The sequence below is a fragment of the Podarcis filfolensis genome (assembly GCF_964270895.1).
Source record: "Podarcis filfolensis genome assembly, chromosome: 11".
Lineage (NCBI taxonomy): Eukaryota > Metazoa > Chordata > Lepidosauria > Squamata > Lacertidae > Podarcis > Podarcis filfolensis.
The window spans coordinates 10,026,883-10,146,679 of record NC_139613.1 but is presented as its reverse complement, the minus strand read 5'-3'; the positions used below and the strand labels follow the sequence as shown (position 1 = coordinate 10,146,679).

Sequence of the window (119,797 nt, the reverse complement as noted above, 5' to 3'; positions counted from 1 at the left end):
AAAATCTCCATGGAGTGAGTGGGTTACTCCATCAGTATCCTAAAAGTGTGTTGCAAGGAGAAGCTTTGGTGCACTTTCCTGCTGCCGCGCCCCCCCCCCATTCCGGAGGGGGCTTAAATAGCTCACAGGAAGCTCCTAAAAGCAGCCTTGCCAACAGTCACGGGGACCCATGAGCATCTTCAAAGCCCTGATGAGTTTCCATATCCTTTGGGCAACTTTGGTTGAAGTTTCCGATTTTAATAGTGCTGTGTTTTGCCCTCTCTTCCCCCGCCCCACCTACCATCCATTCCCCCTGCCTGCAGTGGGCTGTAAGCAAAGCAAATTAGATTAACCCATTTGGAGACATTCGTCCTTCTTAACACAGAGAGGCTATAAAAGGAAATAACTACCACACAGGCTACCTGCTAATGTCGAAATAACAGAGCAAAAGATGAATGTTCTGTGCGTGCACACACACACACACATGCATCCAAAAGAAGGAACTTAATAAAATAAAATATAATAAAATATAATAAAATAAAAAAATAAAATAAAATAAAATAAAATAAAATAAAATAAAATAAAATAAAATAAAATAAAATAATAAAATTGTTGTTTGTCTGTTTGGGGCTCCACTGTGAGATTCTCCCTAAATCCTGGACCCAGCATCGCACGATGGTCTGATCTAGAATCTAACGAAGTAAATGGGGCATGTTCTGAGTTGTCTAAACACACCCTAAACTGGGTCAGTCTCTGCCTTGACACTGACAGATGATGTCATTGATTATTTCCCCTTCTTTTTCCAAACAGCCATTTAAAAGCTCTTCAATAAAGTAAAGGACAGGCGACTCCACCGTTTAACACTGAATCAATTGTCCGGGAACATTTATAGTCACCCTGGCTTATAATGGCATGTCTTTTGCAGGGCTAGACCTGGTATAAAAAAACAGTAACCGGTGATTAAAGGTGCCAGTTTGGCAAGCCTGTCCAATGCCAGCCATATGAAGAAGTTCCCCACAGGGAATTTCCAGCTCACAAGTACTATTATTAGCTATCGGTTTCAAGTGCTTTCAAGCGCTGGGCAGCTGCTCAGGTAACAGCGAGGAACACAAGGCAGGTGAGGTGTAGGAATCCGCCTTTATAGGCTCTGCTCCGAAAGCTCGCGCCAACCCATGTCTCGGTCTCACTTGTTACCGTTTCCAGCTCAGAAAAGGCATTTATGAAACAATTAACAAGTCAGCGTCTCCACAAAGGCCTCCGCTGCCAAGGGCACAGGTGAGAGGGAACAACAGGCACAATGCACCATGGTACTTAGTGCTCAAAGACAATCTGCACTGCAAAACACTCAAAACACTTCAGACACACTGGCTGCTTTTGAGCAATGAGTCCCCTGCTTAAAGTTGGGGTGTCGATGAGCTCAATATGCCAGTGACCCCACTTTGCTCTTCCCTTCACACGAGGGGTGAGGGAATAAGCCACAAAGCTGCATTTAACCGTTGTTGCTGTTTAGTCGTTTAGTCATGTCCGACTCTTCGTGACCCCATGGATGTCAGGCACTCCTGTCTTCCACTGCCTCCTGCAGTTTGGTCAAATTCAAGCTGGTAGCTTCGAGAACACTGTCCAACCATCTCGTCCTCCATCGTCCCCTTCTCCTTGCGCCCTCAATCTTTCCCAACATCAGGGTCTTTTCCAGGGAGTCTTCTCTTCTCATGAGGTGGCCAAAGTACTGGAGCCTCAGCTTCAGCATCTGTCCTTCCAGTGAGCACTCAGGGCTGATTTCCTTCAGAATGGATAGGTTTGATCTTCTTGCAGTCCATGGGACTTTCAAGAGTCTCCTCCAGCACATAGCTTTCCATAATGTGCATCCTGAGAAAGTCTGGTGGAAAAATATATATGGGGGGGGGGGGGGGGAACCCTGAGGGAAAGAGAGCATCTTATCAGGAAGTCCATTCTGCACAGTGTAGGAATCGGGACTTTAGTGTTGTGGCTCCTGCCCTTTGGAATGACCTCCCCTTGAATAGCAGACAGGCACTGTCTTGGCTGAATTTGGGGGGATATTTAAGATCTACCTTTCCCAACAAACCTTTTAAGGTGAGATCTTTCCTAGTCTGCATCTCAATTGGAATATAATAATAATAATAATAATAATAATAATAATAATAATAATAACAGTTTTATCACTTGTTTGCCTCCCTGGGATCCTTAGGGAAGAAGGGTGGGCCATATATTTAGTAAATAAATAAGCTCCCCTCCCCACACAGAGGAGTGAGGGCTGAGCATGCTGACTTATCAGGAGAGAAACTGGAATATCAGGTGGAGGTGGAATGGAATGCGGGGCAGAGCTGGCTGGCTGAAACCTGAACAAGGGGCATTCCATGCTGCAACTTTTTATTGCAGGTCCTACCTAACAGCAATAAAGAACAGCAGCTCAAGGGGGAGGGATGGGACAGGAAGCAGGACTAACAAGGAAATGCAGTTTCACATACTTAGGTTTTCTCTTGTTTGGGGGTGAAGACTAAATGAGGTTGCACTGTACCTCTAGAGCACTGTTTCCCAAACTTGGCTTTCCAGCGGTTTTTGGACTACAATTCCCATCATCCCTGATCACTGGTCTTTGTACCTAGGAATGGTGAGAGTTGTAGTCCAAAAACTGCTGGAGACCCAAGTTTGGGAAACACCGCTCTAGAGACTTCACAAAAATAACGGGTTTTGAGTATGATTAGCCGGGGAAAGAGGAGACGGGGAGGAAATATTTCTGCCAACCCCAAATATCTAAAGGGCCGTTTGACAATGGAACTGCCTCCCTTGGGAGGTTGTGGACTCTCCTTCAATGGAGGCTTTTAAGCAGAGGTTGGATGGCCATCTGTCATGGATGCTGTAGCAGAGATTCCTATATTGCAGGGGGTTTGGCTAGATGATCCTTTCCAACTCTACAATCCTATAATTCTACGGTTCTTGCTCCTGCCACTGCTCTCCGCATTGGAGAAGGCAGGAAGCTAGCAGCAATGGCAAGGAGAAGGTGTTCCTGCACATCTGGGGACGCGACAGAGCATCTGCTTTGTATGCACAAGCTCCAAGCTTTGATCCCCAGAAGCATCTCCAACTAGGATTGGAAAAGGCTCCTTTTCTGAGCACAATCCAAAGTGTTGGTGCTGACCTTTAAGGCCCTAAATGGCCTCGGTCCAGGATACCTGAAGGAACGTCTCCACCCCCATCATTCAGCCCAGACACTGAGGTCCAGCTCTGAAGGCCTTCTGGCGGTTCCCTCCCTGCGAGAAGCCAAGTTACAGGGAACCAGGCAGAGGGCCTTTTCAGTAGTGGCACCCGCCCTGTGGAACGCCCTCCCACCAGATGTCAAAGAGAACAACAACCACCAGACTTTTAGAAGACATCTGAAGGCAGCCCTGTTTAGGGAAGCTTTTAATGTTTGATGGACTACTGTATTTTAATATTTTGTTGGAAGCTGCCCAGAGTGGCTGGGGAAACCCAGCCGGATGGGCGGGGTATAAATAATAAATTATTATTATTACGCCTGCCTGAGACCCTAGAGAGTCACTGCCTGCCAGTGTGGACATTGCTGAGCTAGATGGACCGATGGTCTGACTCACTACGAGGCAGCTTCCGATGTTCCTCTACATGGCCAGGGGTCTCTGGGGTTGGAAGTGGACCCACTGGGGTGATGCGAGCCTTGAGAGGCACCCAGGGAGGCCAACCCCTAACACCAGCCCTGGCGCAGGCAGGAGTGAAAGCAAACAATAGAGGCTAGAGGAAGGACACAAAGCACTTTAAAGGTAAGGACAAGAAGTCTGTGCTTTGCTGTATGTTTGTTGGCAGAAAGATGAGACACAATAAATAACTATCTTGCGCGCACAGCAAAAGGAACAGAGAACATGGGGAGTTATCAAGGGAATATGTTCAGGGTTAGATCTGGGTGTGTGGCTCTGTGTGTGTGTGTGTGCGCGCACACAATCCCTATATCCTGGGAAATTGTGTACAATTCTCCCTGCCCCCCCCCCCTTCATGTTGGTCATTTGTCCCACACTTGCTGTTTGTAGAGGCTGGAGAAGATTGGCATCTGTAAGCCACAGGACCAGGAGACAGGAAGTCTGCATTTTCTTCCTGGTTGTGCTATGGGAATGATTCCCAGCCTTTATTACTGGCTCCCTTGTCGCTGGCTCTCGCTCTCGGTCAGCTCAGATAAGTCACGTACTTTCTCCCTGGCCCCCATAAGTCTAGGGCTCGAGCATAACGGGAACTGCCTCGAAGGGCAGTCAGGCCAGAGACGGAATCAAAACCCGAGTTCAGAAAGGGAAGCAAGCTGTTCATTCAGTTAGGAAAACGGAGTAGGGAGGAAAGGGACAGAGGCTTGCGCAGATAACATTTTAAATCAAGGACCGCCTTCCCCAACCTGACGCCCTCCTATCAGCCCCAACCAGGCGTGCCTCTTTATCGACCTTTTTGTGTGACTTGAATGCTAGGATGCTCCAGTCTGAAATCCTGCCTGTTTTGTCAGTGCAGTACCTCAACAAAATAAGGTGCAATATAAAATAAATTGTACACAACTCTTTTTTAAAAAGGCTTTCTGAGACCCTTGGGAAAGGATGGACAAGTCCATCAGAGTAAACTCTCAGATCTTGGGGTTCTTTAGGAAGTGTCTCTTAGCCTAGTCCCCAAATGAATGTCATTACAGGCCCTAAGCACTGAAAAGATTATGGTGCTCCTCCCCAGGAATTTCAAAAGAAAACCAATATTAAACCATAAAACAGCATGTATAAACAAAAAAACAGATAGATTTACTGTGACACATGACAGGATCTTATTTCCTTGCATTATTTTGATCGAAGTTAGCAGGGCATCCAGAGGCATACCTAGGCTCCCTTGCACCCTTGGCAAAGAGCTGTATCATCAAGGAGAGGTGTGAGTTTTGCAGGGGGCCCACCCAGGCCTGTGCCCTTGGCCCACCCCTAGGTACGCCCCTGAGGATATCCCCTAGTTTAGGTGAAGATAAGCAATAAAAAGATAACAGAAAAACAGGGGAAGAGTATGCAGTGGAGGGTTCGGAAGTCTAATGAAGTTATGGTGTTTCCCATGATTACTACTGTCAAATGTCAATTTCTTTAAAAAAGAAAGGTCTCTCTCTCTCTCTCTCTCTCTCCCCCCCCCCCCCGTGTGTGTGTCCACCCCTGCTTTGCTGGTGCCTTAAGTGCATGCTTAATCTGTATATTGGTTAATTCAGCACTGTTGACACCCAAGAGATCAGTAGTAAAATGGATCAGATGTTGCAGGCTGCCCTGTGATCTTTGGATGAAGGCAGTACAGAAATTCAATAAATAAGAAATAATAATAACAATCAGATGGGAATCTAGTTCCACCAGCTTTATCATTGGAGGAAACCAAGGATCTGTTGGCCTTAGTGGGTTGAAATGCAGTGAGGCCATTCCCCACCCCCTCCAATTGCATCTCGAGCCGTATTTGTACAAAGTTGTTTACATCAGAGGTGGGTTGGGGATGTCTTCACCTGATGCGTATGGCCTTTTTGGTTTCCATGCCCCTACAACATCCCTCTGCCGCCAGAACTCCTATTCATTAAGCTTCCATCTGCACTTCTGCATTTATCTGTGCCTGAACGATGGCTGTTAGGGTATGTTCAGATTACCACTGACCCCACTTCCAGTTTTATAAAAAGACTGAAACTGGCTTGGGGGAGGGATGCATGCAGCAGCAGTATTTGCCAAGGAACTGCAGGATCAATATGGATTGCAGTTAGGGTCATGCAGAATGCGGCTTCAGAAATTAGCAGTGGGAGTGCAATGTGAGCATCCCCCAAGGCATCCTATATCCACTTACTTTGGAGTGAGGACCATTGAACGCAATGGGATAGACATGAGCGGCAGGGCCAGAGCCCAAACATGGCCCTCCAGCTCTCTCTCTAGGCTGAAGGTAAAGGTAAAGGGACCCCTGACCATTAGGTCCAGTCGCAGACGACTCTGGGCTTGTGGCGCTCATCTTGCTTTATTGGCCGAGGCAGCTGGCGTACAGCTTCCGGGTCATGTGGCCAGCATGACTAAGCCGCTTCTGGTGAACCAGAGCAGTGCACGGAAATGCCATTTACCTTCCCACCGGAGTGATACCTATTTATCTACTTGCACTTTGACGTGCTTTCGAACTGCTAGGTTGGCAGGAGCAGGGACCGAGCAACTCTAGGCTACGCCTCTCCCTAGGCTACGCCTCTCTAGGCTACACCGAGCAACTCTAGGCTACGCCTCTCTAGGCCACCGCCACTCCCCAGCGCATGATCCTAACCAACTCTCTTGGGAATCTCTCTCTTGACTAGGTGGAGAATGGAGAGATCCATGAGGGTAGAAACCTCTGGCTTTGTTGTGGCTGGAATGTAGCTTAAGGATCCTATCAGTTGCTCCCCACCCTCATCCCATTTATGCCTCTGGCCCTGCCCACCACTGGCATGCAGTAGGAACGCAGCCCTCCAGCTGGAAAAAGCTTTCTCACCCCTGATGTATAGGATTGTGCTTTAAATCTTTCCCGAAATTCCCCACTTGTCTTGAGCAGCAAGGACTCTTGAGGACTGGGATGGGGGAAAGAAGTTGCCACTTTGATTTAGAGATCTGCCCGGCTCACTCTGCCTGAAGGGCTTTTCTACTGAGCCACTGAATTCTGCCCAATGTTTATTGTACTCCTGGTATCTTGGCCAAAGGGAGAACGGATCAGCTTGGGATGTGATAAGCCTTGCGGTTTCTGCCGCTGCTCACCCACCCACAGCATGCAGAGTTAAGGCTCAGCCCTTAACTGTTAAGGCTGATTATTTAGCACACAGATGCAGCAGTCAAAGGAACAGAAAGCAAAACGTTCTTTCTTTCTCACTTAACGCTTTCCTAGGGGAACATCACAGGCAGATTGCCAGGAGCACTGCTGGTGTCACGTATCGGAGATCCGGCTAAACGGTGAATCAGGGAAATCCCCATTTTTTACTCTCACTTCAGCCACGTACTCAGGCAGGCCCTCCATCTCTTTGCCTCAGACCCACACCAACAACATGGGGAACACCGAACCACCTCATGGGATTGTTGTAAGGAAGAAACACGAAATAAATGGGTGTGAAGTGCTTTCAGCGTTACAAAACCATTGTGGAAAGGCTGAATATTAAAATCGTAGAGTTGGAAGGGACACCGAGGGTCATCTAGTCCAACCCCCTGCAATGCAGGAATCTCAACTAAAGCATCCATGACAGATGGCCATCCAACCTCTGCTTAGAAACCTCCAAGGAAGGAGAATCTGCCATCTCTTGAGGGAGATTGTCCCACAGTCGAACAGCTCTTGCTGTCAGAAATTTCCTTGTAACATGAAGCCATTGGTTTGAGTCCTACCCTCAAGAGCAGGAGAAACAAGCTTGCTCCATCTTCCATGGGACAGCCCTTGAGATATCTGAAGATGCCCATCATGGCTATCAAGATTATTAGTGCTTACTGGAGAGAAGCAGTTTCCAAGTCAGAAATAAAAGTGTGTTTCTGCCTCTTTGGCAGGTATATCCAGCAGAAAATTCAGGGAGCAGATCTTTCACATTTCTCAGACTGAAGGCAATTTACAAACTGACCCACTGAATTCTTGTAAAGCTGAATGAAATCCCCAGTTTCACCTAACGCTGCCCCCAATACCTGCTCTTTCATTCTTCCCACCAGAGTCCTGTTTTTCCTAATCATTTCCTCCTTTATCCCCTGGCTTTTAAAAGTGGCTTTTTCCTTTCGTTGTTGCAGTTTCAGGGCAGCTAGAAGAGGCGAGCATCTTATTCGATAAAAACAAATTGATCTTGGAGAAAGTAAGACACCACCAAGCTATCTGACAACAAACTGGTAAGCTTCTACTATGTTTGTGATATATTTCATACTCACTAGCAGCCTCATACCCAAGAATCCAAAAAAAATATCAAAAAATCAATGCAGTTTTCAATGGTTCAGTCTACCATCTTGATTCAAAATGACACCTAATGGTATCCAGGCACAGACAGAAACCCGCTCCTTGATCTCAGGAACTATAATGCAAAGCTTAGCTGCTGTTGTGCTTTAGATTAAACTGAATCTGGCAACCCCAAATCCACTCCCAGGGACAATCCAAAAAGCAACATCTGGTCACAGTCTGAAGTCACAACAAAAGAGGCAAGGTCCAGAAACGGTCCAACATCAAAACACTGGGAATTTCCATCGTCAGCTAGATCACAAGGTACAGCAGGGAGCCGCTGCAAGGACAGCCAGCATTCTTTGCCAGGACCTGGACTGAGCCTTCAGAGTCCCACCCAGGCAATCTGGATTGCCCACCTTCTCAATTTAGAGTAACCCCTCCACCTATAGCCTGGAAGAAGGGATGCTAAGGCTATCAGCAGCTACCAACCACACTGGCTATGCTCTACCTCCACAGTCTGTGGCATAATGCCTCTGAACGCATAATCACAAACGAGGAGGATGCTTTTGTGCTCAGGTTCTGATCGTTGGTTTCCCATAGGCATCTAGCTGGCCTTTGTGAAAACAGGATGTTGGACTAGATGGGCCATTGGCCTCTTCCAACAGAATCTTCTTATGTTCTCATTCTGCTGTAAACACTCAAACCCAGGTTCCCTTGGGGGGGAAAGTAGTAAGTCTTATAACCAAAACATAATGAGTGGACTTCCAAGAATTGGAATTGGATAGTTGGTTAAAGCGTGGAGCTCATAAAACCAAGGTTGCAGGTAGAATCCCTGTAAGGGACAGTTATATATATTCCTGGGACTCAATGATCCTCCGGGTCCCTTCAAAGTCTACAATTTTACGATTCTGTGATTCTACAAACTGGCTTGCTACTCATATCATACTTATCTGGAGGTTGCCTAGTCTATATAGCCTGTATAGGAAAGCAAAGGGCTGTCTGCAAATTCAACTGAGAAAATTGAAAAACACGCAGTGAAAGCCATTCAACGTCCGAGGCGCGTTGGAAAACAGAAGCATTTACTTCCGTGTTTTCCGTGTTCGGGTTCTGAAATGTTCGTCAATGGAGAACCTCGAGAACCGAGGTACCACTGTATACTGGAAGCTGCCCAGAGTGGCTGGGGCAACCCAGTCAGATGGGTGGGATACTAATAATTAATAATAATAATAATATAGGCACAAGCAGAACACAGATTATTAGAGCTAGACAAGTAAACACAGCAGGGGTGACAGCTTGAATAAAATATTGGCGGGGGGGCTGGTAAGCCCCACCCTGAATAATCAATCACAAGATGACACACACACACACACACACACACACACACACACTTGAATGGAAATGCCCATCAACTTTGGGCCCCCCTGGCCTCATCAATTATTTTAGGGGGGGAGCAAAGAGACCTCAGCCCTTAGGAGTTGGCTCCTATGAAACACAGCATATTCCTGTGCGGCAGGCAGGTTTATTATCTGCCCAGTCTTGCCCATGTATATCAGTGGGGACCACACGATGCCCTTCGTGCACAGCCGATCACATCCCCCCTCTCTGCTGCTAACATACTTTGCGCACAAAACATGTGGACACCCTGTACAGTAAACAAGGATTGGAAGATGTGTTTGCCATGCTGCCGATAACTAAATGAAAGGTCCCCACAGAAACGTGAAAGCCAAGAAGGTAGGGGGGGTGGGATTAATTTGTTTTGCTTGGATGCGATTTAAATATGTCAATATTAGAGCAGTATAATTACCATCCGAGTCATTCCGGCAAACAAGCCGGTAACAGAGACAGCTTTAAAGGAGACACGTTTCCTCCTGGCACCGTTCTGAGACAGGAACCAATTGAATAAAATTAGCTCTCCTGATGTATGTTGCTTTGTCTTCAAGACCAACTCCGAGGATGCCTCGAAACCTTGGTGGAAGAGGCCAAAGCCTGGTGGAGGTAAGCTGACAGTTGCCTTGTTTAGCAGCTATATTGAGACAAATCTCCTGGCAGAATCCATTCATTCAAATCATTGACATTTATAGGTCCGGAAGAGGCCAAAATAATGAAGTCCTGCCTGCTTCCTGAAAGTAGGCTCTTCCATGCATCAACGCCACCTTTGAGATACATCAAAATTAACCTTCATGATCCAGAAAGCGGTTAGTCCCAAGCAAATCAGCAGGAATTAATGAATGGTCTTGAAATACAGGTGACTCCAGACAGCTCAAGCAGGTGTGCCAAGCCACAAACTACAGCTTCCCATAGCTGCTAGTCAAAACAGACTCCTAAAACAGTTAACAACCTGATCCCTATTTATTCAGAAGACAATCTTACAGATTTAAATTGTGCTTATGCTTATGTTTGAACTGTTATTCAGTCGGGTTTGGGCTGTTCTTCATTCAAGTTAGGAACTATCAATCACAGCAGGCCTAAGTGATATTACATTTTTGATGTTGGCACCCGCCTGTCTCAAGAGACAGTGGAGTGCAATTCTGGAGGTGAAAGTCAAACTGTTGCGTTTGCAGCAACCAATTACAGTGGTACCTCTGGATGCGGACGGGATCCGTTCCGGAGCCCCGTTCGCATCCTGAAGCGAACATAGCACGCGACTGCGCAGGTCGCCGCTTCCGCACATGCGCGTGACGTCATTTTGAGTGTCTGCGCATGTGTGAGCAGCGAAACCCAGAAGTAACGCGTTCTGTTACTTCTGGGTTGCTGCGGAGCACAACCCAAAAATGCTTAACCTGAAGCGTATTCATCCTGAGGTATGACTGTAATCTCCCCGGGGTGCAAGCCTGGACAGCATGTATGGAGGTCTGGGGCTTCCCAGATGACAAGACACTCACACACACACCCCAGCCTGGCTGATGTGGTCCAAAGGAAAAGAGCGATACATTTGGCACCAGCTTTGCTGTAGGAATTGCTGGAAAAAGGTGTGCAAGGCGCCATTCAACCCTCTTAGGGACTCCACTTTGGATCTGTGTAGGGTTTACTCAGTGATTTTTTTTCCTGGGGGGGGACGCAGGGGTATGCATGCCCATAAACATTTTGTGAATCTAATGGGAGAAATTTTTAAAATTAAAATTAGGTTTTTTTAGTTTATTCTCTAGCACAGTGAATCGTCAGTTCCATTGCTACCCCCGATGGCAGCCTCATTTCTTGTCACAGTGTTTCCTGATTCTCAGACAGAGTGAGATTACCCCTAAACACTTTTTTTAGGGGGGAAAAAGCACTGGGTTTACTCATTAGTCTTTTCTTGAAGAAATCCCACAAGGCAGACCAGAGTTTCTTTCCCCTGGATGAGCTACCTTCCCAGACTGACGAGCCCCACCTGCCCCTCACTTCCCTCTACAAAAACGAATAAAAAGACTCTGCCTTACCTTAGTCAGGCAATTGCGTCCGTCGAGCTCAGTATCTCCTATGATCTGGCTCCAGCCACACAGGCGCCTCCTAGGCCAAGAGGTCTACTTGTGAGTAAGCAAGGCTTGATTCTCCTTCACTGCCTGCAGCTGCGGTTTCAGAAGCCAGCACATAGAAGGCCTCCCTCTTGAGCAATGCGATTCCCAGGCCTCAGGGCCCTTGGGCCTAGTTGCGGAGTACAAGCCTCCGGCCTGCCTTGTGTGTTGCGCCCTTCGCCTGTGCCACGGACCTTGGACTGCTGCCTTACTCCGCTCCTGGGTCGTGTTTGGGCCTAGACGGAGTCTCTGGCTGGTTTGGGCACCCGCAGCCCCACTATCATTGCTGAGCAGTTTAGGGAAGGCTTTCGTCTTCGCCTCACTGGGGCCCCTGACATGACAGCACCCTCGAGAGCCCAGGAAAAGAAGCTGCATGATCCAAGTCCCAAGTTCTCAACAGGATTGCAAGCAGAAGGCCAGGGGTTCAATACCCAGCATCTCCAGGTACGGTCTTGCCTCAAATCTTGGAGAGCTGCTGCCGGTCAGTGTAGACCATGGGTAGGCAAACTAAGGCCCGGGGGCCGGATCCGGCCCAATTGCCTTCTAAATCCGGCCCGTGGATGGTCCGGGAATTATTATTTTTTATATATGAGTAGAATGTGTCCTTTTATTTAAAATGCATCTCTGGGTTATTTGTGGGGCATAGGAATTGGTTCATTCCCCCCCCCAAAAAAATATAGTCCGGCCCCCCACAAGGTCTGAGGGACAGTGGACCGGCCCCCTGCTGAAAAAGTTTGCTGACCCCTGGTGTAGACAATATGGGGCTAGATGAGCCCAATGGTCCGATGGCAGCGCAGGTTCCTGCAGGGCCTTTTAAAAGTGTGCCATTGCTAGGAAATAAAAGCAAAGTAAATGCCAGTTGGCTTTTTTCAGTAGCCTAGGGTTGCCGTATTCTGAGCAGCAAAAATCCGGACAGAAAAGTTGATGAGCTTTTTTGGCAAAATCACACACACACACAAAATTGATGTTTTTGAGCTGTCTTTAAGGAAAATCAGCAAAAACAACGCTGCCGACCTGGGTTGCCATGCGCCCAGATTTTCCTGGACATTTTGCTGATTTCCGCCAGGACACTGCAGTATTCCAGATGTGTCCGGGAAATTCCAGGTGTATGGCCACCCTACAGTAGCCTGATCAGGAATTCTGTATTCTGCTGAATTTGCTGGGTCCCAGTGCTGGATTCTTTGACAGAATGTGGTTTTACTTGTCAGAGCACTAAAAAAGAAGCAGCAGCTGGCTGGCAGCCCACCCTGATCTAGAACTCCTTACAACAATCATTTTTGTCTTTTTTCCCCCTTGTTGCCTCTTGACATGGAGACTTCCCACTTCCTTAACTCATGCTGATAGATAGTAGTGCCAATAAAACCAGGTCTGGTATTTTAATAGCTGCATTCAATCAAAGCACATTTCTACATGGACATTAAAAAAAAAAGGCATAACCATTCACAGAGCCACATTTTAAGGCTGAAAGGTAGGCACTGGTTTATTTTTATTTTCCTTTGCTTTGCTTGTGATTTCTTAACTGAATTGACTTGTAAGTCAACTTCTGCAAAGTTTGTCTTCAGGGAGAGCTCCATGTTTGAGGGGCATCTGGGCAAAGTGGCTTCTGGTGATCTCGCACGAGACTTTCCTCGTGTTGGTGGTGGCAGCAGCACACCAAGGGCAACTACCGGTTTTAGTTTTTCATAATGCCCCATTGCGCCTGATGTAGTGTCGCTCCAGGGCATCGTGGGAAAATAAAATTGAAGTTCACAGTCCCAGCTGCCCAATGTGGACTACCAAGAGTCAGTGTCAGCATATTGGTGAGTCCTGCAGGAACCCTGGCACCTGCCCTCAGATGCCAAGTAGTTATGCTGAATCTCATACCCCACAAGTGTCCCAGAAAAAAAGGGACATCCCATTTTTCTCTGCAAGAGCATGGCAACCGGTTTGGCTGCTGTGATATCGCGTGATTTTGCACTGAGATCTTGCCCTGAAAAGAATGCGCGTGGGGGGGGCATCATCTCGTGGGGCATCCCCAAACAATCATTTTTGGGAGCTGTTAGAGCACGGCCCCAATAACAGCACATTTTCGGACTTCTTGATATTGCATGGGTCATGTGATTTGGGAGCACAGCTGGAAAGATGCACATTCCCAGTTTTGGTACTCAATATGTTGGAGGGTATGGGATCTGCTTGTGTTGTTTGGCTCAAGTAAGAGCCAAAGGTTATGTTTATCCTAGCTGATAACCCCGTTCAGACATTAACTTACCTTGAGTTCAATATACACGAGACCTAGGCCTGCTCAAACCACACCTTCTCTCTTATTTTCATGGCATACCACAATCAAAGACTTCCTGGGTGAATTAACTATAGTTTTCCATACCACCTTTTTGATGTCTGTAGGGGCATTCTTGCTCTATAGCACAACTAAAGCGGGACATTTGTGGCCAAGAAAAGTTTGTAGATTATCATAAGCAAGTTATGGGACGCACACTGATTGGGAATGAAGTGGTACGTCTGCCCAGAAACCTTTGCAGGCATAAACAAGTACTGAAAGCAGGATCACATATAACTGCCCTGAAACCATCATAAATACACAATAAAAAGGACATCATGGGGGTCCTTCACATGTCTGTTCATCCCCTTGCATATGCATATGCATATGCTGGACTTCAGCCACCGTCTTGCAAATGCTTTAAATGCCTCCCTTGATTATTCATTGGGACAGGATTTACAATGTTCCAGCTGTGGGGAGGACTTCTTATATTACTGTATTCATATGGTTAAAATACCAGCATCCCAAGAATACCTTTAAGGACAGAAGTGGACTTTTAGCTTATCTAAAGTCTTTCCTGCTGACACATGTAAAAATAATAACATTAATAATTCTTAACACTTGCCTTCTCCCTCTTTAGCTGGTTTTACTAAAGAGTTTTTTTGGAGCAGCTTTGAGTTTAGCCATAAATATAATTTCCAAATCCTGGCTTCGGGTAAGATGATCCGAGACACCATTCCAGTGTCACAAAGATTTTGTTGCCCATCTACAAAGAAACAAACATTTCTTGGAAGGCGACAAGCGGGAGCTCTGTTTGTGTCCGTTCCCCGAGGGCAACCCAGTAATCAGTAAGGCGTTATTTTTAGGAAAATGAGATCCAATGCAGATATCAGTTCCCCTTAAAGCTACTTTTGGGCCTGCACTATTTATCTATTTTGGTGCCACTTCTGATGGCAGCACTTGCAGAGCTCCTCTCAGCTTCCATCAGAAGGACTGGCCCAAATGCCTGCAGAAGAATGATGAGCAACAGTTCGTTTCCAGGCCCAATTCAAGGTGCTCATGTTAGTGTTTAAAGCATGTAATGACTTGGGCTCCAAATATCTGAAAGACCAGCTTCTTCTCTATAGAAGGAACTTTCTTTTTACCAATCTCCTCATTTGGGGAAAGTTTGCTCTTTTGAAGTCAAATGTGGCCATGTTGGGTTTTCTTGGCGATTGGTCATTTGTTTACATGTATGGTTTTCCCAGTAGTGATGTATGGAAGTGAAAGCTGGACCATAAAGAAGGCTGATTGCCGAAGAATTGATGCTTTTGAATTCTGGTGCTGGAGGAGACTCTTGAGAGTCCCATGGACTGCAAGAAGATCAAACCTATCCATTCTTAAGGAAATCAGCCCTGAGTGCTCACTGGAAGGACAGATCCTGAAGCTGGCCACCTCATGAGAAGAGAAGACTCCCTGGAAAAGACCCTGATGTTGGGAAAGATGGAGGGCACAAGGAGAAGGGGACTACAGAGGACGAGATGGTTGGATAGTGTTCTCGAAGCTACCAGCATGAGTTGGACCAAACTGCGGGAGGCAGTGGAAGACAGGAGTGCCTGGCATGCTCTGGTCCATGGGGTCACAAAGAGTCGGACACGACTAAACAACAACAACAACAAAATGTTTAGTTTAATACCACCATGGTCATTGCTCTCATAGTTGGCTTGACAACACCTACATCTTGCAGCAGGTACTGAGCACCACTCAAGATTAGGTCCAGGGTTTCTGCCATGGCTAATTGCTCTTGGGCAGAGTCAAATGGAATATCTAGAAATTGTACCTCTTTGTCATGACTAGAACACATATGTAGCCAGTCTATGTGCAGGAAGCCTTGTCCCCAGAGTTGCTCAGGAATTCCAAGAAACCAACAAATCAGTGCAGTTTTGAAATCAGTGGCTAAGGTCAGTTTTGATTAGGTTCATTCCACCACCTTCTTGATTCAAAATGGTGTCCTGCTATATCCGAACACAGACACAAAATGGCTCCTTGATCTCAGGAACCATCACCAAAAAATTGGTTTTGATATCTTAATAGGTGTCCAAATGAACGAATAAACACACAACTTTCCAATATATATAATGCAAGTGGATGTCACTTGGCTGGCAAAAGCTGAAAAATTTTCTTCCATCTGGTAACATGGAAGCTTACCTTTCAGCAGAATCCGCCTGAAACACCTATCTTGGAAAGCGTTGCAGCTTCAATTAAAGGCTCCATTTCTTTACATGACCCAGATGCCTATGTTCTGAAATTCCACTTGGCAGTATTTTCATTGTGAAGAAACATCTTTCCTTTCTGACGCACCAACTTCCTTGTGAACTGGCTGTTCTCAGTTTGGATGTGTTCGCAGATACAATGGACGTTCCATCATCAGGCCATCCTGAAGTGACTTACAAGAGGCAGAGGGTTCTTTTCAGTGCCAGGAAATGTAACATTATTGTTGTCTCTGAATTGGTGCTCTCGCAAGCTGTTAAATCCTTGGCCCCAAATTAAAAAGAGAGACAGAGAAGTATAGAATTATTTCTTTTCTTCCCGGGCCAGGGGGGAAGGCGGGGGGGGGGGGAGAAAATATATCAAAGGAAACGAACACAGTTACACAACCCTTTCTCACCTACTATCAAGCCTCATCTCTGTTAGCAAAAATATCATGTTACCTATTTTGTGTCTTTCATTGTGTGAGACCAACAAAAGTACAAACACTGAAATCTGCTATGGTGGATATCAAATGTTCCAAGCCGGATAGGGTAATTTTGTGATCACTGAAAGAAGAAAGTTACAGCAGAGTGTTCTCTAACTGCTACACAACTGTGTGAGACAATACATTATACTGGGGTGACTCGACACCACAGGACCCTTGCAGACTTCCTTTTTTTGTTGTGCGTTTATGATGATTTGTGCTCATGATGGTATTGGGGCAGTTATATGAGATCTTGCTTTCATTACTGTTCGAGACTGCAGAAGTTTTGATTTGAACATATTTCCAATCAGTGTATTACCCTGAAGTAAAGCTGAAATCCTGTAACTTCTTAGGTCTCTATGTGCATCAGTTCCAGTTAATTTTTTTCCTGCTTCTGCTGCACTGTATTTTGAGAGTGCCCCTGCAGACAGCAATAATATGGTGACACAGTGGAAACATCACACAACTAATAATGCAGGGACGGGTGGTCTGGTGTAAGTTCATCACTTTTTGCATCAGCTACATGTTGCAGAATGCACCTGCAAAAAAAGAGCAGTTTGGAGAGAGCCAGAAGCTCATCAACCACTACGTAAGCAATTTGCAAGCTTTCTACATTCAGGAAAAAACTTTCCCATTAACCAGCCCTCTGACAAACCACTGTATATTTGTTGAATTGCCTTTTTCCCATATAGCCATCCCAGATGGGGGATCTCTTCTTGTTCCATCAGCTCTGTTCATCATTATACCATCTGTATGGCATTGCGAAGCTGGTTTTTCTGCTCTTGTGGCTATTAAAGCAAAGTGGTGCGACAGACTGGCTGTTGAAAGTGACCTGAGATGTGGCAAGCATGGCTCATCCATGCTCACATTAATAATAATTGAAGGCAAGGAAACTAGCACTAATATGCCCAGGAACCTCACCAAAATGCTGGAGAGGATGCACCTCTACAGGCACATACCTCCACATGTGGTGGGAATGCCCTAGAATCCAACTAATCTGGACAACAATCATACAAGAAATATGCAAAATAACTAAGCAAGTATTAGAAATCACCCCAGAACTGGCCCTACTAAACATATTCCAAGATAATAATGCCCACTCACATCATAAAGAGCTCATAACCCACCTACTCTCCACAGCCAGAAATGTCATAGCCAAACACTGGAGAGACCTGTCAGCAGTAAGCATGTAGCAATGGTATCAAATAGTAAGGGAAACAGCCTTATTAGAAAAACTAACCAATAAAGTGAAACTGACACGGGGTCAAATAGAAGATGTCTTCACCCTGGTATGGCTTCCCTTTATCACATACACAGCCCAACAAGACGACAATAATCCCCTGACAGCATACGAATCAATATGGCAAACCTGATACAAAAACACCCACCCACCCCACTCACACATGAAAACAAAGTTCACCACACCAATCACAAATGAACAACCACACCCTAGGCCAACCCCAACCTCTCTCACCACCAAAGGAACACAAGCGAATAGTAAAGAGAACCTTCAGAAGCGATGCTGACACAAAACCCCACACGTACATTAAGTAAAATAGAAACACCGCCATCTGATCCCACCCCCACTCACCGTGGCCCCTCCACCTCTTTCCGCATTTTCTTCCTAATGTAGCACTAATGTCTCAACAAATGAAACTGATCTATAGAAAATGTGACTTGAACATTGCACGTACATTGCACATGTAACCAAGAAACCATTGCACATTGCACATGTAAACCAAGAAATATTTAATAAAAATATGTAACAAAATAAATAAATAACTGAAGGCGCCTTTTTGAAATTTCATGTGGGTGGTGTTTTTTTTTTTGAAAATTTGCATATATATATTGGAATATAAATACTTAGATTTACTTTTATTATTAAGCCCAAAATTATTATTTGACGTTAAAAGTATGGGAAGAGTACAGTGGTGCCTCGCAAGACGAAATTAATTCGTTCCGCGAGTTGTGTCGTCTAGCAATTTTTTCGTCTTGCGGAGCGCGGATTCGCTGGGTATTAACGGCTTTAAGAAAAAGGAAGCAAACTCGCAAGACGTTTTTGTCTTGTGAAGCAAGCCCATAGGGAAAATTGTCTTGCGAAGCAATGCAACGCAAAAAACGAAAAACCCTTTCGTCTTGCGCGTTTTTCGTCTTGCGAGGCATTCGTCTTGCGAGGTACCACTGTATGGGATTTTTCTGTTAGCTGAAAGGGGGCATGGGTTAGAAAAGGCTAAGAAACAACGCCCCAGCAGAAGGAGTGCACTGGATACTGCCTGATATCTTTTCCCCATGTACTGTACACATAAAAGCTTTTGGCGTGTGTACGTAAAAAGTTAACAGTGAACGGTTCCAAAATGGAAACGGAAACCTGACATAAAGGCTGTAGGTCTGTGCAGCTTGTGACTCCTGTTACTCAAGCTGGTGGTAAATCCATACAGTTTATGGATTCTCTAGTGAATAATAATAATAATAATAATAATAATAATAATTTATTTATACCCCGCCCATTTTGCTGGGTTTCCCCAGCCACTCTGGGCGGCTTCCAACAGAAAATACAATAACCTATTAGACATTAAAAGCTTCCCTAAACAGGGCTGCCTTCAGATGTCTTCTAAAAGTCTGGTAGTTGTTTTTCTCCTTGACATCTGGTAGGAGGGTGTTCCAAAGGGCGGGCACCACTACCGAGAAGGCCCTCTGCCTGGTTCCCTGTAACGTGGCTTCTCGCAGTGAGGGAACCGCCAGAACTTTTATGCCTGACCCCAATGGATTCCATTTGCCTTCGTGGCTCATAAATGGCACAGGCTTTCTCTAAAATTCTATTTTGACTGACGTCCTACATCCCCAACCCCATTTGGTTTTCAAAGGGCTTAAAGAACCAAGTACGTTTTATCAGGGTACAGTGGCCTTCTGTTAGGGCTAAGCGTGGGACCTCTGTACCATGGACCCAAAAGGGGCTTTGAACGCTCTGCCCATTAGCTGGTTGACCACCTGATCGCATGGGCAGTTTGTGCATCCGTAAGCTGCGTTGGTCAGATGCTCGGGTGCAGCATAGGTGCAAACCAGTTCAGGCTGCAATCCTACATGCACTTACATGGGAGCGGTCCGTGTTGACCTGAATGAAGCTTACTTCTGAGTAGACGCCGCTGGGATGTCACTGTTAATTGTCCCCTTTGGAAGTGATCAAGCCTTACTGAATCTGAGTTGGAAAGTGATACGGTGCCGAGCGCAGGGGCTCGAGGCAAATGATGACATATTCAAAGCTGTTTGGGGACGGAACTTCCGTTATCCCCGCTCTGTTCCAAGAACATGCCGCTGTTCCAGCAGCAGACTGGAAGGAGAGGCGCATGTCGCAAATGCCGGGTCTTAGCAGCAGCCCAAAGCGGCTGAGGGTGATGACGGGAATGGGATATAGAGGTTGGCGCAGGCAGATGGGGCCTTGATACATCTCTGTAGCAAAAAGGACCACTCCTCCTCAGCCCTGTGCCTTTTAAATTTAAAACGAGCCCTGCCAAAATGCAATCCGATTTATTTACAGCCAGGACAGAATCTGTGGCCTCTTGACTTCCTAAGAACACGGCTAGCGACCAGGGCATATCGGGAAAGGCCTGGGATTCTGTTCCCTCTTCAGAAGCGAAAAGAAAAGCCCCAGAGGTTCCCCTCCTTCCTCTTTGCAAGTCCTTTGCACTCCCTCCACCGATGACTGATATATAAATGCAACGATATCAAATGGGCTGGTCCCATTTCACAAGCACGCCCTGGCTGCCTTACATCTTGGCCCGAGATCGAATCTCACAAGATACTCTGCAGTGATTTACGGGTGACTCTCAATTTGTCACCGGCTGTTGCAGGAATTAAGGCTGTGTTTTGCATGCTAAAGCCTTGCTTATTTTTCTGTTCTTTCTTAATCTATTTGAATAACACTACCAGGGTGCTGTTTCATCTGGAGCATTTCCCATTCAAATAGTTATTGCTTCACTTTCTTCGCTCTTTCATGTTGCCACAGATGTGGCGGATCTGTGTTGTGCGCATGTTCCCTGCCTCGTGTTGCAGACCAAGCCATGACACAAGATTTAGGTAACGCAGATTTATGGCTACAGTTTTGTAGACTCCTTTGGGGAAGGGACGCAGTCGTAATTGCTGCAAACGCTTGTTCTTTCTTTCTGCTGGCGCCATTGTTGTCTTTTTCTCCTTGCAACATTATTTTTAATTTCGTTTCTATAACACTTTATATTTTTTAAGAACAAAAATTTCAAAGAAGTTTACAACCTACATTAAATCATCAAATAAAACACCCCAAAATAAAACTCTCCCCCCACAACCTCACAATGCCTGTGATAGCAACGTCCCATACCAGATATAACCTACGGATAGGACTCTGAACTGAAAACAGAGATGTTTTACGTACCTTTGTTATCCATGAAAATCATTCAATAAAAATAATTTTAAAAATACAAAATATACATTCAAAGCAACAGAAGAAGAAACTAAAATATAATCTTTTGCACAGAACGCATCTGCTGCAGTTGCTGCCGCTGCCAGTGATTCTAAGTCAACAGCCATGCTCAGGAGCACACAGCCATCATCTTCCAGAAAATCAGGTGAGTTGAGTGTGATGCTACTTCTTGCTATTTTAATTTTGCCCCAGGAGTGCTTTGGGCCTTCTTAATGTAAGTAGTAGTTGTGGGGCGGTTGGGAGAGCAGGCTTCTTTTGGGCCCTGGTATTCAAAGAGGATGTGGCAGATGCCAGGAGGGCAGTTCTCAGAAGTGAGCCCACTCTTAACACCTGGTCTTTCAATAGCAAATATGACATCGTTGACTGTGATGGTCTTCCAGGACTTCAAGAGTCTGCTGACAACAGCTTCACAGTTGTCAAAGGGACATTCCCACATGCCAAAGAAGAACATAGGCTGCCAACTCAGATTTTATTCTATAAGCAATGGAGACTAGAATGTTTGGGTTCCCCCCCCCCACGTAGTCCACTCACAGTTTAGATCTGTTACAAAAATTTTCGCCCCTGAAAAGCTGCTTCTTGAGAAACCCGTATCATTCAGAAAATAAAAGCTCATTGCAGGTTAATTCTGTGCTATCCCGCAGTTTGAGAACAGATGTATGTGGTGCCAGCCATCAGGAGGGTGATTATCCAGACCTGTCCAACTGACACTCTACCAGGATCTGCAATAGACACTTCCTTCTTAATTTCTCAAGTCGGGAGGAAAATGCATGAGAAGGGGAGGGTTTTCAAATATGTTGTGAAGTTACCACATCTACCCTTATGGCTGGCATGATCTAGCATGTTGAGGATGAGAATGCATCATTCCAGATTGAGAGAGATGGCATTTTTTATATTACAAATGGGTTTAGTGCGTACACAGCCTTGGATTAGCCTCTTTTGCTCTTCTGCAAGAAAACAGGTGGCCTGTCGCGAAGCTAAGCCAAGAGAGGTCAGTGGCTAGAAGTAGTGAAATCTATACTGCGATAAATGCATGGAGGGTGATGTTCTGCTGGTGATTGTAATAATGAAGGTCACATCCACACTATGCCTTTAAAGCACTATTATATACCACTTCACAAATTGCGACTTCCCCCAAGAATCCCGAGAACCGTATTTTCATCAGAGAGGTGGGAATTGTTAGGAGACCTTGAACCAACTATAGCTTGCAGAATTATTTGGGGGGAAGCCATGGCTCTTAAAAAGTCTTACAACAGTGCTTTAAATATAGTGCGGATGTTTGCCGGATTTTTTGATGGGTTTCAGTTATACACAATTTCGCCAACACGCATAGTGACTCGGAACGTAACCCGGGGAGTGGGGAGCTGCCTGTACTTTTGTGAAACATTTTTCCACAAGACACGTGTGCACAAGGACCCCTAGGCGATTTGTTAAGCGAACCCCCGGCCGTTACGGAAGATGATGAGGCATCTCCCAGGATACTCAGTAAATTGACTTGGGAACAAGACAAGCCTTTTGGGTCTGGCCATAACTCTGTGATGGCTCATGCGTTCTGCCTGCAGATGACTGCGTGTTAACTCCCTACCATCTCTTGGGTAGTAGCTAGATAATACTGATCTAAATGGTCCAGTGCTCAGCCAATTAAGCTGCTATGTCATAGTTCCAAACTATATTTCGTGTTATGGGGAGAGATTCTCCAAACAACTCCAGTCTGGCTGTGGTACAAGTTAACACATTCCAGTAAGTCTTAACCTTAGGAGGTTTTTATTTTGTTTTATTAATCATACACTTGAACCACCCTCTCCAGTGGATTGAACCCAGGGGTGGGGAACATGTGGCCGTTGAGATGTTGTTGGGACTCCCAACTCCCATCAGCCTCAGCCCGCATGGCCAGTGGTCAGGGATGATGGGCGTTGTAGTCAAACAATAGTTTAGCCAACCCTGATGGAGCCAAACTTCACAACAGAAGGTTTAAACCTGTCTGGCACACAGTGTTAGATTATCCAAACGATAGGGTTGCATCCCACACAGGCAACCCTGGATTTGCAATTAGATTTTTTTGTTTAAGAATAAATATAAATATGAATCTCCTAGAAAGACATTCAGGTAATGCAAAGTTTGTGTATTTGCCCTGTCCAAATCCCATCAAATTCATTTCTTTTTTTTTTTAATTAAAAAAAATCGCCCAACAAAATGAAAGTCAGGCTAGTTATAGCTTCTGCTAATAGCTGTCATGGTGACTGGTCCTGTATGCATACTTTGAACAGGTGTAAACAATACTTGTGGTGGTAACCCACTGTGTCAGAAATGGGGCCTGGGCGTTCAACTAAGGGTGTATATTTAAGATCACTTAATTGAACTTCTGCATATTGTCTCTCTGCAGTCTGGTATGACCCCCAAAGTGTTAGGATATTTAAAATACCACTGTGTCCTTCTGAGAATTTGCCTCTTAAGCCAGTCCCATTAGAATTTATTGGATTTTTGTATTTTTATCTGGAAACGATAGGAGGAGACATTGATATATGTCTTTCTGCCATCCGTTTCCCACAAGGACTAAAAAGAAAAAAGAAAAGAAAAAGGCAGTGTACCTTATTTTATGATCAAGGGGTCATTCATCTAGAGCTGCTTTAAAGCCACAGTAGACTTTTTGCCAATCGCTAATAGAAACTAAATAAACACAGCCAAAACAGTGTCATCTATCTGTGGGTGAGTAATTATGAAGGATTCCTCTTTAAATAGATGTTTAAGTAAATATAGAAATATCGTTTTACAAATGCTGGCTCAAGACGAGAGGCTTGCTGGACTGCACAGCAAGGGCACTCTGGTGTGTGTGTGTGTGTGTGTGTCTGTCTGTCTGTGTGTGTGTGTGTGTGTGTGTGTGTCTGAGTGTGAATAAGAGGCCCAATTTACATGTTATCGACATGGTGCAACAAACAAACAAACTCCCATCTCCCTGTGGTCAGGCTCCGTGCCACATTTGTTATGGGCCTCCAGGCAAGATGCCTTCAGTTGGCTGTCTCTCTTTCTGACCCAGTAGGGCCTCCTGCAAAGTCAGAGCACATCCAGTGCCCTTTGTGATGGCACAGCTGAGGGTCAGCAATCTTTTTGGGCCAGTGGGCGCATTTGGGAATTTGGAGAAAGCCGGTGGGTGCCGGTCACTAAACGGTTGCCGTGTCTGTCTCGCCAGCATGGTGCATGCTCTAGTTATCTCCCGCTTGGACTACTGCAATGCGCTCTACGTGGGGCTACCTTTGAAGGTGACCCGGAAACTACAACTAATCCAGAATGCGGCAGCTAGACTGGTGACTGGGAGTGGCCGCCGGGACCACATAACACCGGTCTTGAAGACCTATATTGGCTCCCAGTGCGTTTCCGAGCACAATTCAAAGTGTTGGTGTTGACCTTTAAAGCCCTAAACAGACTTGGCCCAGTATACCTGAAGGAGCATCTTCACTCCCATCGTTCTGCCCGGACACTGAGGTCCAGCTCCGAGGGCTTTCTGGTGCTTCCCTCACTGCGACAAGCCAAGTTACAGGGAACCAGGCAGAGGGCCTTCTCGGTAGTGGCACCTGCCCTGTGGAATGCCCTCCCATCAGATGTCAAGGAGATAAACAACTACCTGACGTTTAGAAGACATCTGAAGGCAGCCCTGTTTAGGGAAGTTTTTAATGACTGATGCTTTAATGTATTTTTAATCTCTGTTGGAAGCTGCCCAGAGTGGCTGGGGAACCCCAGCCAGATGGGCGTGGTACAAATAATAAGTTGTTGTTGTTGTTGTTGTTGTTATGCCATAATACAAAATGGCTGGAGTGGGGTCACGGCATATTGCAAGATGGCTGCCACACCGGAAAGAGCAGAAAATGAGGCAGAACCACAAAATAGCGCAGGCGTGCCCTCCTATGAACCGTCTCCACCGATGTGGGGGGGAAAGGCACCTATATCAGCCACTATTCCACGCACTCACAGAGAGTAGTTCTTCAGAACAGAAGAGGCGCATGTGAGCATCTTGAAAGGGGCTCGTTCAATATCGAAAGAACTGATCAGGAAGAGCAAGCCGTCTTTTATGCATTGTAGAATAACCTCCCCAGAAACAAGTCTTCTGGGCCGTGGTCTCCCTTTGCACTTGGCTTGGCTAGATGGGAGGCTATGCACGCTGTGTATGACCTTCCCAGAGCCCATCTCCACTCAAACTGAGAGCCTCTCGCTGTTGCATAACATGAGACGCAGCCAGGTCAGAAAATCAGATTCAGCCGATCTTGGTAATCTTACTTGGTAGGCCTTAGCAAATGGTCAGCCTTGTGGGCTGCTAGGAGCAGCAATGACTGGTTGTTGTGGGTCACATATTTCTTTTTCCTTTTTTATTATTTTGTTTATGCATTTTTACAACTTACATATACATCATACAGCATTCATCATTATCTCTTATCCTCGGACTTCCCAGCCCATCTCTCCATGGCATTCTAGGTAGTCTTTTGTCGGCTTTATAATCTATTATTCCACCCATTTTTGTCTCAAATCTTCTTTCATTTAATGTTATCTGTTGCTCATATGTTCATTCCTACTTGTAGGTTAAATTGACTATTATACCTTCTAAGATACTCTTAAAAGCACTTCTACTCGTCTCTTACCCATGACTCATTCTTATTTCTTAGTTTCACGGTCATAGTTACTAATTCTGTGTATTCTATCAATTTATTCTGCCAAATTTCTTTCATGGGTACATCTTTTTCTTTCCTTTGTTTGTTTGTTTTTGTGTATACTACTCTAGCTGCAGCAGTCGCGTTTAAAAAAAGAGATTGAGTGCATCTTTCGGAATACCATCACTTGTTATTCTTAACAGAAATTCCTCAGGTCTTTTGGTAAATGTGATCTTAAGGATCTTTTCTAATTCTGTATGAATCATCATCTCCCAGTATTCTCTAGTATATTTACATGACCACCACATACGGATTAGAGTTTCCTCTACCTTGTAGAACTTCCAGCATAGATTTGACCCTTTTCTGTACATTTTCACCAGTTTGCTGGGTGTCAAGTACCACCAATACATCGTCTTTTGTAATTTTTCCTTAATAAGGTAGCCCATTTAATCATTGCCGCCTTTACCATTTCGTCTTTAGTCTCCCACTCCCAATAGCAGTTTAATTTTTTCCCCCATTCCAACCTCACACCTCCATAGGACCACGGCCTGGCAGATAATGTTGCCAAATACCCTGCACCAGACACACACACATGTGCACGCGCACAGACACATTGATTGGTGCTTTTATGAGATTGCTGCACTTAAGAGGCTAGTTGCACAGAAGCTGGTTTTCAGGAGCCGGTGCTCTGCCTAGATACCCTGCAAATTGAGTCTTAATCAGCTTGATTAATTAGCACATAGCAGATGTGCTTTTTATCTCCCCACCAACTCCTCACTTCTGTTTTATAAATGCACCATCGGTGACTGATACACTGCATGTCTTTTATTGTCATGATTTCAGCACCTCCATTCATTAACAAGAAATTCATTAGGGGTTTTCACATTGTCTGAGAATCTTAATTTCTCAGGTGGGGGTGGAAGGGGAGGTGAAAATCTTTGTGACACGACAAGCTTGTGCAATGTGAAGAAATGCCGTAATGTGCTTCCTTGCGCTTACATCCCGTCTGCTTATGGCTGTTAATGATCCAATAACTCCTTTTTGCAAGCGTAAGGGTGTTAACCAAGTAGCCTTTTCTGGCTTGAGGCCAGCACAGGTAAATTTGTTCTCCTTGTAAGTTTGTAAATTCACCGAAACCCAGAAATGTGAATTTACATATTTATTTCAAGTACTTAAATCCTGCCTTTTCCAGTGACAAACAAAAAATCTTTTTTTTAAAAAAAAAAGCAAGTAAAACAAAAAGCACAAATGGACAATGTTGGAAATTAAACTTGTTAGAAATTAAACAATATTAGAAATTAAATATTCTGCAACCACATTTAAAGTAGCAGGTGTCATCATTAAAACGCAGCACCCCCAAAATGACAGCGAAAATGTCTTAGTTCTCTGCTGGAATGTGTGCATGGATAGGCCAGAGGCGAGTCCCTTAGGAGAACGTTTGACATTCTTAACACCCGAACAAAAAAGGCCCTGTTGTGTTGCTCGTACCCCAAGTAGGTATCAACAGTAGATCTCAACAGAAAGAGATCCTTGATACACTCTGAGCCCAGGCTGCTTATGGCTGTGAAGGTCAAAACCAGGACTTTGAATTCAGCTTGAAAACAGGTTAGTAGATGGCGTAAATGGTGCACAATTGTTATGAGTTGTGGCTTCTGGATTGTGCTGATTTGATGCAGGCCGCAGTGGTTGTGTGCTAATTCACAATGCACCTTGCTTGCATCCTAAGTGCATTTGCTCTCACCATCTGCCAGACTAATGCTACGTACGCATTAGCAGCTAAAAATGCAACGAGCTTATTTCTCCCTGCTGTGTTTCAAGTCCTATGTTACTGGGCACGTCAGCAAGGGGGTGAGGATTTCTTCAATCGATGCACATTACCTGACTTGGTTCCTTGTGCTTGCATTCATTCCCCAACTCTGCTTCCAGGATCTGTCATCTGAGCATGTGCAACTGATCTTCAACACGTACACACCTCAACTTAACGGCAGCTTACATTTTCAAACCGGATGGGAGCTGATTTGAGGGGAAACGCATCAGACAGCACTATTTCTCAAGGAAATACAGGATACATATGAATTGGGATTAACATCATGTGTACTTGATTTCAAACACCAGCAGCACAAGATCACTGGAGCCACAATAAATGGTAATGTGTACACAACCTGAGCGGAATCTTAGGCAATGTGGACTCAGTTCTTAGCCAGGCACCTGGTGGAGCAAACGCATGTTTTCAAAACTGCACAGATCACTCACTTCGACCAAACGCTCAAGTCTGGTTGTGTGGATTGGCCTTTAGATATTGTTGTGGCTTTTATTCATTCATTCTTATGGACAGAGGTTTTATTCTGAAATGGATGCATAACATGCAGAGCTGGACAGGGGATGACTTTTCCAGGACTGAACAGAAGTGAAAGGGGGCAGGTGCACCTGCTGAATTGTTGCCACTCCGTGGCAAAGGTACCAATTCATTCTCAAAGAGCAGCTGCTGCAAAAACAATCAAACAAGGAAGAGGCTTTTGGCATCCCACAGACAGGTTTACTGTGACATAACTTTTCACATCAGCAGTTGCATCTGATTTAAGTCGGCTCCCAACCGTGAAATGTTGGCATCTGTCTGTCTCAAGAGACAGTGGAATGCGCCTCCAGTGGTGAAGTCAAACCACCGCGTTAGCAGCACCGAAGTGGCCTCCCAGGGGCTCAAGCCTGGGCAGCGTGTCTGCAGGTCCTGGGCTGCCCAGATAACAAGACCCCCCTCTCAGCCTCGCTGATGTGGTCCACTGGGAAGCAGAGCAATATGTTTGGACCAGCTTGGGTGGAGGAGTCGCCAGAAGGAGGCATACAAGGCGCCATCCAACTATCTTAGGGACTCCACTCTGGACTTGTGTAGGGTTTACTCCTTTGCCTTTCCTTCTCCCGAAGCTATCCCACAAGGCAGCAGAGGCTTAGGATCAGTGTTTTCCTTTTCCTAGATGGGCTCCTGTCCTAAGGTTGATGATCCCCATCTGTACCTCACTTCCCTTTTTCGCCTTCTTGACTGTTACACCCACTATGGGGTTTGAGCCCCATCAACTTTCAATGGCTCATTCTGTAACAGAAGCCCCATTGAGAGTACCAGGTCCCTGATCCAAGACCATCCCCTATACAAAATTCTAGCAGTCAGCGGTTTTGAGATCAACAAGGCAACACTATACGATGTGTGCTTAGAAACATGTTCCATTGAGTTCAGTGTTTGAAATATACTCGGAGTCGAGTGTGAATTTCATGCTCTTTATTCAGCTCGTAGTAGCAATGAGTGAAACTTTCCCCAAAATGTCTAGCTATATATACATTATTTACACGATGGGCCCCGCATGATTGGATAATTCCAGGCTGCTCCTGCAGGCCAATCAGGTCGCTGATTCACTTCCACCTGGAGCTGGATTGGGTGGCTCCTGCGGACCAATCAGACTGCTGCATTCTGGATCCTATTGTTCTAGGATTCAGCTCAGTACATAACAGTGTTGCTTTTACTCCTAAGCAAGTTCTGCAGCCCAAGAGACTAAGCGGATTCCGCAGTTGTTAATTTAGATCCTCGTCTTTGCTGCATGCACTACAGAGTAGGGTGCACCTATTTACTATTTTTGCTGCTGCCCATCCGCAAAAAAATCCATAGGAGGCTTACACTGCAAAAAGCATAACAAGATACCATGTCAAAAATGTTGTTGTTTAGTTGTTTAGTTATGTCCGACTCTTCGTGACCCCATGGACCAGAGCACGCCAGGCACTCCTGTCTTCATGTTAAAAATACACTTTGCAATAATTCAAAACAGAGAGCAATGATAATTCAGCATAAAATTTCGTAGAGTGATCTCCTTCAGCGTCTGCTTTAATAAAAATTTCTAGCCCTCATTTCCACAGGGAACAATATTTGAGTGGTGCATTTACTCAAGCTCAGAAAACGAAAGGGTCCTTTGGCCCCTCTCCGTTTTCTTGGGAGTCCTAATTCCAGTAGTCCCAGTTCTATGGGCACCTGGTCAGAAAAAAGCCTCCTTAACAATGCAACCCTATCTACTCAGAAGTTGTTAGTTTCACTGAACTCAATGGGGCTTCCAGGGAAGGGGGGTTAGGATTGTGGTCACCGTTCTTCTGAAAATGTCCCAAATTCTACATCAATCGGTTAAAGGAGTGCATGCAAAGCCTTTTATGATTTGTTCCAATATCTGGATCAGACGGTTACATATCTTTCCTTTAGGCAAAGAGGTTTTCCTTTGCCCTGCCCTGCCTAATCCCCGCGCATCATACAAATTCTTAATATTTACATGGAACCATTAAGTATGCAAAGCACCTCTCAGATACGACAAGACACCCCTTGCGACATCCGTGTAAACGTAGGTAGGTCAATATGATGATCAATTTTTTCAGGGTTGCTGCTGATCTCATTTTACTAATCAGGAACTGAAACCGAGATGCCGATACGAGACATGTCTGGCGCAAGGAAGCTGAGCCACAGCTGCTGCCCCTGCCTCAGAGGTTGCACACTGAGTCGCAAGTCTGCATTTTAACAGAACCCGGGACATTTCTTCATTCGTGGAGTCATCTGCAATGCAATCGTTCATTCCCTCTTCTGGTTGCCACGTCTGGATTATTTATTAATTTATGCATCCTGCACCATCAGCATATATCAAAATACGAACAATGCAATCAAATGCAAAGCTAGATAAAGCAGTCACAAAACAAATCAGCAGCAAGTGGGGGGGGGGACAAAAAATACCAAAGCTAGATAAAAGACTTGAGAACTTGCTCTTTTCAGTTATTATTACATTGATATTCCATCTTTTGTCCAAGGAGCTCAAAGTGGCATACATGGTTCTCCCCCTCCACATTTTACCATGACAACAACCCTGTGAGGTAAAATCTCAATCAATTTTTTGTTTCCCCCTGTACAGAGGAGGCAATCACACGTGATGGTCACATAGGCCTGTTTCTCTGAATCTACACATGACAGTGTTTTCACACTTCTTCCTACACCAAAGTACTGTCAGTTTCAGAAATCCATAATGTTTGAAGCCGTGTGGAGAGGTAACTTGGGAGAGTCCCAAAATAAAAGCTCAACAATACAGTGGTACCTCAGGTTAAGTATTTAATTCGTTCCGGAGGTCTGTTCTTAACCTGAAACTGTTCTTAACCTGAAGCACCACTTCAGCTAATGGAGCCTCCTGCTGCTGCCGCGCTGCCGGAGCCAGATTTCTGTTCTTATCCTGAAGCAAAGTTCTTAACCTGAAGCACTATTTCTGGGTTAGCGGAGTGTGTAACCTGAAGCGTATGTAACCTGAAGCGTATGTAACCTGAGGTACCACTGTATCCACTATTTGGCCCTGGGGGGTTGTATTTTTTTTTACGGGTGTATTCTGCAACTCTTCATAGCGCATCCCTGGAGGATCTATACTGAAGTATCCACACACCATTCTGCTTTGTTAGTTGTTCTGTGATACTTCCCCAATGCCAGAGGCGTACCTAAGGGATTGGTGAAACCAGCCTCCGCTGGGAGCGCAGTTGCCCCAGAAATGTGTCTCCAGCTATCCGTGTAAAGTTGTGAGATTAGACAAGCTGGGAGCTGAGCAGTGTGAGAACTGGCAAGGCAGTATGAAGGTAGACTGCTCGAGACTATGGGGTGTATGATGCATATGCCACCACTATATCACAGCAAGATCAAATGTGAGATAAGTTGCTTTTTGGCAGGGAGGAAGGAACACACTGATACAGCTCCTTGCCAAGGGTGCAAGGGACCCTAGAGGAAGAAGTGGGGTTTCTTGGGTGGGTGGGAGCCGATACAGCTCCTTTCCAAAGGCAGAAGGGACCCCAGGTACGCCCTGCCCAGCGCTCTTGGCACTGCTACTGTCTGCAAGGGCACTCCAACACTACAGAGCGATCAAAGTGGGGAAACCCTCCCTCCCAATATTTGTGGTGTAAAAAGTTAAATAATTTCAGCAGGAAGTTACAGAACATGGACTGATTGGAAATGAAGCAGTATGCCCACTCCAAAACTGTTGTGGGCCAAACAATATTGTCCATGTATAAATCACCCCGAAACCGTCATGACCACAAATAATAATGAATGCCTTTGCAGTAGAGCAGGCATGTCCAAAATCCGTTTTGGGGGCCTAATCCGGCCTGCCGGTCTGTTTAATCCGGCCCCTGTGGCAGTTGATTTCCTGGGGGTAAAATCCAAGAAAAAGCTCAACAACTTCAATCCTTTAAAAAGGTCAACAACTTTGGTGGGCTCTTTGGTCAGCCCTAAGCATGTTCACTTCATCAAATCTGGCCCTCTTTGAAAAAAGTTTGCACACCCTTACAGTAGAGGAACCATGGGATAAGTACTGTAGTTCTTTATTTTAGAAAGGACAAATCTGTGGTTTCTTGAATGATGGGAGTGGAGACCCTCCTTCAGATATATAGGCCTGGATGATCCTCAAGTTCTCTTCCAACTACAGTTCTGTGATTTTGTGACGGGAAGGTCAGCCTCCAGGAGTGAATCTGTGAAATTAGGTAGGTTGTTTGGGGGGAGGTGACCCCAGGCGGTTCACTTCACACGTGTCCCCGCTGAATTGCATTCCTACCTTACCACCCAATCACTCGATTTGGAGATCCTCTCGGAGCACTTCCAAATACCTCTTTTCGCCCTGACCACCCTGAAGAGTTTAGCAGCATCAGCAAACCTGCCCACCTCCGCCACTCACCCTCAAATCTAGATAATTTATAAACAAAACAAAAAGTGCAGATCCGAATACAAATCTCCACATATTCCTCCTCTCCGTTTTCTATGTATCCATTTCCTGATCTACAGAAGGACCCCTCCTGTTATTCCATGACAGCTAAATTTACGGGGCGGAAGGCGGTATCTCAGAAGCAAGCTGAATATCCTCGTGTTCTCCCTCTGCAGCGCAAAGCCACGTTGAAGTCTCTGCGTGCGAGGCAGGCTTGTCCTTCTTGCCCTTCTCCCTGCTGTAGCTCGAGGGGCCGCGCGTCAGGCAGGCCGCCCACCGGCCCAGGAAGGAGCCCGGCGCTCTCCCCCCCTGGCCCGGCCCGGCTCCCTAGCTGCCTCCGCCTCCCGCTGGGCTGGAGGGCCCGCCGCGGCGCCAGGCGGAACCGGCTGCGAACAATCGGGGGCCGGGCGGCGCCTGCCCGCTTGGGCCGCCCCCGGGACTCCAGCAGCAGGGGCAGGAGCCGCGCGCCTCCTTGCTGCTGCGCGCTGCCGTGCGCCCTTGGCCTGGCGTGGCCCCGGCTGCCTGGCTGCCTCGCCCGCCCCCAGGGCTAAGCCATTCCTCGCCCGAGCGGCGGCGGCGACTGCCGGGCTGGCATTGCACAGCCCCCGCCTGAGTCATCATCACAGGGGCCGCCGGCAATGGAGCAACGCGGGGCGGGGAGGGAGCGCAAAGGACAGGGCGAGGGCGGAGAGCCGGGTGCTTCTCCGCGGGGTCACCGCCTCCCTGGCTGGCTGGCTGGCTGCTGCTCTTGCGCCGCCCGGGGACATCCAGCCCTGCCCAGCCCGGCTCGGGGAATCCCTCCCCCTGCCCTGGCTCCAGCCGAGCAATTGCGGAGTCGGGTCACCGGGTGCGCGCCGCTCCGGAGTGCCCGCCCAAGGCGGCGAGGCCACGCCGCAGCCAACCCGGCAGCTCGCGCAACCAGAGCGCCCGCGTGAGCCAAGGCGGCGCCGGGCAAAGGCGAGCGCCGCAGCCAAAGGGCCGGTGGGGACGGAGGACGCGCAGCCGGGGGCGCGCTGTGCCAGGAAGGAGCAGGTGGCAGGGATTGCTCGGGGCGGTTCTGTGGGTCAGGCCGAGGCTGCCCATATTCGAGGAGGGAGACAACGACGCTTGAAGCGGCGGGAAATGCGCCCGAGGGCTGCGAAAGGCAACCGCGGTGCAATGGCTTCTCCACTCTCTCTGCTCCACGGCTTTTACACACGAGGCAGGCTCTGCCGGTGGTGCGCTTTGTACACCGCTTTGAGCGCTTTTGCTTGACAATTCAGCGCTCTATAAATGTGGTTAAAGAGATAGAAGGCCGGTGCTCTCTTGAACCTTAGGGCTGCTTTGGCTAGCTGCCAGCCTGTGGTGGAGGCAGTTGTTGGATCATGTTCACCCCCTCTCCGCCTTCTGCGGTTTTAGCCCACACATAAAACTCCTTCCGGTTGCCATTGCGACCGGATGCAGAAATAGCCACACACGGCTGTGCCATTAGTTAGGAAAAACACGCCAACATTCTCCGTAGTTAGGGTCCCCCCCCCCTTTTATTAGAGCCAACTAAAAAGCCATAACTCCTGCCAACCTAGCAGTTCGAAAGCATGTCAAAGTGCAAGTAGATAAATAGGTACCACTCCGGCGGGAAGGTAAACTGCGTTTCCGTGCGCTGCTCTGGTTCACCAGAAGCGGCTTAGTCATGCTGGCCACATGACCCGGAAGCTGTACACCGGCTTCCTCGGCCAGTAAAGCGAGATGAGCGCCGCAACCCCAGAGTCGGCCACGACTGGACCTAATGGTCAGGGGTCCCTTTACCTTTTAAAAAGCTATAAAGTTGTGTGAGAGCTTTCGAGTTCTCCAGAGTGGGAATTGTGTGTGCATTTGCGTCGCGCAGGGGGTGTGGGGCTGAGTGTCTAACTCTAGGGGCACTTCCGGCCCATTTCTGTTTTCAGGTGAGATTAAGTCATTGGCAAATTCAGGTTGCCGGGTTGATTGTGAGTTTTTGCACAACAAATCCGCTTTGCAATAAGGAAAGGGATACGATAACACGTGCCTGATGCAACATAGTCTAGCCTCCCTATAAACAAGTCAGAATGAATGCTCATCAAATAGCTAGCATTGTCTAATCGCCTTGCAAGCAAATCAGGTTGCATTCTCAGTTAGGTAAGATTACACCATATCTGAGTAAAGCAGGCAGGCAGGCAAGCAAAGGGATGTGTTTGAAACATGTCAAGAAGGCAGTTTCTGTATGTGCTGCTGTAAAGGGAAGTGAGGGGCAGGTGGGGCTTGTCAACCTGGGAAGGAAGCCCACTGATCCTAAACTGATCCTAAACTTCTGCTGCCTTGTGAGATATCTTTGGAAGAAGGAAAGGCAAAAAGCTGGGGGGGGGGGCGTCGTCTGGGCAACCCAGGACCTCCAGACACTGCCCAGGCTTGCACCTCAGGGAGCTCACTTTGGTGCTGCTAACACAGCGGTTTGTTTCCATTGTCTCTCAAGGCCAACACCAGCAACAAGTCAAAACAAAATATTAAAAAAATATTATTTTGTTTTGACTACGGCAGACCAACACGGCTACCTACCTGTAACCAACAGCAAGGATAGTGGACCTTTTGCAGCCCAAGGGCCACATAGGCTTCTGGGGGGCCATTTGCCAGTGGTGAGTGTAATAATAATAATAATAATAATAATAATAATAATTTATTTTTACCAGCCACTGGTTTCCCCAGCTACTCTGGTCAGCTTCCAGCAGAATATTAAAATACAGTGATTCGTCAATCATTAAAAACTTCCCTAAACAGGACTGCCTTCAGATGTCTTCTAAAAGTCCTATAGTTGTTTATTTCTTTGACATCTGATGGGAGGGCGCCACTACTGAGAAGGCCCTCTGCCTGGTTCCCTGTAACTTGGCTTCTCGTAGTGAGGGAACCAACAGAAGGCCCTTGGCACTGGACCTCAGCGTCCGGGCAGAACGATGGGGGTGGAGACACTCCTTCAGGTATACTGGAAGCAAAAGTGGGCAAAACAAGGAACATTAATTTTATCTTTGCACGGTAGGCTAATTTCTTACATGCAGACATGCCTCTCCCCCCCCCCCCCCGGTTTCTGAAAAGTGCATCATCATGCATTGTGTACGCTGAGTACACAATGTAGGAGCAGAATGGAAATGAAAGATAACAGTTCCCAGTGTCATCAGTATACATTGGTGGCACTGAACTCTATGTCTTGCGCATGCAAGGCAAGCTTGCTGCGGATGTGTCCTTGCAAGTCAAAAGGACAGATAAACATTAATGCCCACCCAATCACCCAGTCGGGGAACAGACGTATAAAGGTATGAGCACAAGAAGAAAACTGAGGAACGTGCACATCAGAACAATTCTGTTAGTAAAAACAATTCACCCACCAAGAGTAATCTCTGTATACATAGATGATTCATATATTGCTAAAGGGATTGCTAGTCCCTGGCCAACCCCAGGGAGTGTTACATATCAGTGATGGGGGAGCAAGAAGTAAGTGGGGACCAACACACACACACAAACACTTTTGTGTGCACATGCAGACAGTTACCAGCCAAGGAGAAGGCTATTATTATTTTAATTTATTACCCTCCCTTTACCCTTAGGTCCAAGGGCAGGTTACAACAATTTAAAATACAACATTAAAAACAGTTTTAAAAATCACCCCAAAACAGGGTGCGTCCTAAAAACACACATCTCTCTGGTGTCAAAGGCTGTTCACTGAAAACTGGAATGGAAGCTGCCAGATGCAGCTCTGTGAGAAAGGAATCCACAATTTGGGGGCTGCCAGAGAGAATGTCCCTCTCCTAGGCCACCTCTCAAAAGACTTAAGGGGGTGGTGGAAGCTCAGGGTGCTGAGCTTAACGCCTGAGGTTCTGTAGGGAAGGTGGTCTTTCAGATATTGGGCCTGAGTCATTTAGCCCTTTAAAATACTGTTGTGAACTCCTTGGATTGGACCTGGAAAGGAAGTGTCAGCCCAAATGAACTCCTCTTTGCTTATCAATGGATTCAAGTGATTCATTCCATTGATTCAACAGAGAAGACAATCTGCATTTCCATCAGGGTGCTGGGCCGCTAGCATCTCAGTGCAGTCTGGCACATGTACATACTTCATTTACAGTTTAGTTTCCAGTCCAAGCACGGAGGCATCAGGCACACTGCGGAGGAAAGTCAATCTCAACTCCTGAAATACAGTGGTACCTCTGGTTAAGTACTTAATTCGTACCGGAGGTCCGTTCTTAACCTAAAACTGTTCTTAACCTGAAGCACCACTTTAGCTAATGGGGCCTCCTCCTGCTGCTGCACCGCCACTGCGCGATTTCTGTTCTCATCCTGAAGCAAAGTTCTTAACCTGAGGTTAGTGGAGTCTGTAACCTGAAGCGTATGTACGGTAACCTGAAGCGTATGTAACCCGAGGTACCACTGTATATGCAATCAGTCTTTCAGTCACTCCACAAGCCAATTTAGCAACACACGCGCATACACTTCACACATTTGTGCAGATATGCATTGCTTGCAGAGAGTAGAAGTACACTCTGATGCATAAATGCACCCCTACAATCTGTATATGCAGAAAGAGGTGGTTGTGGAATTGCAAAAGTAGATACAGTGGTACCTTGGGTTACATACGCTTCAGGTTACAGACTCCACTAACCCAGAAATAGTACCTCGGGTTAAGAACTTTGCTTCAGGATGAGAACAGAAATTGTGCTCTGGCGGCGCAGCAGCAGTGGGAGGCCCCATTAGCTAAAGTGTCTCAGGTTAAGAACAGTTTCAGGTTAAGAACGGACCTCCGGAATGAATTAAGTTCTTAACCCGAGGTACCACTGTATATACTAGTAGACCCACAAAATCAGCTCCGCTGGTGAGAGAATAATAGTACCCAGAGTTTTCCAGTATTCCTTACAACTACTCTGTTAGGTCACCCAGAATTTTGGGTGCTTCCAGAAAACCTGTTTATCGAGCATTCGTCCTGATTTGTTTGCAGTCGAGAGTAGGTGATATTGGCTGTTCAGTGGGCATTCTTGGAGCTTGGGTGACGTTGCCTCAAAGCAAGTACGCTCCCAATGCATTTCCCCTCTCTTTCCTTATCACAAAAAGTCCGGCCATCAGAATCCAAGACTAGCCTGTTGGATCAGGCCAGGGTCCCACCTAGTCCAGCATCCTATTCTCACAGTGACCAATCAGATGCCTGTGGGAAACCAGGGAGCAGAACACAAGCACAAGAGCAATTCTCCCGTGGTTTCCAGCAACCTCCAGTCTTTCTCTGGAAAGCAGGCTTGTCGCCCAGGACATCCTGATCAGCTTTAATTCTGCAACCTGAATTTGTTGGTGTGTGACTCAATCCTACCTGGAAGTGGGGGCAGTCTGAAAGTGACTTGCCATTCCCATATTGCGGACATGGGGAGCCGTGAGGCTGCAAGCCACTTGCTTAAGGCTACCTAGAAAAAGAGGATTTGATCCAGCAAACTTCCTGGCCTACAGCTCAGTCTTTTCATCCACAGTGCCATACTAGCTCTGAAGAAGGCACACATGCATAGGTTGCGGGATAAGTGCAAAGCTAGTCAGTCTTGGATCACACACCCTTTCATTCACAGCTTAGGACTGCGTTCTTATGAATCACATACTTCAGTCAAGAGGTGTACAGGAAGGCAGACAGCAAGCCAAGAAGTATTCAGTCACGCACACCCACACACCAGCCTGGGAACGAACACATCCCGTAAAGAAACGGATATAAATACTGCTACAGTCAGCCCATGTTTTCAGAAATATACCTCCCGAGTCCTCGAGTTTCTATTCTAAACTGACCAGACATTAATCTGTTTCTAGGCTAAGGCTTACAGATGTCCCTTTCCCGTTAAGATGCATTAAGTCCAGTGCTAAATCCTCTGCTTTGCAGAGCAATCCTGTCTCCATTGGGGCTTACTCGGATGGGAGCTGGAGTTGGAACATCTGGAGGCCACATCTGGGGAAGTGGTGGCTAGGACTGATAGGGGGTTGTAGTCCAAAATGTCTTGGGAGTGCCAGACTGGGTGTTCACCTGTTGGAATACTTTTATCTATGTTGGGATAATTCAGAAGTGAGGTTGCAGGTTCAAAACATCTGAGAAATGCTATTCATATATTTTCATTGTTGGGTCTCTTTTCTATCTGTGGCTTGCAATGTAATTAAAAGAGCCAGCCAAAGACATAAATAGTTTGAAGTCTAAAAACGTCCCTCCTAATGTTGTTGAATTCCATCGCTTTGGCCACACTGGTTGGGGCTGATGGGAACTGGAGTTGAACAACCTCAGGAGGTTCACAAGATCTCCACCCCTGCAATAAAGTCTCAGTAAACAACATGTCAATAGGACACAGATAGGAAGAAGAAGAAGAAGAAATTATACACCGCCCACCTGACTGGTTTGCCCCAGCCACTCTAGGCAGCTTCCAACATGAAAGCACAGCAAAATATCAAACATTAAAAACTTCTCAATGCAGAGCTACCTTCGGATGTCTTCTAAAACTCTGGTAGATGTTTCTTTCCTTGACATCTGATAGGAGGGCGTTCCACAGCACAGGAGCCACTAGTGAGAAGGCCCTCTTCATGGTTCCATGTAACTTCACATCTCGCAGTGAGGGAACCACCAGAAGACCTTAGGAACCAGCTCAATGTAGTAACCACCAGGTGTTAAAAGCCCGCTGGAACAAAGCAACAGCAAAACCCAGTGCAAGCAGAATGGAGCCTGGAACATCTTCCGGGGAAGAGGGAGTGTTCCACAATCTAGGCACCACCTAGTAGTTTATAGAAAACATTCTTAGGATAAGGTTTGGGCTTGTCATTGGAGAAGGCCTTGCTGTGGCTAGCATGAAATATATTGCAAATGTCCTTAAACCAGGTCAAACTCTTGGTCCTTCTAGCATGATATTGTCAACTTGGACAGCTCTTGAGGGCTTCAGGCAAAGAGAGAGAGTTTCCCATCACCTATGGGGAAGCGGGCCGTAGCTCAGTGTCAGAGCATCTGCCCTGCAAGCAGAAAGCCCCAGGTTCAAGCACTGTCAACAGAAGTGCTTTCAGACAGTGCAGACTGTACTGAGCTCAGTAGACCAGTACTCAGAAGCGCCCTTGACAGCCTCATCTCCCAGAAGTGAATTCACCTAATTCATGGTTTTTGAATGGTGGGGTTCCTGGCCTGGCGCTTAGCTCCTATGCAACACTAGTGGGTGGTGCAAGCAAGTGGCTTGTACGGTGAGATCAATGCATTGCCCTTGCACTGTCCATATTTTAACTGAAAGGGTGCAAGGACTTAATATATATATATATCTGCCACCCTGCCATCAACACAAGCCTAAACCAACACTCAGCAGAATCTTGGTGGAAAGTTGTCAGCAGGCTTTTGTGCTTGCAGCCAGCACTTTTACTTAAAATAGGCTTGATGTATGGAAAACACCACTGTCCTTAGCAGTTTCCAAGGCTCCAACATGGGCGTTATACCAGCCTAGTCTAGACTTAAAGTCAAAGGGATTTGCAAACATACTTTTTAAGGCCCAAAGGGTTCTTTAAAAAAAACAAGAACCAAAAACTAGTTTGCTGAAGTTTAAAAAGAAATGATTTTCCCCTTCCTTTTTTTGTTTGTTTGTTGAAGAATCTTAAAATAACTTTCACTTAAACAAAAATTCCACCTTGATATTCAAGCAAGTGCAGTTGAAAATAAGCAAGATCAAGCTGTTGCTGCTTTTCTGGCCTCACAAAATGAGAAGCTTACAATAGGTGGAAGAGCGGGAAACCAAATATTTCATGGAACCAGATTTATTGTTTAAAAATATTTTTCTTTTGTCGGTTTTCAGATTGCATCAAACATAAGTGATTTTTGGGGGACGGGGGGAACTCAGAATAAACAGAAACAGTTCAGCAGTGTAATTCCTTGCACTCAACAGCTGCTGAAAATGTTTGCGTGCAAGCTTTTGAGCCATACAGAATGTTTCTTGACCTGGACATTCTGAGGAAGAGTTCTGTGTGATTCAGAAGCTTGCTGTATGCATTTTAAAACAAAAGGTGGTGGTGGTGGCGAGGACGACAACGACAACAATAACAACAACAACATCCTCTTCCCACTGGCTCCCTGTTGCTTGTTAATTAACAAGGAAAATCTCTGGTTGACGATTCATTTACATTAATAGGAGCCCTAACATGAAGTGGTGTAACTCCCTTTTATTTCCAGTTGGCTTACACTGGATAATTTCTTGGTGGGTTATGCTATAAGAAATAATATTCTGTATTCTGGCATATTTGGATCACACAGGTTTACTGAGAACGGAATAGTTTTCTATGGCTGCTACAATCTTTACACTCACCTTTAAAATTATTTTTATTATTATAACTAATATTACTAATAGCCTTTTAAACACCTGCCTCAAGGCAATTTATACATAAGATAATTAAAAACACTTACTTGGCAGTAGGCCTCAGTGAGATTTGCTTCCATGTCAACATGCAGAGAATTACAAATGTGTACAGACCTAATCAACCATTTTAATCGACTAAAACTCATGTTATTAATTTTTCTCAAGAATAAGTGGGTGGGCTTCAGTTCCAGATAGAAGAAGAAGAAGAAGAGTTTGGACTTGATATCCCACCTTTCACTCCCCTTAAGGTGTCTCAAAGCGGATAACAATCTCCTTTCCCTTCCTCCCCCACAACAAACACTCTGTGAGGTGAGTGGGGCTGAGAGACTTCAGAGAAGTGTGACTGGCCCAAGGTCACCCAGCAGCTGCATGTGGAGGAGCGGGGAATCGAACCCGGTTCACCAGATTGCGAGTCCACCACTCTTAACCACTACACCACACTGGCTCAGAATACGAAGTTTCAGATAAATGTTTGCAAACAGTAGAGCAGAGTAACAGGGGGGGATGCACCAGATGCAATGGCTACTTGGGGCAGAGTTGAGAGGTGAAACAGAATGCCTTAATTTGTCCCACTAGGTGACCTGAACAAAACGAGGCGGCAGGGAGAGATAAGGCAGGATTTTTTATACGGAGTCAGACCATTGGCCCATCTAGTGCAGTACTGTCCACATTGACTGGCAGTAGATCTCCAGGGTTTCAGACACAGGGCCTCTCCCACCCCTACCTGGGTTGAACCTGGGACCTTCTGCACGCAGAATAGATGCTGTAGCCCTGATCCTACTTGAAAGGCTAATGCAAATAGATCAGTGAAGAGAGGGGTATACCTTTTAGAAATAACATTTAGAAATGAAGGATGGGTTGAATCTGAACTTAGTCATGCTTCCATGTAACACAGTGGGTCAACTCTAATTATGACTATCTTCTTTGGCGATCACTTGTAGCCAAGTAAGATTGTCTTTCATAAACACGGTTTTAAAAGTGAGTCCATAAGTGACTGTGGAGGCCAATTCTGGATCCACACGTCTTTCCACAGTGGGGACATTGGTTTCCAGGTGGGAGTTGATCATGATGAGGGTTTGCCAAGCGTGCCTTCCTCTTAGCACGTTTCTCCCTTGCGTCCTGAGTTTGAGCGTCTTCAAAGTCCACAAGACCTTTGGTAAAGGCTGTTCTCCAAACACCAGTTGTTTATACTACATTTTTGAAGATTTGCCTTGAGAGAGTCTTTGAACCTCTTTTGTTGACCACCAGCATTACGCTTACCATTTTAAAGTTCGGAATAGAGTAGTTGCTTTGGAAGACAGTAATCGGGTATCCACACAACATGACCAGTCCAACGAAGTTGATGTTGAAGAATCATTGCTTTGACACTGGGGATCTTTGCTTCTTCCAGTATACTGGCATGAATTCGCCTATCTTCCCAGGTGATGTGTGAATTTTTTCGGAAACACCTTTGGTGGATCTTTCGAGGATTTGGAGATGGCGTTTATAAGTGGTCTGTGTTGGTAGTACAATAGCTTTGTAAACAAGCATTTGGTTTCCCTGCGAATGTCCTGGTCCTCAAACACTCGGCAGTTCAATCGGGAGAAAGCTGCACTCGCAGAGCTCAGGCAATGCTGGATTTGGGCATCAATGTCTGCCCTTGTGGAAAGATAACTGCCCAGTGTTCTTTTGTGGAAAGAACACTGCGATCCTAACCATGCCTACTCAGAAAAGTCCCCATTGAATTCAGTGGGGTTTACTCCCAATTAAGCGAGGTTAGGATTGCAAACTATGTCTGGATCCAAACCCACCCAACCCAGACACTTGATGTGCCTTTAAAAAGTGTTTTTGATTTGTTGTTGCTTCTGTTTGGAGAGGGGACGCGGGTGGCACTGTGGGTTAAACCACAGAGCCTAGGACTTGCCGATCAGAAGGTCAGCAGTTCGAATCCCTGGGATGGGGTGAGCTCCCGTTGCTCAGTCCCTGCTCCTGCCAACCTAGCAGTTCGAAAGCACCTCAAAGTGCAAGTAGATAAATAGGTACCGCTCTGGCGGGAAGGTAAACGGCGTTTCTGTGCGCTGCTCTGGTTTGCCAGAAGCGGCTTAGTCATGCTGGCCACATGATCCAGAAGCTGTACGCCGGCTCCCTCGGCCAGTAAAGCGAGATGAGCGCCGCAACCCCAGAGTCGGTCACGACTGGACCTAATGGTCAGGGGTCCCTTTACCTTTACTGTTTGGAGAAGGAAGTCTAGGAAGACCAGGCTCGCTTTCGGGCGTGTTCCAAAGGCACCCTGTACTTACTAGGCAATCTCTCTTGAATCCTAAAACACTTGGCTTGTAAACGTCGAAATTTCGCAAAGGTCTGTTTTAAGAACGCAATTAGGAGTGGAAATTTCACCCAGGACTCTTTAAGTGTTCCTGATGCTGAAGAATGATTATGGACAGCTCCTCACCCACAGGGAAGCGTTTCCCCAAACAAGACAACTCCCCTGTCCGAACTCTCTGCCTTTGTCCTAAAAGGAAACCTGGACGTCACCTTTAAAAGAATGAACCTGGGAATTAAACTTCACAACCTCGTTGGGTACAAAAGACAATGGGCTCCCTTATTCAGGTCTAGTCAGGCCTGAATATTTAGGGCTGTGCCATTCACATAATGGGTTATAAAACTGGTTGCGTCCTTAAAATCAAATGACAATTTCTGGGTGAAACCTAGGATGAGGTCATTTCATGGAAGCCGACTGGCGTGGCCATTGCTTCATGGGGCAGCATTTACGCTTGCTAAATGGCTTACATGTCAAACCTTGAAGTGTTAAGACATGAGTCTTGGCGTTTCAAATCCCCTCCACAAACACCTTTAAACGGAAAGGAGGTGGACTCTGTCCTGCAAATTTGTTTGCCACTTCACATGGCATGGGGCAATAATTGTGGATTGCAGCTAGGAAAAGGGAAACATTGGAAGCTGCCATATACCAGTCACAGCACTGGTTCATTTGTCTACATTGAATGGCAGTGGCTCAACAGCATTTGAGGCAGGACTCTTCCCCCACTGACCCTACCTTAAGACACCAGAGATTGAACCCTTGCCTGCAAAGTCCACCACTGAGCTATGGCCATTCCCCAAATAAAACATGACGGACACAAGTCAGCTTTATTTCCAGCTGTCACCGAACAGCTGGTGACCCTGGTGATCCAACCAGCTCAATGGAGTTTAGATGAACATTGCACTACAGGTTGCAGGTGAATCCAGATGTGCAGTACATTTTCTACAGGTTTGCTTCTGCATGCCAATGATCCCCCTTGCTGGATCAACACACATAGGTGTGAGATCAGTTCGAGGGCCTCAAACTTCAGCTTCACTTGAGCTAAAGGAAAATCTCCTGGTGGAAACAGTTCCATTGTTGGAAGCTGGAAGAGGCTTGCTTTCTGTGTGACTCGGGGTCCCAGGGGCAAAATCATTTGATGTAGATTAGTTACCATGTCCTACTTAACAATCCTGGAATCAAAAGTTGTACAGGGGCTCTTCTCCCCCTTTCTGCAGATGAATCTATTTTAATCCACACTAAGGATGCATGTCCATGGAGTTTTCTTGGCAGGGATACTGGAGTGGCTTGCCGGTTCCTGCTCCAGGTGGATCACGTTTGGTCAAAACTCTCCACTATGACCTGTCCATCTTGGATGGCCCTGCACGGCATAGCTCATAGCTTCTCTGAGTTATTCAAGCCCCTTCACCACGGCAAGGCAGTGATCCATGAAGGGATCACTGGAAGGACAGATCGTGAAGCTGAGGCTCCAATACTTTGGCCACCTCATGAGAAGAGAAAACTCCCTGGAAAAGACCCTGATGCTGGGGAAGATTGAGGGCACAAGGAGAAGGGGACAACAGAGGACGAGATGGTTGGACAGTGTTCTTGAAGCTACCAGCATGAGTTTGACCAAACTGCGGGAGGCAGTGGAAGACAGGAGTGCCTGGCATGCTCTGGTCCATGGGGTCACGAAGAGTTGGACACGACTAAACGACTAAACAACAACAGGGATGCATGGGGTGTTAGGAGAGGGAGGGGTGGTGCCTGGGGGGATGACAACACACATTGTGCTCCTTCTGGGTTAGTTTGTCCCTCATTGACCCCCACCTAGCACTCAGCCCTCACCTGTGGCTCCTGTGTTCCCATACTCTGCCAAACAGGCTAAGCCAAAGATGCTCTCTCAGATAGGCTAAGCTTCCAAGGAACAACTGCAGCGTTATTCAGGAGGGACTGGGGAACTCCTTGCAACTCCCGTAAATTTATTTGGAGGCACAACATAGGAGCGGCCTTGGAGATCCAAGCTGCAGACTACATAAGCCAGTGCAGACAAGAGAGAGCATAATAGCAGTGATGATCCAGGTCATCAAAATGCTTAGCACTTAATGACAATGGTGGTTAAGGATGGGCTGGGTCATTTAAGCGTTTGTTTATGGGCTGGTGATATCACTTATTCCCAGCAAGAGGTCAGCAGCTCATATTTCTGAATGTCTTTAGGAGGTGGTAATTATCTGCCCTTTAATCCCACCTTTCTCTTTTTAAAATGTTCCTGAGATATTTATTTTCCTTTCTGCCCCTCCTCTTCCTCTCTTGTTCTTCTTTTAGAAGCCCAAACGTTTGCTGGGCCTCTGAGGCACCTCCTCCCCTTTATCCACTTCATTTAAAGACATTTTCTCCTTTCAGTTATAGCTGAAAATTGGGGTGTGTGTATGTCTTTTTTTAAAAAAAAATGTTCAAAGTGTTTTCCTTTTCTTTGCTGCTCGTTGAGTTTTTAATAAGTAGAACCACCGCCACGGTTACCATTCCGTTTCCTTTTAACCTTTTGCTTTGAATGTAATTGATTCCTTCCCTTAAAACAGAGCCTTGAGGGTATTCAGAATAAATGTATCTGTGGCTTAATTACGTGTTCCTCAATAAAACTTGCAAGGAGTTAAGAACACAAAAAGACGGGGGATTTTGACAAGAGGGTAAGAGCATTAGGGCTCTCTAGGGTGTGGGGCAAGAGGCAGAAATTTGTTTATCTGCTTATTTTTCTGACTCATTTGGATAGACAGATTGGACAATGGCCAGTCTTTATTGAGCTGATTTCTGTGCAAGGAAGTTATACAATAAGGAGCATCCGAACTGAATTCATCCAGCTTTGCTTGCAAATTGCTTAAAAGTTGCCATCACCTGGGGAAGACTTGGGTGAGAAGAGAGAGCCAGTGTGGTTAAGAGAGCTGGAACATGATCTGGGAATCCTGGGTTCAAATCCCCACTCAGCCATGAAGCTCGCTGGGTGACCTCAGGCCAGCTACTGCCTCTCAGCCCAACCTACCTCACAGGGTTGTTGTGTGTGAGGGGGGGACTGGGAGGAAGAGAACCATGTATGCCACCTTGAGCTCTTTGGAGAAAAAGGTGGGATATAAAGGCCATTGTTAAATAAATAAATTCACCCCACACTTTTCAATGCATTTGATGCCATTTTCTTACCTGGGAAAATTCCATGCCCCCCTTTCCCCGCCAAAGTGGATTTCTTGCAATAGAGGTAACCGAGTATTTTGATCCACTACATGAACCTAAATGCCCCACATGCGCTTGCATCCATCTCCCATGAAATAATGGCGGCCTGGGGGAGATCTGTGTCACTCTCATTTGGTGGGAGAAACAGCACAAACTAGAAGAGGTGGGAAGAGGCTTATTTGGCAGGCAAAGAGGACGAGTCCTAGACAACCCCAGCTGCCTGAAGCCTTCTCAAGATAAGCATGTTTTGCAATCAGTGCTTCCAACTGAACTGGCAACGGTTCTGGCGGAAACAAGCAGAAAGCGTCGTTGGCACCAGAATTCTGAAAACTAAGAAGAAAATTTGGGGCACGCGCCATTCAAAGCCGCCTTGTGCACAAGCCCCATGGTGCAAACATGCGCAACAGCATAAAGGTACACTTGTACAGGTGAGGTCCTTGGTAGATTGCATCCTTCATGGAGAACTTGTGGTCTTCTAGGTGTTGCTGGAATCCAAACCCCATTGTCAGAGGCTGGCTGGACCCTAAGGAGCAGTGGCTGGATGCTGAGGAGTGAGCACTTAGAGAAACTGGCTTGGAAGAAGGGATCTGTGATCTGGAGGAGCCTGTAACAGCCAAGAGACGAGAGTTAGAGGCAGAAGAAGCTGCAGGATTGGAGAATGAAGAACAGGTGCAGGAGGTGGGAGAGATACAGCAGGCCAGACTGTAGAGTCAAGGGCTTCCACATCTCCCAGGACCAGAAGAGGAATGAAGAGGGAGGAGCAGAAGCAGGTTACAGGCAGACATAGTCTTCAACTTGCTTGCGCGCAGCCCGGATGGTGGAGATACATAAGCCGAGGTCAAAGGTGGGCCCTCTCTGTTGCCGCAACTGCCTCACCTAGAATGTAGGACTGGTAGACATGTTTTCCTAACTTGGAAGTGTACTTTTGACAATTAAGAGTTAATTCCTCTCTCTGGACATTCCTTGCCTAACAGCGCCATGACACCCATGATCTTTGACTGCTGGGTCTGGTGGGAGCTGAAACCCACAATTCTTCCACACCAGAATGGAGAGTTATAACTGTGCACATCAGACCTGCAACAAAATGTTGCAGTGCACCCTAATTGCGGTGCTCCTATTCTGGGTTCCACCTTGCCGTGACTTCCTCCATAATACCTCATAAGGTACCCAAGCAAGCCAGTCCTCTCCCTGCCCCACCATCTCCCATTTCTGCTGAAACTCAGAATGGCTGTTGGAGACCATTGAGCATCCTTCCCGTCATTTGTCTGTTTTTGTACGGTGCTGCCCTCCTCCACTTTCCTATGTTCTGTACTTCCCTTGTTCTAGGGAAACCTGAGATTCCTTGAAAGACTTATCAGTGAGTCTGCGTGGTGTAGAGGTTGGGATGTCAGATGGTTGGGGGAGATCTGTGTTCAAATCCACTGTTGCCATTGAGAGCCTTGTTCCTCTGCTGCTTGGAATATACCAAAGGTTTGTTTTTAATTAAGAAAATAACCTCTCTCCCACTTCTGAATCCTGCTGAGACAAAACCAGTTTTCCTGCCTTGACAAAATCAGGCCTCCTGGGCAAGCCAAGCTCAGTCTTCCCAGCATCTGTCTTCTCAACATTCGTGGTCACCTGCAGTTGTGGTCCCTCGGTAGGGTTGCCAGACCTCCAGGTCTTACCTGAAGTCTCCAGGTTTGCCTGGCAACCTGGGGGACTGGAACCTCCAGGTGGGTGAGAACGCCTTTAATGAAGAAAGAAAGATAGTTAAAAAGACTATGCACGCTTGCCTGCAAGCTTCAGCGCAACAGGAGCTGGCTTCAAATGGACCAGGGGTCAGCAAACTTTTTCAGCAGGGTCCACTGTCCCTCAGACCTTGTGGGGGGCCAGACTATTTTTTTTGGGGGGGGAGAGAATGAACGAATTTCTATGCCCCACACATAACCCAGAGATGCATTTTAAAGAAAAGCACACATTCTACTCATGTAAAAACACCAGGCAGGCCCCACAAATAACCCAGAGATGCATTTTAAATAAAAGGACACGTTCTACTCATGTAAAAACACGCTGATTCCCGGACTGTCCGTGGGCCGGATTTAGAAGGCAATTAGGCCGGCCCCGGCCCCCGGGCCTTAGTTTGCCTACCCATGGTATAGACATTTGGTGAGTTGGGTTCTGTGCTTCTTTTCTCCTCTCTCCCAATTAACCTCCGTCTCCAGGGCCCACCTCTAGACTTCAGGTTTGGGCCCCGAAATCCCAGGGTCTAGTCTGTTCCTAACCTGGCAGCCCTATCCCTGAGTGTAGCAGGGACACCCTTTAGAAAGCCTTGAGGTTGAGGAGTCAGTCCTTTAAAAAATCTAAGAAACACCTCCTGCCCTCAAAAAACCTAAGACTCATGCCAGCAAAAGGGGGGGGGGGAAGGAGCCTGAGACTAGCAGAACATTATTACAGGCACAACACATTCTGTTTAACGGAGAGCCACCCTGCCTTCCCTCGTCCCTTTGGGCGTAGGTGTTCCAGCTTGGTGCCTCGTTCGCTTTGGGTGCTGGTAATTCCACGGGGGGCAGGGAGAGTTAGGTGTTGGGGCTTGGCTCCCTCTGAGGAAAGCTGAACCTCCACCACCTAGATTAGATTGTCTCTGGGCCTCGTGTGTGGTATGCACAGGACAAAGGCGCAGGGTCCCGCTCCGAGCAAATGTTTTAGCCCATTTTCTCGTCTCTTGCACAGACTCCGAAGATCGGTGAGAAATCTGAATAAGAGCACTGCCTGTGATTCACCTAATAGCCGCGGCTTTTCAGATACAGATCTAACCCGCACCCTGGGCCCCAGCCAATGGTTTTTAGATGACTAGCTAGAAAATGTTCTGCACTAAGCATTTGGCAAGTGGAGCAAGCAAAATGAAAGGTGGTTTTTGAGTTAAATAGCTCCGCAGAAGATTCAAAAAATGGAGATACAGTACTTCATATTTTCTCATGGGGCTGTGAGCTTAATAAAATTCGCCAACCAAATTGTTTCAGTTCATACCTAAGGGGGAAAGCACACTTGGGGATTAATTACAACTTGACTACGCAGAATTTAATAAATGCGTCTTTGCACAAGAATCGGCAGAGAAAATAGGATTACTTCTCCTCTGTGCAGCACACAGAGTTAAACTATGGAACCGGATCCCACAGGAGGCAGTGATGGCCATCAACTTGGATGGCTTTAGAAGAGGATGAGGCAAATTCGCAGAGGGCAAAGCTATCCACAGTGGCTATGCTCTGCCTTCGCAGCTGGAGGCAGAAATGCTTCTGAATTCTGAAAACCACAGAAAAGGAGAGTGCTTTTGTGCTTGAATTCTGCTTGCAGGTTTCCCACGTGCACCTGGTTGGCTACTGTGAGAACAGGATGCTGGACCTGAGAACAGGATCCAACAGGCTCTTCTTATGCAAATAGGCATCTAGAAGCGGTAAAGGTAAAGGGACCCCTGACCATTAGGTCCAGTTCCGAACGACTCTGGGGTTGTGGCACTCATCTCGCTTTATTGGCCGAGGGAGCCGGCGTACAGCTTCCGGGTCATGTGGCCGGCATGACTAAGCCGCTTCTGGCGAACCAGAGCAGCACACGGAAACGCTGTTTACCTTCCCGCCGAAGAGGTACCTATTTATCTACTTGCACTTTGATGTGCTTTTGAACTGCTAGGTGGGCAGGAGCTGGGACCGAGCAACAGGAGCTCACCTGATTGCGGGGATTCAAACCGGTGACCTTCTGATCGGCATGCCCTAGGCTCTGTGGTTTAATCCACAGCGTCACCCACGTCCCTCTCTAGAGGTGGAGCCAAATGCAATTAGCGGTTTATGTCAGAGCCCACCTGGAGTCCTGTGTCCAGTTCTGGGCACCACAGTTTGAGAGGATCTTGACAAGCTAGAACATGTGCAGAGGATGGTGACTGAGGGTTTGGAACCAAGCCTCATGAGGAATGATTGAGGGAGTTGGGTATGTTTAGCCAGAAGAGAGGACTGAGGTGTGATATAACAGCCACCTTCAGATATCTGAGAGGCTGGCACAGGATGGCAGATGGAACAAACTGCTCCAAAGGGCAGGACCCGAACCAATGGATTCAAATTACAAGAAAGGATATTCCGACTCAACATCAGAAAGAACGTTCTGATGGTAAGAGCTGTTTGGACAGTGGAACAGACTACCTCAAAAGATGGACTCTCTTTCCACCTGCCTTGCCCCACCCTCCGACCCTAGGAGTCCTCATAAGGGAGCTGTTCCTGGAGGAAGAACTCCATCAGGCAAGGCCTCCTTCCACCTGCCTTGCTCTACCCTCTTGTCTCTGCTTCTCAATGTGTATTGTATTGTTTTATGTACTGTGGCTTGCTGTTGTTTTATTGATTATAAAGGTAAAGGTAAAGGGACCCCTGACCATTAGGTCCAGTCGTGACCAACTCTGGGGTTGCGGCGTTCATCTCGCTTTATTGGCCGAGGGAGCCGGCATACAGCTTCTGGGTCATGTGGTCAGCATGACTAAGCCGCTTCTGGCGAACCAGAGCAGCGCACGGAAATACCGTTTACCTTCCCGCCGGAGCGGTACCTATTTATCTACTTGCACTTTGACGTGCTTTCGAAGTGCTAGGTTGGCAGGAGCAGGGACCGAGCCACGGGAGCTCACCCCGGTGCGGGGATTCAAACCGCCGACCTTCTGATCAGCAAGTCCTAGGCTCTGTGGTTTAACCCACAGCGCCACCCGCATCCTTTTATTGATTATAGTTTAGCTATTACTTATTGTAACTGTTGAGTGGATTTCTGTTTAACTTTTATATGTTGATATTACTGTTTTATACTGTTCCAATGATTGTTGAATGTTACTTTTTTGATGTAGGTTGCCTATTTTAAAGTTATGTTTTATTGTCACATTTTTGTATTGAATTAGATTGTTATCAGATTTTTTGTTTCTTCAGCTTGTAAACCGCCTTGTGTATTGCAAGATAGAAAGAGATATACAAATTCAAAATGATGATGATGGACTCTCATTCATGGGAGGTTTTTGAACAGAGGTGAGATGGCCATCTGTCTGGGATTCTTCGGCTGTGATTCTGCATGGCACAGATGACTCTTGGAGTCCCTTCTATCTCTACAATTCTATGATACTGTGCTGTGGTTTACTTGAGGGCCATTAGCTGGTGCCTTTCCTAGAGGGTGCCACAAGTCACTGGAGGCAGCTCTCTTGAAGCTGTGGAGGCACCTAGAGCTGAGTGGGTGGAAGTGGCTGATGCAAATGCACCAGTCTGTGCTGGGCAGCTGGGCCCATTCAGCAGCCGCATGCCTATCTGATGTTCAGGCTCCCTTGGGCCCCAACACAGCTCAAGAGTGCCAACAACTGCCCCAGGGCCTCCCAGGGCCAGCCAAACGGGTTTCTGAGCCACCATTGAAATTTCCCACAATTGGGAGATGCATTTTTTTCTTTCTGGGAAAGTGGTGGCAGGTGGAGGATTACAAGGTGCCTTACCGAGGTCATCTTCAAACCCGGGGCTGGCTGTGACGGCAACTATGGAACATAGGAAGCTGTCTTATGCTGAGTCTGTGCAGAAATCCATCCAGTATTGTCTGCACTGACTGGCAGTGGTTTTCCAGAGATTCAGGCAGTGGACAATGCCTGCCCTACTTGGAGGTGCTGGGGATTGAAGCTGGGACCTTGTGCATGTAAAACGGTTGCTTTATTCCCCCTGAACTACGTCCCTTTCCATTGCCATCTTCCTCCACCCACCACCTTGCCACTGCTGGCAAAGCCTCCTGATTGGTTCTGCTGCCGCGTCCAAGCCTCCCAGCTGACCAATAAGGCCGGCTGGTGGGCGGGGCTAAATGCGTTTAACAGCCGCGGCAGCCCTCTTCTCTCAGTTTGCTCCTGCTTTCTTTGGATCTCCCTGCCTCCCTCCCTTTTAGGTCAGCTTCTTTTGAGTATTGACCTTGCTATGGACTTCGGTTGGTTGCCTTGGTTGCCCGAGGGGCCTGGTAGGACTTTTTTATCCATTTGGCAAATTGGCACCAGCCTCTTGGTTTTTTTGCCTGCCTCATAGCAACTCGTCACAACTTTCTGGTATTGGCGGTTAGGCATTGGAATATGTGTGCTGTGTTGGAGGATTGGGTATGCGCCATCATCTACCCCTCCTCTTTTGGGTATTCTGTTAAAGGAATCCGGCGGTCGTGGATCCTGTCTGATGCCCTGCTGGTGGCCAGGGCCATGGCACGACCCCCGGTGATGTCATGGGGTTGCTTCCAGTTGTATTTGCATCAACAAATAGGGGTAGAGTCTGACATCAATACCAGGGAAGATTCTGGAGCAGATCATTAAGCAAACAGTCTGTGAGCACCTAGAAAGGAATGCTGTGATCACCAATAGTCAGCATGGATTTCTGAAAAATAAGTCATGTCAGACTAACCTGATCTCGTTTTTTGACAGAATTACAAGCCTGGTAGATGAAGGGAACGCAGTGGATGTAGCCTACCTTGATTTCAGCAAGGCATTTGACAAGGTGCCCCATGATATTCTTGTAAAGAAGCTGGTAAAATGTGGTCTTGACTATGCTACCACTCAATGGATTTGTAACTGGCTGACTGACCGAACCCAAAGGGTGCTCATCAATGGTTCCTCTTCATCCTGGAGAAGAGTGACTAGTGGGGTGCCACAGGGTTCTGTCTTGGGCCCGGTGTTATTCAACATCTTTATCAATGACTTGGATGATGGACTCAAGGGCATCCTGATCAAATTTGCAGATGACACCAAACTGGGAGGGGTGGCTAACACCCCAGAGGACAGGATCACACTTCAAAACGACCTTGACAGATTAGAGAACTGGGCAAAAACAAACAAGATGAATTTTAACAGGGAGAAATGTAAAGTATTGCACTTGGGCAAAAAAAAATGAGAGGCACAAATACAAGATGGGTGACACCTGGCTTGCGAGCAGTACATGTGAAAAGGATCTAGGAGTCTTGGTTGACCACAAACATGGCATGAGCCAACAGTGTGACGCGGCAGCTAAAAAAGCCAATGCAATTCTGGGCTGCATCAATAGGAGTATAGCATCTAGATCAAGGGAAGTAATAGTGCCACTGTATTCTGCTCTGGTCAGACCTCACCTGGAGTACTGTGTCCAGTTCTGGGCACCACAGTTCAAGAAGGACACTGACAAACTGGAACGTGTCCAGAGGAGGGCAACCAAAATGGTCAAAGGCCTGGAAACGATGCCTTATGAGGAACGGCTAAGGGAGCTGGGCATGTTTAGCCTGGAGAAGAGGAGGTTAAGGGGTGATATGATAGCCATGTTCAAATATATAAAAGGATGTCACATAGAGGAGGGAGAAAGGTTGTTTTCTGCTGCTCCAGAGAAGCGGACACGGAGCAATGGATCCAAACTACAAGAAAGAAGATTCCACCTAAACATTAGGAAGAACTTCCTGACAGTAAGAGCTGTTCGACAGTGGAATTTGCTGCCAAGGAGTGTGGTGGAGTCCCCTTCTTTGGAGGTCTTTAAGCAGAGGCTTGACAACCATATGTCAGGAGTGCTCTGATGGTGTTTCCTGCTTGGCAGGGGGTTGGACTCGATGGCCCTTGTGGTCTCTTCCAACTCTATGATTCTATGATTCTATGAACAAGCTCCTCCCATTGGTTGTTAACCCTGATATGACTCCCGGCTGAGCGGGGTGGAGTCTTGTATTGCTGTTTCATCCAGTGCCTAAGCCAATACTACTCAGATGCTGTACCCAATAAAAGTTGTGGCCTAATTTTGCCCATTAACCTAAAATAATGTGTCTGTGTGTCTTATTATAATCCTATGCGGGTGGAGGGTCCTCGACTCACAAGTTTCCTTGCCTCTGCCTGAACATTGACTGTTGCACTCTTATTCCCCTCTCAAATGGAATGGGGGTCCATCTCATTTGCATCTCCTCCAAACATGACCCAGCCTACTCTCCTATGCTGCCTTCGTCCGCAGATCACCGCCTCCCACAGCGAGGCCAAGGTCTATTTGCACCACTCCCTGCTGAAAATCTCTGCCAAGGATCTCTTGCTTTCAAAACTGTGGGCCGTATATAAACCCACTGGGAGAGCTGCCTTGCCTGCAAAGTCTCCACTGCAGGCCCTTCTGTTGGTAGGTAATCTCATCACTCCATCTTCAGACAATCTCCCTGGCTCCTGGTTCATTACACAATGACAGCCAAATTGTCCTCTTTTGCTCTGCTAAATCTCCAGGGATCTGCCCCAAGCCTGGGCAGGTGCCTTCTCTTTTTGCTGCTTTTCTCTCTTGTCTCTCCTTGCACCACTGGCAACTTCCTGGTTCTTTGTTTTGTTTTGTACTTGGTCTACTTGCAAAATGCTGGGTAGGTGATAAAAGTGTGAGAAAACACTGACAGGGTTCTCTATTTCCCCATTATCCTCTCCCATTGTCCCACTGCTGCTGACTCCCTTCTGCCTGGTGTTTTCTGTTTTCTGTTTTTTTTACTGGATGGATGTGATTTATTTATTTGACCAGACAATTTATAAGCATCACTCTAAACTCCCAGGGTGGCTGGCATATAATTCAGAGAATTTAAAAACAACTATACAATGAAGAAAGATTAAACCATAAAACACAGGGGCAACAGCAGCAGCACCTGGCAGTAAAAACCAGCCCGAACCACAAAGCAAGCAATTAAAATAACTATTTGGCGTGCTGAATTGCCACAGCCGAGCAATTAAATAGGTGCGACAGGATATCAAAGCAGGGGCTGGGCAAGCTTCTTTGGGGAAGGCAGTGCAAATGCAAGGCTTGCATCACAACACTCCATTCGCCACTGTCCTGAGCTCAGATGCTGGTGGGACTCCCAGGATGAAGATCTTCAGGAGTCAGCAAACTTGTTCAGCAGGGGGCCGGTCCACTGTCCCTCAGACCTTGTGGGGGGCCAGACTATATTTTTTGGGGGGGGGGGATGAACGAATTCCTATGCCCCATAAATAACCCAGAGATGCATTTTAAATTAACAGCACACAATCTACTCATGTAAAAACACACTGAATCCCGGACCATCCGCGGGCCGGATTTAGAAGGCAATTGGGCCGGATTTGGCCCCCGGGCCTTAGTTTGCCTACCCATGGTTTAATACCTTGGTATCTAGAGCCCTGTGGCCCTACAAACACAGTGGAACCTTGGTTCTCAAACGGCTTAGCTGACGAACAAATCGGCTCCTGAACGCCAAAAACCTGGAAGTGTTCTGGTTTTCAAACTTTTTTCAGAAGCTGAACGTCCAACACACCTTCCACTTGAGTGTATGAAGCTTCTGCAGCCAATCAGAAGCCACACCTTGGTTTTTGAACGTTAGGGAGTCAAATGGACTTCTGGAACAGATTAAGTTCAAGAACCAAGGTACCACTGTATTCTTAGACTCCAACACTGGTCGGTCCCAGGCAGCAGTGCCGGGACTGGAGTCCATGTATATCTGGAGAGCCACAGATTCCCCGTTCCTGCTGTCGGCACTCCCAGTTAGTAACCTAGGAGCTGCATTGTACAAAATTATACATTTTGGAGAAGTCTCCGAGGGCAGCCCCACGCACAGTGAATTGCAGCAGTCCAGTCTAGAGGTTACGAGGCATGGATGACTGCGGCCAATCTTCGTCTGTCTGGAAGCTGCAGCCGCCACACCACTCTGAAGTGGGTGGGAAGTGCTGTGTGCTACTGGGGACCCTCCAATGACCATGTTGGATCTATCAGTATTTCCAGAGCATGCAAACACGAAGGATCACATGCCTCTCCATGGTGGGATGGGAGTGGGCAGTTCTGTGCCTGCTGAGTCTGCTATCTAGGTGCAGCAAACTGTGGGCAACTTGAAGCCCCTATAAGAGACAGCTGCATATTCCTGCATTGCATGGGGTTGGACTAGATGATCCTCAGGTTCCCTTCCAACTCTGTCGTTCTATGATTCTATGATCCTGCTCTCCTGTCTTAGGGTTCTTTAATTCAGACTTATACCAAGGAGCTCTAGGGCAGGCACACTTTCCTCTGTAGGGGATGAAAGTTAGGATACAGTGATGAGGAAGGATCTTAAGAGTTTCTTTTTCTGTTCCTTCTTTCTTTAGTTTCTTTTCTTTATTTCTTGTAGATTGGTTTGTTTCTTTTATTGTACTGTAAAAACTTCAATTAATTCCAAAAAAGAGGCAGCTCTTCAAACAAGAGTTCCAAAGTAGGACCAGTGGTCACCCCAAACTTACCACGACTCAGCCCAGGAGCTGATCAGGGATTAATAATAATAATAATAATAATAATAATAATAATAATAATAATAATTTATATCCCACCCTCCCATAAATCTGGGGTTAGGGAGAAAACTGTCCTGGTTTGCCAATTAAAAGAAAAAGGTCCCTGCCAGGTAGGCATGGCCTCTGATTTTATAAAAACCTTTGCATTTTGAGCCCATTTTGGAGGAGGTTGGCCATAAATGAAAACATTAAGTTAAGTTAATCCCAGAAAATATTGAGCACGCCCCAGTGTTGCAGAGAACAAAAGGCATGCAGAACAACTTGGTTCCACCTAAAACCAAGTTTTCTCCATGAATAACCCTTGATGAGCCTGTGCTTCTTCCTGGCTCTGTCTGGTCTGCCGGAGGACAATTATGTGTCCTCTGGGGGATGGATGGAGGCTCCAGCGAAATGGCTTTGTAGGGGGAAAGAGCCCGAGGAGCTAAAGCAATAAAGGGCTTTTTCCTCTTCCCATTTTTGGTGGTGTCCAGTCACGCTGCATAATAAGAAAAAACAGGATATCCCCACTTAAAAGGTAAAGCCCAGCACTGTTAGCAACATCAGCATTCAAAGTATCCGATGTACCTTTTGGATTTAATACCAAATGAGGGCAGCCGCCAGCACTTTTCGGCTTATTGTCAGAGCATCTCCTCTTGGTGATGTGTGGAAGGCGGTATATATTATGCCATCCTGCTGCATTGTGAGCCTCCATTTGTGCAGCCATAAGGTCTGGCAATTTAATGGGCTATTTAATATTTAAATGAGAGCTGCAGAAAATTGATGAGCATAGCCAGGGAAGGAAGGAAGGAAAGAAGGGGGATATCGGAGAGAGAAAGAGAGAGATTTGAATTCTTCCCTGACAGTCAATGGGACTTAAAAGTGCTTAACATTTGGTGAATTGTGTGCCCTAGACTAGGGGTGGCAGGAGAAAGACTGGGATCTGCTCAGGTAGATCTCTGAGTGATTTGCAGGAGATCAGCAAAGATTCCAGGCTTCTGATTGTTTGACAATAGCAGAAGCAACCACATTTAATAGCTGCATGGAGGACACCTGGCATTGCCCTTGTATTTGATTTCTAATACAGTGGTACCTTGGTTCGCAACGCCTCGGTACTCAAACAACTTAGAACCCAAACACTGCAAACCCGGAAGTAAGTGTTCCAGTTTGTGAACCTTTTTTGGAAGCTGAACATGTTCCGTTTTGAGTGCCACACTTCTGTTTTGAGTGTTACGCTGGGGTCTGTCTGTTTTTGCTGTTTATTTTGCGTTTTTGCTTTTGCAGCTCTTTTTGTTTTTGTGACTGTGTGGAACCCAGTTCAGCTACTGATTGATTGTGTGACTGCAGTACATTGTTTATTGCTTTCATTTTATCTCATTAGATAGTAAAATTCATGTTAAATTGCTGTTTTAAGGGTTGTTTTTTAAAAGTCTGGAACGGATTAATCCATTTTGCATTACTTTCTATGGGAAAGCGCGCCTTAGTTTTGGAACACTTTGGTTTTGGAATGGATTAAGTTTGAGAACCAAGGTACCACTGTTGTTACTGATGTCTTGATGTTCTGTAGTGTGTGGTGTCACAAGTAGAATTTGTCCAGGTGATCTGAGCAATAAAGGCTTGTACAGGGGCAAGCAGTCTTTCAGGTAACCTGATCCCAAGTTGTTCAGGGCTTTCTTAACAAGACTTTGAGCATGCCTGGGATCTGAAATTCTGGAGTATTGGGGCGGGGGCATTCAGAGAAAGATGTGCTCCAGCACCAAAATGTTTAAAGGTAAAGGGACCCCTGACCATTAGGTCCAGTCGTGGCCGACTCTGGGGTTGCGGCGCTCATCTTGCTTTATTGGCCGAGGGAGCTGGACAGCATGACTAAGCCGCTTCTGGCGAACCAGAGCAGCGCATGGAAACGCCGTTTACCTTCCCGCCGGAGCGGTACCTATTTATCTACTTGCACTTTTGACGTGCTTTTGAACAGCTAGGTTGGCAGGAGTAGCAACCGAGCAACGGGAGTTCACCCGTCACGGGGATTCGAACCGCCAACCTTCTGATTGGCAAGTCCTAGGCTCTGTGGTTTAACCCACAGCGCCACCTGCGTCCCTTTACCAAAATGTTTACCTTTTAAAAAATCCCACAGGCATCTGGTTGGCCACTGTGAGAACAGGATGCTGGACTAGACGGGCCATTGGTCTGACCCAACAGATTCTTCTAAATTCTCATTCTCCTGTAAACATGCAGACCCAGGTTCCCTTGGAGGAAGCCTAGTAAGTCTTTAAAAATAAAAAGGCCTGATTCACCCATAAACAACAGAGCAACAGAGAAACGCCTCTCCTTTTTCTTGACCCACTGACTATTACTGGAGGAGTGTTAAACACGAGATTAACTTCCTCAGTGAAATAAATGCAGCTAAACAAGATCACATCTCCGTTATCCTGCCACAATTTCCTTAAAAAAGAAGAATGCAAATCATACATACTAATGATTTAGTTGTTCCTAATGGAACCAAAAGGTATCAGCTATGCACAAGAAAGAAGTATCAGCGGGTTTGGTGGATTCCCATTTGGTAGGAATGCAAACAAACAAACAAACAAATAAATCTGAAAGACTCCAATGAAAACTGAGCAAGCACAGTGGCCAGGAATGCTGATAGACACCTGGGGGGCAGGGGGCAGAAGAGAAATGGTAAACTAGGAGAAGAGAAGAAATGGAACAGAGTACAGTGGTACCTTGGATTACATAGTTGATTCGTTCCGGAGGTCCGTTCTTAACCTGAAACTGTTCTTAACCTGAAGCACCACTTTAGCTAATGGGGCCTCCCGCTGCCGCCACACCACCGGAGCACGATTTCTGTTCTCATCCTGAAGCAAAGTTCTTAGAGGTACTATTTCTGGGTTAGCAGAGTCTGTAACCTGAAGCGTCTGTAACCTGAAGCTTATGTAAGCCGAGGTACCACTGTAGCTGGAACACTAAGCTGGAGATCATCATGACATGAGCCACTAGATAAGATAAGAGCTCCCAAATGTAGAGGGGAAGGAAGGTATTGTGCAGCACAACCCTATGCAGGTTTCTTCAGGAGTAAAGTGCAATGATTTAGGGACGCGGGTGGCGCTGTGGTCTAAACCACAGAGCCTAGGGCTTGCCAATCGGAAGGTTGGCGGTTCAAATCCCTGCTATGGGGTGAGCTCCCGTTGCTTGGTCCCTACTCCTGCCAACCTAGCAGTTCGACAGCACACCAGTGCAAGTAGATAAATAGGTACCGCTCTGGCGGGAAGGTAAACGGCATTTCCGTGTGCTGCTCTGGTTCGCCAGAAGCGGCTTAGTCATGCTGGCCACATGACCCAGAAGCTGTACACTGGCTCCCTTGGCCTATAGAGCAAGATGAGTGCCGCAACCCCAGAGTTGCTGGACCTAACAGCTAGGGGTCCCTTTACCTTTTACTCCCAAGTAAGTGTGCAGAGGACTGCAGGTTTAACAGCGCAAGCAGAGGAAAGCAGAATAATCTTACAGCAGCTTAATGATGTCAGGACTGAAAAGAGTTTGGGATTATATCTTTGGCATGTGTGTGTTTGTATGCCTTTGCTCTGTCACACCCTGGTGCCGTTAGTAAGACAATTAGTTTAACAGTTCCCTGTCTCCAACTGTCTGCCAAATGTTGAATTGCATTGCAAATTAACCTGAGTTTATCACTTGCCATTAACTCTTCAAAGGCAGTTGTGGAACAAGATTTCCAGCAACCCCCTTGGGAAGTGCAGTCTGGAAATACAGATTTGCATGAACCAGAAGCCTTGATTATTATTATTTCTGCGGACAGCAGATCAGGGACAAAAGATTGTCTGGCTCCATATTAACCACCACCATTTTCCAGTTGAATGCTATATACGAATGCTGATACAGAAGACAGTGCCGTACAAACTGTTTCTGTTTTTTAAAAAACCGAGAACTGCGCTGAAAATGTTTTTAATCTGTTAATACTTTGGAAAGCTTTCAGCATTAAAAATATATATAAAAACATGTAAGGCATATGGAAACAGGTGTGTCTGAACTAAGCCGGATGTCTGTATCAGATAAAGAGAGGCGAAAGTAACTCTGTTCTCTTATCTAGGTCATTGAGCCATCATACTGATGAAAAAGAGTGAGTTGCAAACTGTTCAATATATTCTGATGCAGCAATGAGGAAGTAGGTTGGAAAGATTGTGGTCACCTTGGGGAAGATGCACAATTTGCCCCCCCCCCCAATATATCTCCAAGGGGCTAGATCCCAGACTCTAGCACAACTTGAAACAGGAGATCTGCTGTTACCCTCAAGGCCTGGCTTACCTTCTGCTAAAGTCTCAGCCTCAAAGTTGTAACTGATTGATGAATTACAAAGTTAATCTTCAGGTCTCTGTGCCCCTTTTCCACTAAAGGAAGCACTGTGCGGTGAACATTTTGACAAGTCCAAGGCACTAATCCTGCCAGAGTTCTGAATGGGTTCAGCTATTGAGCACATAGCCTGCATGCTTTTGAGTGCTTTATTGATTGAAAACGTTATAACAGAAGTATACAATAGATATTATAGGCAAAATGAGAAATAAAAATAAACAATTACTCATTCTTTAACTAATGCTTGCTTTGCACATCCATTTGTTATTAAATTTTTCAAGACCTCCGATCTTCCCTTTGCATTCCCGATTTAAATTCCTTAAACACGTGCTTAAACTTTACTTTCTCCATATTTTTTGACTTACTATAAATTTTGTTTTGTACCATTATCCTATGGGGATATCCTATGGGGATTTCATTTCCTATAATTCCTAGCAGGAAGGCTTCAGGTTTTTTAGGGAAGGAGCATTTGAACATTTTCTTAAGCTCATTATAAACCATTTCCCAAAATTGTCTGATCTTTTTACAGTTCCACCACATGTGGATCCATGTACCTTCAGCCTCCCTGCATTTCCAGCAAATGTTTGTTCTAGATCTGAACATTTTAGCTAGCTTAACAGGTGTTAGATGCCACCTGTAAAGAATTCAGTGGCAAAGAGTTCATGCTTCGTGATTCCCAGGGACTGGTAGCCCCCTTCTTTACAAATCAAGCTCTTGGTTTTATTGGATGAAGTTTGTAAGTTTTATGAATTTTTTTAAAGTTTATTTAAAAAGTTGTTTTTTAAATAGAGACAGCTGGGGTGTCCAATTTTAAACAAACCCTCCATCAGATTGCTTGATCTTTGGACGAGCGCTGGGTTGGGGAGAAGAGAGAGCCAGTGTGGTGTTAAGAGTGTTTACAATGTCTCTCTCTCATATTTTGTTCCCCCATGTAACATTTTTACAAATCAGTTTCATTTGTTGAGACATTAGGAAGAAAAGGGGGGAGGAGGTGGAGGGGGGAGAAGGTGGGTGGGGGTGGGGTCGGGTGGCAATGTTTCTATTCTACTTACTATATGTAGGGTTTGGTGTCAGCTTTGCTTGTGCAGGTTCTTTGCTGTTCACTTGTGTTCCTTTGGTGGTGAGAGAGGTTGGGGTTGGCCCAGGGTGTGGTTATTCATTTGTGGTTGGCTGTGGTGGTCTTTGTTTTCATGTGTGAGCGGGGTTGGTGGGTGTTTTGGATCACGTTAGCCATATTGATTTGTATGCTGTTGGTGGATTGTTGTTGTTGTCTTGTTGGGCTGTGTATGTGATAAAAGGGAGCCATACTGGGGTGAAGGTGTCTTCTTCTATTTGTCCCTGTGTCAGTTTCAGTTTATTGGTTAATTTTTCTAGTAGGGCTGTTTCCCATACTATTTGGTACCCAAGCAAACTGCCAAAGGTCTTTGGGAAATACTAATGTTTTAAGAAGCAACCTAAAATTCAGCAATGTAGCCTGAAGAAGGGTCAGCATTCTAGCATTTTGATGTCACAAATGAAAAAAGGAGTGTTTTGGACACTCACCACACAGACCTCCTGTTCTTGAGGAACCCTCAACAAAGCCTTCTGAGATGGGGAGTTAAAAGCAGCACCTTGAATCGAGCTCTGGAAGAGTTCACACCCAGTGCTGACCTGCCAAAATAGCTTCCATTCTCTTACCAGCTATCGTGCGGAGAAATATTCAGCAGGTAGAATTCTTCCTGCGGAAGCTACTCTTCTACACGCCGAGCGGTGGCTAAAGGAATGGAAGCCCTTGCAGACCAAAGCATTGGCGAACTTACATTTCAATCCGTTTCACTGATCAACTGAAAAAAGTTCAAACTACTCATGTTTACATTCGAATTATCCATGAGATGGGCGAGATCCACCAGCCTTTGTATGATCCTGTATTCCAGGGGTGGGGAAGCTGTGGCCCAGCAGATGTTCCTAGACTACAACTTCGGCCATCCCTGACCATTGGCCAGGATGGGTGGGGCTTGTTGGAGCTGCGGTCCTTCAAAACCTGGAGGGCACATGTTCTCCACCTTTGCTGCACTCCTAGGAGCAAATGGTTACAATATAGCTCAAACTATTAATCCAGCCAGTCCAGTATCACTTACTTCTACTTGGAAGTTTCTCCAAAGCATAGGTGGAGGTCTTTCACATCACCTGACCCCTTTTTGACTAGAGAAGGACGTGGGACCTTCTGCCCATAAAGGATGGCCTCTAACATGGAGTGGTGGCACCTTGAGAACATCTTGCATTTCTCCAGACCTACCAATGGAACTTCTTTGTGCATTGCTAGACGATCACAATGACTTATGCACAATCTCCCTGCTGCCTGGGCGTGTCTGACTTGTTTACTTCCTTGCATGATTTCATGAATGCATTTATTTATAGCACGAAAGCATTCAAGGCAAGCGGCTGGAACATTGGGCTTGGACTGAGAAGACCCAAGTTCAAATCACCACTTGGCCATGTAGGTAAAATGGGAGGAGCAGCACGTGGAACGCCTTGAGTTCCTTGGAGGAAATGTAAATATAATAAATAAATGAAAACTAAAGGATAAAAAGAAGAGCTGCATTGTGGGATATGGCTTGGACTTAGAACTGTGATGTCAATGCATTCAGGGGGGAAATAAGCTGAAATTTTACAGCAGCAATGGAGCTGGGGGCGGTTCTGAAATGAAAGGCATCCATTATATGCTCCAGGAATTTCTGAAATAAGGAGATCTGAAATAACCTTACAGGAGAATTCTGTTGGATCAGACAAGGACCTATCGAGTCCCACATCCTGTTTCTCGCAGTGGCCATCAAGAAGTCTCTAGGGAGCCTACAAGTAGGGCATGAGGGCAACAGCCCTTTCTCATTGCTTGTGCTGGATGTCAGACATTCTAAGGTTCGCTGCTTGTGAACATGGAGGTTCTACACATCAGATGCTGCTAAGTGGCACCAGATGGCCCAACTTGCCTAGCCAGTTGCAATTTCATTGCTGGTTTAGTTTGTATCCCACACTTTCTGCCGGATACAGTTTAATCCATAAAAGCTGCTAAGGACAAAGCGGCTAAAAATGGCTGATGGAATATAGACAACTTTCTTACACTGAGTCAGACCACTGGCCAACGAACACAGACTGGCAGCGGCTCTGTAGGGATTCAGACAGGACCGTTCCAAGATGTTTGGGAATGAACCTGGGATTTTCTGCGCACAAGACATGAACTGGACTTTCCATTTAACATAAAAGATCTTGACCAGTTGATCAGAGGTAGAAAAAGACTGTGCCTGGTAAACCTTCTTAGGCAGGGAGTTCCAGAGGTGGCTACTGCAGAGAAGGCCCTGCTGCATTTAACTATCGATCTAACTTCTGGTATATGAGACAAATGGAACCACTGCTCCCAAAAGCTTTCCCAAAGACATGTGGGATTTAAGAGATTTAGGGCACAATTCTATACCAGCTGACTTTCTGGGCATAAGCTCTATGGAACTCAATGGGACTTACCTTTGAAAAGGATTGTGGTGTTATGTTTTAAATGGCAGAAACAGAACCTTGAGTTGTGCCCAGAAACTGAATGACACATGAGGACACCTTATTTTTAATTTCCACCTTTGGCGCTGCCCTACCTACATTTCCCAAAGCAACTCACTTAACTGATCTCTTGGCTCCATAAGCTTTGTGAAAGCATAAATTACCACACTTAACATTTAGGAAGCCCGCTCAGCATGCACGTAAATGTGACTTTCAATAACTATTTGCCAGGCAAATAGCATGAAGCACTAGGAGTCAGGGCGTCTAGACTGTCCTCTCGAGCTCTCCTAAAACAGGCTTTATGAGCACGAGTGAGAATCAAGAGTTTCCCATGCCTCAATGTCCCCTCTATAAAATGGGTGCAATAGCAATTTGCACCACCACGTCGCCCATGGCAGGCCACTTTCTTTTGTCCAACTGATTGAGCTCATAGGGCTGAGATCCAAGAGACTTGAGTTTAAATGGCTGCAATATGCAAAAAACGAGATTGCTGAATCCCAGATGGCATACACTGATAGAATTTGCATGACAACAACCCTGGAGTTGTTGGCTTGTTGTTAATGAGCAGCATGCTGCTCCACACTGCTGCACACTGCCTTCCTGCTCCATGGTGCTAGCAAGTGCTAGAAACAAGACAGTTGATGTCCAAACCCTGGATTGTGTGGCTTATTTCTTGCTAACAAACCAGGATTTGTAAACCAGCAGTAGAGATAGGGGCGGGCTTTGGCAATCTATCATAATAGAGGTCAAAATTTGGCACCCCAAAATGGATCTTTTCGATTACGGATCTTCTCAATTTTGCGCCCCCTGGCTTGGCACCCTGTGTGAGGGAATTGCTAAAGGTAAAGGTCAATTAGGTCCAGTCGTGGCCGACTCTGGGGTTGCGGCGCTCATCTCGCTTTATTGGCCAAGGGAGCCGGTGTACAGCTTCCATGTCATGTGGCCAGCATGACTAAGCCGCTTCTGGCGAACCAGAGCAGCGCATGGAAACACCGTTTACCTTCCCGCCAGAGTGGTACCTATTTATCTACTTGCACTTTGACGTGCTTTCGAACTGCTAGGTTGGCAGGAGCAGGGACCGAGCAACGGGAGCTCACCCTGTCACGGGGATTAGAACTGCCGACCTTCTGATCGGCAAGTCCTAGGCTCTGTGGTTTAACCCACAGCGCCACCCACGTCCCAAGGGAATTGCTACACTGTCCTAAATTTGGCACTGCTTAAGGCTCTCTTAGCCATCCTGGCTTGTGTGAACATAGCCAGTGGTATCTTTGAGCCCTAGATTTTTCTGCAAAAGGCCCACAACTCCAACTTTTAAAAATCATTATTATCATTTCACACATCCTGCTAATAATTTGTGGCACAAAGCTCAAATTCCAGTCCTGTGGCCTGGAGAGTCACGCTTAAATTAAGCTCTTGGTGCACTGTAAACAGGGTGTGCAGGGAGCAAACACCTGCAGGCGAATTGGACAAATGAGCTGAAGTAGGTGCTTCAAGGTATCTCTCGCCCAGTATCAGTGGACAGTCCGAGCTGAGAAAACCTGCCTGCTGGACCCTCCAAATCTCAGGGAAATATGAGCAAATCGTACCCAAGAACCTCTGTGGGTTGCAGTTCCATTACACTTCAGCATCCTATCTCTAATGGCAGTGGCCGTGTTAAATTCCCCAGTGGGACTACTGTGGATGAATTTGTTTAATTGGTTCCCATAATATAGAATTCGCAGTGCCAAATGCTCATTTATTCAATAGACTTTGTGGATATGTCTAGGAAACTGGAGTCTAATTATTCTGAGTTTTCCCAAGTCCCAGTGAAGCCTACATGGGAAACCACAGGGATTAATTACCCTGCAACAAACCGTCCAGCCAGTTTAAAATAATTTTAAGTCCAATTGGTTTTAGTGGTAGGAGAGATCAGAGCACACCCATAATTCCCTCAGTGAATAAAAAGGGACTGAAAAGTTTATGGAACGTTTCCTAGTTACCTACAAAAACATTTGCACTTTTTAAAATTCCTGGTTTACCCACCCAAGGTGTAGACGTAATAATAATAATAATAATACTTCACACTTTAGTTTGGAGCACTTTGCATGCATTATCCTAAGATAGATTTGCTTTATTATTCCCATATTGCAGATGGGAATGTTGAGGCCAAGAGCACAGAACCTTGTATCACTCGTAAATTCCTGGAGGCTGCAATCATATCCACACTTAGCTGGGAGAAGTAAGCCCCCTGAAACTATAACATCTCGTCTGAAGAAGTGTCCTGGTGAGCTCGGAAGCTTGCCGGTTATGTTGTGGCATTTACTTCATACAGGTATTATGCTACTGTCCTTCTGGATGTGATTTACCAGCCTGTACATGGTGGAATGTAAATGCTTTCGGGGAAAGGACTTGCCCTTTTCCTTATGCCAGCCCACAAAAATACAGTGGTACCTTGGGTTAAGTACTTAATTCGTTCAGGAGGTCTGTTCTTAACCTGAAACTGTTCTTAACCTGAAGCACCACTCTAACTAATGGGGCCTCCTGTTGCCGCTGCACCGCCGGAGCACAATTTCTGTTCTCATCCTGAAGCAAAGTTATTAACCCGAGGTACTATTTCTGGGTTAGCGGAGCCTGTAACCTGAAGCGTATGTAACCTGAAGCGTCTGTAACCCGAGGTACCACTGTACCATATACATAGATGGTGCCTGATATATAAACACAGTAAATTAATAGCAGTACACTACAGCAATAACAGCAATGGCTTGATTTGACGTGGAGCGCACTCTCGTCTCTTTAATCATGGCTCCCTACCTAATTCCCATTAGCCAATCTTGCTCATTGTGCAAGTAATAGTAGTTGAGGGTAATCCGTGCGCGCACGCCTGCACCTAACTTCTGTTCCTTTCCTCCTCTGACACTTCCTCAAACCTTTCCTGCTTTTCCTCCCTTCTCTCCTCCTTCTCCCCCCTCTGCCTCCTCCCCAGACTTCAGGAATTAAAGAGGAAAAAAAATAGCTTTCAGAAACCCGATGCCCTTTTTGCGCAATACAATCACTGTGCTTTTTTTTTTTTTAAATAAAAAAGCGACAGGGTGTCTAGACGCCCACGTGATAAGAGGCGGGCGGCGCGCGCGGCGCGGGGGGGGGGGCTGGACGGGGACGACGACGGGTTTGCCTGGGCAGGGCAGCGCCGCTGCGCAGTCTGGAAGCCACCGAGGCAAGGCAAGAGATCGGGAAGGAGGGAGGGGGAAAGAGAGAGAGAGGGAGAGAGAGAAATAACCGGGGGAGGAGGAGACGGAGCCTGGCTCGAGCTGGCTGGCTGTCTCGAGAGGAGGGATCAGAAGCGAGAGCTGCCCAAGCGCCCCCCCCCCTCCAGCCAGCCAGGCGGCAGAGGCGCACTGGGGCTCTCCGCTTAGGTGACCTCCCCTCATCCCTCTGCCTTGCAAAAAAAAGCTCTCGCCCTCCCCCGAAGGTTTTTTCCATTTTATTTTAAATCGCCCCCCCTTTTTTTTTTTTGCAAAATCGCGGAGCTGCAGAAGGAGAGTCGGGAAGGAGGAGAGAGGGAAGGAGGGAGGGAAGAAGAAAAGAGGTGGAGGAAGAGCGCGAGAGCGCGCAGCCAAGCTCCGGGCTCTGCTGCTGCTGCGTTTCGGGAAAGGAAGAAGGGAACGGAAAAAGGAAGGGAGGGGAAGGCAAGAGCCAGCCCAGGCGAAAGGAACTGGGTGGATAGTAAACCCCCCCCCCCCTCCTTGCCGCCGCCGCCGCCCGGTTCCTCCTCTGGCTTTCTGCTGCGTGCTTGTGTGTGTCGACGAGAGAGGCGATGCTCCTGCTGGAAGGAGGAGGCGGAGGGCAAGCGGCGCAGGCAGCCGCCAGACGCAAGAGCTGAGAGCGGCATCGCCGGAGAGGCGGAGGAGGGGCTGGCGACACTTTTTCCGCCGCTGTCATTAAGAGGACCGTCCTCGCTCACTTCTCCCGGATTCCTTTCGATCGCCGACGGTCCCCCGACCCATCCTTCTCCTTCGCCCCTGGAACCAGAGGAGAAGGGGGGAGGGCAAGGAAAAAGGTGGCGGTGGGTGGAGAGATCTTTTAAAGGGAGAACTTGGAAGGGGGGGCCCGGAATCCTGCGTTTTAAAAACTCTCCCTTTCTTGCTCGGAAAAGGAAGCAAACAAGCGAGGGGCCACCCCGCCAGGGAGCAGCAAGATCAAAGCGCGTTTGGGAAGGGCAGACGCCGCCAGGGAGCGACCGGATCAAGGTGCTGCGAGCTGATCCGCAGATCGGGAGAGAGCTGCTCCTGCAAAGCTCTGCTTGGAAGAGGCGAACAAAAACAGACCTATCGGGGCGAAAAGGAACGGGGATCTTTGGATCTTTTACTGTGGATTTTCTTCCCCCCTTCTCGACCACAGATTTTTCTTCTTCCTTCGAAACGACCAGATCTAAATTATTTTTTTCTCTTTTTTTTTAGTTTTTGGCTCGCCCCCATCCCCATTTTTGTAAACACCAGGTTTCCTCTTCCCCCTTCTGCACTTTTGGGCTGGATTTAGCACCTACTTTGATCACCTAAGGATCTAAAATCTTGTGCCTTTTTTTTTCCTTTGCAACATTAAAGAAAATATTTTTTTTTGTTTGGAAACGAAACTCCCTCCGCATCACCTCGCCCGAGGGCTTCTCCTTTGAACCACCGCTGAAGAAAATACTTCCATATCCCGTGGAGTTTCTTTGGACCGGGGGAGGGGGGCAGAGGGCATGTTTCGCTCTTCCCAAATCACCCCAGACCCCTTTCTTTGCCTCTTAGTGGATAATCCCCCCACCACACGCACGCTTTAAAGAAACTGTAGGGGTTTCCTCCTTTTTGCTGTTGTTTTTGTGGATCTAGAAGGATTTGCGAAGAGAGGGCGCAAGGCAGACTTGAACCCGAGCCTTTTCCCAAGAGACTGGCGCATGCTTCACCTTGCTTCGCCTGCGTCTCCCGCAGCAGGCAGCGCGCGGCGGCCGGCGCCCCCATCTCCCCCCGGCTCCGTCCTCTGTTTCCACTTCATCCCCATCATTTCAGGCTGCTTCTACTGGCTGCCTGGACTCGGCTCCCGGATTCTTCATGAGTTGCGGACGACATGCCCGTTTTTTAGCCGGGGAACCTTCTTCTCGTCCCGCATGTTCAGGACCAAACGATCGCTGCTCGTCCGAAGACTCTGGCGGAGCCGTGCGCCCGGCGGGGAGGAAGAAGGCGGCGAGCTTGGAGAGGGGGCCGCCGACAGCCGGGCGCATGGGGCGGGAGGCGGCGGCGGAGGAAGCCGGGGTTGCTGCATGGGCAAGTCGGGGAAGCTCGCCAAGGCACACCTCGGATCGGAGGCTGAACTGAAAGCGCTGACCCACTCGGTGCTGAAGAGGCTGAAGGAGAAGCACCTGGAGGGCCTCCTGCAAGCCGTGGAGTCCCGGGGGGGCACGCGGACCTCCTGCCTCCTGTTGCCCACCAAGGTGGACTCCAAACTGGGCCAGCATTGGTACTCGCTCCCTCTGCTGCTGTGCAAAGTCTTTCGGTGGCCCGATCTCAGGCACTGCTCGGAAGTCAAGAGGTTATGTTGCTGTGAATCTTATGGGAAAACGCACCCGGACCTGGTCTGCTGCAACCCCTATCACCTCAGCAGGCTCTGTGAACTAGGTAGGCACCGCTTGACAAATAACCCCTTCCACCCCCACCCCCCAAAAAAACCCCTGAGTGCATCGGTATGTGTGTGTGTTTTGGACGGTCGAAAAAAAAAAATAAGGGAGAAATGTCAGGCCTTTGCCTTCTTCAAGTTGCTCTGGGTCTTTGTGGTGCGTTGGAATTTTTTTCGGGGGGGGGCACAGCCTTGCATCATTCCCTGGAAATGTTGAGATCTGGAATTAAGAGGCGACCCATATTATTCGGCCAGCGACCCAGTTTTGAGTATGTAGGGTACCTCTCTGTGCCCATACCAGTTTTGTTTTATTTTTAAAAGTTCAATCTTTGATGCCCTGTCAAAGAAAAGCCCTGTGTTTTTGTTGTGCATCCATCAGAGGCTTCCCATATATGTCTGTTTTCCTAAGTTAAAAAATAAATAAAATACCTAGGGAGATTTTTAATTTTAGGTTTGAAAGAAGCCCGAGGGGAGTTTTCTATGAGTAGTCAGAACAGTATCGGGACAACCTTTTTTTCCCTCTTTTGCAAACCTGCCCAGTTCTGGGTTTTAGTGTTTGAAGTTCCTGTTGGACCTGCAATCAGGGGGAGCGAAGAAAGCATGCAACAATGACAGAAGGCTCTCCCACCCCCACCCCCACTCTGTAAATAAATGCATTTTTTAAAACCCAGGCCATTAGTTTAAGGTGACATCAAACATTCCTCTGTGTTTTCTAAGTGTAGATTTACTATTTATGCAAAGGAGCTGTAACGCATAGTGCAGGATCAAAGAAGTCCTGATTGGTTTTTGGAAAATACATCCCCAGATCCTCGCGTTTTTTAACATACAGACCTCTAGCCAGCCTGAGGTTTGCAAAAGTAATCCAACACTTTGCTGGCCAGCCGTCCCCAATATTCTCCCACTCAGCCCTCCTTCGCTGCTATAATATAAAAGACAACACACAATTTCCAGGCACCAATCTTCCTTCCTCCTCCGGGCAGGCTGCCTTTTGGTTTCCAAACTGGAAAGGTTGAGGGGGGGGGGGGAGAGAAGAATCCTCAATGCAAACCCTTTTTTTGTGTGTGTGCTTCTGAGTGTAAAGTTCACAGCCTGCATCAAGTTTTGTGTATGTGAGTGAGTGAAAGAGAGAGAGAGATAGAGAACTGCCTTAAGTCATGCTAGCGACCCCTCTCTCCCACCCACCCCCTCTGAAAACCTCGAGGCTGCAAACTCCCCCCACTCTGACCCCCTTCTTCCCCAAACCGCTTGCAAAAACTTTGGCACAACTTTTGAGCAGCGCAGAAGAAAACTGCCCAGTTATGCAGGGCCGGGAAGTTCTTTTGCTGCTGCTGTTGTTCTTTTCAAAGTGGGAGGAAAATGTGAGTCTTGAATTCTGTACTTGTATCTCTCCCTTCTCTCTCCCCCCCCCCCAGCCATCCCACCCGCCCTCTTTCCTCTCCCCACTCCCCCCCCCCAGGCTTTCTGTGAAATGTTAAATGTGCATGCGGAGAGCTAGCCGGGGATTATCAGGGAGCCGGGATCAGTTGGTGATTTCCAGAGCTGGAGTGTTTCAGCCCAGCCAAGGAGGCCCCGCTCGAGACAGCCAGAGGAGCAGATAGTGCGAGCGACTGGCGCCAGCCGGCCCCCTTTGTTTATCTGACAGTTAAATATCAAGGCAATCGCCGCCTAGCTTGCCCTGCCTCCAACCCCCAGAGCTAAGACAAACAGTTTTGCTACAAGAATGCCACTGTTATCATAAGTTCCTATCTTTCTCTCTCTCTCCCCCCTCCTCTCTTCTCATGGCTCTGCTTTTATTTTCTCTGTACTTTTCTAATTCCAGAGTCTCCCCCTCCTCCTTATTCGAGATATCCAATGGATTTTCTCAAACCAACTGGTAAGTAGACTTGTTTTTAAAACAAACCGAACATTTTTTGGGGATGGGAAACTTGGAAACTTTTTTTTCCTGGGAAGGCGGTTCTCTCCCCACATTGCATGCTCATGGCTCTTTTCTTACGATTGTATTGTTTTGTATTATTATTATTATTATTATTATTATTAAGAATCCATTGGTTTCGCTTTTTTCAGCTCTTGTTTGCTTTCCTAGCACTCCTACACAGTTAATCACAAGCAATTCCGCATTAAGATAAGTGGGATTTGCTCCTGAATAAGTGTGGATTGTGGGATTTTAGCTTTTGTTCTTTAAACCCACCAGCTTTCACAAGAAGAGTCTGCCACGGGTTTTTCTAAGCTTGCCTTCCTTACTTGGAATAAGTTCCTTTCAAGTCAATGGGGTTTACTTCCAGTCTGATTGAGATCTAAGTATATTTGCATCTAAGTCCAAAAGAGAGGCTGCAGAGGAACAAGCGTTCCTCACCTGTTCCTGCACATAGTTTACTCAGATGTAAGACCAAAGCGAGTTCAGGGGAGACAGACTCTCCCAACTTAAACCTGCAGTCCAAATCTTTCAAGCTCTTCCCTTAAAAACGAAAACAAACTTGGTTTCTGTTAAAATGCAAACGAAAAGAGCAGTGCTTCATGTCATCCTGACATTTCACCTGTAATGTTTTAGGAGGAGCAGAAGGTGGAACAATAGAAAACTTATTTATTTTTGATTGGTGAATAATGGAATGAGTGGATTTCGAGTAATACGGGTTTCCTGAAACGTCCTATTTGTTATTTCACTTTTGCTTGAAAATCCTGCTTTTGGCACAAGTAAGAGCACACCGAGAAAGAATTATGAAGGGGCACACAGATGTTTTTAGCACATTTCTCCCTGCATCCTTGGTTGCTTGTAATTGAATGGCAGGCTGCCAGGGCAGAAGCCCATTCGAGGCTGGCACCAAACGCTGTTGCGGTTGTCTGCATAAACTTTTGGCTGGCAGCAGGGCTCACCCTGTGCTAGATAAATAGGCTGGCATTGTGGAAGGGAGAGAGAGGGTTTAGTGAAAATCGGAAATGTGGATGAAACTGAGGGGGGGAGGGAAATAAAATTCCACAAAGCCACTTCATATCTCTCCCAAAGATTAATGGACCAAAATACAGATTGCAGAGCAGTTGTCTCTATTGATTACATCCTGATGTCAAGTCGAGTCAATAGAGTTAGCAAGGTTTTTAAAATTGACTTCTTTGTAAAGGCCCAGTTTCAGGCAGTACCAGGAAACTAGTCTCTGCTCCACCAAAGTAAAACTTGTTACTGTTCAGTTCCCTGGATCTGGCTAGTTTGTCAAGTTTAAACATGGTTAATCCCCAGGGATGTACAGGATTGCAGTTTCCCTCTTCAGTGTTCCGGCCACTTTAGGCTGTAAACTCCTTGCAGGCAGAGACCTTTATGAGAGCTGTTGTAGTGTAGACTGAGCTATGAATCAGGAAGTGCTTAGTTCAGTTCTTTGCCATGAATGTGGCCTCCAGCAAATCACTCTCAGCCTCAATTCCCCCATCTGCAATTTGGGGCCTAATAACACCGACATGCCTCTCTTCCAGGGTTTATTAGGATTACAGCTGGATATTGCATGTGAAACACTTTGAACCCTTAAAAGCACTATGCTGCTGGCCAGTATTATAAACAACAACAATGATTTCTTAAAATACTAAAGGTGGTTGAAGCACAGCTGTGGACACACACACACACACACACACACACACACACACACACACCCCGCTTTGTTATTTTTGTAACTTTATGTGTGTTGAGGTGTTTAGCTCTCTTTTGGCCTGCAGTTCTTCTGCATGGAGTGAGGATCATTGAATACAGTGCTTCTTACTTCAGAGTAAACATGCACTGCACAAGGTAGTCGTGTCTTGCTGACATTTGTTTATGCCATGTGCAAGCAGGAGAATGGATTTGCAAGGGGTGGGAAACATCATTTAGATGTGCTCACTGAGATGACAATGTCATGGTTTGCAATCCTTGCAACGCACAATTTATTACTTGCTTTAGCAAGCAATAGTGTGTGGTTTCTGATAGACATATGCCCACTCCAAGGTTGCGTTAGATGCTAAAGCATCTATCGTAACAGGTTCCCAGCAGTCTGTCACATTGCAGTGTGACGAAGAACGAGAAATAACAGGTTCAAACCCCATGGCATCCTTAAATGCACCCATTTTAATTTTGCACTATATGGGTGCCATTCATTCTAAAGGAGGGAGAAGATTACATTTGGGGAGTCTGTTTTGCAGTGTTGCAAAAGCTGACCTGGCACCTATAGAAAGGGACTGCAGTTAGCCAGCTGTGCTCCAGTGGATGGCAGAATGGACTTGAAGCTGCGACGCTTTGCAATCAAATAACTGTTCTCAGTGCAGCCTTGGGCAAGTCACCTTCGCTCAGTCTCAGTTTCTCATTTGTAAAATGGTGGTGCTGTTTTATCTATCTATCTAGCCTGCTTTTCAGACAAATGCTGTCTCCCAAGCGGCTCACATCAATTAAAAAAACGAAATAATGACGAGAGGCGGGCCCTGCCCCCAGGCTTGCAAACTGAAAAGACAAGACACACAAGGCAAAGGGGAGTGGAGGGAAAAGGTAGAGAGGGAGAGATCTTGGCTTGACAGCGCCAGACAGAACAATGTGGTGAGTTGTAAACAGGCGTTGATGTTCCGTCTGGGGCCAGACAGATCTTCCCTTGCTTGGAGGCCTTTGCTGCCGGGATAGAGGTGCTGGCAACTGACCCAGCAGCCCTGACTGGTGGCTGAGGCCAGAATGTGCTTCCTGCCACTTCTGCAATCCAGGGACACAACTGCTGGTTGGTTAGAGCTGAACGTTCTTTCTAGCAGGGAAAGAACCTTTCTAGCACCTGCCTCTGATCAACATCAGTGTTCGTTGTTACCTTTCAGGACTCAAAGTGCAGGCAGCGTGAGAGGTCCCGGCAGACCCAACAAATTCTGGTTTTGTTCCCAGGATGCTGGTAGCCATTGCTGAGGGCAGACTGAGATGTTGGGGCCATGGCCTTGCCATAATGTTCTTCCTGGGAAGCAGAGGGTACATTGTAGGAGTTTTTGGTTTTCCGGCTGGAGGATGGGTTCAGAGTCTTGCTGTCCTGTTAAAATGTGCCATGTAAAAATGGTGTTGCTTTATCTTGCGGCCGTTTCCTCTGAACTAAGCCCTACTGCGTTTGATCAGGCTTTATCCCAAGGAAGTCTGCACACTATTGCAGGTTCAAGAGTGCAATTCTAAACACACCTGCTTGGACAAAGCCAAGCCAGGGAGACTTACTTCCAAGCAAAAGTGGTTAGGATTGAGGTGTCAGTGTTGTTATTTTTGTATGTGTGTGTGTGTGTGTTTAAAAAAGCACATTTTTGTTTATCTACTGCTAATTGCTGTCTGTTGTACAGGCCCAGGGGAATTTGGAAAGAGGGGGCATATATCTGGCAACACCAGAGCTGTTTGGAAAGAATGGTTAAGGGCCTGCCATTTGGTTTCCGGTAAAGATGCTAGGATAAATCTATTAGCAGGAGTTTAAACATCCAGCTGGCTGTTGCCAGGGCCTCATTTTCAGTTAGTGGAGTGATATATTTATTCATTAGCAAGTGTTGACATAAGGTAGCAAAACTGTGTGTAAACAGAAAAAAAAGCCACAGAATGTGAACGTGCCGTTTTGAAAGGAAAAGTTCTCTGTATCGGCCAATGGGAAGTGATTAATGGACCCGGTCGGAAATGAAAAGGCCCCCCCTCCTTTAAGTCCGCTTGGCAGTTGAACTCTGAATATTGTCGCACGTGGAGCATGGAGACAAAAATACTCCATAAGTCTGTCATTACAGGTGGTTATTACAACCTCTGACTCCCATTTGACTTCCTGTTTAATCAAGGCCATTGTGAGGATTGAGAGAGTGAGCAAAAGAGAAGTCAGTTGGTCTGTATATCGTTTCTGTGTTCTGTGATTTTTCCCTCTCACTTTGCTAAAACTGTTGTTTAAATACTGTTTGCTTGAGCCTCAGTAGACAAGAGTAGTCCTGGTGCTTCAGCTGGAGCAATTTGGGGACAGTGCAGATTGGAACGCACTGTGTTTTGGAGTGGCACAACATTCTTCATCAGTGCAATTTCTCCGTTTGCTGATAGAGCAACTGTACTAATGAAAACATTGATTGTTGCCTTAGGATGAGGAACCTCTGGTCTTCCAGATGTTTTGCGGCTTACAGCTCCAGTCATCCCTGTTCATTGGCCATGCTGCCTGGAGCTAGATGGGAGCTGGAGCCACAACAAGATGTGGAAGGGCCACAGGTTCCCCATTCTCTGCTGTTGGGTGCCTTGCATCCAAATTGGTGCTTAGGAATGCAAAACTCTTTCCCCCAGCCCTGCTCTTGGTAATATCACCTTGACAACAAGCCGCTGTGCTTGCAGCACCAACATGCCTGCGTAGTTAGATTATTTGAATTGCCTTTGCTTGCGAAAGGGTGTTCCTCGTGGATGTCTCCCAAAGCCTTTCTAAACAGGAATGTAGAAAACTTCAGAGCAACCTAATAAGATATGCAGATGTGTACTGTTAGTCCAGTTTTTCCAAAGAGGTTATGTGAGGCAGAGCAGAGGATCTGCAAAGCTATAGGCAATGGATGTTAAGTCAATACATGTTGAACAGCAGGAGTTTTGGTGCAGGGAAGAGAGAGACTGGTGCCATGTGTAGTACCAAATGATGGTTCAGAGTTCCAATTTCTGAGCTGCAAAGGTGAAGATCTTGAGAACTATATGCAGTCGTACCTCCGTTTACGTAACCCTCTGGTTACGTAAACTTTGGGATGCACGCCCGGCAAACCCGGAAGTATTTTACCGGGTTTCGGTGCAGAAGCGGTCCTCAGGTTGCGGAAACCTCGGGATCCGACCGGATCTCCGGAACGGATCCCGTCTGCAACCGGAGGTACCACTGTATATTCTATACTAGTTACTCTAGAATTGATGGCTGGTAGCTGGAAATGTGGACAGCTGACTTCAACTTACAGTTGAAGTTGTTTTGGCCTACAACTCCCATGATCCCTAGCTAACAGGACCAGTGATCAGGGATGATGGGAATTGTAGTCCAAAACATCTGGAGGGCCAAAGGTTGGGGGTGCCTGATGTAGAGCATGCATGTCACAGAGACACTTGCAAACTGTATATGTACATCAGAAAAACAACATGTGTGTTACCTATCTGCTTTAATTTATCTTACCATCTATCATGGTTGCAGCTGCCCTTCCAGTTAGTCCTGGGTGATGCTCATGGCAATCCCATTTTATAATAATATAATAATAATTTATTATTTGTACCCCGCCCATCTGGCTGGGTTTCCCCAGCCACTCTGGGCGGCTTCCATAGAAAACCAAAAATACACTAAAATATCACAGATTAAAAACTTCCCTGATTAAAATATCACAGATTAAAAACTTCCTCCCAGCAGCCCTGTGAAGGGTAGATGATTACACTGAGAAATGATGGCTGCCCCAAGACCCACCCAGTTTGCTTGCTTGAGTAGGGATAGACACTCTGGGCGTCCGGTCCAGGTTCAGATCTCTTTCGCCTGCCACACCATGCTCTTCCAAGGAGAAACTATAGAGCTGGAATCATGATTATAATTTGTTTTAGTGCTTAGAAGAGCATGTGTTGCATTTTAATCAACCCATCATCATGATGATGATGATGATGATGATGATAATAATAATAATAATAATAATAATAATAATAATAATAATGGTTTTGTGGATGCTCTATATGTGGGGCAATGACCAAGCCTAGGTATTTTTGAAAGCCAACATCACCTTCACATAAAGCACTCTTATGCCACTTTATAACAGTTGTGGAGAATTTGAAGAACTGTAGTTTGGGAAGAGGGATGGGAATAATACACAGCGGTTCCCAGGATCCTTTGGAGAAGCCATGACTGTTAAAGTGGTCTGAGAGTGCTTTGAATGTACGGTGTGGAACTGGTGTTGAGTTTTAAAAACACCCAAAATATCCTTATCCTGTGTGTGAAGGAGTTGTAATTTTTTGCTGGCTTCATTCTGGGCCCTTTGCTCATTTATCCTTTATGTCTCCTAGGTTTTTGGAGACCCCTTTGTCCACATTCCTACCTGCTCCATGCCCTTTTCCCACTTTAGCTTCGGGAAAATCCTCTCCCTTCCCTTGTTTTCCTAGAGGTTCCCAAATTGCAATGTGATCTCTGGTACTGAAAGGGGCATCTCAAGCCTCCAGTCATATCATGACAGTATTAAATCAAACTGCTAATTCTGAAGCATCAGATTGGGAGAAACTGGGAAGGACTGTAGCTTAGCGGGCATTCTTTACATGCAGAAGCTCCCAGGTTGAGTCCCTGGTGTCTCCAGGTAAGGCTTGGAAAACCACCTGCTCTGAAATCCTGGAGAGCTTCTGCCAATCAGTTCAGATAATACTGAGCTAGATGAACCAGCAGTCTGTCTTCGTTTAAGGCATACTCCCTGTCTGAGGTTTTCGGGAAGGGCCATAGCCCAGTGGCGGAGCATCTGTCAGGAATGCAGAAGGTCCCATCTTGATCTCCAGGTGGGGCTGGGAGAGGCTCTGCAGTTATGAAATCTTGCAGAGCAGTTGCCGGTAGTCAAATATTGAGCTAGATGGACCATAGGGTCTGATTCAGCATAAGGCATCTTCCTATGTTCTGCCACACTGGTTTTAAAGCAACAGATGTCCCACTGTTGAGCTGGGTTTGGAAATCCTACAAGACGGGTGGAGGAACCTGCGCCCCACACTTGCTGGGCTTCAGCTGCCATCAGTGTGGCCACTAAGTGGTCAGGGAATGGGGGAGATAGAGCTCATCAGCACCTCCAAGGCCACGTAGTCTTCACCCCTGAGCTACAGTTTGGGACTTGGCCATCATTCTCTCCCTTCCCTCCATACGTTCAGTAGCTCCCTTCTGCTTTTTCATACTCTTTGCATGGGTCTAGCTCTATGTTATCTGGGCTGTACTACTTCAGGTTGCCAAGGGAGGTTCATGCGGTGGAGAGTGGAGCATTCCGCCATGTCAGTTACCGCCGCTACCCCCAGGTCTGACCTGGTGCAGCCCAGGCTCCAGCTCATACCTGGAGTGAGAATTAGGGCCATCTCAAGAATGAAGCATTTGAAGTAGAGCAAGAGGCAAAGCGTTGATGTCTCATTAAAAAAATAAAACAAGAGGCTGTTTCCTTAGAACGCTGAAAACACTGTACATTTAGAAAGTGTATAGTATACAGTATTTCACAAGTAACTCAATTTCCTGTCTGCCCCATTGTTTTCAGTTTGATTAAGTATATCCTGTTAAACTGTATATTCCTGTTCAGGGTTATACTTGACTCTGATAAAATGAGATTACACAGTCGCATACGCACACATACACGTGTTCCTGCTCTTATTTTTTTCAGGAGTGAGTTCTTGGAAAAACAACTTGGAGGGATGGGTAGAGAGGGGTTGAAGGCAAAGACTCTATGTGTTTTTACATGTGTCCATCGCTGTGCTGCAGCTATTGCGTGTCCTAACTTCATGTAGCCACAGGTCATGTTGACAGTTTGCTAGCTTGTCTTGAGGTTGGGCGCATCCTTAGATCGGCTTTTGATTTCCTTTATTTCTCTCCTGGACTTGAACCGCTTAGATTTGGATTTATGTCTATGAGCTGGGCTCCAGTTTTCCTCAGGCCCTGGTGGTGTGGGAAATGGTTGAGAATATGTGACTTCTAGACTTTTTTCACCCTCCTCTCCTAGAGCAGATCAAACTTTGTTTTGTTTGTTTGTTTTGTTTCTTAAAAAACAAAACCACAGAAACTCTTGAGTTTTCATTGCCAGGAACTTGAAAATTCTCTCCCCAACACTTGTTTTTCCACAAGACTCTTTTAAAATGACATTACATAACAGTTTGTAGTAGGGTACCCATGTTGCATCAAAAACATCATAGTCTTGTGGCACCTTAAAGACTAACAATTTTATTATGGCATACGTTTTCATGGATTCATCTGATGGAGCCTTTTCTACTGGTTGTCAGACATAGTTTGCCCAGACAAAGTATTGCAAAGGCTGGTCATCATTTGGAAGATTCCTAATGAAATAATATGGAAACAAGGACAATTTTTGTATTTTTTGAAAGGAATGTCTTTGGCAAAATGCCCCCCAGTTCTTCTTCAGTTTTGCATTGTCAACTCACTGCCTTAATGCAAATCAGTAGTGTGCCAGTGAAAACTCCTTTTTGATCTTGAGCTTTGGCTTAAACATGGCAAGATGGATATTTCAATAACCAGTGACCAGCCAGAAAAGAAAACCAGCCAAACAAAAGAAGGGATGAGGGGAAGAGAAGACTATTCCAGCCAGTCTGTAATCTTGTGCTCATTGACTAATGTGATTAAGTGGCAGAGTGGAGCCTAGACATGGGTGATGAGTTAGGGTGGATGTATCATGAAGAATTGCAGTGTCTCTGTGCAGACAATTAGTAATAACTTCCTGCTAAACGCTCTGGAATGTGCTTCATTTGGCTGGAGACATTGTTTGCTGTGTGCCTTTCTCTCTCTCTTTTTGAAGTGGTACGTCATGCTTGTTTCTTAATTCATTTCCCTTTTCTCTTGCAGCAAGTTGTCCAGACTCTGTGCCTTCCTCCACTGAGACAGGGGGAACTAATTATCTGGCCCCTGGGGGGCTTTCAGGTAAGAAACAGGATTTCATTCTACCCTTGCTGTTGTACATTTCATAAACGTTTAGCAAGACTTAACATTCTGATCCGGCAGATGTCTGTCACTGTGGTTTGCCCTGTCGTGGCTGAAGTGGTACCCATCTCTTCTCTTGTGTTAACTGGTAGGACAGATCCAGACAAACACAGCCTGTTCTGTTCCCCTCTCATGAATGCAGTCATGCAGATGTTGGGAACTCGGTTGTCTGAAAAGCTCCAGCAGATGCAGGACCTTGTTTGCTGGCAGGCACCAGATGCCTTGAACTAGTTCAGCAGCAGAAAAGTCAGATGCGTGCTTGCAAAAAATCTAGATTTTTGAATCCAACCTCAGTTGCGGTTCCATCGAAGGATACAATCAAGACTGATAATAACTATTTTATGGACCTGTTGTGCAAAGGGCTGAAGAGCCATTTCATATTTTCGGTGGTCAGCATCCAGTTCCTAGGTGTCCCCGTGATCGGTTGCCGCAGATTTTCTGTGCACAGGGGCCTTGCATGCAGAAGGCTCCATGTTCCTGGCATAGAGTTGTAGAGTTGGAAGGGGTCATGAGGGTCATCTAGTCCAACCCCCTGCAATGAAGGAATCTCTTTGTCCAATGTAGGTCCATCTTCAGGGGTGGGTGGGAAATGCTCCTGCCTAAAACCCTAAAGCAAATTTTTGGTCTCCAGATGTTTGTGGACTACAATTCCCATCACCCCTAACTAGCAGGACCAATGGTCAAGGGTGGTGGGGACTGTAGTCCACAAACACTGCACTACAGAGCTGCTGTCACCCTGTGTAGACAGTACGGAGCTTGATGGACCAGTGGTCTGACTCTGTGTATGGCAGCTTCCTTTATACTTTTGTACCAGCAATTATTATTAAGTGTGTAGGTCTTTGCTGATGGTAGCTGGCAACTTGATAGCCATAGTGCCTTTACATGAAAGATTCTCCTGCAGTGTGGAGCATTTCTTCTTGATTTGGCACCATGCAACAGTTTTGTGTGATGCTGTAGCATTTGACACATGGTGTTGAATAGTCCCAGGGCAGAGTATTTCCTGGCTGCTCTGACACCAGCCACCTTTCCCTCGCATTATCTTTCTGGCCCAACAACCTCGCCGTCAACCCCCGTCGTTAAAAGAGCTGGTTGTGATCCTAGACAAAGGCTGCTGCTAGACTGGCAGCTGCAACACAGCAGTTAGCTGAGGGCATTGTCTGACTATGTGATTTATGCACCGAGAGTTAAATTATATACTGTCCACTGCATGGGTGTGCCAGAGCAGGCTCCTGCTCCCCCAACCAAAGGTTGCAAGTTTGGGCTGGCATTTCAGTGATTCTGGTTGGGCTGTAAGACATTTTGGTGGCCCAGAACTCTAGGGAATGGGAATGGCTGGGTCTCTTGCAAAAAGACTTGTTAAAAGAGCATTATGAGGCACCTGGTTTGGAGAGCTGTTGTCCCTCAAAGATCCCTTTGACTTCTAACTTGCCTGTAATGTTTATGGCCGCAATCCTGAGCTTAAGCTCCAGGGGCTTGAACCTTGATTTTACTCAGACCGGCTTCTTTCAGAGCTGTCTTGTGCTTCCTTTTTTTTTTCTGCTTGTGTAGTTCTGTTCCTTGAGATGCCCCTAATTTTGTGTTTGTGTGTGTTTTTGCTAATGCCCCCAAAATACCTGTCTGGGCTTGTGAACCTTTCGGAAGACAAATATTCCTTGGCCAAGGAGTCCCGGCTTGATTTATGGTTTGTGGAATGGTTCTGCTCCTCCGCTCATTAGCCCTAGACCGGAATGTCAGAAATATGTCGGCTATCTGGTGGTGAGTGTGCATATGGTGCGTGTGCCTTTCTCTCCAGGAATTGCAAGCAGCATGGCTATATTTAAGTGAGACTTGTTTGCTTTCCTTTTAGCGTAATACATACCCTGCCTGTGTGTCATTTGAGAGGGGAGTATTCTGTTTGTTCAAAGGGCCTAATGAGAATTAATCAAATGAGCAGGAGGAGAGGGAAAAGAGAGAGAAGTGGGGGCACTTGCAGGTTAGCCTTTGTTTTTCCTTCCTTGAAAAAAGAGAGCAACTTGTGGTTCTAGTTTTTCAGCAAGGCGGCCTCCTGCAAAAAGCTGAACATCATATGTAGGGGTGGGGGGCAAAACGAGAAGAAAGAAAGAATCCGTACAACACAATAAGGATGCTAGGTGGTTTCAAAGAAACAGGAAAACATGCGTGAGTACGCGAGGGGGGGTGCGGTTTAGTTTCTCAGGATACCACATGAAATAAGCAAAGGACGTACTAGCTTTTAAAGGGAGACTCTTTTTGAAAGCGTTTGCACATTGATAACATCTTGGTCTGTCTAGTCTGCTGCTGAAGGGGAGGGAAAGTGGGGGGGGGGTGTTATGGGGCTGCAGGAAATAACATCGCCTGCCTGGTGGTGGAATGCTTTCTTAGTGGGGCTCACTAGGTAATGCAGGGGGAAAGTGGAAAACTGGTGCTTTCAGTGAGGTTTCCAGTTGCCGTCTTCCCCACTCGAAGCCTCATTGAACTAGATCTTATCCCTCTATAATTTTGGGGTGGGTGGGCGTTGGCGACTTCTGAGTTTTTTTAGCATGCCAGAGAGCCAAGTTCCCACTCTACAAAGGGAATCTGTAAAAAAATAAAAATAAAAATGTGTGTGTTGTTGTTTTTTTAACTGCACATTTTGTAGATATTTACAGTTTAATAAGGAGGGGAAGGGAGTGCTTTAAGTCAAAACGGAAATGGCGAGCTCTGAAGCAGAAGCTGAATACCTGCTGCACGAAGGAGCATTTGTTCTGAATTTTGCCTGATTTTCTACTAAATCCACTGGAAATCTCGAAGTGTGCCTCTGAAAATTCCCTAGGAGGAGGAGGTGACTGCAGTCAAAAAGGCAAAAGGGGGAAAACACTAGTATCTAGGCATAGCTAAGCGTTTTAAAAGTCCAGTCAGGAAATTTTAGCACATGCTTGACTCCCACCCATTGCAAACATTAAGGTTTAAAAGTGCTTAACTTTGGATTGGGGCCCAAGGTTTGGAGCAGCTCATCAAAGCTAACTTTCTCTTCCCTTTGCACAGTTGAGATGTGTTGCTAGAGAGCGTATTTGAACAGGGCTTTTCGTGAGCTATTATCAGGGGCATTTAGGGCACTTTACGTTTATCTGCAGTAGTAATAACTTCTCTAGGTTTAAGTAGGGGATGGTTTGCTGAAAAGCACACATATTCTTCCTTTTTCCTATTGCCTTCCATGAATGAGCTAGGCCAGTTGCCTTCTGACTTTATCCCAAGCAATTACGAAATGGGTTGTCAGAATCATCTGTTTGTTTGCTTATTTGTTATTAAATGTATGTTCTCCTTCCTCCCAAAGGAGCTCTGTTGCTCTCAACACACAAACCAAACAAACCTACCTGCCATGACTTTCTCTCTCTCTTTCAAATTCTTACACACACATCACATAGGCTTTCTGTCTCTCTCGCACACAGACCATGCCTACGTACCCCCTCTCTTTCTCTCATATGTATACACAAACCTACCTCCCGTTTTTTACTCTAATCCGTCATCTTGGCACCATGAGATATATATGGTGACCCGTCTACAGAACCTTTCACTGCTATGTGACTTCACTTTTCAAATGGTAAGATGTAAGATGACAAGTATTGTCCCAGCACAGACAAGCCTTCAGCTTTTCCTGGGCAGCTTCACATGCCTTTAAAAGGTGTACATCTGAGATAATCTGAATGCCACATTGAGCATTATGGCGAACAGAGTAGGTTCAGGCAGGGCAGACGAAAGCAAGTCCTTTTTTAGGCGCAGAAACGGCAGTATACAGAGCACATGGTCAACTTACGGAATTCATTATGGCAACTTATGGCATTCATTTGCAGCAATGGCCACTAGCTTAGAAGGCTTGCAAGAAAAAAAAGCATTTGACAAGTTCACGAAGAACAAGATTCTCCGTAGCTATTAGCTGTATGAACTAAATGGTTCAGCGAGAGTGTATCTCTGCACATCAGAAGTGCAGCTGTTGGTTTCACACCTTGCTTGTGAACTTTTCAGAGGCCTTACCAGTGCTGATGGCAGAATGTTGGGAGCAGATGGATCTGATCTAGCAATGCTGTTCTTGTTTTTGTTTCTTTACTTGGTCCTACCTTCCCAGAATGTTTTTCAATGGTGCACAGGATAGACCTCTTTAGGCATCACCCCTCATGTAATCTTCCTTCACATGTGTAGCCCTGCCCCGCTCTTGGGGGTGGTGGTCACCGCTCCTGCGGCTTTCCACCTGCAGATTTTTCTTCTCCCTATGTGATCTAGAACTTTAATCTTCTAGACGTTAAATATTCCAGGGAGCCAGTGACTTGATTCTGTTAGCAAAGAAGGAAGTTCCTTGCTTCAGAAATTCAGGGGCAGCACTAAGGATGTGAGGGAGGGGGCATTATGCACCCCCCTTGTAGTTGTGGTGGGGATGGAGGAATAACATGGGGAAAGGGACATTAGCCTCACTTTTAGCAGTTCCATATTTGTCATGTGAAACTGTTGAAATCAATGAACCAATGAGGTTAATCCGGGGCGCGATTATTGAAATTGTAATGCCAAAGCAACTATTTTGTGGATGCTTGCAATGCAGAGTGGCTGGGGAAAACCAGCCAGGTGGGCAGGGTATAAATAATAAACTATTATTATTATTATTATTATTATTATTATTATTATTATTATTATTATTATGCCCATGGGCACACTGTTTTCCTAAAAACATGGCCCCAGGGTCCTCTTCCACATCCAACATGGAAATGATTCTGGCTCTGCAGTAGGGCATGCATGGTGTCTGTTCCCGAAGTGCACTCTACAATGTTTTTTAGGAGACTATTAAACATTTTTTTAGCCAGCTCTCCCTCTCCCCCAGGAGTTGCCAGAATTCCCATCCCCACCCCAAAAAAACAATTATGTTGAGAAGGTGCTGCTGGGTGTTTTGCTTCAAGGAGAGCATCTTAAAACAGTTGGAAGGCAAATGGTGCATTTTACATACACATATGTATGTATGCCTAGCTTTTGCCCGAAGAATGCAAGAAGGGCCTGGCTGTTTTCCTTTAAGGGATGCCTTTCAGAGCTACAAATACTCCTGCAGTTCTGTTTCATGTGGCTAAAACTACTCTCCCTGATGAATGGCGAAGGTGTGGGGGGAACGCGCACTGCCCAGAGGATGTGGGAGGGTGACCATCATGGAAGGATGAGAGAAATTCATGGGAGAGAGCGAGAAAAGCAGGGTGGGGATGGAGAGAGACAGACGCCGCTGCCCAAAGTGTTTCCCCCTCGAAAATAACCAATCTGACTCTCTCTTTCACTTGCTGTGTTTGCTGTTTTTCTTCCTGGCTTGGACTGAGCTGTGGCGGTTCCAGCTAATGAATGAGGCTCAGTTCAGGGTGGGAGGAAGCCTGGGAGCCTGGAGCCAGTGACTTGATTCTTTTGGCAAAGGAAGAAAAAGAGAGAGAGAGGGAGACAGAAATATATATATATATATATATATATATATATATATATATATATATATATATATTCATATTCATATTCATATTCTGGATTTGAAAACTTAATCCTGTGGGGGTCTTCACAAAGGAACTGGTTCCACCAGAAGTGACCTTTAATTCACTCTGCGCTGCCCTTTCATGTTATGTGTGGTGTTTGGAGGAAAAAAAGGATGAGAAGGCTGGGCCGTTGTAGGGAGGGAAAGAAACTAGGTAGGTTGGCCAAATTTTCTGGGACCTAGTTTAACTATGTTTTTTTAGGAACATTCCCCCTCCTTAAAGGAGGATCTTCCCAAAGGTTAAAACCTGAACAGGGAAACTTAGGAGTAAACATGTGGCTTGGATCGATTTCCGCCCTCCCCAACTTGCCTCTCAGTTAATCCTCCTCTCCTAAGGCAAAAAAACACCACCACTCCCTGGTTCTCTCTTTCCCCCCACCTTCTCCATAGGTCTCTTGTCCATCTCACTCTGTGACTCTCCTGCCCATTTGTTGTCTACCCTTTTGGGCAGAGATGAAGATTCACGTTTCTTTTGCAGTAAATAAACTTTGGGTGGGTTCCTAGGGGGACACATCATCATCATCATCATCATCATAAAAAAAATTATTTATACCCTGCCCTCCCCAGCCTAGACCAGGCTCAGGGCGGGTAACAACCGATATAAAAACAAATTGATTGAAATACAACTTAAAAAACAAGATTAAAATACAACATTAAAACATTAAAATGCAGCCTCATTTCAATGGAAACTCAAATCAAAAACGTTTTTGGGGGGATGAAAACGTCAAGTCTTCACCAAGGCTAACTATCTAGACTTGGTCCTACATGGGCCAGAAAAAATGGTGGGGGTGGTCAAAGCAGCCAGACATCTGATAACTGAAGGTCTCTGGTCCCAGCCTGCAAACAGAAGTGATGCTGAGGCACAGCCATTTTTGCCAAGGCCGTTCATAGAATCATAGAACAGTAGAGTTGGAGGCGGCCCTGAGGGTCATCCAGTCCAACCCCCTGCAATGCACGACTCTGCAGCTGCCCCAGACGGGGATTGAACCTGCAACCTTGGAGTTATCAGCACCACGCTCTAACCAACTGAGCTGTCTAGGCTAAACATCCATGTTGGAACTGGGTCGGCGATTGAGGCAGAATCCCATTTCTGTATCATTAGGAGGATACAGATTACTTTTGGAGTAAGTTTTGACGAGCAAGCTGCCTGTTTCGTGTGAGGTTATTTGTTTGTTTGAATGCCAAGCTCTTGTTTTGAGCTTAGGCCAGCACCTTCACCTTGGCTGGAGACGTTTTCTTGGTAAGTATGGCTGCATATTCTGAACGGCACCAGAAGTTATAAGCTATATGTTGCATTTAACCCGATGTAATGTGAGAGAGGAAGTGGGAGGCGAGTTAGGGACGGAGGGAGGAGGTGGCAACTAATCTACCTTTCAGTAAAGAGAGGCAAAAGGTGTTTGTCGCAGTTTACTGGATTAGTCACATGGGTGATCCTACCCCAAAAGAGATCCTGTTATGAACAGGGAGATGATGTCACCTGAGGGTGATTTGAGAGTGAGGGTGAGTGAGTTCAGTGGAAATGAATAACCAAACAGTGAGAATGAGAAAGAAGAAGAAAATCACTAAAAAGAGGTGTTAGGGGTTGTTCTTTTTTAAGCACTACGAAAACTGCAGTTTGGGCTCAGCTCTACGTATCTTGAAAGTTTGCACCTGTTTGTGTCAACGGAAGCTTTGGTCTCGAACAGTCATACTGTTTCTATTTCCGTTTTAAGGCAGATATTAGATTGTGCAAGTAAACTAGCCATAACATGAAGAGGTGTGACAGTCAAATGCACCCCACACACCCGTCTGCATGAGAACAGGCCTTGTGTTATTTAACACATATGTTCAGTTCTACTTCAGTTCACCTTTTTACTACAAAAAGCTCTGAAGGAAAAGCTGGTGGCCATTTCATTGTGAAATAGCAAACGGCCCTGGTATGTTTCGCTATGCCTTTTGATCCTCGCTGGTATCTGTGTCAGCTACGGAGAGGCGGAACGTAAAAAGAAAATAACCCAGAAACCCTTCACAATGGCAGGACCTGGTTTTGCTAGTGGCCAAATTTATCTTCTCTCCCATTTCCCTGCAAGTTAGGCGATAAGGAGAGCAGGTCTCCTGTCGAAGAGGGAAATTTGGAAAGTGACACTCGCAAAGCGCATACCTGTGGAAATCCCCTCTTTGATGCAAGAGTCTTGTTCTGTTCTGCATCTGACTACCCAACAGTTTAAAATTGTGCATGGTGTTATTGAGGGCAAATAATACTAGGATGGACAGGATAATTTTATTCATATAAATCCCAATTACATTCCAGTCCCCGCCCCTTTAATATCAAATTTATAGCTGCAGAAGAAATGCAATTGTTTCAGCATTCCTCTTACAATCTTAAAGTGAGACATTTCCCTGTAAAACCAGTAGTGGCTACATACCTTCAATCTAAACAATTGGTAGTGCTTTTTTTTTTTTTTTTTTTTTTAAAAAGCCCGCAACCCCATATACAGTGGACGCTCGGGTTGCGAACATGATCCGTGCGGGATGCACGTTCGCAACCTGCAGCGTTCACAACCCGTGTCTGTGCACGTGTGGGTTGCGATACGGCGCTTCTGCGCATGCGCAAAGAGCGATTTAGCGCTTCTGCGCATGCACGACTGCCCAAACCCGGAAGTAACCTGTTCCAGTACTTCCAGGTTTCAGCGGTCTGCAACCCAAAAAAACGCCACGTGAAGCGGCTCTAACCCGAGGTATGACTACATCATTTATTTAAATCCCCTCCGCACCCAACATAAATACATATATTTCTCCATATATGGTTTCAAATGTGATCCTGTGCAGCCTGTTTTCTTATTGCTGGATTTTAAAAAAAGAGGCGGGTTTTACAGAGCATTAGCTTGTACTTACGCCTTATTAAATGGCTTACCTAAAAACTCAGGTCTGTCTGTGCGAAAGGACAAGGTTATCAGGGGTTAATGCTAAGATGACAGCAATGGAGTCTTTGAAGTGAAACAGGCTGCCTGCCAGACTAGCACAGAAGCATTGCAGCTCTCCTCGCACATCATCTGACCAGAGCAGTATGTAGCAAACCGAGGAGACTCACTCTTGGCACCGCGTCCCGTGTAGTTTTTGGCCTCTGACGCTCCATTCTAGCTCCACTGCCCCCCTCCCTCCCGCTTTCTCTCTGTCCTCTGGGCTTTTACTTCCATAGGAAGGAGAAGCAACATTTCAGAAGCCTACAAAATGCGAGGGAGTCTGGATGCAACCCTCCTGTTCTGGATATGCATGTGCGCAGCTCAGTTGGTTAGAGCAGGGTGGTGATAATGCCCAGGTTGTAGGTTCGATCCCCGTATGGGACAGATGCATATTCCTGCATTGCAGGGGGGTTGGGCCCAATGATCCAACTCTGTGATTCTCTGCTTACTCTAAAGTAGACAGCAATGGAAGTTAAAGTCACAACTAAGTCTCTTTGCTGTCACTGGGACTGGGTCACACAACTAACTATAGCTGGATTGCAGCCATTAATAACAAAAGTCAACATTCCTTGGGCCTTTAAAAAAAAAGTTGGTTGCAGTGAGAAGGAAAGCATGTTGTTTATCAGACAGTTCTTATTATAAAAAACCATGTAATTTTTGTGAGTGTTTTTCTAATATAGGGGGTTTCTTTTTCTTCCCTTTCCAGTCTGCTACATTCCCTCAACAGTCCCCCCCCCAATAATGTTTAAGTGTTTGCATGGCTTTCTGAGCCCTTTAAAAAATAATAATAATGGGGGGAAGGAGATGAAGTCCCAACAAATATACAAAAGCACACTTTTAAAAGTCTAGTCTAACCCTAATGGCGCGAGCCTGGCTTTATTTATGTATCTGCCTGCTAAATAAAATTTGCCCAGAGGAAGTGGTGAAGGCTTCATCACGTGAGACGGTTTACTTCTGCATGTAAGAGTTGGCAATTGAGCCAGATGGGCAACTTTAAATAGGTGCGGTTGGAGCGAACAGCCAGAGAGTTTGCATGAGGGAGCTAAAAGAAGTCTCCACGTTAGGAAATCCTTCTGTCTGCACAACACCTCAAATGGCATTTCGCATTCCCCAGGACCCTGTTTATGGCGATAGATTATTTAAGACGCGGTTCGGACGCTTACCTGTGTAGTGGCTGCCTTTACAATGTATAAGGGTGGGTGTCTGACACACTCTTAAACTACTCATGACATTAATGTGTGATTTTGGGTGCTCCAAGGAGACGGCCTCCACTTTCCCCAGACAAACTGGATGGGCTGCCTCTTAATGCATGTTGCATAATGTGAGTGGAGGAAGGAAGGGTTAAAAGGCACCCTGGTAGAGATCTGAATCGGTATTCCCTCGAGAGTCAGGGGGACTCGACCCAGACCTAAGAGCTCACACACAGCTAGCTTTAAATCAGGCAAAATGGTTGCAACTTAACTGTACAGTGGTACCTCTGGTTGCGAACGGGAGGGCCATTCGCAACATGAAAAGCGCGCAACCTGAAGTGTCGTATCTCTGCAGGTACACAGCGCAATTTGGCGCTTTTGCGCATGCGCGAGCGGCGAAACCCAAAAGTAGCCCTTTCCGGTACTTCCGGGTCGCCGCAGGACGCAACCTGAAAAAACGTAATATGAAGCAAACGTAACATGAGGTATGACTGTATTGTGACTGATGAATGCAGAAAAGGCTTGAAGAGAGACCAGCAGACTGGAGGAGGCCTATGACCTTCTGCCACATCCACCCCTCTTCAAGTGGCTTCAGGCCTATTTTGCACACTCTTCGCTGTTTCCTTCTGTTTCAGTCAGTGGCTCCATGCACCCCCTTGGAGAGTCATAGCCTTTGTTTTCATTGTACTTTATTTAGGTTATTCTTTGGGCTCTGTGGGGAATGGTCAGAAGGCACACGAGGCCATCATGCCCTTTCTGAAGCCAAGCCGCTTTGAGTCTGGCCAGTGTAAGGGTGGGAGGCCACCTGGAAACCAATGGCTCTCTGCCTTAGCTTCCATGATGGAATGAAGGTGTAGCGTAAGGTTAAGAAAAGAAACACAGAGCTTGAAAAGCGGGCGCAGCAAAGACATTCCACTTCCCTTGGTAAAAGTGTGAATGCATGGACAATGTGGGGTTTGTGTTTCGTTTCTCACCCCGTCCGTTAAACTTCCTCACCATTTCTCCCATGTCCTCGTTCCATGTGTTTTGCTATTGGAACGATAAGCAAAATTGCAGCGGCGGGTTGTTTAATAACAGTCGTTTGTAATACTACCGCGTGAACAAAAGGGCAGCACTTCCAAGGGTGTAGCTAACCGCACGCGGGGTTTTCGGCGGTCACAGAAACCATGGGAGGTGTAGTATTTGCTGTGGAGGAGAGAGTCCCATTTGCTGTGTAAACCCAGCCTCTCACGCAGCTGCTGATCCAAGACTCAGAAAACTGATAGGGATTTCTTGGCAAAGGTGGCTGGCTGCTCCTTCGGGGTAATACCTCAGGTAGGCACCCCTGGCTGTTCCTTCCAGCACGTACTTCCCATTCCTGTGTTTGCTCAGCGAGGAGGCTGCAACATGCTCCTTGGTTGCCCGCTGTTTGGCTATTAACTAAGGTTACTCTGGGGTTATCTGCTTTTGCGCTATCTGCGGCAGCCCATCTCCTCAGCTACTCTTGCCGGGTGGTTTTGAAGCGATGCAGGCACCTGACCTCTCTGAATTGTTTCGCCCAAATATTTGGGCCTCGGCCGCTGCCTTATCAGACAGTGCGGTTTCGCGAAGATGAAAGTGAAATTCCTACTGGTGGCGTCTTGCGCAGCGGCCTCCAAGGGAGCTGTGTAAAAGAAGACGACAACAGGGCCAGTCGGAGGTCACTGCCAGCGGGGACCATCTTTCGGAGCAGGATTGAATGACCCATACCTAGCAACCTGGCTCTCCTCCTAGTGTCACAAAGCAGTTTCCCCTCCAGCTTGTTTTCAGCTAAGTGATATTAAGCACAGTTCCATGGACTTAGTTCAGTCCATACCACACAAAAGAAAGCAATGTTCGTGTTTACCTTATTATTTTGGTTTGGAGGGTTTTTTGGTACATGCTACTGTTTTCTGGACACAGAGCCTGGGACTTGCCGATCAGAAGGTTGGCGGTTCGAATCCCCATGACGGGGTGAGCTCCCGTTGCTTGGTCCCTGCTCCTGCCAACCTAGCAGTTCGAAAGCACAAAGTGCAAGTAAATAAATAGGTACCGCTCTGGCGGGAAGGTAAACGGCATTTCCATGCGCTGCTCTGGTTTGCCAGAAGCAGCTTAGTCATGCTAGCCACATGACCAGCTGTACGCCGGCTCCCTCGGCCAGTAAAGCGAGATGAGCAGCACAACCCCAGAGTCGGCCACGACTTGACCTAATAGTCAGGGGTCCCTTTACCTTTACCTTTTTACTGTTTTCTGCAGAGTTCGTTTTAAGGTTTAACAGGGAGATGGTCTTCTGCTGTTCAGGAACTGAATATCTGTGAGAAGGAACATGGGCTGGGTGCTGTCAGAACGGTGGGAACTGAAAGTGCTTGATCTCTGGCCCCTGAGTTTGTAATTAGCTGTTTTAACCAACTTTACAACCTTGGATATATTCTTCATTTTATTTTATTCTGTTTTGCTGATAAGCTGGAGGGAACAGCTAGGTAATTTAATCACACAGAGCCACTGTGTCTTCAGAAGCACAGGGACTTTCTGCAAGAAAATGCTCATTAAGGTTTCTTTATTGGGATTTCCCCTACATCATTCTTACTTGTGCCTAGTTGCATTAGCGAGGAATGTCCAAACCCAACTCCTTTATATGACTGGGGAGGGTCGACTCTTTTCATGTAGGCCTCATGTCCTTTCACTGCCTCTACCAACAATAAATTATTCCATATTTAAGCCTCCCGCATCACATAGGGCCACCTAATGCAGATTTTACACCAACCATATTTCAATAGTTTCGCTCAAGGCAACTCATAAGCTACCTGGGACTTCATGTTTCTTTCTCCCCCTCCAACATGTACAGTGAGGGGGGAAAGTATTTGATCCCCTGCTAAATTTGCCCGTTTGCTCTCTGACGAAGTAATGACAGTTCCATAATTTTAATGGTAGGTTTATTGTAGCTGTGAGAGACAGCATAACAACAGGAAAACCCCCAGAAACCCAGAAGCCGCACGATTTCTGTTCTCATCCTGAAGCAAAGTTCTTAACCCGAGGTACTATTTCTGGGTTAGCGGAGTCTGTAACCTGAAGCGTCCGTAACCTGAGGTACCACTGTAGCATGCAGACTGGGGAAAGGGGACTGGAATATGGAAAAACTGGTGGCTTTATTCCTGGACTGGAGAAGGGGCAGAAAAGGCATTGACCCCATTCACACATGGGTAGGCCCAAATAGCGTGTGAAAGACTTGCAGGGTGAACCAAGGCAGGGTGAGTGAATGGAGCTGTGGAATGGTGAAATTGGGAGTCCTCTTTTAAGCCTGGGCTCTTTAGCCTTTAAAAAATTACCCCCCTTGGCTTGATAAGTTCTTGTGTTCACAAACAGATAGAAAAGCATTCCGCTTTCAGGACCAGAGAGCCAGTTTTCTGCAGCCTGGGGGGGGGGGGATGACACAGTGCCTGAGGTTTTTTTGGGGGGACGGACGGACGGCGTGTGTTGATAGCAGGTAGTATTTTTAAAACACGTAATGGTAACTTTCACCCTGTTCTTAACAGGAAACATTGAAACACGATAGGATATTGCATCATTGCTTCATGAGAAAAGTTTTTTTTTTTTTTAAAAAAGAATGAAAGGACAAAAGGAAGGAAAATGTAGTTAGTAATTAGTGAAAGAGGAGAAAAAGATAGGGAGGCTTAAGAAGGCTGTCACACACACCCCCTTCCTAGTAATCACATGCTCTTGCAGGACCTGATTTCCAAAGAGAGACTGTCTGAGCGCTTGATTTTTATTTTTATTATCTCAAAAAATATTTTAATAGCAGGGTCACCTTTACTTGAACATTGCCTTGCCGCCTCCTGTCTCAGTTTACTGAGGAATCTTTTCATGATTTTCCCCTTGGTTTCCTTCCCCAGAAGGCGAGGCAAAGAGAGCGTTTTGGCTGGGAAGCTAATTTTGGTTTGGCTGCTGAGGATTAAAATTTGGTCTCCACCCAGTGTCATTATCTAGGTTTCAACTTGGGGTGGTGAAGGAGCGCAGAAGGGGGGGGAGAGACTTCATAAAATTTCGTTCAGCCCTCCTTTACCCTTTTAACCTTGCTACGCAGAGGGGATTTTTATTTTTATTTTTTTGCGTGTTTGGTCGGTCTCTCTCTCTCTCCCCCCCCTTCCATGCTACTGAGTATGTTCATGTGCCTTTAAAAACATTAAGCCACCAGCCCTTTTTTTCAGGAATTCCTTTGAAAGCCTCTTCAGTATCTCCCTGTGCATTAGCAAGAACAAAAAAGGAAGTAACTTTTATAGCTGCCTTGGTGAATCTGGCTTGACTGTCTGCAAAGAACTGGCACAATTAAACCCTTTCTTTAAAGGGGAAGGAAGGGGAAGAAGGTGGGGAAAGACCCTTTCAGGCCAATTATCATGCAGTCGCCTTCCTAAGGGGCTAATGGTATCCTAGCTCCAGCCTTTAAAGCCCTGACCTTGATCTGATATCTTTCCCCCTTTTGTTTTTGGTAGGATCCTTTTATGTTGGTGTGAATAGAGATACAAGTTAAATCAGAAAGCGTTTAGCGGTGTCTGTGGGTCTTGTTTGTTAGCCTCCAAAAACCCTAGCCTTCTGCTGCGGTTTGTGTTATCTTTTGAGATAAGTTTTGGTTACAGAGAGAGGCCCGAAAATGTGATTGCTCAGGAAATGCAAGGGGAACAGCAACAAATAAGCCCCAAGCTATCTTAATTGGTTAGGAATCTGGTGATAAGATCACAAGCAAATGTCCTTCTGGCTTAGACAAACCACATCTAGCCCAATACTCTCTCCCCAACAGTGGCAACTCAGATGAACCTGCAAGTTCACAAGCTGACCATTATGGAGATAACGTAGCAATCCCTGCCGGCATATGGGAAATCAGATGCCTGTTGACCCTCAACATATTAATGACTCTAAAGTCTAAATATAAACATTTTTCCAGGTGCTAAAACCCATTTGAGGTAGACCATTTCAGAATAAAAACCCTGGTCAATTAACTAAACAATATGTCCTTCAACAGTAAGTTTGGCCTGTGCCTTGTTCATGAAAATTAGTTGACTTTTTCTTGCAATCACTGCATGAAGGTTAGCTCAGACCATTTGGCGCATGAATGTGATTCCTGTGTGGCCTTCATTGCAAAGACAAGTTATCAATTTCTGGATCAGATTGGCAGAAGCCCATAAGCAAACTTGAGGAAGAAGGCATGGAGTCACTGGGATGGTGGGTTTTTGACCTTAAATCCTCACTATCCTGGGTTCTGTGCTGTTGCCTGTACAACAGTGGACAGTCCATGCCTGTGTCTGTCATTCCTCCTTCTTTCATTCTTTGCAATCTGTGTCCTTTCCAGAGCTAGCATCACGGGCAGAAGAGCTTGCTTTCCCTGTACATGGGTCCCAACCGACGGCAAATCTTATTGCCTCTATATGCAGCAGATTGAGACAGTGATAGAAGTAGACTTGTCATGATTACAAATTGCTGGGCGTGAGCCTGGCGTTTGCATCTAATTTGACTAGCCTCCCAATTTCACATGCATCAGGGAGAGAGGAAGCTTGCTTGGCTAGGGTGATAGAACTCCCTTTATTGAACTAAGCACAAAGCAGAAGTCTGGCTAGCTCCTTTGCTGCCTAAGTAACCTCATCCTTCTTGTCTCCCCTTGCTTTTCCCCCTTTCCTTTTTGGCTTCAGTTTGTTTTCATAACAACGAGAGCCTGGGGTTGTAGTCGTCAGTGTGTAAAGGCTTGCTGATCCTTCAGCGAGTGTAACTTGTCAAAACACAACAAGACGCCACAGCAAAATGATGCAGGCGGTTTGAGCAGACGGAGGTGGATTGTCTTGTTTCTTCTGCCCTTTTTAACTTTCTTCTCCACCCCTCCCACTGGCATAATTTTGAAACATCATTCTTAAATTAAAAATGCACACATTGTCAACGCTCTCCTTGTTGTTTGGCGTGTGTTTGTGTCTGCAGTTTCCCCATGTGTAGTTTTACTCAATCAAGGCTCATATCCAAAGCAGCACATTTGGTGTGGAAGTCTTGTCTCTCTAGATGACAGATTATTCAGGTATGTCCTTGGGAGCCTTTATGTCTCTGTGGTTGGCTGATGAATGATGGGCCCCTGGAAAATGAATGTTGATCTCCCTTTATTGCTAAAATCTATGTGGGAGGGAGAAGCGCTTTGGTGTTGGAAATGGCTGTTCAAAAGCATGCATGAACACTGGCCCAGTCCTTGAAAATCCCACTTGCTTCTCATGAGTAGTAGTCATTTGCTATGCAGCTCCTCCTGTGGCAATTTAGTAGAAAGGAAGAGTCCAGTTCTTACTGGTGATAATGTTGTGCCTTTAAAGAATTGGATTTACCAGGAACATAGCAGGGGCGCCGCCACCACTGCTGCTGCTGTTGTTGTTTAGTCGTTTCCGACTGTTCGTGACCCCATGGACCAGAGCACACCAGTCACTCCTGTCTTCCACTGCCTCCCGCAGCTTGGTCAAACTCATGTTAGTAGCTTCAAGAACACTGTCCAACCATCTCGTCCTCTGTCGTCCCCTTCTCCTTGTGCCCTCCATCTTTCCCAACATCAGGGTCTTTTCCAGGGAGTCTTCTCTTCTCATGAGGAGGCCAAAGTCTTGGAGCCTCAGCTTCATGATCTGTCCTTCCAGTGAGCACTCAGGGCTGATTTCCTTAAGAATGGATAGGTTTGATCTTCTTGCAGTCCACGGGACTCTCAAGAGTCTCCTCCAGCACCACAATTCAAAGGCATCAATTCTTTGGTGATCAGCCTTCTTTATGGTCCAGCTCTCACTTCCATACATCACTACTGGAAAACCATAGCTTTAACTAAACGGACCTTTGTTGGCAAGGTGATGTCTCAGCTTTTTAAGATGCTGTCTAGGTTTGTCATCGCTTTATTCACTACCAAAACCCACGAATGAGGTCTGTTTCCATTGTGGTGGCATGCGTGTTATTGCTTATGTAGCCAGAGTAACACCTTGCTCTCTGCATAAAGGGGGGGGGGTAGGATGGAAGAAGAAGCTTCAGCAGACCCAAGGGAACTTTTGCCTATTCTGACACTACATACCGTATTTTTCGCTCCATAGGACGCACCGGCCCATAGGACGCATCAAGTTTTTTGGGGGGGAAATAAAGGGAAAAAAATTTATTTCCCCCCCAGGCGCTTGTGGTGCCAGCAGCGGGGAGAAGCGCTCTTCTCCCTGCCGCCCGCCTTCAGACCAGGTCCAGGGACAGCGGGGAAACGCGCTGCGCCTCCCCACTGTCCCCGGAGCTTGCGAGGCAGGCAGCGGGGAGAAGCGCTCTTCTCCCCGCCGCCCGCCTTGAGATCAGGTCAGGGGACAGCAGGAAGACGCGCTGCGCCTCCCAGCTGTCCCCGGAGCTTACGAGGCAGGCAGCGGGGAGAAGCGCTCTTCTCCCTGCCGCCCGCCTTCAGACCAGGTCCGGGGACAGCGGGGAGACGCGCTGCGCCTCCCCGCTGTCCCCGGAGCTTGCGGGGCAGGCAGCGGGGAGAAGCGCTCTTCTCCCCGCCGCCCGCCTTGAGATCAGGTCCGGGGACAGCGGGGAGACGCGCTGCGCCTCCCCGCTGTCCCCAGAGCTTGCGGGGCTGGCGGCGGGGTCTCCCCTCTCACTCTGCAGGCTTCAGCGAAAGCCTGCATTCGCCCTATAGGACGCACACACATTTCCCCTTCATTTTTGGAGGGGAAAAAGTGCGTCCTATAGAGCGAAAAATACGGTAATTCTTTTCTTTTTTTCACCCCCCTGTCCATTGTTGTTGCTTCTTGCCTTTGACAGGGATACAAAAGACCTAGATCGAACTCTGCTTTGGTTTTGGATTTTACAAGGTGCTGAGGTTTTTTTAAACAATAAAAATACGGAACTGAAGGAGAAACACGTGTATGTTTTCTTGGACTTTGTTAGATCTTGTGGCCTGTAATAGGATTGCCTTACCTTTTGTGAGGGTCTTCATTTCAGGGTTACCCGGGAGGAGTCCAGGTTTCTCTGGTGTTTCTTTTTTTCGTTTTTCTTTGCTTCAATGGAGGGTTCCCCTTCTTTCTGTTAAATCAACTGTGGCTGATAGATACTTTGAACCCCGAGATAGCTTCATTGTTCTCTGTAGGTACTTTCTTAGCTGAAGGCCCACCGATGTCGACCTAACAGCCATGACTCCTTATGTGTAGATCACAGTTCCTTCAGGCAGTGGTGTTGGTTTTCTGGGAAAAAATGGAATTGGAAAATTTTCCTATGCGATTTAAGAGTAATGAAAATGTTCCGTTCAAATCGGGTTTGTGTGTGTGTGTGTATGTGTGTGTGTGTGTGTGTGTGTGTGATGCTTTAGAGAGCACTGTAATTTAGCCTATAAGCTTATTTTGCTTATATTCAATAAACAAAGCTAAAAAAACTGAACTGCAAAGCTTGCCTAATATTACATATTTGCAGTTTGCATCCTTTCACTGCTTCTAATAGACTTAAGAAACAGAAAATTCTCCATTTTGCAAAGGTTTCCCACTCCACACATCACTGCCTGCGGATGGGAGAGCGATCAGTATTTTATGGGTTCTAGTTGCTGACTCAGGGAATTTCATTCAGCTTCAGTAAAGAGGTAGAGTATACCTGTAAACAAGATGTGAATGCGTGTAATGTATATGCATATGAGAAATATATCTGATAAGCAGCCTTGGGATGTAGCAATTTTCTTTGTTAGTAGATGTTATTTACAGTGCCGTGTTGTTGCCTAGAGAAAGTTTAAATAGTTTTATCTTTTCAAAGTGAGTGCGATGCCAACGTTCAGTGGACGCTCTTGTCTGGGTAGCTTAGCACCCTCCCTTCGAAAGACACACCGTGACTTATGCATTCATAGTTGGACAGAAGTTCATTAACTTCTGAAGCAACTCTTTATTTATGCCTGACTAACCAAAGCTGAGAATGTCTAAAGAGCTTTCACTTTGTTGCTTCTAAAGTTTGCCCCAGGCCGTATCACTTGTAATGAGAGCTTGGGCGGACTTAATTCATAGATACCAGGAGTTCCAGAGCATTATTACCACACTGAGGGTTAGGGTTGAATATAAAGGATAGCTGTGATGAACTAATACTTACTCAGGTGAGTAAGAAACGAGATTGCCAGTTTCCAAACCATCTTGCAGAGAATCTCAGGGTTTCTTGGAAACGTATTAAGGGTTCTTCTCCAATTGGATGGTTAAGTGGTAACAGACAAGCTTTTTGCTTAAAATGCATTTTTTATTTATTTCTGTAAGTAATTCATTGTTTTGACCATAGGTCACAGCACAGAGCATCGTAGGCAGATTAAAAAAGGGGTATGTCGACAAATGGTACATAAGCAGTCCATATAACTCCAATAAAACAAACCATCATTCAAAGATTGCACAATAAAATTCCCATTGATTCTTACGACAAACTGCTGTACGAGTGTCTAGATAAGACTGATGTAGCTTGGCAGCCACAAGAAGTAAATAGAGACACTAGCCCAACCCCTTATGAACCTGTTGCTATTGGCATGCTAAAACTCAAGCCAGTGGTCTAGTTCTAATTATATATAACATTTATGAGTTTAACATACAATCTTGGCACAACAACAAAAGTAAACTACAAAATCCACATGAAAAGCTTGTGATATAATCAAAAATCTGTATCTTTCTAGAATCCTTTGGCAGTGTGGGGTTCCATGGCAGAAAAGATTGTGCAGAAAGGGTTTCCTGAAGGTAGATGATCTGAAAACTGGGGATATAGATGTTGCAATCATGTCCTACTCGTGAGCATCTTTGATAAATGGCTGGTAACTGTCAAAAGACAGAATGGTGAGATAAATGAACCATTAGTCTGAGTCAGCATGGGTATTCTTAAAAGTTCTTCCATTCATTAGGTTTGCATCCATAACCAAACACACCACAGAGTTAGAAAATTGCTTTGGTCTTGTGTGCCTTGGAAATTGTCTCATTCTGTTGTTGATTTCAATTTGATGGGCATGTTTGATGCCTTCAGCACCACCTTCGAAATCACAAATCAACTAAGGGCTGATTTGCAGTGATCATAGAATAGTTTACAGGTTACTGTGAGCACTGAGATCATTCCTTCATCACTTCCCCCCCAGCTCAAGCAGAAGTGGCAAACCATGATCTCTGGCTTAACATTACATCCAAACCAGGGTTGTGGTTTGCTGCAGTTCAAACAGATCACTGTTGGTAAGCAAAGAACAGACCTTGGCTCTACATCATGGTTTGTTTGGAGCGAAACAAACCACAATCCTGGGTTTCAGGTGTAACACTAAACCAGGAGTTGTGGGTTTTTTTGCTCCTACTGGTGCTGAGGGAAGTGGGAGCCATCTGGGCGCTCACAGTTAACCATGGTGCACAAATCCAGTCAGGTACATTTGCCACCAGGAGTGGACACTAGTTTCTGAAAAGGCAAATGGTGCAAAGGGAAGGTATAAGTTTGTATACTTTTAGACATACATTGGGCGTTCTCATTGACTCTTTGCAGATTCCACCATATATAGGGAGTAGATGTGCTTGCTTCATAAAGTGTGAATGGTCTGTAAGTGATGATAGCTTTGGGAAAGTAACTTAGATCTATGTCATCAGAGCTCAGATGGTCACTTGCATTCATTTGGAAACCAGGCTGGGGCTTTTAGCCTTTTTGCAGAACATCACGTGCTTAAATCAAAAAGCATAGAGGTCCCACAGTTGTTCATGTTTGTTTCTTTACACCCTAATGGGGTAAACATCGTCTCTCACTTTGAAGCATTAGTGGACTTCATTATACAGAGCCTTTGCTGATGAGCATGCCTGTGAAAGATTGCACATCGAAATTCCTGGATGTTTATGCTGCAAGTATACTTGTCTATTCAGAAGTAAGCCCTATAAAAAAATAAGTCCCATACTGCTTGTTATTTCTAATAGATAGAGTCAGGCCATTGGCAAAATGGTGGTTAATAAGACTCACCTGACCGGATTGTTGTCAGGATCACAAGTAGGTAACACATGTGAAGTGTTTTGACCATTTCAAAGAGAAATACTATTGTTAAGTATTATTGTTAGATGGAAAGCAGCTTTGAGTAAAAACTCTGATCTGTGTGAACCACATTGGCGGTTGATACAAAGAGCAGAGGTGCCAGAATTCACTTGGTCGCAAGAAGACAAATGATGTCAAGGTAACTAGCTAGATGCTCCAGGAAAGCTCACAGGTAGACTGTGGTTCTGTTTTATGCTCTGGTAGTTTGAAGCATGCCATCTCTGAACATAAGAGCATGCGTTTCTGAAAACCATGATCAGAACCAATCAGCAGGCCTATCTTCCGTATCACTTTTTTTAAAAAAACATTTTATGTTAGATCCCATCTCAGTATCCTGTGGCAATGAATTCCATTGGCTAATTATCCATTGTGCAAGGAATTGCTTGGTCATAAACCATGTGCCCATTTGCTTCACTGGAAAACATTTGAGTCCATGTAATTTTTCCAACCTGTTCCATCCCCACCACAATTCCATTGCCAAGTGTCTCCTCCAGGTTGCCATATTTTCTCTCTCACTTAAATCAAAAGTCCCTGGCATCCCTCTTTTGTACCTCTTCCAGCTCCGTTCTACTGTATTTTGTCTGCCATTGTGCCTGCATTGTGTGTGTGTGTGTGTGTGTTTGATTGATTTTGAAAACCGCCCTTCGGATTTTATATTGTTTGCTTCCTTGGGCATGCCCCCTGTATAGAAAGTCTACATAGCTAGTTCGCTGATGGGAAATGGAGACTAAGAAATGTCGCTATTTGCAAGCACAATTCAAAGTGTTGGTGTTGACCTTTAAATCCCTAAACGGCCTTGGTCCAGTATACCTGAAGGAGCGTCTCCACCCCCATCGTTCAGCCCGGACACTGAGGTCCAGCACCAAGGGCCTTCTGGTGGTTCCCTCACTGCGAGAAGTGAGGTTACAGGGAACCAGGCAGAGGGCCTTCTTGGTAGTGGCGCCCGCCCTATGGAACGCCCTCCCATCAGATGTCAAGGAAATAAACAACTATCAGACTTTTAGAAGACATCTGAAGGCAGCCCTCTTTAGGGAAGCTTTTAATGTTTGATGCATTACTGCATTTTAATATTTTTGTTGGAAGCCGTCCAGAGTGGCTGGGGAAGCCCAGCCAGATGGGTGGGGTATAAATAAATTATTATTATTATTATTATTATTATTATTATTATTATTATTATTACTACTACTACTACTACTACTACTACTACTACTACTACTACTACAACACAGGTTTGATGCTGGCTATCCTATGCTTGCGAGCCCCTTTCTGTAGCAACCAAGCCAGTAAGAAAAGGCCTTAGTGGCAACTTGACCTGAATATAGTACAGATACTGCAGTCTAGACAGAACCTGACTTTGTCACTGTAGCTCAGACTGCTGGGGGTTTAACCCACTTTGTAGGGACAGCAGTTCCTGATCGTTCTCTCCCTCCCTCCCTCTCTCCTAGTCTAGCCTGGCGTGGCAAACTAGGTCAGGGGACGAAACAGCTCCAGCAGCAGCAGTTCAAGCAAGTGCACAAGAAGCAAGAGACTCTGTTGCTGCTGCAGACTCTTTTAAAAGTTCCCTGCTCCTCTGCTAGTTCACACAGTGAATTGCTGCTACGCACGCAAACTCCCTCTTAACTTTTAAAACTGAAGGTTGTTTCTTATTTTAAAAAAAGGAATTCCCCCTCTCCCTTCTGCAGCCTGCTTCCCAGGAATGTTGGGAAGATTGATTAGCTTCATCAACGTAATGTACTATCTTAATTGTTAAGTGTTATTAATTATCTAAGAAAGGTAGGAGACAGAGGAGGTGGGTGGCCGGGCGAAGGGAGAGGGCTTTATTTTTATTTTTTTGCAGGGTGTGTGTCCAGATAAGCAGCATGCGGAGCTAGTCTAAATAGCCTTCTCTGTTGCTTTTGGCTATTAGCTTTCATTCTTGACTTTGGGGGTCACTTGGGTTTCTATCTGGAGAGTTGGGGGCAGGGAGGGAGAGGGAGGCAGGACTGCTAGGCAATGGTTTTGTAGAGTTGGCTCTGTGAAAGAGAGAGAGAGCTTTTGTTGCCTGCGCTTAGGCACAGAAGTGATTAGATTATGAAGGCAGACAGAAGTAATGATTAACTTTTTCAGTCTGCATGCTGTCTCCAGTCTGGCGCTCTGTGTTGTTTTCCCCCCTAAGTAGGCCCTGGCCCTGAGTCGACAGGGTATTAGGTTGTAAAGAAAGGCAGAAGGGAATGAAAGCCAGGGGGGGAGGAGGGGGGGAAGAAGCGAAAAGGGGGAAGGAGGAAGGCTGGCGCTTTTCTTCCATCGGATCCGGGAATGGAATTTATTGGCTGGAATGCAGTAAACGTTCAACATGCCAAACCTCTCCCCCCCCCCCCATCTAAACAGTTTTCATAATTGTTATTGGGGGGGGGGAGGATCTGGGCTGGATGAGAACGGAGGGAGCATGAAAAGAACTTTTTGTTTCCAAACTCATATATATATATATATTTGCTGCTTATGTTTATGCTTAAGGAACATTTTCTTTCACTCTCTAGGAAAATAACTGCTTTAGCCTTTTGGCTAAAAAAAAAAAAAGATGCCTAAAGTTTCGCTTTTTGCAGGCTGAGAACATTTGATCCGTGTGTTGCCGCTGAGAAGGGGTTCCTTTCTTCTGCCTCCTCTCTTTCTCCCTCTCTCTCCCATTAGTCGATTTGCAGAAGGTATAGTGGATTTGCACGGAATGTAACCAGGCATTCAGCAGAGGACGAAAAAAGGCAAAAACTCCAAATGCTGCTGGAGTGTTTAGTGTCAAATTGGTATACTGTACTGTACAGCACTGGCTTATATTTAATGATGCTGTTGTTGTTGTTGTTGTTTTGGCATTTGCAAAGTTTCTTTAACAACCTATCACATGCAAAACAGAAAGAACCACTCCAGATGGGCGGTCAGTTTCAGTGAAATCAGATGTAGATATTCCAGGGGTTTTTTTTGGTTCAGATGCCACACTGGTCACAAAAGTAGACCTCCCCAGAACACAGTGATGGCCAAACTTGGCCCTCCAGCTGTTTTGGGACTACGACTCCCATCATCCCTAGCTAACCGGACCAGTGGTCAGGGATGATGGGAACTCTAGTCCCCAAAACAGCTGGAGGGCCAAGTTTGGCCATCACTGCCATAACCCATTCAGTGTAGGACGTGAATTGGCTCTCCGTGTGAAAAAGGAGATGACACTTATTTAAGTGTTTGTGAACGAGGAGAGAGAAGACTATGCTGCTATAGGGTGGGGGGAGAATACAAAATTGGTTTAATACTCCCACTATTGTTTATATAACATGAGTTTTGAACAAAAAGCGCCCTATTTTTCAATCAATACAGAAGATACTTGGATTTATACAGGAGAATCTGCCTCGACGCTGGCGCTGGAGAGGGTTATTATTAATTTGTGAAGCTGTTTTGAAATAGATGCGGACGTCCTTTTATACGGGGATTGGGGTTACACGTTGGTTCTTGCTAGCACCTAGGCGGTCTTTATGCTTGCTGGATTCTCATTTGGTCAAGGTATTATACTGACAGATCCTGAGCATGACCAGTCTAAGCCAACATGGCCATTGGTCAAGGATGATGGGAGCTTGAGGGGGTTAGCAAGACCTGTAATGCCAGAGGTTTCACAGCAGTTTTGCTGCAGCACAGGGTGAAAAGGCAGAACGTTTTGGGCCAGTACGATGAGACTGAATAGTATGTTGTGCTTTTCCTGCCTCCCCACTCTCTGGGTCAGCCTAGCCTACCTCACAGGGTTGCTGTGAGGATAAACAAAACCGGTGCACTCTCCCCAAAAATGCAGTTGAGATTTTTTAACAATAATGACTCCTTTCTGGAGCCAGAGAGGGAGGGGAAAGGGGGGGGGGACAACAAGAAGAGAGCTTTGGGGGATATTTAAGTAGAAGGAGAGAAGAGACACCAAGGAGGAAATAAGGTTTCTGAAATTAAAACTTCAAAAATAATTAGGCTGGGCTTCATAGCAAACAACAGCAAAGAGGGCCATTTACTGTAAATATTATGAATGGATTTGGCTGAGTTTCTCGATCCCCGCCCTTCTAAGACTCCTTTTTCTTCTGAGCTAAGTAGAAACTCTGCCTTCAGACACCACAGAACTCTATAATTTGCATGGCTGATGAGGCCTGTTGCCTGGGACAGAGGAGGATGGAGTCAGCTGGCTTTAGTCTAACCACCAGAGACAGCCAGGCCAAGCCTCCTTGGCTTGTGTGTGTGTGTCTGTGTGTGTGTGTGTTTTCCCCTAGCTATAAAGCATACTCATTCGAGGACTCGGTGGCTTCTGCCTGCTGGCTTTTAAAAGAAAATACAATTAGGCTTTAAAAAGGAATTCCTCCCCCCCACCCCCGGCACCGCTCCATCTTTCGTCTTCTTCCTCTTCGGATCGTTTCGTAGCAATCGTAATTGATTACTTGTCATAATTAGACAGCGGCAGTGACTAATGAAGCATTTATGAATCAATGTATGTTTGCTTTCCAAAGACCCCTTTTAAAATGCTAGGAAATGTAGGTCTTTCTGCTCTGTGATCCCTCTCTAACGATAGGACACACTAATTTTGGACGGGGCAGGGGCGTGCGTTACGTTCTTGCAGCCCATGGCACCATTCACACATTTGGTGATATGGGTACCTTTAAGGTGTGGTGAGGGAGTCAGGTCATTGGCGCATCTAACTTGGTATTTTCTACATTGCATGCGCTTCCATTGTGCTGCATATGGATGCTTCTGACACTGATGCAATGTCTAAATGCAACACATGCACACTCATTATTCTTTAGCTGGGGAAGAGAGATTGGAGGAGAGCACCACTTAGACATTATTCCTCAAAGCTGATTATTTTGGGTGGTGGGTGGGCTACTTCAGCATTACTTGAAAATTGTCTAGGGCGACCCCCCCCCTAAAGTGGGTTGAATACGGTGTGGGAGAACACACACTTTCATGTGAAACGTTGCGTCGTGTCAAGTAGGAGGTTGAGATCCATCAATTGGAATGTCATTCACAAGTTACAAGTGGCAGTCCCCACCCAAGGATAAGAGAGGATGGTGGTTTCAAGTAGACTTAGAAGTCCATATTTAGCCTGGAGGTTCATAAATCACACATTTTTGGAGTTACGTAAACCACTAACTTGAATGCACCATCCATTCAGGTGGTCAGGAGATCATGGGATTGTGAGGATGAAATGGGGAGGTGGAGAATCGTGTACACCACCTTGAGATCCTTGGAAATTATGCATGAATGTATGAATGTAATTAATCATCATCATCATCATCTGGGTGGCTTGGGGGAATGGAAGTCGTTAAACAGGTGTGTATACATGTTCCCAAACTGCTCTCTACAGAGAAATTGTAGGGAGGGATGTTTCAGTGAAACGGGAGACACTTCTGAACAAGAAAGGTTGTTTGATAGTGGAACTGGCTGTCTTGGGAGGTGATGGGATCTCCATCGCTGGAAATATTTAAGCAAAGAGTAGGCCATCAGTGTTGCTGCAATCACATCCTGCTTTGTAGAGCCGGCATTGAGCAAGGGGGCTGGAATGGATGACCTTGTGCGGTCCCTTCCAACGCTAAAATGCTATGACTTAACAACTTGGAGCTTGCTCTAAGCAAGTAGAGTCTCGCTCCCTCCAGAAGCCAAATTTTGATCCACATTTCCATTGTTATATATGGAATACCTTTATTCCATTTGATGGTGTGTCCAAGCATGGTCTGAAGAGAGCATGAACATTACGTCAGCAGAAACTAAAAAAGGATGGGGATCATTTTCAGAAACTTCATATGCTTTAGCTTGTAGGGTTACTTAGAGTAATAACTGCCTAATTAGCCACAGACACAAATTTATGCTCTGTTCTGGGGATTAAAGGCCCCATAAGCACCCATTGACGCTGTGGAGTGTAATGGCTCCTAAAGAGATGGTGTGCTTTGTCAATAGGTAAAGGTAAAGGGACCCTTGACCGTTAGGTCCAGTCACAGACGACTCTGGAGTTGCAGCGCTCATCTCGCTTTACTGGCCAAGGGAGCTTCCGGGTCATGTGGCCAGCATGACTAAGCCGCTTCTGGCGAACCAGAGCAGTGCACGGAAATGCAGTTTTACCTTCCCACCAGAGTGGTACCTATTTATCTACTTGCACTTTGACGTGCTTTCAAACTGCAAGGTTGGCAGGAGCAGGGACCAAGCAACGGGAGCTCACCCCATTGCGGGGATTCGAACCACCAGCCTTCTGATCGGCAAGCCATAGGCTCTGTGGTTTAGACCACAGTGCGTCCCACTTTGTCTAATCCACAGATTAAGAACTCCCTTAAATATTTGTAACATCACTGCCGGGTTGGGTCTTTGCAGCCTAGAGATCCAGCAGTTTTGTACAATTAGTGGTAGTACAGTGGTACCTCGGGTTACATACACTTCAGGTTACAGATGCTTCAGGTTACAGACTCCACTAACCCAGAAATATTACCTCGGGTTAAGAACTTTGCTTCAGGATGAGAACAGAAATCGCGTGGTGATGGCGCGGCAGCAGCAGGAGGCCCCATTAGCTAAAGTGGTGCTTCAGGTTAAGAACAGTTTCAGGTTAAGAACTGACCTCCGGAATAAATTAAGTACATAACCCGAGGTACCACTGTATTCAGATGGTCCATGTTCAATCCTAGAAGGCATTTCTTACGTGGAACGACTCTTAGAAGAGAGTGCAAGTTATGCTCTAGCTTAGTTATTCAATAACTGTTAAGAGATCCTTTGCTTAGTAAACCTAGACTTAGAACATATTAGACCACAAGGATTCTAGTACTGTACAGCATTTTGAGCAAGAATCAGGGCTATGTGGTCCACAGGAAAGTGAATGAGCAGCGGTCCTTTGGTAGCCCTCCTTGCTTTCTGCTCAGCAGTGGTTCCAAACAGTGGCAATATTTCATCTAAGCAGGCTGTGAGGAGTAAGATGGACGGCAGCTGGGAAATGTCCTGAACTTGTCACTGATGGTGGCATTAGTTTAATACACAGGCCCTTCTAAACTGAAGAACTTGATCTCCTGGGGGCATATATTGTTCTGTTCTCTGTTGGCATACCTAGGAGCCGGACAGAATGGTGAATGCAACAGGGAAATGTCATTATATTGAACTGTATGAAATGAGCTTGCAATTTACATGCGGATGTGATGCAAGGATCCACAAATGCACTTACCAGCACGCCATCTTTTCTTCCTTCCATGCCTTGGGAATTGCAAGGACTGACTTCAGGTGTCTGGTGGGATGGCAGAGCCTCTCCCTTATGTTGCACTGAACCTTGGGGAGAACTTGGGCAGCCCTGAGACATTTTGCTGCCTTTTGCGTGTCTGAGGCGCAGCAGAACCAGACCCAATATTTTAGTGCAGCGCTGCCCAAACTTGGGACTCCCGACTGTTTTTGGACTACAGTTCCCATCACTCCTGTCCATTGGTCCTGCTAGCTAGGGATGATGGGAGTTGTAGTCCAACAACAGCTTTAGTGTCTAAACAGTTTTAATATATAAAAAAATGTCCAGTAGCACCTTAGAGACCCAACTAAGTTTGTTCTTGGTATAAGCTTTCGTGTGCATGCACACTTCTTCAGATACACAAAAGCTTATACCAAGAACAAACTTAGTTGGTCTCTAAGGTGCTACTGGACAATTTTTTAATATATATTTCAACTGCGTCAGACCAACACGGCTAACTACCTGAATCTAAACAGTTTTAGTGTCTGTTGCTGGGATAGCTAGCCTTGTGGTTGCACATCCTGTGGTTTTTTTTTAGGTTTTTGTGAATCTCCCTTGTACTAGTTACTGGAGGGATGCCTTTGGCCATCTCTCAGTTGCAGAAGGAAGACTTGGTTAGGGAAGTAAAAGTGGCTCGGAAGTTATTTCCATCAGTTCATTCCCTTTAAGCCAGCTTGGCTGTGTAGCGTTCCTGATAACGTAAGCCTTGTCCTTTTATTCTTAGTTTGCATTATGTTATCTAGGTGCATCTGCAATACTATATTTACTAAGAGATTCCTAGACATTGCCTCTGTGGGCTAGGCATTGCTTCAGCTTTTTCTCACGTGACATCTCTATTCACACTTTCCCTTGACTGCCATTTGCTCACCAACTTTTTGCTTGATGTGCTGAGCCCAAAACTGGATCCAGAAGTGTTCTGCACATCTATTTATTATTATTATTAACTTGGGGTGGGGTCTCTGGAGGCATATATTAGCATTTCAAAACCTATCTATAATTATATTAATAATTAACTGCAACCAGAAATCTCTTTGAATCTGTTCATGGTGATTTAGTTGGGAATTCTTTACTACAGCTACAAGGGAGTAAATTCAGGGATGCAGTACAACCTCAGCCTTCTCCAGACCTAATGTCTTCCAGATGCTTCGTACTACAACACCCATCAGCCCCAACAATTAGCCATGCTGGGTAGGACTGATGGGAGTTGTAGTCCAAAACACACCAGGATGGGGTGTCTGTACTCTCCGAGATACCTTTATTATCATAGAGTTCTATACTTTTATGGCTAGCTATAGATACAGTGGACCCACAGAAATTATATATGTTTTTACTCTGTTGGTAACTTCTAGAAAAATTAATTTTTCTCTATTTCTTCCATTTGTTTTCAGTCTCTTAATATTGTGAATGCTTATTCTTTAACCTCTTGCAGTGAGTGCAGAAGTAAGCCTGGGGCGCATATTGACATCTTAGGTTAGGACACCTGATCACAGTTTTGGGACGCTTAACTGGTCTTGATAATCTCAAGGCTGCTGTGGACGCGCATTGTTTGAATACACCACTGTGGAAGTGTACAACTCCTGTTGTATGTACAAGAACAATTTCCTGTCCAGGATTGGCTTCAAGAGGAAATGTTTCTTTCCATTTTAAAAGGTGGCTATGCAGAGCACTGACTGGCGAGCACTTGTGACGTCACTTCTCCATCTCATCTGCAGAGCAGTTTCACAACTCTTTTTAATGGATGTTCTTTTCTGTTTAAGTAAAATGGTGAAGATTTAAATTAATAAACATATTAAAAAATGTTTAAAGGCATGCATCCCATCTTAAGAGAGCCAGTGTGGTGTAGTGGTTAAGAGCGGTAGACTCGTAATCTGGGGAACCGGGTTCGCTTCCCCGCTCCTCCACATGCAGCTGCTGGGTGACCTTGGGCCAGTCACACTTCTCTGAAGTCTCTCAGCCCCACTCACCTCACAGAGTGTTTGTTGTGGGGGAGGAAGGGAAAACGATATTGTTTGCCGCTTCGAGACTCCTTAGGGTAGTGATAAAGCGGGATATCAAATCCAAACTCTTCTTCTTCTTCTTCTTAAGATTGTTGTGCGTGCATGGGTATGTCTGTCAAATGGGTTGCAAAGGTGAGGAAGTGGGGTTTTTTACCCTTGATGCTGGCAATCTCAGAACTAATAAGACTCTGCCGCAGATTGAATGCAGCACGAACGGGCAAACAGTAGCTTGTCACCTGCCTCATTCATGAAAATGATAAGCAAATTACGCTAATTGCATGCAGCTGAAAATGCAAATGAGCTTTGATTCTCTTATCTCATGATATATTACTAATCTGGCCTTTGGTTCTGAACGAATTGCCCAACCATGGCACTGAATAATGAGACCATCTGCACGGTTGGCTCCCCAGGGACAGCTGGAACTACGGCTGGCTGTTCCAGTGCTAAGTCCCATTTTACAGTGAACTGCAACTGGGGAAGCGAGAATTGCAGAGATAAAGGCGCATTGCATGACAATGAGCAGCCAGCGAGTCTTCGATCTGCAGCCCTGGTTGGCCTCACTTGGTCTGCATGATGATGTGCACCCAAGTAGCTGCAACTCACGATAACTGACTGCTGGTAAGATTCCTTTGGTCTGTTTGTGGATGCTTAGAGCTCCCAGCGACAAACCAGCCTGAGAAACAATGCAAAGGCAGGCAATGAAATTGCACGTGACAATTTGATGTTTGTGCTTAATCCGCTTCACACTTTAGCAACGCTTGCCAGTTTCCTAACTGCAAAAAAAGGAAAAAAAAGGTTCCCTTTTGAAGTGGATTTATCGATCTTAGGGCACCCAGAGTATATCTTAACAGTGGCGTAGTGTGGGTTGTCAGCACCCGGGGCAAGGCAAGTAATTTGCGCCCCCTAACCCATGGATTTGCGCCCCCTAACCCCCAGATGTTGCGCCCGGTGCGGCCGGCCCCCCTGCACCCCCCACGCTACGCCACTGTATATTAATCCTTTTCAGTTGCACAAACCTAAATTTATCGTGTGTGCTTGAATCCCTCCTGCAAAATAGCAACAGTCTTGGAGGCACACCTCATCTAAAATCTTGGAGTGTGCATGATCTTGAGCAGGGGTCAGCAAACTTTTTCAGCAGGGGACCAGTCCACTGTCCCTCAGATCTTGTGGGGGGCCAGACTATATTTTGAAAAAAATAAATGAATAAACAAATTCCTATACCCCACAAATAACCCATAGATGCATTTTAAATAAAAGCATGCATTCTACTCATGTAAAAATACGCTGATTCCCGGACCGTTTGCGGGCCGGATTGAGAAGGCAATTGGGCCGGATCCGGCCCCCGGGCCTTAGTTTTCCTACCCACGATCTTGAGAGTCTCCTTGCCGCTCGAGATGGCAGTGCAAGTGGCCATTCACATTGGGCGGAAGTTAACGCTTGGTCAAGGATCATAATGCACCCATCCAGTAGCTCCACATCACCGTTTGGTGTGTGTGTGCGCGCATGCATTTACGCCCGCCACCCATGTAGGAAATTTGGCGTTCAAGGAGGTCACTGAAACCTGCCTGTGTGGTGAGTTCTTAGCTGTAAGGGACATATAAATGGAGAAGTCTCTCTGTCTGGCACACACAAACACTAGAGCGAGAGAGAGGAGCCTGCAATTTATCTAGGCTCAGCAATTAACATAATCTGAAAACTTCTCTTTAACTGACGTCTGTCTGAAAATTGCTGGGTGGACTGGCGGGGCCAAGGAGATGAAAGGGAAAGAATGCCATCTGAGGGATTTTATTTCATGTAATAGGGGAGCTACAGAAAGAAAGGTCCTTCTACACAGATACACAGATAGAGATGTTCACACACAGACATTCTCTGCCTTTGCTTCTCGCTTCGCTTTTTCCTTTCATGAAAGCGTTCTCAAAACCCCAACCCCCCTTTAACCTGGGAAATAGTTCTGTACCTTTTCTATTTTTTTATTTCTGTATAAAAAGAAATATACATCCCCTTTGTTATTCTGCACCGACGACTACATTGGAAGTAGTTCTGGAGAGTTTAGGTTAAAGGTAATTTGATATGAGTGTTCTTCGCCTATCCCTCCAGCCCTTTTCAACCCCCTCCCCTTAACTCGGCTTCTCTCCCCCCACATTTTCGGTGCCAGGTTTCAGTGGGATAGTTTTATTGAAACAAAGAATTGTGAGGCACAGAAAAGGGGACTGTTGGAGGCGGCCGGGTGGGGGGTGGGTGGGCAAAGAGCTGAAAGACAAAATCAAGGCCTACCTCAAAAATATGGGCAGCCCATCCCACAGGCCCGAGCGGTTTAAGGGAGAGGGTCTTCCGCCCCCTGGTCCCCAGGGATGGGTTGTAAATTTTATCTTTCTAATTCCCAAAACACTGCCTCCCCTCTCTTTCTTTTTTTTTTATAAATAGAAGCTGCCTCAAGCTACCAAGGAAATATTTTCCTAGCCGGCATTTAAAGGAGGAAATTGCACAACACTGTTCCCTCCCTCTAAATGTGGTTGTTGGGTTTTTTTTTTAAAGCATTGCAAACTGAATAGACCGCTCTCAGATCAGGGGAGGGCTGGCTTTAAGGAGTTGGAAGTGGGCGCAGAAAATGGAGCTGCGGAATGATGTGCTTTTGGCTCCGTCAATAGGTTTCCTCGATGGCGTAGCTGCCAGCTTGAAAAGCACTCCCCCGACGTCGCCAGCTCATTGTAGGGAAACTTGGTTTCGCAGGGATCCTTCCCGGGAAATAGTCGAGAGGAATATAGGATGCTGCTGCATTCAGAGTCTGGCCATTGGTCCATTCTAGCAGCTCTTTCCTGCCTCTCATGGTTTGGTTTGCCTCCATGGTTTGGTTTTCTTGGCAACGTGGGAGCCACAACCGAGGAGAAGCGTCAACTCTGCTGATGTTGATGTCTGAGGCAGGTCTTCCTCGCGCCACCCTTATTTATTTTTAAATGTTGCTGGCCTCCAGGGTGAAAACTGCAAAGCACCATAGATCCGAAATATTTGATTAGGGCATAAATTCTGTTTTATAGTATTCTCGGCTTGCTTCTGCACTGTGGCTATGGGGCCACAGGCTTCTATGTGCACGGCACTGTAAGCATTGGTGATGGTAGACTTGAGTTTGCACCTAGGGAGGCTGCACAACTGGGTTATCACCCTGAACTGGCAACCCACTTCACAGCATTCATGGAGCTGGGACACCCGATTCAATTTGGTGCACACATTTTCTCGGTAGTCCATGCATCTAAGCAACCTGTGGATTTGCCACACCTTTCTCTGAACTGAACACCTTTTCTCTGAACTGTGCCATTGACATAGATACTCTGCATTTTCACCAGGGCTCACCTGTACGGGGCTTTGAGTTCAGTGTGCGTAGGATTGATCAGGGAAAATAAGCAAGGTGCAAATGCCACACTGAACTGTGGTAGAGGGTGATTTTGGAGCAAAATGTTCACATGCTCCTGACTGCTGTTTTAACACCCAGGGATGTTATGGCAGGTTCGTGAGGACTCTGGTGGAGATATTCTTAAGTTGTGAGACACCCCCCTGGGCTGCTCTCCCCACCCCTGTTCCCTATTTTCTGCCCCTTTTATTAAAAGGAAACTTTGCATAGGGTTAATAGTTCCCAGGCCTTCGTACGTCTGTAAATAGCATTATGGAATTTCTGGGTAATCAGAACAGCAATGATGCTCTCTGCAAGTTGCCTAGCACTTTGAAAGAGGGATTTGGAGTCAAGGCTCCCCTCCAGCACCCTGGTTGCCTCCTTTACCCTGTTTAGCAATAGAGGCAGAGTTGAGAAAGAGAGGGAAGCGGCTTCCCCACCCCACCCCTTTCCCCCCCTCCACCCCACTGCATTTTTTTGCTAACAAATGCAAGACTTCCGGTCTCCACCCCTGCTACCACAAACCACAGTCTAACTGCAATTCAATCAGATTTATAGCTCATCTGACGTCTGCATCCTTGAGCATTTATGACCAGCGATCTGGCTATAGGCTTAAATAAGGCCCGTAAATTATAGCAGATGATCTTGCCCTACCTCCCCAGTCTGGATGGAGCTATGCTTAACTCTCCTTTTATGTCTTCCTCCCTCCCTCCAAGACGAGAGGAAAATTTATTATATGAAACAAAGCTTAGGGATTGGCTTTTAAGAACAGGATGATGTACGCAGCGGGTTAGTCTGTGCGATCCCTCGCTGTCAGCCCTGCTTACCCACATTTGACATCACGAAAGATGTCTGCGGCTGATTAGCAGGTCTTTGGTATTATGTTATCTGCCATTGATTTGCCGTTGGCTTAAACTGAATGACTGTGTTCACGACCTGAAGGCTGCAGCCAGGCTGCAGGGTGGGGGTGAGGATAAATCAGTTACGGGATATGCAAGGTGACACGTTGTGCTGTAGTTTTGTGTCTTCAGCCAGTTCCTTTACCACAACATGATTTGATTGGCCCGATTCTGGAATAATCTAGACCAGTGTTTCCCCAAACTTAGTGGGTCTCCAGCGGTTTTTGGACTATAACTCCCATCATCCCTAGCTAGCAAGACCAGTGGTCAGGGATGATGGGAATTGTAGTCCCAAAGCAGCTGGAGACCCAGGCTTGAGGAAACACTGGTCTAGACCATAGCTGTCAACATTTCCCTTTTTAAAAGGGAGATTCCCTTATTCCGAATAGGATTCCTTGCAAGAAAAGGGAAAAGTTGACAGCTATGGTCTAGACCAGTGTTTCCCAACCTTGGGCCTCCAGCTGTTTTCGGACTACAATTCCCATCATCCCTGACCACTGGTCTTGCTAGCTAAGGTTGATGGGAGTTGTAGTCCAAAAACAGCTGGAGGCCCAAGGTTGGGAAACACTGGTCTAGACAGTGGGGAATGGAACCAGGGTAGGAGGAATAGCAAGAGCAGCAGCAGTGATTAGTCCCAGATACTTTGCTTTTTTAAAGTTCTGCAGTTTACCACCAGACCTAGGTTTGCGGAAGGTATTTTGGTCATAGGGAGCTTGGTTCAACTCTCCCATGAATCTGCTCATTCACACTGACTGTTATTGACACAGAAGTGATGCAATGAAGCATCACATGGCATACGGAGAGCCCCGCTGGATTGTCCAGCATAGAGTTGGCCAAGGGTCTTCTAGTCCAACCCCCTGCAATGCAGGAATGTCCTCTACAGGGATCGAATCTGCAACCTTGGCGTTACCAGCACCATGCTCTAACCAACTGAGCTATCATGCTGTTTCTAACCATGGGCAGCTCAATGCCTTTGGGAGGCCCACAAACTGGGCATGGAAGCAGCAGCCATGCCCAACACCTGGCGCCCAGAGGCCTCCTTCTCCGAAGGTGGAGATTTTGTTTAGCTCTTATGACTTCGAACATAGTAACAGCTTTTCACTGAAGGAGGAACGGGAATCCTGAGCTGCAAAAACAGCCAGAAAAGCTTTCCTATAGAAGTCTCCTGCTCTTCTGAACATGTGGGTGTTGCCAAAGGCGCCACAGTTGCACCATATGGCAGAAGCACAATGGCCAATCAACTGGTGGCGACTTTGCATTCTTGCTGCCACATCAAAATGGTTCCCCAAATCATGTCCAATGTTCGCCCATAATGTCAGCCAGGGAGGGATTTGTAATGCATGCATTCAGCCACATAGAACTCTTTCCTTCTTGCTGACTACAGGATCCAATTAAAACCCAGAGACTCTTACTTATGTGTATTTGTGGGGGTGGGTGGGGAAATAGTTCTCTTAGAGCCCCCCCCAAAAATATTTAATGATTTGTAAGCCCAGTTCTCTTAATGTTTAGCTGCAAACGCAAACTTCTTTGCATTTAGGTTAATTGATTCCATAATAAGACGGTTGCAGAATAAACAAGGAAAATGTTTGGTCTCTGTTGGATTCATGCAAATGAATGTATGTATTCTGTTTGTAGCTAAAAACATAAATTATCTGGTACACTTAGTGGAAAGGAGGAGGGTTGGTGGGCCTGGGAAGACAAATGAAGGGGCTTCGTAGATCTGTTGTGACTATTTGGGTAGAACCTGCAGCTGAGTTGGCAGAACACATGTTTTGAATGCAGAGGGTTCCAGGTTCAGACCTTGTTAGCCCAAGACTTGTAGCGCAGGTACCAGTCAGTACAGTGGTACCTCAGGTTAAGTACTTAATTCATTCTGGAGGTCCGTACTTAACCTGAAACCGTTCTTAACCTGAAGCACCACTTTAGCTAATGGGGCCTCCTGCTGCTGCCGTGCCGCCGGAGCATGATTTCTTTTCTCTCCCTGAAGCAAAGTTCTCAACCTGAAGCACTATTTCTGGGTTAGCGGAGTCTGTAACCTGAAGCATATGTAACCTGAGGTACCACTGTACTGAGCTAGAGTTCATAAGAGAGCTTTATATGTTCATTAAATGATAGGGGGCATGTATAGTTGTTCATATTCTGTGTTATTGTTATTGATGATGATGTTGTTGTTTTGTTGTGAGGTTAAATTTTGGTCTCCCATCTTCTCTCCCTCCAGATTCCCACGTTCTGCAAGAGCCAGGGGATCCTTCACACTGGTGCGTGGTTGCATACTGGGAAGAAAAAACACGCGTGGGCCGGCTGTATTCTGTCCAAGAACCGTCCCTGGATATCTTCTATGATCTACCTCAGGGGAATGGCTTCTGCCTCGGACAGCTCAACTCGGACAATAAAAGCCAGCTGGTGCAGAAAGTCCGCAGCAAGATTGGCTACGGCATCCAGCTGACCAAGGAGGTCGACGGGGTGTGGGTTTATAACCGCAGCAGTTACCCCATTTTCATCAAGTCGGCCACACTGGACAATCCCGACTCCAGGACGTTGCTAGTGCACAAGGTGTTTCCAGGCTTTTCCATCAAAGCGTTTGACTACGAGAAAGCGTACAGCTTGCAGAGGCCCAATGACCACGAATTCATGCAGCAGCCGTGGACTGGCTTCACCGTTCAGATCAGCTTTGTGAAAGGCTGGGGCCAGTGTTATACGAGACAGTTCATCAGCAGTTGCCCTTGCTGGTTGGAGGTTATTTTCAATAACCGATGATGACTCAAGAGACTTAGGCCGGACTCAACAATGACCTTTTATAACTACTTTGCTGCTAAATATCTCCTTCTGAGTGCTTGCTTTTTCATGCAAACTTTTTTTGTTCATTTGTTTTCTGTTTTGAGAAATAGCTTATGGAAAGATTTCTCTCTCTGTGTTTCTTTTCCTTTTCTTTTTTTTCAGTTTTGGTATTTCGATAAGTTTCTTTTCTTCTTTAAAGTGTGAATGACCAATAACTCAGAAGGGGGAAAGGAAGGCACCTGGGAACGGGGGTGGGATGGGGTGGAGTGGAGAAGAGTTTCACTTGAACGTACTTCATTCATTAGTGGGTCATTTTGTACCCTTTAAGTTATTGCCCGAACGTGGTGGGAGGAATTGGACGCAGCTTGGTTTATACATAGCTCCCTCTCAAATTCAAACAGTGGTACAGGTTCCTGCCCCCCTTCCTCACACCCTCTTTGTGAACACACATCAATTTGGAGACCTGTGTTTGCTCCCAGAGTTCTTGCGCACGTGGCTTTTACCCTGCTTGTTTCAGTCGAGGGATCAGATCTACACATGCACAACGAGGGATACAACGAATGGAAAGGCTGGAGAGCTCCAAACGCACATTGGAGTTACCATGCTTGTAGGAAGGAAAGAAGGAGAACCTCTTTGGTTTGCCTTGCAAACTTGGTGCTAAACCGTTTGCAGGAGTCTGCCGCTGTGCGATGCCTTTGTGCCGATCTCGAAGCAACATGCATTTCATTTCGCTGCAGCTTCTGCCCTTTGTGGCAGATCAATCCATCTGCTGTTTGTCACAAACACACCAACTCCTTTGCTGGTATGAAGGAAGCCGACCCTCTGCAGTGACGGAAAACCTATTGTGGGTCCCTGGTGCAGAGCGAATGTCCACAGCCCACGTAAAGGCAAGCAGAGTCAGATTAGGGAGCAAATGCAGCCGAGTAAATCTTTTGCCAACAATCTTACAACCTTTTCTTCTCTTTTTCTCCCCCCTTCCTGCCCTCTCCACTGCGGCCATCTGCTGCTTTAACACTTCATGTCTGTGTCATTTGGGGGTGGGGGCGAGAAGCATGGGCTCGGAAGGGCATGCCCATTTTCCCATTGCGCTTAGTGATCATTTGTGATGCCAGGAAAACAATTAAGGTGCATGGCCTGTGCTTTTCAAATTGATCTGCGATGCAGACTTGTTTGAGACCTTTTTCTTTTTTTTTTAATTAAAAAAAAAAAGACGAAAGGGAATTTCAGTATTTATTCCCTTGTAACCTGCCCTGATCAGGTTTGCAACAGTACTGTTCGCATCCAGAAATTGCAGTCATTCATTTATTTCTTCTTGAATTCATACACTTAGTATGATAATTTTACACTGTTCTTAGCTCAATGAGCATGTTTAGACCTTAACATAAGCTATTTTTCTAAATATAAAAGGTTTAAGTGAACAAGAGAAGCATTCTCATTGGAATTTTAGCATTGAAGTGCTTTGGAAAACAAAAAACAAAACAACAACAAAAAAGAGACTCCTTTAAAAAAAGAAACCCTGAGATTTATTAAAGAAAAAAATGTATTTTATGTTATATATAAATATATTATTACTTGTAAATATAAAGACGTTTTATAAGCATCATTATTTATGTATTGTGCAATGTGTATAAACAAGAAATAAGAAAAGATGCACTTTGCTTTAATATAAATGCAAATAACAAAATGCCAAATTAAAAAAAAAAGATAAGATCACAAGATTGTGGTGTTTTTCTTTCTTCTTCTGGCTGTTATCATCCAGCTGAACGCTTTTCTAAATGAGTAATTTTGGTGTGTTTTTTTTAAGTACACTTGATGTGATAACCATGCACAGCTTGGTTTTTTCAGAGTGAGTTGGGTGTCAGGGAAAGAGTGGCGTTCAGAATTGCAGGGGTGTCTGCATAGCAGAAACCGGTCACTCGGGCAATAAAGTGTAACCCACATGGGTGGTGCTGTGGGTTAAACCACAGAGCCTAGGGCTTGCTGATCGGAAGGTCGGCGGTTCGAATCCCCGCGACGGGGTGAGCTCCCGTTGCTTGATCCCTGCTCCTGCCAACCTAGCAGTTCGAAAGCACGTCAAAGTGCAAGTAGATAAATAGGTACCGCTCCGGCGGGAAGGTAAAACGGCATTTCCATGTGCTGCTCTGGTTCAACAGAAGTGGCTTAGTCATGCTGGCCACATGACCCGGAAGCTCCCTCAGCCAATAAAGCGAGATGAGCACCGCAACCCCAGAGTTGGCCACGACTGGACCCAACGGTCAGGGGTCCCTTTACGTTTACCTAACCTTGACAAAGGGAGAAGTCAGAATCGGGACCTTCAAGATAGGTAAACTTGGAAGCTTCCTCATGATGCAGGGGTGAGAATAACACAATGTGCTAGATGTTACATGGTAAGATAAGGCTGTCCCATTTCC

General features: G+C 46.1%; 1 protein-coding gene across 2 annotated transcripts; it reads left to right on the top strand.

Annotated features, from left to right (window-relative positions):
- Nucleotides 1-11,555: 11,555 nt before the first annotated feature.
- On the top strand, nt 11,556-119,102 carry SMAD7 (SMAD family member 7). 2 transcript variants are annotated; one of them, XM_083575768.1, is made up of 5 exons: nt 11,556-11,825; nt 20,856-20,946; nt 71,607-71,660; nt 80,287-80,361; nt 116,827-119,102. In XM_083575768.1, exons 1-5 carry the CDS (start codon nt 11,718-11,720, stop codon nt 117,363-117,365), a joined length of 867 nt encoding a protein of 288 aa, XP_083431894.1. In that variant the 5' UTR covers nt 11,556-11,717; the 3' UTR covers nt 117,366-119,102. The 2 variants fall into 2 exon arrangements, with proteins under 2 accessions (XP_083431894.1, XP_083431893.1); XM_083575767.1 differs by lacking the exons at nt 11,556-11,825; nt 20,856-20,946 and adding an exon at nt 69,069-69,789.
- Nucleotides 119,103-119,797: the final 695 nt, after the last annotated feature.

Excerpts from the sequence above, each read along its gene's own strand:
- SMAD7 (XM_083575767.1), top strand. The coding sequence starts at position 69,072 with ATGCTTCACCTTGCTTCGCCTGCGTCTCCCGCAGCAGGCAGCGCGCGG. Across the intron at positions 69,790-71,606 it reads CAGCAGGCTCTGTGAACTAG|AGTCTCCCCCTCCTCCTTAT; the intron begins GTAGGCACCGCT and ends TTCTAATTCCAG. Across the intron at positions 71,661-80,286 it reads GGATTTTCTCAAACCAACTG|CAAGTTGTCCAGACTCTGTG; the intron begins GTAAGTAGACTT and ends TTTCTCTTGCAG.